This window comes from Crocodylus siamensis, chromosome 10 (assembly GCF_052110815.1).
Source record: "Crocodylus siamensis isolate JL-2025a chromosome 10, ASM5211081v1, whole genome shotgun sequence".
In the NCBI taxonomy this organism is placed as follows: Eukaryota; Metazoa; Chordata; order Crocodylia; family Crocodylidae; genus Crocodylus; species Crocodylus siamensis.
This window is the reverse complement of record NC_143404.1, coordinates 12,545,285-12,667,180: the sequence shown is the minus strand read 5'-3', so window position 1 is coordinate 12,667,180 and position 121,896 is coordinate 12,545,285. Positions and strand designations below refer to the sequence as shown.

The 121,896-nt window shown below is 44.9% G+C and overlaps 2 protein-coding genes across 5 annotated transcripts; both read left to right on the top strand.

Annotated features, from left to right (window-relative positions):
* Window positions 1–1,537: 1,537 nt before the first annotated feature.
* SEPTIN8 (septin 8) lies at window positions 1,538–66,808 on the top strand. 3 transcript variants are annotated; one of them, XM_090020641.1, is made up of 10 exons: window positions 1,538–1,872; window positions 25,136–25,250; window positions 34,079–34,274; window positions 34,940–35,120; window positions 44,306–44,467; window positions 47,012–47,108; window positions 47,665–47,833; window positions 47,993–48,125; window positions 48,971–49,158; window positions 66,593–66,808. In XM_090020641.1, exons 1-10 carry the CDS (start codon window positions 1,843–1,845, stop codon window positions 66,756–66,758), a joined length of 1,437 nt encoding a protein of 478 aa, XP_089876767.1. In that variant the 5' UTR covers window positions 1,538–1,842; the 3' UTR covers window positions 66,759–66,808. The 3 variants fall into 3 exon arrangements, with proteins under 3 accessions (XP_089876767.1, XP_089876766.1, XP_089876768.1); XM_090020640.1 differs by having other exon boundaries at window positions 1,540–1,872; window positions 34,934–35,120; XM_090020642.1 differs by lacking the exon at window positions 66,593–66,808 and adding an exon at window positions 53,776–57,177 and having other exon boundaries at window positions 1,548–1,872; window positions 34,934–35,120.
* A 9,000-nt stretch (window positions 66,809–75,808) lies between these two features.
* KIF3A (kinesin family member 3A) lies at window positions 75,809–99,364 on the top strand. 2 transcript variants are annotated; one of them, XM_090064857.1, is made up of 19 exons: window positions 75,809–75,923; window positions 78,195–78,477; window positions 79,959–80,103; window positions 80,352–80,436; window positions 80,943–81,048; window positions 82,050–82,189; window positions 82,771–82,968; window positions 83,412–83,586; window positions 84,637–84,738; window positions 87,075–87,149; window positions 88,994–89,002; window positions 89,694–89,850; window positions 91,272–91,452; window positions 91,781–91,891; window positions 91,985–92,110; window positions 92,485–92,538; window positions 93,253–93,321; window positions 94,869–94,993; window positions 96,077–99,364. In XM_090064857.1, exons 1-19 carry the CDS (start codon window positions 75,918–75,920, stop codon window positions 96,123–96,125), a joined length of 2,196 nt encoding a protein of 731 aa, XP_089920983.1. In that variant the 5' UTR covers window positions 75,809–75,917; the 3' UTR covers window positions 96,126–99,364. The 2 variants fall into 2 exon arrangements, with proteins under 2 accessions (XP_089920983.1, XP_089920982.1); XM_090064856.1 differs by lacking the exons at window positions 87,075–87,149; window positions 88,994–89,002.
* Window positions 99,365–121,896: the final 22,532 nt, after the last annotated feature.

Below are 121,896 nucleotides of genomic sequence, written 5' to 3'. Positions count from 1 at the left end.
GACCTGGCATGGCAGGGAGGGGAAGGTGGGGAAGCCCAGTGCCATGGCGAGGAGCCCCCTGCCCTCCCAGCAGCAGCGGGGGCAGTGATGTGGGTTTTTACCTCCCCACCCCTGGTGCTGGGCAGGCAAAGGGTGCCTCAGCACGACAGCACAGGGCTTGTGGTGGCAGCACCGAGCTTCCCCCCGCTGCTGCTGCTGCTGGGTGGGCAGGGGGCATCTTGCCATGGCAGTGTGGGGCTCACAGCAGCAGCACTGAGTTTCCCTGTCCCGCTCTGCCCTGCTGTGCTGGGTCTTGCCTGCTGGGCCACCAAGGCCCAGTGGGTAGGACATTAGGGTGGGGAGCCTGAGCCTGCAGCGGGCAGCCCACCCCTGCCCTGTGCACAAATCTGGGGGGGCACGTGCCCTCTACTCTCCCCCGGGAGTGCATGCACTGGTGGAGAGCCAGCCCCGCTCCCCTCTGGCCGAGCCACCTGCGGCTAGATCCCTCCACCTGCCAGGGCCCTGCGGCCACACCTGGCCCTGGGCTCAAAGCCCCACGTCCGTACCAGCTGGGTAGCAGACCCAGCCCTAGCCCTAGTCCTGCCCAACTCCCTCCCTCGCTATGGAGGCCTCAATCTGCACCCCAGCCTGCAAGGGGAAACCTGCCTTAACCTGCATTTTTCTCCTTTAAAGGAGAAAATCCAGTTTTTTATCCTTAAAATGAGAAGACCTGGGTTTTAGCACATTTTTCTGTCTTGATTGGAAACCTGGATCCCTGCTTCTAAGTGAAGCTTCTAGTTATGACCATAAAGTGCTTCTGACTGGAGGGCCTGGTGGCAATGTGGTGGGGCTACTCGTGGCAGGGAACTCCTGTAAAATACCACAATGTATTCAATGCGTTGAGGTGCTCTAGCCAGAGTCCGGCACCTCAGCCCCCAGGCCCCAACTGCCTTGTGGCTCCTCCTGGATTGGAGAAAGGCTAAGGGATGCCACCGGCAGAAACGTGCCCTTGCTGAGGTGCTAGGCAGTCAGGAGCGCCCCTAATCTGTTGCTTTCTGGCAGAAGCCACAACCACTGAGGCACCGAACGTCCAGACTCCGCCTGGCCTTTGAATTCTGTTTCAAAATGGTCCAAATGGGGGTGGGATGGGTGGCTTTGGGCAGCCTCCACTCCTCCACACTCCTGCCTAGACGGATACATCGAAGGTCCTGGCGTCCTGGTCGTGGGACTGGATACAAATGGATGCATCGGGCCCCGGAGTAGTCTCTTATGTGTACGCTATGATCCGCAGCTGCCTGCGTAGTCTCTTTTTACCTGGAGAAAAACGTGTGCTGTGTGATATGGGATGATGCCCCACAGTATCCACACCCCCTTTTTCAAAATCCTGGATCTGCCTAGGTCTGGCGCACCGGCTTAGTCCAGTCTGGCCAGTTCTCAGCCTCTTCCTCAGACCCCAGGCCCGGCTCCTCACCCCCCGTGCCCGCTGGGGTTTTGACTACAGAAGAATAGCGCAGCAGTAGTTGTTCTCCCGGCGCAAAGCGCTCGGGAAGCTGCGGCGGGCTCGACGCTGTGGGTTCGCGCGTGAATCCCTGCGTGCATCCCGCGTGCCCGGTTTGCACTGCGGCGCTTGGGGCACCCTCGGCAGGGGCTGGGGCACCCCGGGGCAGGTGCTGCGCGGGCGGGGCGGGGGCGGGGCCCGCCGCAGTGTGCGCGCTGCCCGCCCGGCCTCGCTCCCTCGCTCCGCCCGCCCAGCCCGGCCCGGCCCGGCCCGGCCCAGCGCTCGCCGGCGCGGCGCGGAGCGGAGCGGGCGGCTGCAGCCCGCGGAGGGGCCATATTGGATTCAGCGGCGGGGCCGGCCCGGCCATGGCAGCCACGGACCTGCAGCGCTTCTGCGTGAGTGCGGGCCCGGCCCGGCCCGGCCTGGGGAGGGACCGGGGCCGAAGCGGCGCGGGAGCCGGCCGGCCGCTGCGTGTTGCTAGGCCGACGGTGCAAGATACGTGACAGGCCTCTGGGCGACAGGTCGGGCGGGGCTCAGCTGCCCGGTGGCTCTTCCTGGCATTTCTGTGGGGTGCGGGTGCCCCTGCTCCCTCCCGGCCTGGCCTGGGCTGCCTCGTGCTGAGGCAGACGCGGCGGCTAGGAGCCGGAGCGGTCCAGGCAGCGCCAGGGTTGTGGATGCTGAAGTGTCTTTGCAGCAGACGAAGGGTGACTCTGCAGCGGCCTGGTGCTTTCCTACGGACGCGACTCGGAGGAGGGTGTTTATAGTTTGTGGGGGCTGTTGCGGTGCCACAAGTGGGCACGGAGGCTGTGGTCTGCTTGTGCCCTTGACAGATGTGCGCATGGAGACTTGTGCCCTGACAGAGCTGCATTCATTTATGGGAAGGGACCGTTAACCCTGAATTAAAAACCCTCGAGTTAAAGGAAGAGCTGCTGTTTGGATGTTAGTGGTATGGAGATGTTTTGGAATATTACCAGACAGTCTATGAAACTATGAAGAGTAATTAAGCCAGAGGCAAGTGAGCCTAGTGCTTGAAGGTTTGCTGTGTTGTTGTCTTTAAAGGCCGGACTTGTTCTACCTGTGACTGAGTCAGCGTGTCAGGAATGTTGTGCACATTAATACGTGTGAAACATGACTCGGGGGTGAGGCATAGAGGGGTAGCAGATTCACTGCATAATTGGTATCAGGCATGGAGCTGGCTGAAATCTGTGTGCTGGGCATAAAGTTGGGCTTTTTTTGTTTTTGGTTGTTTTTGTCAAAAGCTTAAAACTTGGTCGGAAGGCCGTTCTAATTAAACAGTCTGATGACAGATCTTCCAGTCTTTGGAACTGGAAACATTTTCACCACATGAAGTAGTTCCCCAGACCCTAGAAGTGTTCTGCATTTTGATGCTGCAAAATAAATGGGACTCAGGCTTGGTGCTTGTTTAGGATTCATTGTGCCACTGTGTTCTCTGTAAACTCTTCTTTTGCCAAGAATCCTCAACTCTGCTTTCTTGCTTTGAATCCTGGAATAAATGTTCTTAGTGGGAGTGAATTTTAAAACATTGGGTGGAGAGAGAAAAAATTCCCTTTAATCATAATTGGAGAAAAACAAACTTGTAAATTATTTTAAACTTCACATGAAAGCAGAATGGATTTTTGTTTTTTTGCAAAATGTAGATGCTACAGGATTTTTTTTTTCTTTTGGAATGGAGAATAGAAATGGAATCATTTTAAATGAAATGGTTACAACATTTCCCTATTTGAAATTAGACCTACGTAGAGTACTCGCTTGCTATGCACATGTGACATGAGCACTGCCCAGGTTTAAAGCAGATTAATATGCTTCTGGGTTAAATGGGAAGAACCTGGACTCGCTTCCCCCCGCATTGACAGCAGACGCTTTAATATGTAAGTCTGCGCCCCAGGGAACAGGGCATCTTGTGGTTAAGTGTGCTGAGCTCTGCTCCCTGCTGTGCTGGACAGAGCTTGCGTCACCCTGATCAGGGCCCTCGGATCTGCGTGTGCCTGCATTCCCTAACTGTCAAATACAGGTAGTTCCCTCCTACCAAAAAGTTGTGACACCTCCTACCAAAAAGGTGTTCAGACTCGGGAGGGGTTGTATAATACAGTGGGAAGGGCTATAGACAAGCCCAGTAGTTAACTTTCAAAAAATCATTTGGATAGTTTTGGGGGTTGTATAGCCTCCTAATAAAATGAGCTAGCTGAAGCCGACATCTAGAATGCAGTGTCCCTTAGTACCCTCATCTGTCTGCTCCAAAACTCCCTAGTTATGTACGTCCCTTATGCAGTTCTCCAGGATGCCTCCACCTCCAACTCAACACAGTTCCCTAGAAGTACTGTTAGAAATCCTCAATAAAATTCACCCACAGAAGGCTGCAGTATCGTACTGTTGATGCCCAAGAGTACTTTTGTCTCTGTGACTATACTGCTTGTAACAGATACTGGCTTCGCAGCCCTGGAGGGTGAAGTCCTCTGTTGACCAAGGCTACAGCTATGGCACAGGCAGTGGGTAGCATATGATACAGATCTCTCCCCTTTTGATGGAACTGAGGCCAGAAGCTCATTTCTCAAAAGTTACCAAATAGCCGTTGGAGGGCAGCTACTTCTGCTTCCTGCCAAGCTGGGGCATAGCTGGTTTGGTTTCCCTATACGTGAAAGGTTCCAATTCATTATAAATTTCCCTGAGCTGCCTTGTCTCTCATGCTTAAGATGGCGCACATGACTGCTTGCATGTGGGTACAGGTCGTGGCAGTATTACGAAGCTTGCTGGTGTGTCCATTCTGTCCAACAGCCGGTCTCTCTGAGCAGTTGAGCACTAGAAACTGCATGAAGCATGGGCAAAAGCAGCTGAGAAACCCAGTGGGTCCACGGAGAGTTAAAACAGGTAGAAGGAGAATAAGTGAGAGGGCAGCGACTGGAGGAAAGGAGCAGAGTATATGGAGCTGAGGAAAGGCCAGAAGTTGTGTGAGCTGGAGCTAGTGTCAGGCCTGGTGTTCAGCTTTAACACTGCATGTTCTGGCATCTGTTGGCTTAAGCCTTTGCTTTCCAAAATGTCATGCCTAATCTCTGTGCAAGTTCTGTGGATGTCGGCATGGACTAGGGATTTGTGGATGCCGGTGACCAGGCAGAGGGAGAATTAGGCGTGTACGTGCGAAGTGTGATGGTTGCACAGCTGCATCCGTAGTTTTGAAAAGTCCCTTCACACTGATGTCAGCAGACAGGTTTTTTGGTACTTTGACTAGAAACTAGTGTCCTTCCTTGCAGCTCTGGGCAGGGATACTGTTGCAATTCGCAGGGAGTGATGCCTTCTCCAGAAGTGGTTGGTTTCTGAGGACTTTTTTTGCATTTAAGTGCTGGGATTGTACAGTTTTGGCAGGCTTTGAAGACAGTGCAGTGATTGTTATCTGAGGAGAAACTGAACCCTGGTGTTATCTTGTGATCTGCTCGTGTGTAGCAAATGACGCTGGGGAGCCATGAGGAGAAAACACTTACAATCTCTCGGAAGGATTCTTCCCAACCTGATGAGTCGGGAAGTGTCTGCATTTCCTCCACTGCTGGTTTATAAGGGACTTTCTCCTACATCCCTGGTGTTACCCTGCCTGTTGAATGTAGTCCAGCCAAAATCAGATGTTTGGGATACCCCAGTTCCTCCCCGTCAAAAGGATTCTCTGGCTTTTGTGGCCTCATTGATTTGAGCAAGATAAGCAAGACATAGAGAGAAGCAAGCCACCAGTGCAGTGGTTCTCAGCCTTGCTTTCACAGCCTGACAAAGGGTATTTATACCCAAAAGCTTGCTAAGCAGAATTTTTCCAATTAGTTGAGTTAGTATCATAGTGCTTAGGGTTAGAAGGGACCTAAACAGATCATCAGGTCTGACCCCCTGCCCCAGGCAGGAACGGGTCATATCACCCCAACCAAATATCTGTCCAGCCTCCTCTTGAAGACCCCCAGGGTCGGAGAGAGCACTACCTCCCTTGGGAGCCCATTCCAGAGCCTGGCAGAGTTGGTCTAATATATGATATCAGATATGATATCAGATTTACCCAAAGAGCCTTGTCTAGTTTGACTTGAGGCACCCTGCAGAAAAATGACAGCTCTCAGCTTCTACTTGTTTTTTGACTACGAAAAAATAATAGAGCAATTCTTCTTTCTTTTGCAAAGAATACAGAAAGCACAACAGGGCAGAATGTATCTGATGCTGGTTTCTTATTTGAAATCTCTCGGTTTGTCCTTTGAATCATGCCTAGATGTTTGCACACCTAACGGTGGTAGTACTTTGTGGCACCTCGCAGCACCCTAACATGGATCTTGTGATAGCCTGGTTGAGAATCCTCCGTATTAGCTTCAGGGACGTAGCTTGGGATTGCACAGTTGTTACTGAAAAGGCTGTAGATGGGGCAATGAAGGCCCCAAACGTAGATTTTTTTTTGAAGTTCCAGAAATGTTTCCATGACTTAATTCCAGGGAAAGCAGCTTTTTGGTTTGGATTCAAGCATTCTCCTGCAGTGTTCACAGCTTAATGCATTGCAGCATTTGGCTATGAGAAGTGAACAGGGCTAATTTGTTCCTGTGGTCTAGTTTGAGTATTTACTTTTAAGATTGGGCACAGTGGGTTTATCTGGAAGAATGAGGCCAATACAACTTAGAGGGAAGACAACAGGGACTTATTTTTACCTAGTCTGACACAGATCAGGAAGCAGGCGCTGTAGCAGCTGCTCTACCACTCCAAACTGGAAGGCACAGTCTACTCCTCTGCAGGCACAGGCCAGATCCTCTTGCTCCAGCGTGTGTCCATGTGGGCTTGGAGGCTGCGGCAGGGGCTGCGATCACTGGTAACCGCGCAGGTACCACGGCTCGTAATTCCAGCCAAAGACGGTCTCTAAGTGCCAGGCCCACGGTCATGCAGGAAGCCAGCTCTGTAATCGAACCACAAGCTCATCTGAAGCACTACCATCCGGTTCAAGCTCTACGTGCCAGGAACAAATGTCAGCTGGAGAAGTACGGGTTTTTCAGAATGTGTCGCTGTTTCTGTCAATGCACTTCCAGCCATCCTGTAACATAGATACAGTGTGTTATTCCATGTGGGAGTTCAGAGCTCCTTTTTAAACGCTTGTAATCACAGCAAGCTCAGAGGCAGTGGGTGGAAGAACACATGAGCTGGCAAATATTAGAGCCATCTGAAACCCTGTGTGCCCTCTAGATAAGCAGGCGCATGCAAAATCCTGAAGGATAACTGCTGCTCTCAATCTCTAAGGTTTGGATTGAGAAAACGTTTGTTTTGTGACCATCAGATGCTAGTATCCCCAGTATTGCTGAAAGGGAAAATGTGTTTTTAGGCTACATTACTTTATGGGCGTTTGTGCTCATACTGTCTCCAGCTACTGTTAGAAAAACTGGTTGTGCCTCTCTTCCCAGTGCCCTTGCTTTTCCTGTTTCCTCAGTATGATGGTATAGTGGGCCCCAGTGGTGTGCTCCCTACCTCTCAAAATTAGATGACTTTGATGCTTATTTTAGTGCTGCTGTAATGTATCCAGAGCTTAATCTGGGCCCATCTTCACTCAAATAAAATCTGGCTGGGTGGTGGGAGAGCCCCTTTGTAGCTGAGGAACTTCAGGAGGAAAGAGGAGCTGTACTGGGGCTGCAGGCATTGACACCTCCCTCTCTGCTGCAGGTCACGGTGTGTACACTGGCCCAGGATGTTTGAGCTTGGGATAGAGCAAAGGATGAAGAGAGGGGGGTGGCCAATGCTTTCTGGTGCTGGAGAGAGGTATATTTTTTGGGACAGACCCATGTCCAAGCATTTGTCTCAACAAGGAAAGCAGTCAGGCTTCTCCATGCACATTGCTGTTTGTTCTGTGAACTCTCTTAACTTCACAAACAAAACAGAATCTGGTGGGGTCAGTGCTTGGGTGGGTGACTGTGTTTAGACATTGACATTCCTTAGTGTAGCCAAAAAGTCTCTTTCTCGTATGTGAAATTCCGCGTATGTCAGGGCTACAGCAGATTATCCCTCCTGCATCACTCCAAACCAGTTTACAGCTGGCAGAGACTGTGCTGTCCTGTCTCCTAGGTCTCTGAGCCTCACCTCATTTTCTCCCGAGCATCTGGCTGAACTATCGCTGAAGACTATTCCATAACAATGTGTGCTAACGTCAGGGGACCCTAATCCAGCCATTTTTTCCAGCTTCCTTTGCTCTGGGTGTACTGTAGCTTCAGTGGGAGTTGTGCCTGACTAAGGTCTTGGGAGACCTGGATTTGCTTTCCTTCAAAATTAGGAGCATACCTCTCTGATAGACTTTGTTCATTGCCTTCACAGAGCTGCATAGAATTTCTCTTCTGCTGTTTTAATTTTCAGGCTGATGATTTAAAAAAAAAATCTAATATGCCTGAGTTCTCAAAGGTATTTTTCAGTAATGCACTGAAGCTTTCTGAAGACCTGGATCCATAGTACATGTAGTGGGCATCTTATTAGTGTAGCAAAATTAAGCGTGCAAATGGCTAAGATGTATATGTATAGCTTTGCTACCAAGACTAGTCTCAATGCTTGCCAGCATGCTTCAGACTGAACTGTCCATTAGTTGGAAATTATAATTTGTGGAGGTCGTTTAAGTGGGATGGATTGTTACTTGTTAAGAATTGGAAAAAAACGCAGTGATGACCAAAATTGACTCTCTTCAGATTCCTTCTAGTGCCCCTTCCCCGTGCCTACTAATGAATTGGATGATGGCATTCCAGACAACAAATCCTGGATATGGGTGTGGGGAAATAGATCTGTTTGTTTTATGTAGTAAGTAAAACAACTAATTTTGGCTAATGTCCAGCCGGTGGAATTGAGCAGATGGATAATTGCATGGTAGGATTCTGAGTTCTTTTCTTTTTGTTTTTTGATGCTTTCTTTAAAATGCTAAATAGCTTTACTAAGATTTTTTTAATGTAAAATTGCCTACTAAGCTCTCAGTGGGTTTGGGACAGGCTTCTGTTTTCTGCCTTGTCCAAGAGTCACTCCTATTGCCTGGAACCTTGCCTTATTCCACTGCAAACCACACTATGCCGACGGGATGATGAAGAGGAGATTGGGGACTAGGGACTACATCAGAGGTCTGCAAACCAGTTCTGTTGTTCCCATGTATGACCCTGGGAAAGTCTTTTAATGTGACTGTAGTATGGAAGGTGATGGGACTTGGCCATGTTCAGGGGGTTGTGAGGATTAATTAACTAAGGAGCCTGCATGGCTGTATTCATGGTAATACTGCAGAAATAAGCAGAGGCTAATTACTGTTTGGCCTGATTTGACACTTTTTAAAAAATAGAAAACCAAGGAAGAAATGAGTTTGTGTGTTAACTTTTGCCTGCTGGGTAGTCGGATAGTTTGGGCAGGGGGTGGAATTCACATGCAGCCGAAATGCTGAACTTTCTCATCCCTTAAGGTCATCCTGGAGGAAATGTCTTTCATTTTCGGTCCCAGAGTTTAAGTCTGTTTCCACTGCCTGTCTTCCTTCTCAAAGCAAGTTTTTCTTTTTTTTACGAAGGGCTTTGGAGTCTTGCTCATCCAGAGCTTGTAATTTAGGCCATTCAGTCCAGATCCCAGATAAACCCCTGCATTTTCTCATTTTGTTTTTTCTTTAATGTGGAAGAGGTATCAGAGCCCAGCTCTGGGTCTTGATAAATATTTGTGGTCATGTTGTCAGTTCAGTGTATGTCTATGTCTCTAACAAATGCCATCGTAGGTGCTTTTGGGGCCTGACCTTTACAGTCTGAGTCAGCAGATGTCCATCTACTGACTTCAGACTGTGGCGGGAGTCCGTCCGCTCCAGGGTTCATTCTTTCCACATACCGTACGTTCCTGAGTTAGTCCTGGGGGGCACCCACCCTGCCACCATTGCAGTTTTCCTTATGACTCCAGTGGAAATAGGCTTGGGTCCATTTCCTAGGATTAATTCAACTTAAGACCAATGACCCAATTTTTAATAACAATTTAAAAAAGGATTTTAAAAAAAAAAAGACTTTGTGTGCATTCATATACAGACAAGAACTTGCAAAACTTGTTTTTCCTCCGTGCTCTGAAGTTTGCTGACAGCTTTTCATAGACTTGTTGCTCTGATCCCTCCACTTCCCTCTTTACTGCTAACCAACATATTGTTATTTTTCTTAATGTATTGTAGGGTTGGTGCTGGAGCCAATATGCTGGCTACTTGTACAGCCACTGAGACTGCAGCCTAGGCAGGCATTTCTCTCAATGCTTAAATTCATCTGGATGCTCTATCACAGGGACAAAATGTTTATCTGATCCACCATTAATGAATGTGCGTAGACCTCCCAGCCGTTATATGAAACTAACAGATTAGAAATTCTAGCAAAATACCTTCTGGTGCTTATCAGTCAGAAAACTTATGGGGAATGCAGCTTGTTTGGAGATGGCTGATCCTGTGCAGGCATTGCAGGTCATGTGTGTTCTTAGATGCAGTTAAGCAAAGGTGATTACTAGCACTGCTGCTCTTGTTGAGATCTCTCTCTCCACTTTAACCATTGCAAAATAGGCTCTAAGGCAAATAGCCGTCTTCATGATTGTGAGAAGCTGCTTGGAGGGTGAAAGGTTGATTAAATCCTCTGGGCAAGAGTGGAATTTTGTGCATATCATTGTCCTGTTTGTTCCCACAAGCTGCGATAAGGATTCCTGTTCATATACAAACATGCACATGCAAATACAGGTTTCTGTCTTGATTCTGAGATTGCTCAGGTTTTGGTTTGCTAGTTAAATATGGCTACAAAAGGTGCATTCAAAATTCAGATGTCATTCAGGGACCAAGAGCTTAGGTAAAAGGAAGTAGTTTGGGATTTTGCTTAAAGAAGACAGGCTCGGTCTGTATACAGAGCTTTTTCTATTTAATGAGCTCTAAAATGGTTATATTGTTGCATCACTATGTATCCGGAACAGGACTTGCACATACGTGAAACTTTCTTCCTGGAAAGTTTAGGATCAATGATAGTGTGAAAAACAGAGTGGCCTGATTATTTTGATGTTGAACACCTGTAGAGTCCAGTACCCTCGGCAGGTCCTGGGTGTGTCCACTTTCCCTGTAGAACAGACAGTAAACTTTCGTGTGGCTTCAGGCCATTTCTCTTTCCCCTAATGTCACTGTAGCAAACTGAATCCATCTTGCCTCTGTAAGTTTGGGCATCTATAAATGTGCTGCGAGGCTGCTCTGCCACGCTGTAATAACAGTGTGTTGGAGCAGACTTGATTAATCTGTCTGTAATTGTAATTACCGTGCTCCAGGAGACCCCAGCATCAAGTGTATCAGCATCCTTGCATTGAAAAATGGTGGCAGGGGTGTTTTAACTAAAGCTGGTTAGATGAGCTTTAGTTAAAGTTCCCCCCGTCACCATTTTTCAAAGCTGGGATGCTGATGCACGAGGCTCTGGGCACTTTAATTAGAGCAGCTCTCAGAGCCACTCTAATTAAAGTGACCCCCTCCCCCATTCCCAGAGCACATGTATAAATGCTCTTTGAAGTCTCCCTAATGCTGTGTAGCCTAGTTTTGTTGTTCTTTGTGGTTGGTTTCTTTAATGACTCTTGTGCTATGTCTGGGCATCTAGGACCTGGGAGAGACTATTGAATAATGGCCTGACTGTTCTGTGAAAATTCTTGGCATTTTTAAGAAAGGGGTTTAAAGGGGTTGCTTTTTCATGTGTGTGATTTGTTGTTTTGTGTGTTTTTTCTCAGTGCTGGAGAGGGAAGTGCAGGCTGGGAGCTGCTTCTTATCATGGGTACTGTGCAACAGGAGACAAGTGACTAACAGTGTCACTGCATGCCAAGAGATTGCCCTGATATGATTAAAATCTCGGGTGTAAAGTTGACTGCAATCATTCCAGAACATGCCTGAAGAAGGACATGACGTTTGAGGACTCTGCATAGTACTGAGCACTCTGCTCCAGAACAACAGTCTTGGTGCGGGAACAGCATCGTGGGATCTGTAGAGATCCCTTAGCATTGTCTCAATGAGATTACATGTGTATTTTTATAGGAGACAGATTTAGGTACCTCCATGGCACTGTCTCCCTCTTCCTCTTGTTCAGAGAGTATGTACCGCAGTCCAGAGGTCACTTGGGGGAATAGTAGCAGCATCTGGATGGGCAGGAGAGGGTGGGGTGCATGTCCTCTCCCCTCTGCCATGTGGAAGGTGTCCAGGAGTGTGTCATGTGTGCTGGTTTGTCTCGAGTTAATGGTGCTTAGCACTCAAACACAATGAATCTTACTGAAAATAGGTCTGTTTCTGTGGTGTAGCTAGCGCTCTGTGTGACTTTGTGTCCTGATTTGTCATCGCCAAAGTACATGGGATTCAGCAGTGATAGAAGTGAGGAGGATGTGGTGTTTGTGGGGAATGTAGGCAGTTCAAGGGGTGCTACTTTCACGTCCAGATGAGGTGGACCTGAGAGGTAGGAGTGCTGCTGAGTGGCTCTTTGTACAGGACAAATAACTGCATTTGAACATTCTTGTGAACCAAATGTATAACCTCATATATGTGTCACACTATGTGTTAAGAGGCAGCAGCGCCCTCCTATATCTTGCCAGCTCTTATGATTTTATCATCCAGAGCATGACTCTTGATGCTACCCCCACCTCCAAACTTCTGCTCCTGGGCTCAGACATGATGAGCACACCCTTCATTTGGAAGAAGACTCTGTTTCTTGTTTTCCTGGTTGCAGAAGAACTTGAACATATCCCCCCCCCCAAGTTACAGAAGCAGAAAACGAAACCAAGGGGACCCTCCATTTATTATTTCTAGCAACTTATAATTTGGGTGCCTGACTCCTGATCTTTGGTTGTGGCTGATGATATTGCTTGTGGGAATAGTCTGCTTACCTTAGTGGTTCTCAAACTTTTTAGACTCAAGGTACCTCTTGTTAGATACCAGGCACCCCTGTGAAAATGCCAACTCTTAGCTTTCACTCTTTTTTTTTTTTTGACTACAGAAAAGTTTTAGAGCAATGTTTTGTTGCAGTGAGTTCAGAAAGACCATAACAGGCCAGAATGTTTTTAACACTATGGATTCCTATTTGAATTCTGTATTTATCTCATGAATCATGTGTAGGTGTTAGCACCTTTTAAAAGGGTGCAACGGCATCCTGGTTGATAATCCCTGGTTTAAATTAGTTTTGCAGGGTGGGTCCAGATAGTGCCTTGCCTCTGCTGAGGTCTTTGTGGTCCCTAGAGGAACTGTAGAATAGATTGGCAGCCAGTGTCTTTTGCCACCCTGTTGACTACATTCACTCTGAACAGGGTTACACAATGTAGAAATCCAGTGGCCAGTGCATGCTAATGCTACCCTGTTGAGAGAATGCCACTAAACCCTCAACACAGACACATCTAGGAAAAAGAAACAGATAAAAAATGCCAGATACAAGACAACTCTTTTGGTTGGCTAGCCACATAATAACCCATCAGGTTGCATTGATAGAGAGAAGCTTACATTTAGCAGGCTACTGTCATACACAAATATTAAATGAATATAGTCTGTATATATAAAACTTTCACCTCTGCTTTTAAAATTTTAGGCCTCAGTTTGCAAAACATTTAAGATTATGCTTAAGATTCATTGAAGTCTGCAGATTTTAAAAGTACTCTGCAGATCAGGGCACAATTTTGTAGCATCTTTATAGTAGTATAAGGATCAGCGAATCTTGGCTGTTCGCTCTCTTTTTGTGCCATTAATAGCTTCTCATTTCATGACAAATTTTAATGTTGGGGTTTCTATTAATCTAGCTGTAACTAATAGTTTTCTCTTTGTCTCTCCTTTACTACCTATGAGGTTATGGTTAATTTACTCTGCCCTTGCACCAGTGCTTGTTCTGTTGTTGCTTTTGCACTACTTGGCAGTCATTAAGCTATCCCAAGATCTGGCTTTATTAATCCTTTAATGTTATTCCCTGACTAGCTTTTGGACATGATGTCAAGCTTGCTTGAGAGAGCTGTAATAAATACATCACTAAATAGCGTTCAGCATATGGGCCCATGGAAGAGGGTGTTTTCACCTGTTAAAGATTGTGTGTCTGTTCTGAATTACAGCCCGAGCATTGCCAGCATCATAAAAGAGCTTCTTCAAAGGTCAGATGTGGCTTTGCCTGGTCTGTCATGCTTGAAGAAAAGACCGGTTTCTCTGAGTGTCTGGGGCTGTCATTGCTGCTCAGCCCTTGCTAGTGGTGGTGGTTCAGTTACTAACGCTTTAGTTTTAATGTTTTAAAGGCCTTTGGGAAAGTTTAGAGGTGCAGGGCCAGCGGAGGAGAGCCCTGAAATAAAATGACTTGACTATAAATAGTATTTTGACGCACATGATGGAAACTAGAGCTAATTGCAAAGCCTTTGTGGTCAGAGCAAGGAGCCAGGAGAGCTGCATGTGACACCCTGCACAACTTCATATAAGTCACTTAACTGCTTTGTGCCTCGGTTTACCCAGCTGTGAAATGAGGGAGTAGTACCACCCTTGGTGTAAAATTTGGAGATATTCGAGGGAAAGGTGGCACTTAAGGGCTTAATCCAGTGGATGCCTCATGAGATTATGTTCTCTGCCTGTTGCTGTTGTACTTGCACTGGGGTTTACAGCTGTGAAGGCTGCACTTGTTAGGGGCTGTGTGACTCTTGCGCTTGTACAGGTCTGACACCAAAGTGAGTGGAGAGCTGTGTGGTCAAGGGGGAGGGGTGGACAGGCAAGTGAGACACGTCACCAAATGGAGTGAGCCTCGGACACTAACTCACTCTGCACTGTCCCCTGAGCAAGGTTAGCTGACTTCCAGGGCTGTGGGACTCTTCTTGATCTCCACTTACCTGCAAATACAATTCCTTTGGAGATGGCTGAGTTACCATGGAGCTGCAACAGGGATGAGTAATTTCCTAGTGCTGTTAATTTTTCATTCAGGAGACAAGTGAATAGCATCTTAATCAATGCCTTTGATTTTTGCATTCATTGGAGCACTTGTTGTGCTTACCATGGTGTCATGGAGTGGAGAACAAGAAAGCAAAGCGATTTTCTATGCAGTTAGCAAAAAGCCAGCTCCTTCCATATACTGAATATCTTCCCCCCACCCCCAACTCCAAAGCTCTTTCCACTTGTAATGCAGACAAGTGATGCCCAGGAGACTTGAAACCTGTGCCAGAAGTAGTGCGTAAAGGATACATTCATTGTCTAATTGCTCCTCATGTCGTTTGGAATACCTGAAACTTGGGACAAGTGGTTTCTTTAGCACTTGTTTCTCCTCTGTCTCTTTTTCTTGCTAGACTCTAAACTCTTTGGAGAGGAGACCATCTTTGTGGTGCTTGTTTTGTACAGGGCCTGGCACAGTGGGTCCCGATCTGTGAATGTGCCTCCCTATGTACTGCTGCAAACTAGGATTGTAATACCAAGTATCAACGGTTTTGATGGACGCTGGACTAATGATGCTGATTTTGTGTTGCACCTAGGTATGGTCCCAGCCTGTACCATTCAGCTGCAGGTTTTGGGGTGTGTTCAGCCAGGGCATTGTTCTTGTGCCAGTTGCTGGTTTTTGAAGGCCAAGCTCTGCCCTCAGTGTGCACAGACATCTACCTGCATCCCCAGGATCAAGGGGAGTTAATAAATGCAAGCCTATGCTATTAGTCAGAGTTTCCATGCTTGAGAGAGACTTTGCTGCAACACGCTGTACAGTGTCTGTGTGGCGTTGCCTTTACTGTTGGTACAGAAGAGCAGAAAACAAAAAGGTTCAAAGAGGTGCATGGTTTCAGTACTGCTGTCAATGGGAATGTGTCCCAGTTTCTTAGCACGGAAACTAGAGGACTCAGTGCCAGTCCTGCCATTTGTGCTCCTAATTGTTGGATCAGTGCTGGGAATGCTGCAGCCTGAATGGCTCTAAGGAGATACCTTAGTTGGAGTGAAAGGGGTGGAGGAGTTTTCTCTTTTCCCATCTGTGCAGCTCCTGGGGGGGCATTCTGGAGCACGACGCTTTGTGGAGGGGAACCTCTTTCCGACTGAGTTCACAACTTTTGGCTGTCTTAAAATGAAGCCATTTTTTATTTACTACAGGGGAAAATAGAGCTACTTTCTTCCTGGTATGTTGGAGCTGCTCTGCCTGGGAAAAATGTCTGCTATGCATCATGGTTTCGTGCCCTTTAGTCTTCCATGGATGGGGGAGGGGAAGAAAACTCTTTAATAACCAGGAAAGTGCCATACAGACCGGTATCCTTTAGGAGCCCAAGATGCTGGTCCTTATTTGGGTTAAACCTGAGTTAAAAACTGTAGGATTTTCGCTTCTGGGTCTCTGCTGAAAAATCCATTTTGCATGTTGCTTGTGGGCCCAGGTGTTTGCTGGAGCAGAGCCTCAGTCTTAGAATGTGCCCCCCCTACTCCTGTTTGGGAATGCAGTTTAACCAGGTGATTTGGGATTATGGTACCTATGGATATTTTGCTTTGACCTAAAACAAAAACAAAACCTTCATCCCAAGAGTTGCATCCCCATTAAAAACACAAGGCTGTTGCAAAATAGTTCTCCCCCCCCTCCCCCCCCAAGATTCAGATAAGGATTAAAAGCAACACTTAAAGACCTTGAGTTTTATATCAGGGCCCCATGGGAAGAGCTTTTCAGGGGACCCCTGCCAATAATCCCTTCCGAGTTCTTCCCCAGGACATTCTGTGACTCGTTCTCGCTGGCAGTGGTGGCACAATGGCTGCCCTCTTCTCCAGCCACCTGCTGGGAAAATGAAATGGGTAGGAGGAAGCTGAGTGATGTCCTCAGTGTGCAGAGAGCCAGTCTCTACCAGTGAGGGTTTGCCGTGAAGCACTTGCAGGATGCCGAGGACAGCCTTGCAGCAGTAATGGCTAGAAAATGGTGTCATTTGAAATGGACTCTGATTTGGGGAGGGAAACATGGAGAGAGAGGAGTTTTCCTGCTTCCAACCTGACTTCATTCAAGGGCCACAACCAAACTGGTTGCTGCTAGTTCTCCTCCACCTCCTTTTGTCCTGCCTTCGGGGGCCTCACCCGCAGCACTGACAGCTGGACGCTGCCACTGCCATAAGCATCCAGCTGTCCTATTCCACCTCTGAAGTTGGCACCTTAGAGATGAGCCTAGAGAATAGCCCTGCCCAGCCACCTGTTGATGCTCCCTGCTCTCCCTTAGGCTCCTAATGCCTCTGCCTGTGCACTGCTCGTCTGAACAGCGATGCAAGTAGCAACATGTCGACCCAAGCTTGATAATCTCATGGCACTTGGCTTGGTGCTGAGAGCACATGCATCTCAGTGTAAGGAAGTTCCCAATGGATGTATTTCTCCTCCTTTGCCCTGTTCCTCAGGAGGAGGAGGGGAAACAATATATAGAGTGGCAGAGAGGTAGAGCTGAAGGAAGGGAGGATGGAGGGTGGTGGCAGTCAATCCAGGGGATGGCATTGGGACAGGAGCTGCAGCAGGAAAATGTTGGGAGTTGCTGCATGTGGCAACAACCACTCTTATTAGTGGTTTGGCCTTGGTTGAGAGAGAAAATATCCCTTCCCACTATTCCTTTTTTGTGTACAGAGCAGGAAGATGCAGCCACTGTAAGAAGGAACCGCACAGACACAGTGGGCACCAAATAACACTGCAAAATGCATCCAGCAAGTGAGGCCTGGCTGTGTGTATGAGCTCCTGATCTAGCAGCACTCTGGCCTCTGAGATGTAAGCAGCAAATGCACTGTATCTCAGCTTTAAGGATTTGACATTATCGCATGTGACTTTCTCATAAGTCAGATCAGGAAGTAGAGTTAACATGCAGTCCCCATTGTGTGGATGCATAGTGGGTTGAAGATCACTCAGGGAAGCCATATTTCAACCTGGGGGAGGATCCTGGGTGGGTTCTTGCAGAGTTTTATACTGGACCTAGTTCTATTTCCTATTTTCATTACAAATAGGACTGTATAATTAGAAGGTGCCACCAAGCAGAGAGCATTTGCAAGCACTCTGGAGGATGAAATCAGAATTTAGAAAGTTCTTGATGAGTTGGAGATATGGTTTCAAATCAGCAAGATGAAATTTAATAAAGACAAGTGCAAAGAGTTGCATTTGGGAAGAAGTCAAATGCATAGGCACAAAAAGGATCTGGAAATTATAAGGAGTCAATCCGATGCTCTTGCAAAAAAAAAGGCAGATCTTCTGCAATAGATTGACTGAAGTATCATACGTAAGCCTTGGGAGGTAATTATGCTTCCTTAACTGGAGCATTGTGTCTATTTTGGTCACCATGTTTTCAGATGGATGGACTGACACACTGGGGAGAGTCTCAAGGAAAGCAACAAGAATAAAAGGTTCAGAAAACTTGAGTAATGAGGAATGTTGAAAGAACTGGATTTATTTTCTTTTTAAAAGAGAAGACTGAGCAGGAGCACAGCTTCCACTATGTGAACAGGTGGTTAGGCAGGGATGGTGGTTAGTTGTTCTCCTTTGGCGCTGGGGAAGGGCAAGAAGCCATTAGCCTGGTTTAGACCAGGTATTAGGAAAATCTTTCTTAGGCTGGGGAAACACTATGGGTGCTATGGAGGATGTAGAATCTCCTTCACTGAAGATTTTGAAGAGCAGGCAGCTTAATGATGAGCAGGGCAAGAGGTGGGAATGTTGGTTTGTTCGGTCTGGGTGAAGGAAGCATGTAACTACGAACTTGGGCTTGAATTTATAGTTCTGGGCTTCCCTTTACCAGGTATCCCTCCTGGTCGGCTAACTCCATGCTTCCTTGTTGTTGATGGTATTTTTGTAGTGCCCAAAGTATGATAGATACCTTGCCAACAGTTACAAAGCCAAAAGCCTCTAGTCCAAAGACGTAACAATCAAAACGTAGGGAGAAATCCATTTTCTTTTGCGTAGTGGTGTTAGGCTTCCTCTGTGATCCTCCAGAGCAGCAGCATGAACATAATACTGCCCACTGTTCAGTTTAAATGGCATTTTGGCTGGGATTCCTGTGCGTTTTATTCAGAGATTCTTTGGTGTGACTGACTTAATTAAAATGTTTAAGGGACTTTGGAGCAATTAATGAATTTTGTCCTGATCGTCTGATAATTTTTCTATTCCCCACCAACTTATAGATTCTTAATATGAATTAGCTCCAAATATCCCTGCTAAACCCCTTGAAGAATAGCTCAAAGGACAGAACATCTTCAAAGGCTCTGAATAAAACCTGGATGGCAGCCTGTCATGGGATGACATTAATGACTGAGAGGATGTTGCTTAACCCTGCAGCAGCATTCATTGTGCAAATCTGGATCTCAGCGCTCTAGCAAATTGATAATTACCATGCTGCTAAGCTTTCAAAATGGGCTTTTCCTAATCCAGGAAGAACCGACTCAAGCCTCCGAGTCATTCGTAGTCCTGTTGCAAGCTAAGTGGGAGGTGTATACATGGGAGGAAGGGGATCTGTCTCTCCTTGAAGGCCCAGTTCAATGAAAAGGGAAACAACTACTTCTTTGTACTGTGTTTGTAAATTCAGGCGCAGATACAGACATTGTGGTGTCAAGGAACAGGAGCTTTATAGAAGAAGGGGCCACTGCAGAGGAGTCAGATGAAATTACAAGTGCACGGAAGAGATAAGAGTTGGGGCTGAACTTCCTTGTGGCTCCAGTAATGCTGTAGGGGGTGAAAGTCTAAGTCCACTGTTTTCTACCACCTGTTTCCATTTTGCACTGCAGTGAAAACAGACCGGTCACCTACATTTCCTGCTTCTCTTGCACTGACTCATTGCTGCATTGTTTGTTCTGCCAACGTTGCAGGTGGATCCAGGGAAATATGGTTTCATTTGTATTGAAACACCCCCTCCCCCCCAAAACCATAGGAACATTTCTATTGATTATTTTGCCTTGTGTAAAAAGCCTCCTCTCCTGCTTACTGCTTGTCACTGTTACTTGTCCCACTGGTGGTTTAGATTCCAGCTGTATGGGGTAGGGCATTTCTGGGGAGTCCTTGGATATCTTCAAACATTCAGTTATTAGATACTGTCTTCTTTGGTGACTTTGTTTGACAGTGCTAGCCTTCAGCATCAAAACCGGTGTTACATAGTTTATTGAGCAAACCCAGGAGCATGGGACAGGTATATACATTGATCAGAGGGGAGATGGGAAATTTGAAAGCTACTCAACTAAAAGAAAGACAAATGAGTGCTTGCTGATGTAAAAAAACCCACAAAAATACACGCCCCAAACTGATGCTTTACATTAAACTCAGCATGCTTGTGTGTTGAACCCCATGCATGCTCAGAAGAGTGCATTACTTCAACTTGGCTTGCCCAATGTCTGTAAAGATGGGGTGCCTTAATGCACTTTTTTGGTACTTTTATCTAATAGCTGAATTGAATCAGTTCTAGCTAAAAGCGCCAGAAAGCCCCACTGAAGTGCCCGATTTTCACTGGCGCTGCAGAGGCGGGTTGAAGTAACGCACTGCTGCTTCCAGTAAAGCATGGGTTTTTTTGTAAATATCTGCAAGCAGTCGCAGGTAATTTCAGGTACGACATCAGCCCTGCACTTTACATGGTGGTTTTACAAATGCGGTTTCTTATTTCTTTGAAAGCCTTTTCCCCACCCCCACCTCTGTGTTAAATAAATTATGCTCATAAACAAAGTATACGGAGACATTGATTTATACACAAAGAACTGTCAAGAGTACAAAGAAAAGACATTGAGAAACATTAAAAAAAGAGACAAAGATTAGAGAGAGATTTTAAAGCTAATTTTCAGTGCTGTTTAAAAGGTAGATGAATGCATGTCAACAGATGCCTGGGCTTCTTTATGATTGATAGTAGTGCTACCTTTCCTGTCCAACCCCTGGAGCCTTGCAGTTAGGAAAGGAATGACTTGGCTGCCAACACCCTGTTGTTAATGCCTCTCTGACAGCTCCAGCAATGCAGCAATGGCAGGAGAAGGGCCGTGCGATGACAGCTGACTCCTCTGCAAGGAAAGATAACTCTTTTGTGGTTGAATGGCAAACAGGATCTTTCTGCTTCAAATTGCATCCCATTTAAAAGACTTAAAGAAGAACAGCAGCATCACAGCAGCTTTGAATAAGAAGCTGCCATTTGCAGCATTTTTTACCTTGGCAGTGGATAGAGATGTTATTTAATTTAAATGGGACTTTGCACATAGCCCCTTTCTGAACAAATCTACTTGTGACTCCCATGGAGCAACAATCAGATGTTGCAAGGAGAAGGGGAAGATGCTCAGGCGTCTTTAGGTTTTTGTCCTCCCTTTCTCTTTCCTGAATATTATTTAGTTTTTGATTGAGCCTGGTCCTGCCAAAGCCTGCATTAGAGTCGGTAATACGGATGTTGGCTGTTGCCTAGAAACGGCTCTCAAGCCTTCTGGGCTGTTCCTTATTCTAATCATAGCTGCAGGCAGGCCTTGTTTATTCCCTTTCCAGACAGTGGCGATCATGGAAAGCATGGCAGGTTTTTTTTGTTCATGCTTTGCTTGAAAAAAGGTATGCTAGATAAGAGCCAACTCCGCAGAGACAACATGCTTTTCTGCCACCTGATATCTCCATCAGAAGGACTCTGACATCTGAACCCGTCGGAAGAGGCTGCAGCAAGATTGTGTCTGAGGGCTGTGGGTTGGGAAAGAGAGAAGCTGGCGTGGGCTGGCTGGGGTGCATCGGGGGGGCAGGAGCCGCTAGGGGGGTCAGGTGAAACTGCATCAAGCATGTGAACTTTTCTGGTGCTCGATTGTACCCAGACAATGCCTCCAGAGCTTTCTGGTCCCTGTCACTATCTGTTCCTTGAGCAGAGAGTAAGCAGCAGCTCAAGGAAAGCATATGAGGAGGGGAGGAGGCTTGATTTTTTTTCCTTTAATATCGTGAGGGAATTCTGTGCTATTGAAAACAAGGCTAAGAGTCCCTGGCTGAGCATGGCACACGGTGTAGATGGTGGGGTGAGCTCCTTACACCTCTGCAATTCAAAGGAAATCCAAGGCTGGATTTCCCCTTGAACCTGGGCTTGCTGGTAGGTTTTCATGAGGTCCCTCTTCACTAGGCAGCTTTAAGTCCTGAGCCTCTTGTGCTGTTCTGCTGACATGTTTCCATCCTGAGCTTGCCGTGCGTTGCATCAGCCTTGACCTCTTGCTGGGCAAAGGCTTGGTCAAATGGTTGTTAGATGGCTGCTGCAGTCATAGGCTGGGAAATCTCTTCTAGACCTGGTTCCTGTGTGATGCAGCATAAGGACCACCGGACTTGGGAGGTGAAAGCTGTGGATGCTGAGCCACTGCAACAGCCAGCTCCGTGACCGGCATAGGAACAAAGTGACAATGAAAATAGACACTAAAACAAAGGCCAAAGGCCCTCAAAGCTTGGAAGAGCAGCGTCTCTAACTGCCCTGGGAGGTTAATGGAGGAAAGAAGAGAGGCTTCCCCTCCAAGTGCAGCGTGTCTTGTAGGAGGAGTGGCCAGGTTTCAGAGCAGGGAGGACCAGTCTGCAACACAAATGGCAGGGAGCACAAAAGAGACCAACAGGTCAGGCAGGAAGCACGGGGCAGGGAGTCGCACGGGGAGGAGAAGGGTGTCAGAGTGACAGTGCAGGGGTTGCCTTGTGACATGGCTGCCCTCCCTGCCTTACCCGGCTCCTGTTGATATACAGTGAGAAATACTTTCTGTGTCTGAGCTCTAGACCGTGCCGGAGCCCGACTAGACACACACTCTCCCAAAGGGGAATTTCTGATGATGGCCTCTTCCTCTGTCGGTGAGAACAATCAATGTGGATAGATTAAAATGCTATTGATTTCACAAGAACAAACGCTTATAGTCAGATTGTCTTTCATTCCTAGAAGTCCCTTGGCGAGAGTGATATGTTAATTTTCATCCGCAAGACGGTAACAAATGCAGATCAATACACACAAAAAGAAGGTCCTGTTTTTTCAGGACCAGTACGTGGCTTGGCTATATAAGAGCTATTTTTTGTGATTAAAAGTCACTTAGATAAGGTAACTAGGTATTTTCCCCGTGGCAAAATTAAAGAAAGCTTTGATTCTAAATTAACTTGTTCGATTTCATCTTTTGTTTAGGAATCTTGCTTTCACAGGGAGAAGGCATCTCAAGTTATTTCTTTTATTTTCCCCCTGGGAATAATTTAAAATTTGGCAGCTGGCTTATTTGATTCTGAGCGCGTGTCTTTTGTAGTCTGGCTGTGCTGAGCCCTGCAGTGTTAAGGGAGAAGAGCAGGGCGTAGGAACCGAAGAGCGTATACTCCCCCCCTTGCGGCCTGTGTCTGCTCCCCCACACTGTTATTCCCCAAAGGAAAAGTTATTAATGCTTATAATATCATGTGTGGATGCTTGCTTCTCCACTAGGGGTAAGTGTGTTTAAAAGCGGCTTGCAAACGGGGAGAGAATTTGGCCTCAGTTTGGCAGTCTGCTCAGCTGTTTCTGTGGCAGTAGCTGGCCATGGAGAGAGTGTGAATATTATGGGAATCTAAACATGCATAAATAAACTTCCACTCTTCTGCTCTTAATCACTTGAAATACTGGACCAAGTTATCCCTGTTTATTGACACCCTGGTGTAATTAAAGGAGGAGCCCACTGAATCCGATGTAGCGGGGGACTCGAGCTAATTCATGGAGGCTGCCCACCGATTTCACGGGCAGAATGCGGGACCCGGCAGCCGTTTGGTGGGCAGAGTGCATTGGGGCCCCCACACCTCTGGTTGAGGGCCCTGGTGGCCCTGTCCCTTGCCGCTGATTGGCTGTGAGGGCTGCCTATCATGTGGCCTTGCCACTGGCTGTGAAGGCCATGCAGCCCTGCCCATCACTGCTGATTGGTGGAGAAGGCAGGGGCCACATGACAGGCAGCTCTCACAGCCAATCGGGTGGGGGTGGCAGCCACCTTGCTGGCAGCTCCTAGGGTAGGCAGCCCCTCCCCTCCCCCTTTCCCGCCCCGGAGGGGTGTCCCAGTGCCGTGAAGACTGCTCGCCCCTTCACTTTATTTGACATCAGGTTCTTCCCCCCCAGATTTCATGGGCATTGCCCGGATTTCATGGAATCGATGAAATCGCAAATTCGGTAGGTCCCTATGCGTAGCACGGCGCACTGAGTTCTGCCGGGTGTTGTGTGTAGAGCCTAGTAACTTGTGAGCTCATCTCGGGCCTGAGCCAGGGCATGCCTATACTGTGGCCACTGTGTACCTTAGTGGTTGGTGACTGGTTCTGGGCTCTTGTGTGCAGTTGTCTGGGCGATGTCCCCGTGTACTTGGGGGGAGGGAGGCTGCCTTTTCCCTGACGGGAGCAGAGACTCATTTTCTCAAAGGGACTAAAACCACAAGAACGTTTGTGACTCTTTAACAGTGCAGTGTCAGTGCAACACAACTGTGTGTCATGAGGCCACCGTCAGTCCTTGGTCACAGGCTTTGGAGCTGGGTGATGGCTCCCGTCATGCTGGACTAGCATCCTCTGAGGGACTGGGACTTCATGCTTGTGCGTACTTATTCAGACTGGCGTAGCAGAGTCAAAAGGGGAGGGAACAGCCAATTCTGCTGGAGGCTTTTGCGCTTCTTCTTGCCTTTGATTTACCATATTTACTTGCATAATAGTCATTTCCCCTCTGCCAACCCAATCTTGCTGCCAAAAACTAGGGGGAAGCCATTACGTGTACCCTAGACTAGAGCAAGACTGAGGCACTATTGGTGCTAAACAAAAGGTGCAGTTCTGTGTTTGAATGTCCGTGTGTCCTTCCCCATCCTGCACAGTCTTTACCAAGGAGACCATATGTGGGGCAGAGTGACTGTGCGGACTCCAGGGTGCTGTTCCTGCGCAGGGGCGCTCCACTCTTCAATGGTTGGTTCTTTCATTCAGAATCATCTTCTGAATCTGCTTCTTTGAAAATGTGGGTTGAGCCATTGCACAGGTTATTAATTCTTCAAAATTTTAAGGCAGTCTTCAGGGGTGCAGCCATCATACGAGAATGGCTGCGATGCAAGTAAATATGGTATTACGGGAGACTGTCCTACTACTTCGATACTCCTCAAAAGCTTATTGTATTTGCTTTTTAAACAAAGTTTCCAGTAAAGGTTCCTTTTTTCCGCTTGCGGGGGAAGGGGACAGATGGAATTGCAAGGTGTGTGCATGGGGGAGACAGGAACAGGAACAGCGGAGCCTGGCCTGGTCGCAGATGGTGAGGCCGGAGGGTTCATTTGCCTTTTGGTGTAATGCACACCCCTGCAGCGCGATTGAACAAAGCTGCTTACGGCAAAGCCAAGGGGAAACAGCCTGAAGAAGCTGCAGAGTAGCTTTATGTGATTTGGGGCAGGAGCCTTTGGAGCAGAGGAGGGGAGCAGGGGCAGCGGCAGGTAATGTGTGAAGATGTTTTTCCGTTTTTTATTCTCTGCAAACTGAACTCAGTAGCTTTTTGCTCCGGTTTATTTTCCCCTGCCAAACTGGCTCAGCATTTGGAGCCGCTTGTCTCTTTAAGATAATTCCTTGTTAAGATCAGATTTTTCCTCCTGATGCCTGGCTATAATTACCAGCGTGTCTGGAATGTGGCATATCGAAACATTGCAACCCCCTTTGCGGGCAGGGCTAGATTGCTGCAGAGACCTGCTCTGCCTCCAGTACGATGGTAACGTATCTTGTAACATTCACTCCCCGGCCCTTATGCCTCCAACTCTCTCCTGGCTTCTGCTGACCTGCCTCCTTCTCTTTAACAGACTGAAGAGAAGCGGAATCTCTCCCTGGGGGGCCATGTTGGATTCGATAGTCTTCCCGATCAGCTCGTCAGCAAGTCTGTCTCTCAAGGCTTCAGCTTCAACATCCTCTGTGTGGGTAAGCAAAGTGCAGCGCAATGGGAAGGTCTTAGAAATAGTAGGAGCAAACCCTAAAGCAACTGATCCTGGAATGGGGGGGGGGGGGGGGGTTCACAGAGGGTCTGTTTTGTCTGTAGAATATCAGCTGGCACATCCTGGAGTTAGGACCAGAATGAATCCTGTTCCCTGCTCTCTGCCATGTCTGCACTCCCTGCCCAGACATGCCATGGTGCCCTGTACCAGAAGCAGTTGGCCACACTCTGGGCAAGCTGCCTCATTTATTCACGCTTACCTTCCCTGAAAATTAGCAATTGAAACTTGGGGCGCCTCTTGCACAAGGAAACTGATTCCAAACAGTTGGGATAAAAGGAAAACATCATTTTTCTTTCTTTCTGCTATTCCTAGACAAGGTACATGTCTTATTTGCAGGGGTGTCATGCAAATAATATGCTGTACTGCAAGTCAGGGTTATTAGCTGACAAGCAGCACTGGGCAGACAGTAGTGTGGCTTCTGGGTCAGCAGGCACAGAGCATTGTGGTCCATTTGCTGTCAAGTTGCGACCTTGGACAGGTCGTGTTGGTCTGCATTTCAAAGGCACCCACTGATTTTGGAGGCCAGCTAGAGCTGACAGCTTTAGCAAGGCAGCTTCACATAGGGCAGCAAAGGCTGCCGTTGAGGGCTGACTGCAACGGTGTGATTAGTTGCTGCCATGGCAAGTGGCTATTTTTGTGCCTCCTGACAAAGGCAGCACCAAGGGCTACTGCCCAAGTCACCCCCCTCTCCTTAGTCATCTTCCTTTGGGCCTTCTCATTAAAAGATAAGTCTCGTGCAGCTCCAGCCAGAGGACCTTGAATTTTTAGTTAAGGTTGCAGCAGCTCATGCTGGTTTTTTAGCTCTGGAGACTCCTGATTAATTCCCCAGGGCTTCTGCCAAAGTGGCAGCGATTATAGTAGCTCCTTAGAGTCCTGACTTCTATTAACAAAACACCACGTTCCGTTTCTTAATGATGGAAACTCTTCCTTTGCATAACTATTATTAACACAACTGCTTTTTCTGTTAAAATATTTTGCATGGCTAGTTTTTTTTTTGTGTTCAAAACATTGTGTCAAAATATGATCTTTTAGCAGGAAAGAGGTGTTTTCAACTAATTTCTTGCCTCAGAATGTTGTTTTTTGTTTCTTTTTGTCTTTTTTGGTCTAACTTCCTGGTTCAAAATGGCTTGTTCCTTTTTAAAATTAAAGAGGAGCGGAGTAAAACATTAACATTGTCAAATTCAAAACACTGTTCTATAACTGTGGAAATTAAATGTTTCAATTGACCTGAACAAAAACTGTTTTGGGTTGTTGATTCACAAAAATGTAATTGAATGATGGTGCCTATTTGAGATGTGGGCAGGAGACAGGTTAAAGGAGGGGAAGAGCTTGGGCATGAGAGGCAGGGCAGAGCTTGAGATTTTGAATATCTTTCTAGCATTTCCCTCTTACCTCTACATGTAGATTGTTCTGAATATTGCTTTATCTGGAGTGTGAAGTGGACTCTTATTCTTACCTTGATCCCAACTGCTTCAGTATTCCTAGCCACACTTCATATTTAGCCCACGAAGAAACAGTATTGCTTGTTTCTGGAGTTTAACTTCAACTCCAGACCTGGTTCTGGGCTTCACAGAAGTGTTCCTTAAAAGATTACCAGCAGCAGGAGACAGTGCAATTGTCCTAGATGCATTTATTTCCCTGGGTGGGATCTGATGGTCCCTTCTGACCTTAAACCTCTTTGAAATAGTGAAAGAGATCTTTGAACTCTTGGAAAAAGGAGAAAATCCAAACCACTGCCCTTGACTGTATTTGCATATCCATGCTCTTTGCCATGCCCCAAACTGGGCTGCATGTGGAGGGTCAGTTTGGTTCCTGCCAACAGGTGAGTATATTGGTATTGAGTGTTTTGAGTGAGTTTCCTGTAGGGTGAACATGGCTCATCGTTCTGTCCCAGTCTCCTTTCTGTGCCCTTATCCATTGCTGGTAGAACCAGGGATTTGGCTCTTCATCCCTTTACTTACAGTACTCCTCTTCCAAGCTGTATTAACTCTTCAGTGTAGAAGCAGAAAGGTTTTGCCCCCCACTATGCTTAAAATAAAACCCTGGTAATCAGTGTGCTGCCTCACTAGACCCATAGCTTGCTAGTCATCTTACTCTCCCCCTTTTTAGCTGATGACTGCTCTAGACATTGTACGAGTTCTAGGGCATTGGAATAGGAAGGGCTGTGCTACACACAGTTGAAATGATAGCTTTGTAAAGCTACAAGGGCTATGTGGCTTGTATGGTGTTGCCTTGTTTCTGGGCAGCACAGGGAAGCCAGCCTAGGAGGACAGGCCCTCTTACCCACCTCCTGTCCGTGACCCCAGATGGTAATCAAAAGGCCACTTCCTCCTGCTGTTTCTTTGTACATCTTGGCCCACCAGAGCCCCCTCCCCACTTGTCATATATTATGAATTGAGGTCCTTTGGAGGCTGATCTGGAAAGTGTCATATTAATTTACATACACAGGCCGTCAGTTCAAAGCCTTCTCTGCCTCCAAGCTGTCTGGTTAGTCAGGTATTTTGAGAGGGAACCTAATCCTTGATGTGTTTCTGAGGTTTTATTATGACTCTACCAAGAACATTTTCCTAATGTCCCCTACATTTATTCCCTCAGTAATGTGGCCCCTTCCTACCTCATTTCTGCATTGTCCCTGTTTGATTTCACACTCTCTGCCTTTGCTTAGCTGAAGCACTCAGCTTGGCAGAAATGGATGCTGCATTGGGGCACGAGGGTGACCCCAAACTGACAGATCCTTGCCAATTTGCTCCTGGGCAGTGTTTTGCCAAGGCTGTATGGCAAGGTGGCACTTTGGTGTGGCCTCTGCGCAGCACTGTCTTGTGCTAAGCATATGATATTGGTTTAACTGCACTCACCCCAAACCGATACATCCTTATCTTGTTTTGCCTTTGCTGTAGATCTTACAAAACAGCTTTTGAGGTTGACTCAGGACAACCAAGAAGCCTTGGGGGAGACGAAGTGACTAAGAGAAACTCCATAAATCAGGAGAGATGGAGGAAGCCATCTCCTTAGATGCTCCTGTTGCCCTGAGGGGTCAGGCCAACTCTCAGGATTTCAATATTGTGCTGTTAGACAGGAGGGAGTGACACAATTGCACATATACAGACACACGAATCAATTAGGTGCACACGCGCGCGCACACACACGCACACACACACACACACACACACAAACAAGCCTAGGCACATGCATACCTATCACCAATTCAAGCACATACACTATACACCCCAAAAGTTAGACAAAAATCAATTGTCCATACCCGCACACTCAGTACACCTACACAGATCACTAATTCGTATATCATGCACATTAGCAACCTCGTGTAACCCTGCGGCCACTTGACCTTAAGCAAACCCAAGCCTCAGTTTCTCAGCCAGCTTCTCTCTAGTCCACCGGTTCTAATCCCGGTTCTGGCAACTTTCACTTCCTACACTTTAACTCTCTTGCCTTAACCATCCCTCAAGTATCCCAGGTACCCCAAGCACATACATATACCATACCATCCAAGTTACGAACTTACCTGTATGTGTAGGTGGGTTGTATGCATGTGAACTGGTGTGTGTGTGTGTGTGTGAGTGTGAAGCTGGCTGAGGAACTGAGGCTTGGGTTTGCTTAAGGTCAAGTGGCCCCAGGGTTACGTGAGGTTGCTGGTGCAAGGGAAAAAGCCTGGTGTCAAGGAGGAGACAGCCAGGAAAGAGAGAGGCAGAAACCTGGGAGCTCAGGGGAAAAGGCAGTGGGGACAAGGCAATAACAGTGGCAAAGATCAGGAGAAAAGAGAGTGGAGACAAAGCAATAGCAGTAGCAGAGATTGGGGGAAAGGCAGTGGGGATAAGGCTGGAAAAGAAACAGGGGTTGCAGGCAGGGAGGAGCTCAGGACAGGTGTTGGAGGTGGTGGTGAGCCAGAAGCAGGAGAGGGAGAAATGAGACTGAAGTTAGAGGGGCAAGGAGTGGAGATTGGAGCAGGGCCGGAACCATAGTAAAGCAAAACCCAACTCAGGGGTCCAAATAACAGGTTTATTAAACAGACAACACACTACACAGCTGCATGAAGTTATTGGTGTACGGACACACACACACGTATTCACAATGCTAGCAGTTGAAAGAGACTCAGTGGAAGGGTTGGAGTCCAGGTAGGGAAGAAAAACAGAGTTCAAGTCCTTGGTTGAAGAGAGGGTGGGAGTGTTAGCTACCTATCCAGGCTGGAAAGGGGTCTTTGTCCAGTAGGTGTTGTCCAGAGGGGGTCACCGGCAGGGCCTCTGGGTGGATAGGTGGTATGATGTGGTGCTAGTCCAGATGGAGAGGGTGTGCCAAGGAGTCAGTCTTCACTACCCTTTTTTATGGGGCAGACTACTTCTGACTTCCTATGGGGAGGCCCTGTCCAGGCAATGTCTGCCCTGTTCCAGAGAGTTCCAGATGTTCTTACTGAGCATGTGCAGCCTGGCACAATGGTGGGTTGCCTCATCTTTGTTTCTTGAATGCTGAGGGTGGCTCCAAGGGCAATTGGTGTTGATGGTTTGGCCATTCAGAAAGAGCTATTATAGACCTACTGCCGTTGTCTCTCAAGCACCTGCTTTCATCCCCATTCATTCAGGAACCAAGTTGCATAGGAGGGGTAGGTATGAGTCATAGGTTACACAGCAGCAGGGGACCCAAGATGGAGGCTTGACATTACAAGACGTGACTTACACTAACTTGCATATGTAGGCCTAAATCATATAGTATCAGTAAAACAGTAATAGAGAACAGTAAAAATCAATATAAACATAAGAATTATACAGTATAAAGGAGAAAAAACACCAAATATAACTTGCTACCAAAATAAAATGCTGAAGCTTATCCCATGTCTTAGCTCACTTATACTTATCTATAGGGAATAGAGAGGGAGAGACCAAGTCAGAAATGATTGGGGAAGGGGAGGAAATGCATTTTAAAATAATTAAAAGAAAAAAAAGAAAAAACGGGGTTCTGCTACACTCCATCCTCCCTAGGCCCCTGTCACTTGTTCTCCTTGTTGCTTGTTAAAAACTGCTTCAAACACCCCAGCACCTTTGTCTTTGACAAAGCAACTCATCTGTCAGAAGTTTCCTTGGATGCCTGCCAGCTGCCTGAGGTGAATCTTCCTCTGCCTGTCTCTTTATTATTCCAACTTGGCCGGTTTTGCTTGTCGTGCTGGTTTGCAGTCACCTGAACAGCACATAGTATCAAGGCATAGAGTTTCCCACTGCTTGTTTTTTAAGCAGGGTGGGAGTATTTACAAGGAGCCAGATCTCAGTAGTTTCCCGAGCCCCTTGAGTGGGGTTTGCCTCAGGCTGCCAGCAAGTGGAACTCCCAAATGCCATGTTTGTTCTTTCCAGTGCTTGCAAACTTGCTGGTGCCTCATGTCCTGGAAAGGGGGGTTTCTTTTCAAGGATGTCAGTGACTCTGCACAAGGCTCCGAGTACCTCATTACTTACAGGTGCCTAGGTCTTGTTCCCATTCAGTTAGGGTTTTCTGATTACAGATGACACTCTTTTCCCCTTTCTTCATGTCAGTGTGGTCTTGCCTCCTTTTTGGTCTTGCCTGCCACGGCTTGTTCTAATTAATTATTCAGAAGGATTTTGATTAAACTAATCACGCTGGTGAGACTGTTGATCATCTTCCTGGGGCTCCTGCCTCCCCCTTACCCCATCCTTACACCAACCCGGTGTCCCAAGTAAACAAAATGAAAAGTCACAAGCCAAGTCACGATGAGTCTTTGATAACTGGTAGGGCTGTGCAAAGCTTTGGTCGCTGATTCGATTTTGAGGAGATTCGGCCTGATTTGGCAGCTGAATATCCGAATCGAATCGGGAGACCCATTAATCTCTCTGAATTGAATAAGAAGCCTCCAATTCAATTCGGAGAGATTTGACAATTTGGTCACTGACACATCTTAATATGGGTTTTTTTCTACGTACCTCGAGGTACCAGGCAGCTTATGAACGCTGAGATGCTGGGGTGGATGGAGCATCCCACGGGAGCGCAGGAGGGATCCCCATGCACTTGGCAGCGGACCCGGAAGTGGGCCAGAAATACTTCCAATCCACTTCTGGGTCTGACTCGGGGGACCTCCACCCCACCCCCTGGCTCAGTGACTGGTGCCTCCTGGGTCTGGGGGTGGTACCCAGGGTGCCCTCGCAGCTAATCGCCGAGACACTGAGCACGCAGGGGACCCCCCCACGCACATTTCTGTGGGACGTTCTGTCCGCCCCACCATCTCAGCATTTATGGTACCTTGAGGTATGTAGAAAAGACATTTAAAGCTGTGTCTATGGCCAAATCGCAGATTCTCCAAATCGGAATCGAATCTTCAGATTTAGCTGAATCGAATCGGGACAGTGATCCGAATTAGCAAATCAAATTGCTGTCCCCCAAATTGGGCCGAATCTGAGTTAAATACTGCCTGCTTTGCACCCCCCCTAACAAACGGCCCAGTAGTCAGGGTGATACCGTTTAGAATCAGTCCATACTTCAACAATTCAGTGAACCTATACTTGAACATAATATAAAGTATTTGGAGCCTCAAATGTTCCTGCACTCATAATTGAAGTTTCTCCCCTTGATTTCTATCTGAAGGTCTTGCCTTAGGCCACCATTCCCAGACATTTCTCTGGGTGTCTGGGCTTCCAGCGATCTCCTATAGGTTTCATTCTGCGGCTGACTCTTCCCATACAGCTAGCTTTCCCTAGCGGGCCAGCTTTCCCACCCTTGCTGGCTCTCTCTGTCATGCCTGCGCTCCTCGATGAACTGGCACTCTTCCATGTGCTGGTTTTCTAAGCTGTGCTGGCTCTCCCCGGTGTTCTGGCTCTCTCCATGGCTACGCAGGCTCGTTCTGGCTTTCTCCAGCACCCTGCCAGCCTTCTCCTGCCCAGTGCCAGCTTTTCTGCAGGGCCAGCATGCGACTTCCAGTTATACCAGAATAGTGGAGCATGCACCCAGGAGCACCTGGCACACTCTTTTAAAGCGTGCTTGGGGCAGCGTCAGGGTTGAGTGAGGCACCTCTGGTGCTGCTGCATCTCCTCCTGAGAGATAGGAGACTCTTTTGGCCCTTTCCGGGCCCTCTGCTCTTCTCTCGGGACTCAGGGTTGCCTCTCCAGTCTCTCCCCGTCCCGTATTCTTCAGGACGTTGGGAGGCACTTTTCCACAGTGCCTGTTTGCCTGAAACAGATTCCCTGGTTCTTCTCATCTTCCCCCTCCTCTGATGGAGGAAGCCTGAGACGTTCCAGCCTCTCTAGGCCCCTGTCACTTGTTCTCCCTAGCTAGCTCAGGCTCTTGTTTCCTTTTCATTTTAGGATCGTTCAAACACCCCAGCACCTCTTTGCCTCGGACAAAGGTGGCTTCCCCCAGCGGAGGAGCAGCTGGCTGATGTGCAGTTTGGTTGTCCCAGGGCACAGCTGAAGCTGAGCACAGCCCTGTGAGATGGAGGGACAGCTGTGCAGGGCCAGTGGGGTGAGCAGAGTGAGGATGTAAGCCAGAGAGGGGAGGCACTGCAGACCTGATTTCAAAGAACTGTTTCTGTGAAGAGAAAGGGGGAAAGCTATGAGAACCCTGCCGCCCCTTGACTCTTATTAATGGCATGTTTGAGACTAAAGGGCTAAGAATATAGTTGAGGAACAAGCAATGTGAAGGCCTCCAGGCTGGTCTTGCCTCCATCTGGTTGTGAATGGAAGCTTAAGAAAGGGTTTCTGTGGCTGCAATGAGATCTTACAATATTTTGCTGCCCACCTCAAATAACAGAAACTTTTCTTGATAAAGGAAGGAGCCCAGGCTTCTCCTGAGTTCTGTACATCCACCTGTGTACATGGTAATTGGGAAATGAGGTCTCCAGACAGCAAGAGAAACTTCCCTGTATTTCTGTATGCATACGTACCCTCCGTTTGTGTTCAGGGAGGGCCATGCACAAGCCAGTCACACAGGACTGAATAAAGAGCAGGTGACACCTTTCCTTCAGTTTCTGTGATAACCTCAGGTTCTCAGTCTTGGCTGCCTCTTCCCCTGCTTTGGGCCAAATTTGCTCCCCTTTAAAATAAAATGAAAAGGAGGAAAGAGAGAGAGAGATCTATATCATAAACAGTCAAAATCTGAATCTGGCATCTCAGACAGCAAAAGGTGAGCATGCTGCTCCCTTTTGTGCAAGTCCCAATAGTGATTTGTGACAATATCAAGGAAATGCAGCAAAAATAAGACCCCAGAATACAAAACTGAGCTCTGTTAACACGTGAGAAAACTTACCACAAAGAAAAAAGGATAAGAAGATATGAGCAGGCGCATAGAAAATAAGACATGTTGTGCTGCTACCTGTGTCAAGCATCCAGAGCTGCTGTTTTGTGAGTACATTATATGCAGAAATGGAGCCTACTGTTCTGCAGCGCTGTAACTGAAGGAGGTAAGTCAAGGATTCTGTCTCTGCTGAAGACTCCAAAGTTGCGTCAAGTTCTTCCAAACTTCTGACGTCAGGCTCCAAAGTGCAAGTCAGCAAAGGAGAAGGAGCAGCAAGTTTGGGTTGTGCTTTAGTTCTTCAGATGAGAGGTGGCACAGAGATGGCTATGTAGTACACAGAGGTTTAGCACTGGCGCCTTTTAGAGCAGGGCAGTAGTCACTTCTCTGTGATTAGACCACTTTGCCATGGGAGATTTGTCATAGCCTGTCCTAGTATTATTTTAGTACTGCACTGTAATTAATTTCCTTTGAAGTGACTGCAAGAGCAAACTGATGGTTTTTGCTTCCACTTCCTAGGTGAAACTGGCATTGGGAAATCCACCTTAATGAACACACTCTTCAATACCACGTTTGAGACAGAGGAGGCCAGTCACTATGAGAACACAGTGCGCTTGCGACCACGGACCTACGACCTGCAGGAGAGCAACGTGCACCTGAAACTGACGATTGTGGATGCTGTGGGATTTGGAGACCAGATCAATAAAGATGAAAGGCAGGTCACGTGCCATTTAGTTGTAGTGTCTGCACCAGCCTGTAGCACTCTGGCATGTAGCTGCCTGCAATTCCAGTTGTAGTATTGGAGGCAAAGCATTTATGCACCTGTGCACCCAGCAGAGCCATATAGATTTAGTGTAGCAGCTCGAGGGACTGTGCGTGAAGTTAATTGCACAGGGCCAGGCTAGGCTGCTACAGTACATGTGGGAGAGAATGTGTGGAGGGCATTTGGAGACACTGTGTTGGGATCTTAAAGAGCTTCCTGTTCCCTTGGGCAGTGGCTGTTTTGCAGTGGTTTCAGTTGGCCAGTGCTCTGTAATCTGCCACTGCTGTTCATGGTAACAACTTGCAGTGGCAGATTACAGACCACTGGCCAGCTGCCTTCACCTAAAATCTGGCCAAAGTTGGTTGTCTGCTATATATTTTTTTCTATATTTCACTTCCATCATCATTTATCATAGTAACACAGTGACCAGAATTACCTTTGGATTATAAACTCTGTGAACCTAACACTTTTCAGGCTGTCATTGGCAGACTAACATTATTTATGACTTTACTAAGTAGTATTTAAATAATGTACCACAGACGCATTATTAAGTCTTTAAAATGATAACATTAAACATCAGCATTCAGGTTGCTAACTGCATCTGTCTGTAGTTACAGGCCAATAGTTGATTACATTGACACGCAGTTTGAAAACTACTTGCAAGAAGAGCTGAAAATCCGCCGTTCCCTGTTTAACTATCATGACACAAGGATCCACGTCTGTCTGTATTTCATCACTCCAACTGGGCACTCGCTGAAGTCTTTGGATCTTGTGACAATGAAGAAGCTGGATAGCAAGGTAAGGAGCTCAGCACAGCCATATGCTCTTTGAAACGAGCAGTGGTTTTACTAGTTGTAAATCAACTCTGTATAGTGCCTTCCATACAGTGGTATCAAATCACTGCAGGTGTCCTAGAATTATAGAAAATAAGGGTTGGAAGGGACCTTAGGAGGTCATCTATTCTAGTCCAAGCCCCAGCTCAAAGCAGGACCATCCTTAACTAGATTATTCCAGTCAGAGCTTTGTCAAGCCAGCCCTTAAAAACCTCCCAGGATGGAGATTCCACCACTTCTCTAGGCCAGCATTTCTTAACCTGTGGGTCACAGCCCAAAAGTGGGTCACAAGAATATATGAAAGGGTTGCAAACAAACTTTAAAAACGGATTAACAAACTTAAAAAAATGGATTCTCCTTCAAAGGAGAAGAACATGGGAAACCATGGCTTTTCCCTTGCAGGCTATCAGAGTTCCAGCCTGAAAGGTGCTGCTTGGGGCCCCCCATGCCCAACACACTGGGGTCTTGGGCCTGGGGGTAGGAGACATCAGGTTGGGAGTGAGGGGCACCGGGTCAGGACTGGCCATCAATGTTTACAAATGGGTCCTGGTACAAAAAAGGTTGAGAACCACTGCTCTAGGTAACCCATTCCAGTGTTTCACCACCCTCCTAGTGAGAGAAGTTTTCCTAATATCCAACCTAAATCTCCCTTGCTGCAGCTTGAGACTATTGATCTTTGTTCTCTCATCTGCCACCACTGAGAACAGTCTAGCTCCATCCTCTTTGGACCCTCCTTCAGGTAGTTGAAGGCTGCTATTAAATCCCCCCTCAGTCTTCTCTTCTGCAGACTAAATAAACCCAGTTCCCTCAGCCTCTTCTCACAAGTCATGTGCCCCAGATCCCAAACTATTTTCATTGTCCTCTCCAACTTGTCCACATCCTTTCTATAGTGGAGGGTGTGACAGGGCACAGTTGGTGCCTGCCGCTTTAAGAGCAGAGCCAAGCAGCCAGCAGGTGTTTGATTGCAGTGGCCATTTTAGATCTCTGGCCACCTATATAAGTAGAGCAGTTTGCTGCTGGCAGGCCAGGCAGTAACATCGTCTGACTTTAAGGCTCCATGCAACATCCTGGAGGTAAGGGTAGGAGCTGTAAGGGATGGCTTTGAGGCTCCTGGTCCTGGGCATGAACTAAAACTGCACCCTGCCAGGAGTGGGTGGCCTGGTGGGACTCTGTGGCACGGGAGCCCCCAGGAAATGCCAAGCTAGTTATCATCCTGGTGAAAGGTGGGTAGGGGAGCCTTAACCCTAGCCCTCCCCTTCGGTGGGTCATGTAACATCGGATGTAGTTGGGGCTAGGCACGGCTGTGGCCATCCGAGCCCTGTGGGGTGCAAGTCCCTGAGGAGGAAGAGTGGGGGCCAGGCACGGCTGCAGCCACTTGAGCCTTGTGAGGTGTAGGACCCCGAGGAAAGGTAGTTGGGGCCAGGAAGCTATGGCCACCTTAGCCCACTGGGGAAGGAAGCCCGGTGGCCCCAGTGAGGGGGCAGTGTGGGGCCCCACTGAGAGGGGCAGAGATAAGTAGCCCCAGTGAGGGGGTGGCCCCAGTGAGAGGGTGGAAATGAGGACCCCAGTGAGCGGACGGCCTGAGTCAGGGGGCGGACATGTGGAGCCCCAGTGAAGGGGGGCAGTGTGAGATGTTGAGCCCCAGTGAAGGGGGGAAAATCAGAGGGCTTAGAGCCCAGTATGTTTATATGTATAGAGTTGCCCCTCCGGAAGGACCAGGGCAGGCTTAGACCCAGTCGGGTAATTGGCTGGCCGCTACCCTGGTGAGGGTTGCGGGGGAGGCCCAAAAGACGGTACATCTGCCACCCAAGGTAAGAAGCAGGTAAAGCCTATGGCCTAAGGGGCCTGCTCCAAGAGGGAACAAGGCAGTATGAGTTGCTGATGTGTGAAAGAGACCTGGTGAGGGGGGGGTCGAATGGTGAGGCCCTAGTGAGAGGAGGGCGGTATGAACGTGTGTGACTGAGGCCTGACAACGAGGCCTAAGCATGGTCTGGCTGTAGGCCGGGAGCACTGTCATCTGGATGCCCTCTGCGAGGCTTGGGCTGCAGTGTAGTAGGGGAGGAATGGAGCCGCAGATAGCGCCCCCTGGCATTGGGGCAAGAATGGGCAGCCTCCCACTTTAATTAATTAATATCCTAATTAGTTAACAACAAGGCATGGCAAGCAAGTCAGCTGGGTGACGTGCCCAAAGGCAAGTGGGGAAACTAGCACCATGGCTAGTCAGGGAGCCCCACTTTGCCACAGGGCGAGCAAAACTAGACACAGTATTCCAGGCGTGGTGTCACCACTGCCAAATAAATGTGAATAACTACTTTGCTTGATCTGCTGGTAACACTTCTACTAATGCAGCCAGTAAGTATGTTGTTAGCCATCTTGGCAACAAGGGCACACTGTTGACTTATATGCAGATTATTGTTCATTGTAACCCCCCAGGTCCTTTTCTGCAGAGTTGCTGCTTAGCCAGTTAGTCCCGAGCCTGTAGCCATGTGTGGGATTCTTCTGTCCTATGTACAGGACTTTGCACTTGTCCTTATTGAACCTCATGCTATTCTTTTGGCCCAATCCTCCAATTTGTCTAGATCACTCTGGATCCTAGCCCTACACCCCACAGCTTGGTGTCATCTGCAAACTTGCTGAGGGTTCAATCCATCTCATCTTCCAGATCGTGAATGAAGAAATTAAACAAAACTGGACCCAGGACTGACCTCTGGGGCACTCCACTTGATACCGGCTACCAAGTAGATCTCGAGACATTGAGTTTGACTATGAAATTAGCTTTCTATCCACCTTACACTCCATACATCCACTCATACTTTCTTAGCTTGCATGGAGAATGCCGTTACAGGAGACCATATCAGAAGCCTTGCTGAAGTCAGTGTATATGTATATCACATCCACTGCTTTCCCCGCAGCCACAGAGCCAATCAGGTTGGTCAGGCATGACTTGCCCTTGGTGAATCCATGCTGACTGTTCCTCATCACCTTCTTCTCTTCCAAGTGCTTAGAAATGGATTTCTTGAGGATCTACTCCATGATTTTTCTGAGGGCTGAGGTGAGGCTGACTGGTCTGTAGTTCCCTAGATCTTCCTTCTTTTCTTCCTTAAAAATGGGCACTATGTTTGCCCTTTTCCAGTAGTCTGAGACCTCCCCCAATTGCCATGAGTTTTTAAAGATAACAGCTAGCAGCTTGTCAGGTGATTTCATTCTCAAAAAGGCTGGGAGAGCTGGGTCAGTTATAGGGCAGGTCAAGTTTGACCTTTACAGATAGTTTTGTGAAGTTTCATGTTTGTTTTTCTCTCAGGTGTCTATAAAAATAGTTGCTCCTTTTGCAAGAATACAAACCTATTGCTTTCAAGCTTTGTCTCTGAAGATTTTCTGTAGCACTCATCATTGCAGTAGTTTCTCCTGGGATCTGAAAGTTAAGCAAGGTTATTTCTGGCTCATCAGCTCTACCGTGGAATAAAAGATTCTGAAGCTTAGTTAGCTTTTGTGCTAATCTACAAGTCAGGAGAGATTCCAGGTTCCTCTCCTGTTGTGTTGTGGGAGCTGCAAGGCTTGCTATGTTGCCTATTAGGTGAGGTAACCAGGGCGCAAAGCAATAAAAACAGACCTCTCCTGGAAAGTAGGAAATGTCATTTTACAAAATGAAGTAGATGGAGAGGAGTGACCTGCCCTCAGTCAGATATAGCCAACGTCAGAAACAAGAACACAACCTGCATGTCTCAGTAGTCTAACCACTGATGCCGTGTTGCCTTCTCAAAGTATGAGACATGTTCCCGGCTGGAGTTATACCACCATAAACTAATAAACTATTAAACCCATTGAAATCCTGAGAGTGGGTCTGTTTATAGTCCAGCCTGTGGTTATATCTGTAGTTCATGTATATGTATATGCTCAGTGGTCAGTGCTTTAAGTGACACTGAGCTATTCATTAAATTGCATGACAGACATGCAGCTTGAAGGTGTGTTTGCCGGTTGGGTTTTATTAGATTCTGTGTCGGGGCTGGAGGCAGTCTCCAGAGGTTGTTGACACCCAAAGCTGCTCCTTCATCCTAGCACAGGGGTTGGCAGTGTTTTTGGACAGAGTGTCAAAAACACCTGCAGCCTCAACTTGTAAGGGGTTGGCATGCCAGGGTGGGCAGCAGGGAAGCCATGAGGGGCCCAGTCCTTATTGTGGCAGCACAGCCCCAGCCTCTTCCCCTTCCCTGCTGTCCACCCTGAGGCTCATGTGCCAAGCGAAACGCCTTCTCGTGCCATACTTTGGCACCCGTACTGGGGGTTGCCTATCCCTGTCCTAGCACTTTGCATTTAACAAAAATGGCTTCCTTGTCTTGTAGAATATTTAACCCTTAGGCTGCCAACCCTATCACTTCATTGCCCTGTTGAAACCACTGGACTTGGAGGGAGCTCATCAGGGGCAGGACTGGGTGGTATAACTGCAGCTGGGAATATGGTGACCAAGATTCCAGGAACAGGGAAGCCCCTGAACTGCTTCTGGGGCTCATTGCCAGCCTCTGTCCTAAGCTTTATCTAAATGCAGTTCTGATAGACTTTCCTAGTTGGCAGATGCTTTTCTAGTTGACAGATGACTCCTGTCCCATATCATCCACCCCACACACTGTTGGTCTTGTATTTGGGCCCATTCCAGGGAACTTGTTGGCTTCCACCTTGCAGTGGCTTGTTTGTAACCACTGTGGCTGTTGCATTAACATTACAAGGCCTCTGAAAACTTTCCTTTAATAAGTTCTGGCTTCTGGAGTGGTGCCAGCATTACATATAACCTGAAATATGTTTGGAAGACTGTTTTGTGTATGAGTCCCCTGGAGTGCTTGATGGTGGTAGTCTCACACAGCTTGTGCATTCCCTTCCCGTTGCATCTCCCCATGGCCTTTTCAGTTTGGCCTTTGGATAATACCAACATAAATCACTTATGGCCATGAACGTGTGGGAATTTTTTCCCCCAGTTCCAGGCTTTCCCATTGGGCATCCCTTCTCATCCCAAAGGCTTTAGAACATTGGACGTACTGGAGGGAATGCTTGCACAGCATAAATGTGGAGCTTTTACATGGCTGGGAAAGTGTGGGGGACAGACTGACGTTCCTTTTGTGTGGTGTCGCAGAAAACTCCCCTGTATTATGCACTTCACCATCTTGTATCCAAGTGCTTTACAGTCATTGATTTAGTTTTGCAAGACTTTCCTGATGGGCAGATAGACTAGGAGCTTTTTAAGATCAGGGCAAAGGTCAGGCAGAAATCTGTGTCAAATAGCAACGAAAGCCTAGGTCTCCTGACTCAGCTTTGTCCCTTAATCACTAGACTATAGTGAACCATTCTCCTTTCTTTAATATGTTTACGATCTTGATCCTGAGTTTTGGTTTCAGCTGCACTTCAGCAGGGCGATGTCAGGTCCCAGGCATGCAGCTTTGATTCGTAGCAGTGTTTTAATAACATATCTTGCTGGGTTTATGCAGTTCCTCTGGGTGACGGCTTTTTTGCACAAAGCCTTCTGTCATGCTCTAATATAACCTTGTTCTGCTGAGCTCATGGCCAGCTGTTGTCTGCTTGTATCTTATTTCTCTCAGGCAGCAAGTAACATCTTCAAAGCTGAATTGTAGGTAAACAATAGATGGCTGGCCGGCTCTTTAGCAGAGGGAGGCATCTATGAATTAAAACAGGTCTGGTTTTTTCACTTGGTGCAAGTAGGAAAATGGGAAGATTATCACCCTGCAACACAGACACAAAATTGAATTATGCATTTAAACAGCAGTTCTGCCCTGGAAGGTATCTCCGTAATCTGCCGTCCTGGGGCTCCATGTTCATGATGCAAGATAAAGGTAATTGCTTGCCCTACCTGGCTTGAGAAATTCAAGATGAAATGCAAATAGTAACAATTCCATCACCAGAGGTTCTGCAAGCCAGTTTATGGCCCATGCAATTCCAGGCTGTGGCTTTAGTGACATCTGGGCCATCCCTCACTTTCGCTGGGGTTGCACAGGAATAATTAAACTAAGGTGAACATGTCTGTTGATGGTGTACTGCTGGAATAGAATCCAGCTATACGGAGTATAGTGCAGACAGACAAAAGTAGTAAGTGCATTAATTTTACGTAACTAACAAAGATGCCTTGGAGGAGTGAAGATTGGCATTTTTTCCAGTCCCTTTTCTGGGTGGAATAGCTCTTTCCTGGAAAAAAAAATTTGGAGGTGATAAAGTTTTATTCTGAAGAATGTGTTTTGAAGCGATCTCCAACTGAGCCTCCTCTGGTCTCTTGGTAGTTTCATTCTGCTTATTCATTGTTGTATTTTATGGTCTATACCCTTGGTTGTATTATACTGGAGCAGTTCAATGCTGTGCTAGAACAAGAAAAAGGATCATTTGGGTGACCCATATTGCACAGAAAACTATAAGATGCCATTAGCATTGGAGAAGAAAGTTATTGTGTGGGATGGAGGGAACAGGTAACAGGTTCTGCTTCACTCTGGTATCTGGTTTGGCCAAGGGCTGACCTTGCACTCGTTTATAAATTGAGGGTTGTGAAGGTCTTTTATTTCTTTACCACTTTTGAATTGGCCAGTAGTATTTGAGTGAGGATAACTTTTTAAGAACTTGTAAATATACAGGAAATACTCGGATCACTTCAGAAGTGGGTATAAAAGGCATAGATTTGGGAAAATAATTTTCCCCCTTAGATTTGGGAAAATTTCATTACAGGGGCTTAGGTCACTGATCAGAATGACTCCATTGAGGCTTCACTCGCACGTGTTCACTATGTCCCAGTCTTGCTCCCAGCTCTGCCAGTCATTTCAGATGCTCATGTCTGGATGATTAAAAATATGCTTGCATTGGTATGCTTCTGGCCTATTCAGGTAGTGCAGGGATAAACGTCTTTCTCTGTTAGCTTCATTTCCATTGTTGAGATGGCTTTATAAACCCTGGTCAGCAATGAGAGGGGGTTGAAAGGAGGTTTTGTTTCCAACTCCCTGACTAAATGTTGAATCATCTTATTGGGCACTAACAAAGGGTATTGGAGACAGCGTCCTTCACACATACCTGTCACTGCATGGAGGCTGTGGCCATGGATGTGCTGTAAGTGTGTGGGATGGCCAAGTTCAGTTGCAGCCAGTTTGTTTTTTTTGACATATTTTACTGTTTGTTAAACTTTTTTTTAGCACTTATTAAATAGGATCTCTAACTCTAGGTGCCAGCCTATAAACCAAATCAGTCACAAGGGGAAAGACTGGGGAGGGGTGACCAGGAGTCAGCATCTAGATTTATGAACCATCTTTCTTTTGGGACCTCCTGTGGGGCTCTTTAGCCAGCCAGTTCTGGGGAACTGAAGCTCCATTTAAATAAGGTGGGAAATTCATCATAGCAGGATGGGGGCTGATGCAGCTGTGCATATTTGTGCCAGGTGTCAGAAGCAGTTAGGCTAATCCAGGATTAATTCAGCCGAAGCCTCGGAGCCAATTTAGATTTTTTGTTGTTAGCTAATTGCTGGCAGTTGTATCTGCAATGGCTGCATCCATTCGCAAATCCTATTGGATCTTAAATTGCGAAGAAGAGAGTCTTCTTGCCTTTCCCTGCCTTTACAAGGCAAAAGGAATCTGATCAAAGGGGACTAGAGACAAATCCTGGTAGCCTCCACCTGCATGAAAGCATTCATGAGAATACAAGGGGAAGCAGCTGCTGCTAATGTCCCCTACTTCTTGCTTGCTGTTGAAAGGACATGCCAGACTATCTCCTGCGTAGCTGAAAGTCAGGCCAAGCTACGCTAATGCTTTTGGCAGAGGAGGACTATTGTTTTGTCAGCAGGCTCAGTTTAGTCCACTTAATGCAAATAAGACAAAGAGCCAGATTCATCCATGGTGTTGTCATGCTGATACATGTTTGTTTGTTTTTTACAACAAAGACATCTGCCCAGCGGGGACTAGAACAAGACAGGCTCCTTTCCATGCTTCTTTTGTCTCCCTTGGGTACCCGTATGGCCCCTGCTACTGTAGTAGCTGAGCGAGGATTCATTTGTGCTGCCCAACCCTTTCTAACATAGGCAAGTGATGGGCACTAAGGCCCAGAGAGACTGTGATGCAGCTGCAGCTGCCTTCACTGAGCTGCCTGTTCAGCTCGCAAGCAGAGAGGGCTGTAAACTGATTTTTCTCTGCCTCTGCAACTCTAGCTGGCTCCACTTGATGCAGCATTCACCTCCAAGGGGGCCTGTAAAAGCCCCACACACCATATGTAACTTGTTCCATCTCTGTGACACACATCCCAGGTCTCCAGAGAAAAGAAGGCTCCTTGCCCTGATACAAAAACATCACCTTCCACACCAGGCTTCTAGTTCTCCTGTTGAAGGCCTTGTTCGTGTTGGATGAGGTGCATGGCTGCGGCTCTGTCTCCTCTTTGAGCTTTAAGTGGCCAAGCTGTAGCTGTGAAGAAATGGTTTTGCGGTGACACAACTGCACACTGCCAGTTTTGTCTAAGCAGCTGTTCAGACAGGCTTTGAGGACTGCTGCAAAGATCCTGACAGAGTCCCTGCCCTTCCCTTGGGAATACCAGGGGATTTCATGCTGTCTCATTCATCGCTGCCTGGAACATTGTGGTGGATGAGCTTATTTCTACAGATGTGCTGGGGGATGAAATGGCTGCAATGAGGCAACTTGTGAGTGGTGATAAAGATCAGATCCAAGTTATAGGGAGCACCTTAAACCAAGACAAAACTGGAGAGTGAAGTGTGAAAGAAAGCTCCTGGGGATATAGGCTCAACCACCAGAGGCTGGGACAGTACCTTGTCAGAATCTGTGGGTATCGTGGGGAGAGTTTTTGAGGAGCATTTCTTGTCTGGTGTTTCATTTGTTTATGGAGGGTTGGATTTACGTGTAGTTGCCTATGTTTAGTGCAGGGCATTTGTGCAGGAGTTGTGTTACTAGTCCAGAAGGCCTAGATGGTAGCATCTTACCCCAACCTGTGCTTAGCTGCTTGCTGTACATAAAGTATTGTATGTTTGGGTATTTAGGAAACTTAAAGAGCATCATCATCCAGGTGGCTATTCCTTCAGGGTCAATGCCAGAGTGAATCTCAATCAATTGTTGTGCTGTCACTTCCAGATGCATCCTCTGCTTCTTCCCTTGAGTTCTCCCCTTTCCTCAACTGCAGGTGAATATCATCCCAATCATTGCCAAAGCAGACACCATCTCCAAGAGTGAGCTGCACAAGTTTAAGATAAAGATCATGAGTGAGCTGGTGAGCAATGGAGTGCAAATCTACCAGTTCCCCACAGATGATGAGGCCGTGGCTGAGATCAACTCTGTAATGAACGTAAGTAACATGTTCTTACTGCATTTCCTTTGGTGCCTATAACGAACAAACCCACCATATGATGGCACACACTAAAACCCTGCTTCCAGGGGGTTGGGCTGACACTGTTTTAAAAGTGAACTGTGTGCATAACAGAGGCCTAAGGCTGATGCAAAAGGGGATATAGACAGTTTTCTTTATGCCCTTTGGCCTCACCATACTAGAATTCATTAACATGAGACTGTCACTTTATCTCAGATGGTTCTTAGGAGGGGCCCAGCTTCCATCTAATGTGGGTTGCACATTTGGGCCAGGTACAGACATTACATGTTTACTGGTATAAGTGATTGGAAATCAGCCTATACCCAAAGCAGAACAGAAGTTCAGTGCACATAGGCTGGTTTAAAAATGGTGGAACCCGGTCTAAGATTTGTCCCCCACCCGTCCTGAAGGGCAAACGTGTGTTCTGTTCATTACCGAGCTAAACTCTGCTGCTTACAGGAAACCACGTAACTTAGATCGATTCCACCACAGGCTTTTTGAATGTCTGTACCTAGCTTTGCAGCCTGGAGTTAGAGCTGGTTGCAAAGTACTAAATGTGTTTTATAAATCTTAAAATTTTAGTGATTGAGCAGACTGCATATTCTGATTTTTGGATGAAAAAATGAAAAGTATTCCTCTTTCCCCTTTTTAAATTTATTGTCTCTCTATTCCGGTGGCAGGATTTAAAAAGGGTGAAAATAGAATGTGGTAAGGAGAGAGAAGGGAAAATTGAATGTTTGAATTTTGTTTGAAGAAAAAAATTCAAAAACTTAAAAATAATTCTACTGAAATTCTGTTTAAGAAAGCTAATTCCTTATTCTGGGGGGAGAAAAGCTTGGAATGACAAATCTCAGGTTTCAGTGAATTTGACTTTAAATATCATGTTTGAACTCTGCTTTTGATTAGCTGGCTGAACATTTATTATTTTTCATTTGATTTTTAGCTTTAAAATTATTTATTTTTTGCTCAAAATGGCAATTTCCACAAGAAGTCCATTTTTATTGCATGGTTTGGGCTTTTCATCAAAAATGTCTGATTTTTTTTTTTTTTGATGGATTACAAGAACCAAAATCTGAAATTTGTGCCAGTGCGGTGAATATTTTTAGTGAAACAAAAATGCTGCCCTCCTGAGTGAAGTTTGTTGCTTGTTGAAAAATTCTGGGGCATCATTTTTATGGATGAAAACCCAAAGAAGGTAGATAAATGTTGGCGCACAAGTGTTTGGTTTTCATCACAATTCTTGAGGAGTGGGGGAGGGACGGAAGACCTTTCTTCATGAATTGAATTGAGGACCTCTGCCTGCCCTATCCCTTTGAAGTCAGTGGCCAGGGCTCCCTCCCAGGCAGACCAAGATTGGCATACAGTTAATTAGTGCGGTGATCTCTGGTACTGCTGTAACTGAGAGCACACTGCCATCCACGTGCCACTAAAATACCCGGATTTGCTCCAATGCAAATCTTGTAGGCAAAGCTCAAAGCTGCCAGGTAGTACTTGTAAGTGAACCCTCAGGTCATGGACTTATTCTGGTAAAGTACTGCATAGGTGGCAGGAGAAGCTGGTTCTCGGCAGAACGGGTGCAGTGTTTTGGCAGAGCTCCTCACACCAGGCTCAGTGCCACAGTGCACTCTGCAGCCTGACTTCCCACCCTCCTGCATTAGTGCTGCAACAGGAGAGACAGTGCCGTGAGGAGAGTACGGTGAATGAGACCTGCTCCTAAGTGATACTTTCCTTGGGGCAAGACAAAGGCACTCTCAGGTCTTCTAGCTCTCTGTGTATGGGAACATTCAACCTGGGCTGGGGGACTGCAAGATGGGAGGGCAAAATACATTGTTCTAGTTACCTTGCAGGTTTATGCACAGTGCAGGGAGTCTGTATGATACTGACAAAGGTGATGCTATCATCTTGATGCCAGGCTTCCTCATGGGCTTTGCCCCTCCTCACCCCCAAATTTGGACACCGCATCCCATGTAAAGCAACTAGTATGCATCATTCTTGTCAGTGTCTTGCAAAATGCCTGTGTACGAGCTGCTGCACAATTCCCAGCTTACAGATGTCTGTGTAGTCTCCTCAGGCCAGGGGCCACTCTTTACTCGGCCTTTGGAAGTGACCTAGCTCATACAAGTAGTATGGTATTAAGAATGATCTGGCCAGGACTTGCCTCTGCTTGCTAGATGTGAAAGCCAGTAATGTATTATTTGCTGGTGATGGTGCTAGTTTGTTCAGCAGCAGCTGCCCATGGCATTGCTGAGAGATCTCCCTTACTGGCTCAGTGCCAAAGTCACTACCATTATGCTGACCAGCTCTGCCCTGCTACAGCCATGTACCGCAGTTCAGGAACTCCCAGTTAATGCCATTCCCTAGCGGAGACTGTTGTTATACCAAGAAATGAAGAATCTGTGCTTGGGAGAGAGGATTTCAAAGTGAACATTGTGTCTGGGCTAGAGGAAGCTTGTGGCAAATGTGTCAAGCTGCCTGTGACAAAGATGAGCTCTTGCGCTGAATCACTTGGGCTGGTTGTTTCAGGCTCATCTGCCCTTTGCTGTTGTCGGCAGCACAGAGGAGGTGAAAGTCGGAAATAAATTGGTGAGAGCTCGGCAGTACCCCTGGGGCGTGGTGCAAGGTAAGGCCGTCAGCAGTGCGACATGTTACCTGTGCCCTCTCTTGGAGCATGAGCGACTTGTGCTTTTTTTCTGGGTTGAAGTGCACTTGTATTTCCTTTTCAAATGGGGCACAGCTGTGCTGGCAGGAATGATCCTGCCTGCCTTTATAGTTAGCCTGACCCCTCACTTCTAAGCAGTACCCATCCCCTTCACCTCCTGTCCAGTGTAGAGGCAGCTTGTGCTCTGCACCTACCCATACCATGACTAGATTTTTCCTTCAGGCCATCTGTGCATACTGCACAGCTCTCACATGTAATGCCATAGCTGTATGGCCTTGCTCACTTGTACAGAGCAGAGTCCTGCCTAGGCTGATCCTTCCAGAAGAGGGAAGCCCCCTGCCCCCCGCCCCTTGACTTCCTCTGGGAAGGCTCTGTTAATTCTGTTTGAGGTCCAAACTCCTTGAGAAGGGATATGGATGGGGTTAGTCTGTAAGGCCCCTATGTATGCAGCCCCCCTCCCACCTCCTCCCCAAGGTGGTCTGAGTTTCTTCCATTTTTTTTTTTTTTTGGTAACAAGTTGAGAATGAAAGCCATTGTGACTTTGTGAAACTGCGCGAAATGCTCATTCGAGTCAACATGGAAGATCTTCGGGAGCAGACTCATACCCGCCACTACGAGCTCTACCGGCGGTGCAAGCTGGAGGAGATGGGGTTTAAGGACACAGATCCTGACAGCCAGCCCTTCAGGTGAGCAGCCTTGGTCTCCACCTCCAGTGTCCAGCAGGAGTCTAGTATTGGCTCCCGGTGATGTCTGTCAGAATTTTGTGGGCAACAGCACATAGGCATAAACTTGCCAGTAACACAGCAGTATTAAAATGATCTGGGTCTTGTTTGCTTTTAATTCAGCCTCCAAGAAACCTATGAGACCAAAAGAAAAGAGTTCCTTGGTGAGCTGCAGAGGACAGAGGAAGAAATGAGGCAAATGTTTGTGAACAAAGTCAAGGAGACGGAAGCAGAGCTGAAAGAGAAAGAAAGAGAGGTGAGTGGATCAGAAACCTGCAGGGTGATCCCTTGCCACACATTCAACCCTAGGATCCAGCTAGGGGCAATGTGTGAACACTTGAGTAATATATGCACGGAGCACAGTGATCACCAGGATGTAAGAGCAACCCCCACTGGGGTCTCCCAGTGCCTGAGCATTGGTCTCTGATGGTCTCATGTGGATCATCCTTGGCTGTAAATATTGGCCCCATTACTAGAGATCTGGGCCTCCCAATCTTAATGAAATGATCCCCATAGAACAAATTGGGGGAGGGGAAACAGATTATAACATTTTCAAAAGAGCTCAAGTGACTCTATACCTTCTTCCCCTTTCAGCACATTATCTGAGTTATGCTGGACATCACAGAGGATGTGATTGCTAGCCCACTTTAGCCCAGAAAAATTAAAGGACTCTTTCAGGGAAGCTGAGCCCATCCTCCCACCAATCTCACTCAGCTTCTGTTAAGTCCATGGGACGCTAGTAACTGCTGAAAATTGGGTACTTGGTGTCTGAAGATCAGAGGTAGCCTGTGGCAGAGGTGGGAACAGAACCAGCATCTCTTGAGGTCTAATCCAGTGCCCCTCCTGGCTTTGTACATCATAACAACCCACCCATGAGACAGACTAGCCCAAGTATGACATCTCGTCTTGCCCCTCTGAGCAAAGAGCAGGTAATTTTAGACCCCTGCCCCACTGAAGAGTTAGTTTCAAACTTTTGATCCCTTTGCCCTGCTGGGGCTTTGCACAATATCTGAGGGTCTGTGAGCACAGATTTTTGTGACGGGCAGGCCCAAGAGCCAGAGCCGAGCATAGGCCGTGCTCATGGTGTCTATTTCCTACTAGCTACATGAGAAATTTGAGCATCTAAAGAGGATACACCAGGAAGAGAAGAAGAAGGTGGAGGAGAAGAGGAGGGAGCTGGAGGAGGAGATGAATGCCTTCAACAGGCGAAAAGTAGCAGTTGAAACACTTCAGTCCCAGTCCTTTGCTACTTCACAGCAGCCACTGAAGAAGGATAAAGATAAGAAAAAGTAAGTGTCCTAACTTGGATCTGCCCCTCTCTGCTGAGAAGCAGTGCGTGTGTTTCAGCCATTTTAAAATGCTGTTTTCAGCAACTTGGAAAAAAAACAACAGATCAAGCTGTAGGAGCATATTGCAAAGCGTAGTAATCAAGGGAGGCTTTCTAGACTTCTCCCTTTTCAGGCTTGTGGAGAATGAGAGATTCAGGTCATGTTTGTGCCCATCTCCTTTATACCATCTCAAGGAACTGCTGGAGTGTTTCGACAAACCCCCAGGGGAGACCCATTGACTATCCTGCCCAGGGCAGTGACGCAGAGGGTCTGGTAGTGGCGTGATACTCTGCCAGCAGAACCTCAAATAGAACAGTCATCTTTGTTCTGTGCTGCAGGATTGGGGACCCTGTTTAAAGTAGAGCTGTAAAAAGAAGAAACAGCATCTCGGAAGGAAGGGAAAATATAAATTCAGCTTGGCCCCTTGCTTCTTCAGAATGGCTGACCCCTCAACAGGAGCTTTTTTATTTTCCTTGATGGGCCAAACTGACTTTTTGTGTTGTGCATAATACCTTCACTGGTATTGCTGAGGTCGGTGAGACCCTGCTAAGGTGTGAGGATGGGAACAGTGGTTTTCACAATATAGTCCCATGTGAATGAGAGGGAAAATGGGAAAGCAACAGGCTTTATCCTAATTCCATTGAAGTCAGTCTTCATGGAGTACAGGGTTGGGGACAAAATGGAGGAAAAAATCATCTTATAAACTCCAGTACATCTCTGTTGTTCTAATATTTCTCACATAGCTTTCTGCTTAACAAAGGAACTTAAATCGTTTATGGTCTCTAACATCCTGAAAAGTGTTTGATCCAGATATTTAAGCCTGATCATTTTAACAGTGGAAAGAAAAATACGAGTTTTAGAAATAATGCAGGTTTACTTTTAACAATATGGCTTTCAGGTCTGAAATTACTTGCATGATACAATACTTCAAAGCATTTTATAATCCCCTTGAGGCGAGATCAAGTATTAAGGCAGCTCTTTCTCTGCCCTTGTGCCAGAAGTTTGTTTCCTTTGATGGAAGATGATGGCTTCAACCATTTAATGTGTTTTTGCTTTGGATTTGATGTTTACTGGTGTGGTAACAAAGCAGTTCTGGTTCTGGCTGCCAGGTTGCAGACCCATCCAATCAGCACTAGAGTCTAATAGCTGCTTGCAAAATACTATACAGCATCTGCTGATTTCACAAGTACACAGAGTAAAGCTAGAATACTTGTTCACTTTCTGAAAACTTTACTCCAACTCTTATTTCAAGATTGTGTATGTCAGTGATGATTCTGCATTAATGCAGAATCTTTGGCTTCATAGCCCAGTGAAAGAAAGAGACCCCATTCTGTTATCAGTTTGTGGGTGTAAATCAAAACCGGTATAAGAACAATCAAAATATGGCCCTGGCCTTACGATGAGAAGGAGCTTTAAGATCACCCAGGTATATTTAATGCAGAATGTGGTTAAGTAGCTTTCCCTGCTGCTGCACTGTAAACTGTAGTTGCATAATGTTCAGTACTTCTGGTGATTGGAAAATTCTGCTAAAATGTCGAGACTCTTGCAGCTGAAGGAGAATAGCTCAGTTCATCCTACCCAGCTCTGTGCATATGGCTGTGTCCAAATGAGCACAGATGTGTGATATGTGGCACCGCAGACCTGTCTCTGCCACCATGCACTGCACATTCAGGCATTTTGCATGCTGCTACCTTGCAGCGCAGGGTTGGGGTTTTTTGTTTTTTGGGGTTTTTTTTAAACCTGGGAAATTCTGGTCACAAAAAACCTACGGCCAAGAAAAAGCGGGGCAGCATACGTGGCAGCAGTGCACGCCACCCAAAACCAGAGCCTGGCAGGCTGGAGCTATGCCCTGGCTGCTGGCCAGACTTCCTGGTGCAGCTGCAGCCCTGGAAAGGCCCCAGGGCCACAAGTAAGGCTGCTGGGGCCAGCACAGGTGCTGGCCTCAGCCTCTCCTACCCCACCCAGGGTAGTCTGCTGCACACCATAGTGTTTGTGGCACGGGTGTTCCCCCTGGGAAACAAACGTCTGCACTCATCTGGATGTGGCCTAGGAAGGATTTTGTATTGCATGTCAGCTGGGAAAAGCTCATCTACTACGGGATTTGGCCACACCTGTCCCATTTGATATCAAAGAGATTCAGGTTCCTAGTTAGCTTTTAAAATCTGAACCAGTGTTCTCGTTTAGATGCATGTCAACCAACAGTGAATTGCGAAAGTGTTGGAATCTGAATGGCTTTAACCAGTGCAAAGAGTGACGCTTGCTGGACATGAGAGAACATGCTTTGGTTCCTCTTCCTGGTTGTGCTGTTTAGCCATCGCATACGTTTTTAGCTGATTTGAAGAACTAGCCTTTAGGACCTTGTATTTATAGTTACTCATCTTTTGCATCATGCCATTTAGCTTTGTAGGCAGTCTATGCTCGTGAGTAGCATCAAGATAACAAGAACAGGTTGTTGCAGCTTAGGCTCAAGCTGCATCAGCTCAGTTCGGAGAGGGCTCAGGGCTGGCTCAGTCCAATAAGTTTCAAAGCATTTATTATATTATTTATTATATTAAATGCTTATTATCATTGCCTACTTTGAAAAACGCACCAATGTGCATATATTTGATGACATTTTTTGAGTATGCAAATGGGCTTGTTGAATTCCTCAGTAGACAGAAGCAGTACAGGTTTGAATCTCAACTCTGCATTATCCTCCATAGCTTGTAGAGTGAGATTTCTGGTGTGCTGTTCTTGAACAGTCTGTCCAAAGGCATGATTTGAAATGTCCTTTTCATTAACCCATAACCAGGTGCACCATGACACTGTCATTAAAAACCAGGTGCGGTGACATTTGGGGCTATATGAATATGGCAGCCATCAGTTTGGCAAGAACCTAATTCTAAATAAGGTACAATCTGTTTATACTGGCTGAAATGCATCCTCCAGAGGCAGTGGGGGAAGAATGAGCTGGATTCTTTGCGCATCATCAAATGGATTGTTAAATAAAGTCAGTTATCTGATCTTTATTACTAGCAGTGATGGAACAAACAGCAAGCTAACAGCTTGCATCACCAACCCAGGTTGAATCAGGAAGTTTGAATAGTCCCCCTCCCCCTTATTTATCTTATTAGCTTGCTACAGAAACCACTGAAAACCATAGCTGGGCCCCAGTTCCAATGTGCTGTATTTTCAGCATAACAACGTGTGGTCTATTCAAGCAGGATTGCCTGCCCCAGAAGTAGAGATTCATTTCCGTTCCTCTGCCAATATTCTGTTGTACTGTCCCTTTACTAGTATTTTGTCTGGACTGGTTCTGAGTGTCAAGAAGTGGCACTTGCACCTTTTTGTAACATCCCAGTAGTACATGTCAGAGGGGCATTATTCAAGGAGAATAGCTCAGTTCATCCTACTCACCCCTGTCTATAGGAGGGAAGCTGTAGCACGTCAGCTGGGAGAAGTTCATTTACTAGTGGGTTTGGACACACCTGTCTAGTTGATAGTAAAGAGGTGCAAGCGTCTAGTTAGCTTTTAAAATCTGAACCAGTGTCCTCATTTAGATGCACATCAACCAACACTGAATTGCCAAAGTGTTGGAATCTGAATGGCTTTAACCAGTGCAAAGAGTGACGCCTGCTGGACAAGAGAGAGAACATGCCTTGGTTCCTCTTCCTGATTGTGCTGTTTCGCCTTCACATGTAAAGCACATGACTACATCTGTATACTAATATACTGAAAAACACATGAAGATCTTTTCTCTAGAATGATTGCCTTTGGGGGACAGGATGTGTAGGTGAAAAGCTCCAGCTGGGCTCACACTTCACAACGCTGAATTTATAAGGAGTACTCTGTATTACGACTAGAGATGTCTGCATTTTGATTGCAGAGCCTGAACTTCTGCTCCGTTAGTTGGTGAAGATGGAGGGCCCATGCTCTGTGCCTGGGGTAGTCATTACCACCAGTGCAATGTGAGTGTCTGGTGCTGCCAGATCGGAAGGGCGGTGTTTCAGATTGTCTTTGCCCTGGTATAAATGACTGTACAAGGTGCAGAATACTGGGGATTTAAGCTGTGGGAATGCCAAAACAGCAGCTGTGTTAGTCTTAGGGATGCTTCAGCCCCCCATTCGAGGAGTTGCCGCAGTGGGATGTGACTAGAGAGGTTCACTTTACTGTTTGGTAGTGTATAAATATCAGCCTTTGGGTATCTAGAGACTCCCAGGCTGATGGGGAAGGAAAAGCAGCAGAGGCAGTGTCCACATGTTTCTGTTTGAAGATGGTGACCTGTATATAACATTTTATCTTGTCATATTTACAAATAAACGGTTTTCTGCCTCTTTAATAAAGTAATGAAATGGAGATGTTAACTCTCCAGGAACAAGGTTCTGTGTTTTAACAAGGAAGTCATCTTTTGTGAGTGAGGTTACTACCCAGATTGAGCTCTTACACTGCCTTTGTTGGGGTGGCTGTGTTCACTCTGTGAATCTTGGTGTCAGGGCTGTGCTCTCTTTGATTTCATGGTGTATTTTCACTAGTATTTTGCTTTGTTTTATTTTCCATAACTTTAATCCATGCCATTTTTTATGTTTTTGTTTCTTTCAGTTAATCACACACAGACTTTCAGGCCAAGAGTGGACTTGGTACTTACATGTGTTTAAGTTTCTTGAGTTTCCCACCTTGTGATCCTTCTGTCATAACATTGTGTGAGTGGACCAAAGTTAAGGAGAAAATGGGCATCTTCAGTGGTTGCAGTGTAACAATTCATTGTTCTCTGTACAGGACTTATAAATAGCTTTTAAGGATGTCAACTCTACTCTTTGTAAATTCCCTTATACAAAGTCACTTCATCCTGAAACTGAGGACACTTAGTTTTTTATTCGATGGTTGAGCATCCACCTATGCCATCACTGTAATTGTTCATCTGAGATCACTTTACCAGTTGACTGAATATTTACTTTCCAGATTATGTTGTTTTTAATGGTTAAAGGGGCTCCTTGGAATGTGATTTGGGTTCCCCTCCCCCCCCACACATTTGCATGACATTAAAACCACTCAACATTTTTATTTCTCTATCTAAAGTCTTAATTTGAGTAAGTTTAGATTTTTAAAAGAGTTTTGAATTTCCCTTCCATTCCATTTGAATGTACATGTTCATGTGCACACACGCACACAAATACTAACATTTTGATTGGAACATTTAAAATAGGAAGATGTGAAGCTATGGGATTTGTGTAACTTCACTTGTAATATACTAGTGCATGTTGCTGTTAAGGAAAAAGATGCTTGCTTGGTCATCTTGAATTCTTCAATAGCTTGCGATTTCAAAAAGGTAACAGATATAAACAGATGCATAGTGAAGAGAAGCCGTCTGACCCTGAAAGAAACTACTTAAACACGTTCCTATCAAACTCTTCAGTTCCTCTCAGAAACTTTTTCCTCTAATGCTTCTCTGATATTCAGAAGCCATATTTTTATTTTTGAGGCAGCTGAGCTCATAGGAATCTGTAGAATCAACGTTTTTCAGGCAGCAGCTGTGGGCTCCAGTCCTTATATGATGTATGTAGACAAAGTAAGGACTGAAGGGTGTGCTAGCTAGAATTCGGACACCATTTTCTTAGTTAAAAGCAGTTAGACTCAAAAAGTAGCAGATGCTGGGCTACAAGAAAATTAGTATTGTATGCTAGCTTCAGTGTAGTGCTTTTTTTAGAATTCAGAAAAGCCTTTTTAGCAAACCCTAGCTGGCTAAGTGTTAGTTGTGAACACACCAGTTTTATTTAGTCACTCATTTTAAAGGTTTCTTCTGATTGATCTTAGAAGTCTTTAAGCAAATGCACTGGCAGCTCCTGAGCCCTTAACAGGTCAGTTCAGAGGGAGCATTTAGCTAAGATTAATAAGTTAAGATTCTTCAGCTTACATACTCTATTAAAGCAGCTTTTTTAAATACCTGCTCAGGTGCTGAAGCATTTTTATACAGACATTGGCCTTTTTAATGAATATACTGAAAATCATGTCACAGTATTACTTGATATTTGTAGGAACCTCATGAAAGTTAAACAGGTACATTTAAAAACAGACCATTTTGAAAAAGAAAGATGATGGTGACTGGTAATGCTTCTTTAGGAGTTTGCTGTTTTTCTCACCATTTTAATTTTTGAAGGCTGTGACTTTTGAAGCTAAACGTATTGTAAAGAGTGACTGTCAAACGTTGGGAGAAGATATGGTCGAAGAATACAGGTTATTGTCACATACAAGAAGACAATCCATGTACATAATTGGCTGAAAACAATCATGTCGCAAAACAAAATCCAATCATGCTCATCTTATTCAAGTGAAAGCTCCATAAAAAAATGACAGACTAATTGCCTAAGTCAGTGGTCAGTGACGTTTAATAAGCCATGGGCTGGAACAACCCAGCTCTGGTCCGATGTGGGCCAGGTGGCTTTGGCAGCATGTCAGCAATGGAATACCCTCGTCTCCCAGCTGCAGTGTGGGCATGGCTGGAAGCTGCACATCCTCATTGTGGGTGCTGGAAGAGGACCTCTGTTTTTCCTCCTTCCCCCAACCCACCAGGTGCAGCAAAGGCGCAGCTCCGAGCCCACAGGGAGCTGCATTAAGGCCCTGCAGCTTCCAGTTCTGTCCACAGTACAGCTGGGAGGCTGGGGGTGGAGAAGCAGAGGCAGCATAGAGGTGGTTTGCAGCTCCCAAGCCCCAGTGCAGTCCCCCCACCTGGAAGCTGGGCCTGTCTGAAGCCAGGGAACAGCTTGGGGGCTGGGAGAAGCAGCAGCAGCAGCGCAGGTGCGTGAAAAAAACCCTTCAGCTGCACAGGCCAGTTCCAGTCTGTGGGCCACATGTTGCTGACCCCTGGCCCAAGTAAAGCCACGTTGTTATTTATTTTCTGTCTTCTCAAAGGGCAGCATTCATGAGGGCTGGAATTAGGTGATTTGCTCATATGCAAATGATTGCATCAAGCTTGTCAGTCAGCAAGTTTTCTCCTGATCTCATGCTGCCAAAATTCAGGTCATCTATGCAATCATTTTCTGATGATTGGCTCATCAGAAATGGAAAATAACCTTTCGTAGAGTAGTAACTATACTTCCTGGAGGATGTTAGTTAGATCAAAAAAAGTCCATGGCCATATTAGAGAGATTTCCGTATATTTATGTTGAAGACATTCAGAATGTATGTAACAGTATATTAATTATTATTAATTATTATTATTTTATATGCATTGACTTCATGTTGTGGTGAACATCGTTGTCCTTTTATTTAAATATTGACCTCAACTTCACTTGGTCATTAATAGTCTTGGATTAATCAACATAATATTATCTGCAATGGAAGTCATTATATGGGGTTTTTTTAATTATTTTTTTTATAGTACTTGGTTTCTCATATTTCTGATGAAGACCAAATTTATTCTTTGGTGCGTAGGTTCATAAGTTCCATACTTATGTTTGGTGCATTAGTTCCAGACTTACTCTTTATGTAACAAGTTATCAACATAATGTGATGCTAATCTCACTCTCATTGGAAGATTTACCTCTTGTGTTTGTAGGCTAGAAGAAAATAAGGGGTGGTTGCATTATACTCAAATAGAGCAATCCCATTATAATTTTTTTCCTGTTTGTTGTTGTTGTTGGTTGGTTTTTGTTTAATGTTTTTTACATTCATCTATATAACAGGTTGGCGGTAATGAAAAATATCCATTTTCTATCATTTAAACATTTACTACCATGTATTTTGTCTGCTTTTGAAGTTTAAATGTACTTTGGATGGCTCTTAATTTTGTGGACTGTGTCTGTGCTTGGAGTGGTTTTCACAGAGAAGTGGGTATTAATTTTTTTAATTCAGAAAACATGGCGAAATTTGTGGAAATGCTCTTTGTAATATGCTACTCAGAAAATATTGCATTTGTTCACTGTCAGTCATACTGTTTTTTTGGCTTTCGATTCTTTACTTTCACTTTGTACTTATTTCTTTTATTAAATCTCACGTTTATTTTGAGTTTTCTGTGGTGTCGTTTATTTGACTATGATTTCTCAAACTTACATTTATCTAATTAATAGATCTCTAATGAAATAATGATGTAATAATTGCAAGCTCATTCAGCTCTAGAGTATTTGTTTTCTGTTGACTTTTATTTGGGATCTTTTTAGCGTAAAAATAATGAAGTCTCTCATGCAGTTCACAGAAAAGCATCTTACGGGTCAATATTTATGCTGCTTTCTGCTCAGCAAGTACTACTTTTTATAAACCATCTCCGACTGTAAGATTTTGTGAATGAGCATAGATCTACATTCTGTTTCTTTGATTTATCAAAGAGCCCAAGCTGTTAATAAGGTGCTGCAAGAAGATACTGGGGACATCGTCTCCTACTGACACTGCCTCTGGATGTTAATAGGAGTTCTGTGCACTTATGCAGGGGCACAGCATATCCTTAGTTCCTTCAGCTGTTATGGAAAACAAATGCACAGTCTTTTTTTTTTTCCTGAGAGCCTTGCTAATTAAAAATCTAACTGAAGTCTGGTACTCAGTATACACTCCATGGGGCTGTGCTAACTCTTAAACTGAGTGTAGCTTAACCAACATCTTGTCCTGTTTGTTGTCTGCCACAACTTGGAGTCTTTGGTTAATAAATAACAGCATCTTAATATGAGCATCTGGTGGACTTTTGACAAAATCTTGTCAGGAACTCAGAATTAAAAAATGAATATTTGATACACTGGAGACTTGAATGAATCTGAGTGATAGAGGAAGTGTGTGGGGTGTACAGGGGACTGCTGGGCAGCCTTTAATAGAGGCAGTAGTTAGCTGTGATGACATCTGATAAAAGTTAGCGTGGGCTCACAAAAGCTTGTGCATCTCTGAATTAGTCTATAAAGTGTATCTCTAACCACCTTCAGCCTTTGACAGTACTACCTTAGAAACTGCCTGGGAGCACAGAGTTAATTTTGATCCAGTTGGAGACAGAACCAGGTAAAGAAACTTCCCGTGGCCCAGTCCCCTGGAATCCCATCCCTGTGTAAGGAGGATGAAGGTTACATTGGAAACTGGCTGTCACTGTTTGGTAGTTGATACTGATTGAGACCATGCTGCTGTTGCTTTAGACACTGTGGTTGATAGGCGGTTTACTCAAAACGGAAGTGACAAAATGACAACTCCGGTTCCTCTGGAAGCAGTCTTGACCCGTGGATCCACAGTTCCAGTGGATGATGCGCTAAACCAAAGGACTCAGTGGAATTATTTGTACACGGTGGAGTAACCTGTGAAACGTTCAGTGGAGAAAGGTCTTGGTGTGTGTTGAATTGTTTGAGCCTCTTTCAACTGTTTGAAACTTGAGCCTGGATTTGATACCAAGTGGTCTGTAGGAACCATTTTGTAGCCTTTTCTCTCCAAACATTTTATAGACTGTACATTCTGGTAGGACAGTGGGAGGAGGATCTGTACAGATAAGCGAGATGTATTGACAAATCCTTGAGAAGAATGCTTGCTGCTTTAGTATCTGGTATAATTAAGAGTGAATACTTGATAATTTGGTACAGTGTTTCTCTAAACACAGAAATTTACTGTAGTATAATTATATTGCACCTCTTAGCACCTTCCAAATAAAGATGGCACAGGCTTGTACAAACACTTAGACTTAATAAGTTTAATGACCCTGCTGTGAAGGAGGAATAATGTTATAGATGGGGAATTTTACAGAAGGGGAACTTGAGATTTGGAGATCAAACAGCTGGTTCCAAGGTCAGGCCACACATCTGTTGCCCTGGATCAACCACAAAACCCAGATCATTCACCTCCCAGCCAATTGCTGCTTAACAGGATGAGCTGTGTAGCAACTAAGCATATAAAGTTTTTGAGTCCCTGGTAGATGGACAGGTTTGCGAATCTTGGCACCTAATCATTGGAAGTTCTGTTTCCATTGAATTAACCAGTTATTAGAGACCTGCTGTTATGTTAAACTTGAGAATAAGGGAGGGAGATGCCATCATCCTCTGCTCCCAGTGAAGTGTTTTGATAGCATGTGAGATTTCCAGTGCGGTGGTGATCATGTTTCTCCAGCGTTACTAGTTGCAATTCTAAACCCCCAGGTCCAGCCCAGATCTGGATAATGATAAAATCCTTCCTCAAAGCACTCGCTGTTCAAAATCCAACATGCCTCTCTTGTTCCTAGCCCTGCATGTCACCACACTACATACATTAGGATTTGTGCTGCTTTGACCTTTTATGCTGTCTACATTTGATGCAATTTATCTGAAACTTAAATATTGATTCTCTTTTGTTCTTTCTGTAGCTTTTTTAGTCTTCCCAGTGCGTGCTCCATAACATCAGGAAGACATGTTAATTAGAAGATTTATTAAGGCCAAAACATCTCATGCAGAAGAAATTAATTGGTGCTTTCACCTTTTAAGCTTGCAATATATTGCACAGAAGAGATTATATAGCAAGAACTAAGACGTACTATACTTTTTGATTTGGAGAAGTTTCCTTGACCAGGTTTCTTGATAAATGAAATCTAAGATATTCACCAAAGGATAAGACACTAATTGAGGCTAAATGCATGGCATGCACTAAAACCAAAATACTAACTTCTGGGGTTAAGAATCCTTACAAAGCAGGCATTGTAAGCACCTACACTGTGAACAAAGTTTCCAAGTAGCAGAGGAACAATCTTGATGTGTCAGCATGAAACCAATTTTCAGCTTGCTATTTAAGCTGCCATTACAATGGGTTTTGATTTGTTCCTCTCTTAATTTGGTTTTGGAATGCAACTAGAGACTTTTTAATGTCCTTAACGTATCAGCTGGATTCTAATATTTCTTAGCAATAACTCCTCTATAATTTTTTCAATGTAGATTTATGGTGCAAGTTTTTATAGACCAAAAAACCCTTTAATTTATTCAGTTTTACCACAATAACACATGTGCCTCGTGTTTAAAAGCCCTTTCCCAAAGCTCCCTCTCCCTAACTTCTGTGCTTGCATTTGATTCCTTAATTATGGGTAATACGGGATTGCAATTCCAGGATCCTTTTCTATCTGCAAATGTTTTGTATTGAGAGACAAGGGGACCATTTTAAAGGACAACTAAATGACATGTGGGAGGGGATACGGTTGTAGGTATTAGATACTGAAAGTAAAGATGTAGAAACAAGTAGAGTTCATGACTGTAGGGTATATCCATTATACTACAGTATCTACCTGGTAGGCATATCCCTGTTGTAAAAAAACCGCACATTTTCTGTGCACCAAACTGGGCATATGTAGAAATACAGAAAAACCCTATTTTCTGTTTTTGTTTCAAGTGAACTCATAAACCAGTTACAAGAATTATTCCTGATTGCACCAAAAGGTAGGTTTAGTAAAAAGCAGAATTATTAAATGAACCTCAACTTTAAAAGTGTATTTTGCAATAAATCTAAATATTCCCAGTGAAACAGCAGAGCACTCTGTCCAGAGTCATAACTAACCATACATTTAAGTCCTAAATGCAAGTCCCCTCTGTTTGTCTCTTTCAAAGTAAGTAAATATAAATACATGGTTGAGTGCTGGTAGGTGCTGGCAGGGGGCTGGTTACAGCTCCACAGTATGTATTTTTTCCTCACTTCTCCTGACCTCCAGTACATGTTAAAGAAGCCTAGTAGTTGCTCTAAATTGCTGAACGTTTTCAGCCAGCAGGAGATCCTGATCTTGCCACTTTCCCTGCCCCAGCACATGCCTTGAAGCAGGGGCCGTATGGTATGGGAGCCAGCTTCTGTTCGCTGAGGGGTCTTCCTCATGCTTAGGGCTGTCCCTGACAGGAGTCTGGAGGGAGGTTTTATCCCACGAGCATCTGAGTAGGACCCAGAACCACGTGGAGCCAAAGGTCTGCCCAGCAGAATTAGATGATACGTACCTTTTTGGGGCCTGCACCATGAGCCAAATCATGGAGTCTGAACCAAAACTTCAGTTGAGCACAATGGATTGCATGCTAGCTGCTGCTGCTGCCGCTGCCATAAAGGCCAATGGTAAGACACCTTGTACCGCAGTGGGAGTAGGTCTGTGCTGAGAAGAGGATCGGTTCTGATGATCTTCTCCTAGTGGTCATGAGCTCAGCACTTGGCAGCCTGCCGAAGGTGACGTGTCCTAGGAGAGGATCATCAGAACGTCCCAGCCAAAATAATTTAGTTTAAACACACCTGGACGATCGTGGGTTTTGAGGGTTTTGGTTTTTCCTTGAGGCTGACTAGTAGAGCACCTTAGCTGAGGCTTTAAATAGCAATAGAGGCGTTGTCATGTTAACAAACTAAAATTAAACTCTCCTACAAGCGTTTCAGAGTATCTGTATAACTTGTTTGATGCTGTGGCTGCATCTTGGAAGAGGAGGAACGTGAGCATAAGCACATGCCCAGGAGAAGATGCCTGTGGGGAAGATGCTGAAAACTCCTATATGAGGTAACCTAGTGCTAGAATAGGGTAGCCCTCTAGTGCGTTGCTAGCACTGCGTGAGCTAAGTGGACTAAAAGATGTAAAGCCAGTTTTAAAAGAAATGCACTAGCGACTCACTAAAATGTATGTGGTGGTGGTGATAGAAAGGGAAACCCTATATGGAAAGCATAACACTGATGGGGCACACTGTCTCTGGCTATTGAGACAGTAGTATTTACTGTAGCATGTTTTTTAAAAAAAACAACAGTGTGACATTGATACAATGTTGTTGGTTACCTTAATTTAAGGTAAAATATATCTAGTGTTTTGACCCTCATGCTGCAAAACATGAATTAGTAACTGACTGGAATTTGGGAAGAGACTTTTTCCCCGGCACATTGCTGCGTTGTCGAGTTGGAGAGTTAATTGTCTAGTTTTTTACAACTCTTTCCTGAAGATTTTGGTGTCGGTACCAGATGGAGATGGGATTGTCACTGCATCAAGTCCATCAAATATCCTGAAGCCAATTCTACCGTAGCCAGGTGTCTTTGTGTGAAATGTTAGCACATTCCTGGCCCTGTCAGAAACTTGATTTGAGGGAAGAGTTATGAATCAAAAACTCCTTTTTCTTTTTGATTGCTCTTTTTCTGGCCACAGGAATTTCCTTATTTGTGTAGTTGCATAAATTAAATGTCCTAGTAGATCACTGCACATCAAGTGCTGTAGTGATAAACCTACTCTGAAGAATGCTGGTCTGCAGGAACTTCTTTGCACTTGGATCTGATTGTTTGCAACATGCTTTACCTGTAGCATATAAACTTTTCCATCGGGGTATGTTTCATAAATGAGAGACCTGATGAGGTCAGGGAGGGGAGTGCAAGATTTTACTCTGTACATACATGCTTATGTGGTGGTTCACATTTATGTTTTGCTTGTGAGTCAGAATCTCAAAATGCTTGTATGTCAACAAGGAAATGAGGATGGAGGAAACATCTTGAAGAAAGAGTTGCACAAATACTGTAGATAATTTCACATGCTGCATGAAGTGATGAAACAAAGCCTAGAAGTGTTTGCTACCAGCAATAATCAAACCCATTTACTGACCACTTGAAAGGTGAGAAGGTGTTTGCAGTACTGAGATACGCTACACTCCCTCTTTCCTAAGACCTTTCCAGTCCTAGACCAAATGTTTCAGGTTTATCTTCCTTCGAGTCAATTTTTGTAATTCAATGTTAGCTGAAGAATTCAGCCTTAATATGAATGAGACCAAGCTCATACCTGCACAGTGCATTAGTGGCGGCCAAACCAAGCCTCATCTTGAGCATGCATCAGGAGGTGACATGCTAAAACATTGTTCAGACTCAGGAGAAGATACCACACTTGTTCTTCTGTCTGTTTTAGGAAAGAAATGACAATGTCTGGACAAGGAGTCGGCATAGACTAGAGTACCTACCTGTTAACTGCTTGTCTAGTCTAGCGCTGCATCTGCATGTTGCAGTTCTGACTGCAGCCATGCCTAGGGGTAGTAAAGAGAGGGAAGTTGCATGAGGAAATGATCCTGATCCCAAACTAGGCCCTGACAGGATACCCTAACACAGTACCACCGGCTTCATAGGGACTGAAAGCAAAGTAGATCTGCACCTTTGTAGACTAACCAAATAAGATATATGGAGAGAGCTCAAGCTTTTGTGAGCCCAGGTTCACCTCATTAGATTCACAGGAACTGAACAGACAAGTCAGAGCAGAACATGGTTCCACTCCAGACTCTTGTGTTCTGCAGCTCAGAGAACATGCTCAGGAAACCAGGATTTGGCTTATGTTTTATTTAATGAAAACTACAAAAGACAACTTGCCTTTTTGAAAGTCAGGCAATCAAGTCACAGTATACAATTAAAAAGTGCTGCTTTTTCTTTCTTTTTTTTTTGGTCCTATCACAAAATGGAAACCTTCCTTATGCTACTCAGGCAGGATGAATAAATAACATTCCAAGCCCCTCCACAAATAGTCATCCAGATGTGTGCAAGGCTTGTAAACATTTTCTATTCTGGAATAGTGCATTATTTTTCATTTCCACTTCACACTACCTCCTTGCAATCGCACAGACTGTGTAGAGACCACCATCTGTAAGGAATCTTGTTGTTCGCACTCCTGAAACCACAGCATTCAGAGTTTGTGGTGATCCTGACAATTTCTCCCAGAGTCCCAGTGCTTATTTGAATGCACTTGTACTCACAACTGGCACTTGCATTAAGTCTTCACTTCAGTAGCAAATTTTTGGTACATTTAGCACCATGCTTTTTGCAGTTTAAAAAAATGAGATGCTGCCTAAACACTCACACGCGCATGCACATGAAGCTCATCTCCCCACAGTGCCTCCACTGGCAGCATTTAAACAGAACAATCCCTAAATTAAATCTGCTAATTTACCCACTAAGACTGAGATCCTGCAACCACAGGTGCAGAAAAGCAACTCCCATAAGCACAAGGTGAGAAGAGACGAGCAAAAAACCTTGTCTTACACCAGTGAGTGCTGCTGTCTAGCAGACGAAGGTTGGGCAAGACCATTATCTGCATAAGGATGGCACTTGAGTCCATGACCCTGCCTCCAGGTTTACTTCAGGAGTAAATGGAAGGGGCCATTGCTGGCATATGCTCTATATGATGAGCCCTGCCAAAGGCTTAGCCTTACACACATCCATAAGGGGCTTTCAGACTGCCAGAATTAGCAGGATCTATGCCTGCACTATTACTGCACAGTACAGTTCTGATTTATGCTTCCAAATTAACACAAAGTCACCTTAAAAACCTGGCCCCGTTAAAAAAAAAATAGTAGTAAAGAGTAATTAACCTACCCTTTCCTTTAGAAAATGGATAAAGCTGCTTTAAAAAGTGAGAAACAGTTGTACACTGTGAAAGTCAATTTAAGTGCTTTGCTGCAAAGAGGAGCAGGTAAGGCAAAAATGATGGGTTTTTTAAAAAATACCCCTTATGAGAAGAAAGTTTGGGGAGGGAGGGAAGGAAAGGAATGTTGCAATGTGAACAGAATGGAGTTGCACAGCCTACTCTGTGCAGTCTGGAGGCAAAGCCCACTGGAATCCAGGGGAAGTCTTCCATTTGTTATAACAAGCTTTGAGTTAGGCACTGATGGTTTGATTCTGAAAAATGCTCAGCACCCAATGCTTCAATTGTGGGACCAGCCCCACGTAGAACTGGGGTTTCCTACCTGGAAGTGTGGACTACTCTCACAGCACCTCACCATTTGCTCTTACTATTCTAAATTTGGTCCCACCAAGAAATAGTGTAGCAGACCTGTTGTAAGTGCAATGGTCTCATCACCATGTTGCACCTCCTGCTTCTCTCAAATGCAGCTATTTGAATTATGAAGTCTGAGAGAGGAGAGGCAATGTTGGGAGGCTCAGTGAAATGGCTGAAGCTGTCACACTGCAGACAACTGGGAGCAGAAGCAAGTGTCCCAAGAAGGTTGGTTCCCCCTACTGCAGTGTGCAGCCCCATCTGCTGAACTGACATCCCTGAGTTGTTTGATTTCAGTTATTCATATCTGTGGGGGCTTTTATCCAGCTCAAGTAAAAACAGTGGGAAAAGAGCAACCAAACACTGTTTTAGGAGGCAGCAAGTTAACCCTTTTGGCATTATCCTAGCAGAAGGCTCCCAGTGCTTCCAGCTTGCTGCATCTACTATTCCATTTGTCTTGACCTACATAGCTGCTGCAGCTGCGGTCTCTTCTAAGCTACTTCAGGGGGTTGTAATGGTGGACAAGGAGAGCCATTTTCCCCCTGCACCAGACTATTGCGTGAATTAGCAATACTAGCCCTTTCACCCTCTGGGACTCCTTCCTCATTGTACAGATGCCTGAACCCATCGTAGAACTCATCTGTCTCCATGCTCTCGTCACAGCTTTCGGCTGTAATAGGCACAAAAGTTGCTGGAACTGACTGGTTCATGGTCATCCTCGAACTAACTTGCTGTGAATTCTTCAGTTCAGGATAAGGGTAGGGTAGACTTCCCTTGGGACGGGCTTGGACGACTCGGTTGGCAGGATTAAAAATATAAACAGCATTGGATGCTTGTGAAAGCAGCAGCTGCTGATCCACAAGCTCTTTACAGTGGATAAACTTGACGCTGTCTACCTGTAATGACAGAAACAAGTCTGATTTTTATTTTTTTCCCCCAGCTTGTTAAATTATTCTGTACTCTGGTCAATGCTCTATTAAATGTGCAAGTTTAATATATTTGGTGAAAAGAGAAAATGCATCAGACTTCCTCTGCATATAGTTTATAATATCTTGGCACTGACATTGACACAGAACTTCACCTCTGTAGATCTACAAAGTACCTAACAGAAGGTGGGTAAACATTTTATCCCAGATTTCCTGGTGAGGAGACAAGGGCCTGCGGATTAAGTGGCTGACTAGCCCAAGGTGAGACAATGAGCCAGTGGTAAATTTGGGACTAGATCCTTGGGCTACAGGCTTCCAGGCCACAGACCGAGTGGCCATATTTTTTAAAGAGCCTGTGTGTTTTTTGTAAATCAGTAGTAATGATTCAGTTTCAAGAAACACAGATGCTTTGGAGGTGGGGTATGGCCTTCCTCTAGCTGTAACTGCCAAAGACCAATTGTTTTTCAGCTGGCATAAATGCACTAATAGATTCTTGCAGCCCTAAGCCTTAAGGGATAGGCATGTGTGGGTGCTGAGCATCCAGCAAGTCCCACAGAGAACAACGCCAGCTGTGGGATGCTAAGCTCTTTCTAGAATCCCAGTTACAGACTGTGAATCACATCTGAGACACTCCTCCATAACTGTGTTACTCCCATTATCACTGAGTTTGTAGCAAAAGGAAGATGGGTCCCAAGATGCATGTGTAACTCAGAACGCACATTTAACAGCAGCAGTATTGACTATAATTACAGAACAGACTCTATGAATTTATCTGTGCATACGCCTCAAGTTTGTGGTTGGAGGCCATTTTGACTCCTACCTGTGCTTTTTTTAGCAGATCAGTAATAACAGGAAACCAGTCAGGCATCAACCTCTCCAACTCTAAGGTGATGATCACCAAAGCCAATGTGGAGCCCTTAAACTGCAGTAGTTGGTGGCATGCCATACAATGCTGTAGCTGTTTGGTCAAGAATGCAACATGGCGGGAAGGATTCATCTGAGCCCACCCATTTAGTAGATGGGGCCAATTGGACATCACCATGGCATGGAACTGGAGAGAAGAGGAAAAAAAAAAATATATATATATATATAAAAAAAAAAAAAATAGCAAAGGTCAACAGTGAACTTTGTATGTTTCATGTTATTGACCAAAAGCGCAAGCTAATTTTGATTCATATCAGGAAGCTCAGAGATTTTTTTTTTCCTTGTTACCATGTGTGACTTGGTTTGTGTTTGTACTTGCCAACCACTGAACTGTTTCAAGCTTATAATGAATGTAAAGGTCTGTGTTTTCTAGCAGAAATTCTGAAGTCACTGCATTACCTGGATGGCCAGTTTAAGAAGTTAATCTTAGTTCAGATACTCAAATAAAAATACATATTTAGACCAGGAGATGAGAGTAAAAACAGTTGTCACAATTCAGTCTTCTCAGCAGATTCAGATTGCAAGCGCCTGGCTATGTTAGGCAGTTGTCGTAATCAACAGCCCAACATGGGTTAAGTAGCCTCACGTTGCCATAAGAACAAATGCCCATGACATGTTCGTGCCACATGATTTTTGCCTTACCAGCATACATTCATTTCTTAGAGAAAAGTTCTGTTGTTTCTATAAAATAATTAGCAACCACAATGTGATTTAAGTGCCAGATCAGTATGGTCTAAAACCTAAAACAAGGGTCAAGTTACAGCAGGGGAAAGAGAGCTGGGTTTAGAAGACACTGGTGTGTAAGATGTAGCAAAAACTCTGACAGCTTTCTATGTACAGTATTAATAGAATGGAAATAGTTAGAAATATTTTTGCAGTGTGTATTTTAAAAAAATAATAAAAATGGAGTATAGTTGTGCAGTATGAGAATCTTTTTAAAGTCAATTTTAGTTGTCCTTTAAAAATGGGAGTCTGGTTGAAAAATTTTTGAAAAAAATGGAAAGTTTGGAATGGCAGTATGTTTCAACCAAAAACGTTGTGACTGTCACGTTCTTTAAAAGTCTTGCAGATAGCTACAAATAAGCGGCTTTACAAGCCACTGCATAGGTGGGGGATGTGTGCATGTGTGTGTGCGCGTGCATGTGAGCACATCTGTGTTTTCTAGTCTTATCTGGTGAGAGAGCTGTTTACTTAAAAATAAATGAGAGAGAGAAACAAAATTAGTTTAGGCTTTTGCAAAATGTAGTGCTTACAGTGTTTAAGAATTCCATAGGTGTTGCTGTGTAAAGATCCCAGTGAAGTTTATCTAGTATAATTCTTTCCATTCTCAAAATCTCAGCTGAAGAGCATTTACAACCACTCTGCACTGCAAGCTTCTTCACTGATGGTATTACCTGTACAAATTGAAAATAATAAATAATAAAGAAGCCAACTTCCTACACAAGGTTGTCTGCGGTTGTTTGTATGCACATGAAAATAGACCTGACTGGTTGGCCTGCCAAGTAGCATGCAAATGTAGGATGCAAATTTTCCTCAGTAACTCTTGTCCCAGACAAATGTCTTGTGCCAAACTGCCAGCTGTAACTAGGTACCAATCTGTTAAGGCCAGGGGAGAGGGTCATGTTGCACAGAAGCAAGGAGTGTGACTCTCTTCAATATACAATCCATGATGTAGGAACACTGCTACCTCAGCCTCTCTACTTTGCTGTTGTGACAGTATCTCTGAAACTTCCTGTTAACCACAATTAAAGACAAAAGCAATGGCACAGGTCATCTGATTTCCTGTGGTCACCGACTCAACTTCTCTTGCGTAGTTGGGGAGAAATACTGCATGGCAACCTCCAGCATGCGTTGAGTGAGGGCTTGAGTGCAATTCTGGAAAGCATTCCAGGGCACAGACATTTTCAAAGAATATTTAAGTTCCAGCATGTTCTTGTATTTCATGATATTTAAAAAGGCCTTGAACAAGGGCTCTTCTCCATTTGTTTCATTTTAAAGAGGGAGGTTTGGCTAGATTTAGATTTTTTGCATCCTTCTGCCTCAGTCTTAAGTGTTTTGCAGGAACAATTTTGAGCTTTTGTCATTATAAACAATTTTTAAAAAGGGTGAAAGAAGAATCCATAATAGACTTTTCAGTATATACTTTCAAAATGCTGCAAGAGGTTTTAGGCGCATGATTAAAACCAGACCATTTTCATAGATTACATGAAATTCAAGCATGCAGTTGCTGAACTCGAGTACCGTAAATCAACCGAGACCCAATCCACGTTTGTATAATTTGCCCAAGCAAGTTACAAACACATATCTTCTAAGCTTCCTTTGGAGAACAATAACCCTCTTCTATCTTCCATCTAGGTGCCCATCACTGCACCACAACAAAAGCAGAGCCTTAATAATAAACCTTTTATCCAAGGGAGTCTTAGAACTTCCCAAGTGTTAGTTAAGCAATGCTAAGACAAGTCCCATGGTGGTGTTCCCATGGTACAGATGACTTAACCAAGGCATGGAGATATGGTGACCACGGTTGAGTAAGATTAGCAAAAGTCAAGAAATGTGAATTACTTCAAACAATGCCCAGGAATACATATATGGTACTTAAAATTAAACAGACCTCATCTTCTTCATTGATTTTTGCTGCAAGGACAAGACAGGCAATTGCAATGCACCGAAGGTATTTTAGCTGCGCCTGAAGGGAAAGAGCAAAACACTGAGCATATAAAACTTTTTTTTGCATAAAATCAGCAACTGCCACTGAGCTGCACAGTGCTTAAACTTCATCTTGTATTGCGCTTGCCTTGACCTCAGACCCTAATTTCTGTTATGTAAAAGTTAACCTGAAACTATAAAAAAAGCAAGGCAAGCCACAGTTAAAGTGGAGTAAATCCCTTCCTTGCTGCAGGTGAGTTTTCACTGTAGGATCTCACCATTCCTGAGAACGTCCAATGGAGCTAGACCTAAACTGCAGAGTCATAATTCTGGCTGAATGCTAGATTTGCATTTTTCCCAATGCCGTATTAGAAGCTGGGCAATGAGACATGAGAGGTTCAGTTCTTCTGCTCAATGTTGCCACTGATTTCAGTAACAGGGATCTGATCCATTAAATAAGGTCAAAGACTACCCAAGCCTGGAAGGCCTATGCAGCTAGAGTGATTAAGGTGCACCTGATCTGCAGCCAGTGGTACACAAGGATAGGGTCAAGCCTGACTACCTTTGATTCCCCAGCCCAAAGTAGTGAGCTATTTCCAGCTTGGTGACCTGGGGCATCCTTTAATTTGAGTCCAGACCGGGGCTTAATTTCAACTCTCTGGACTGCAGCAAGTCCAAATCAGGCCCATAGTTTTCTACAGACTAGTGATTTTTTTTTCAATGAATGGATATAAATGAAAAGCAGCTGCATGAATTGTGAAGTCAGTGTTTATAATGGCCTTCGACTGCGATTCAGGATAATCCCCTTGTTTAACACATTTTAAATATATGCTTTAAACTTAACCTTATGCTTATGTCTCAAGTCATGTAGGTTCAGACCAACTCAGGTGAGCGCTGAAGTGTATACATAGAGTCACAACCTGATTTGCTACCCGAGAGGGCTACTTGCTAGAAGTCCGCTATCTGGACGATTCTGAAGGATGGCATTTTGCTAGCTGCAAATGCAAACTGATTCTGTACCTCTTGCACTACCAGTTAATGTTAAAATCATAAGAGAATACTGCCAAAGAGAATCTTTACCTTCACTGATGCCAGTAACCGGTTAAGAAAGTCGATAGCCAAGGCAAATGTTTCTGGGTAAAACCGGAACTGTGAGCTTATTTCTGCAATCCAGAGAACTGCTTTCTGATAATACAGTGGAGAGATATCTGTGCCCTGGGGTGCAGAGATAAAGTCAAGACACAATTAATGGTTTGTTAAAAAAAACCCCAACCATGCTTTGGATTTAAAATACAAATAGTTCAGTGTTCCAGTCAACAGTTGATTATCTCTACTCCTGGAATAAGAGCATAATGTTGGGAACTGAAGGGGGTTAAACTGACAGCCCCTAGCTTTGCACACAGTGGAGACGTCCTTGTGTCTTGCATGTACTTTGCCCCCAACATGACAAAGCCCAAGTTCACTATAGGCAAGGATGCATTTCCAGGCCTATCGGCTTTTCTTACAAGGACATGCTCCAAGGGGAGGGAAGTTTATTTCTGTTTACTGACATGCAATCATAGCTGATGTACAATGTACATTTAAATGCTAGTAGAAGAGCACCTACAACTGTATGATAGGCCCATGGCAGAAATTAAAGATGATTCAAGTAATGTTCACCTTTAACTTGTTTTACATCCTTTTTCATCTTATCCATTTAGGGGATATTGCCAGGTTCATTGATTATAATGCCTTGCTGGAACGCAGCACTTCCATCTTACTGGGAAAGCTGAAATGCATTTCAAAGGCAATCTTGCTCTGTCTTTCAGAGAATTCAAGGCACTTTACAAAAGTGGGCAAACACTATTTTCCCATTTAACCAGGTAGGGAAACAGAGGGGGCAAGGTAAAGAGGCTCCCCCAGGTAAAAGAGCGAGTCAAAGAGGCAGGAACAGAATGAGTCCCAGCATACCTTCTCTTGCTCTCATGTGAGTGACTGAAATGCAGTAGATTTTACCAGCAAACATGCATTGGACCAAGGATTAAATACCAATTAAAAACTTGCTTTTCTGTTATCCAATTGCTGCTCCAGGGTTTTTCATGGTTTTTCTGGTTGTTTTGGCACAAACATGTTACAATATCCAGTTCAAACCTAGATCAGCATGGACCCTTATCCTGCAATCCAGTCCCTGCTAAATGACCCTTTCATACATGTGAGACACACGACAGGATCAGGACTGCATTTTAAGTCATTTTTTTGGAAACTCATCTGGATCCCACATTCCCTCCCTGAGAGACCAGGAAAAATACCTTCAGCGTGAAATTCTGAAAGACTGGCGCCTTCCAAAGCCGAGCCTCCCTGGCAAGGGCATTCTCCAACTGGAGGGCAAGCCTCTGGTTCTCGGAAAGTCTGGTATACTTCATGGCCTGGTTCCCCTGGCAGGCACAGCTGTCTGAACCCAACAACATTGGAACACTGTAAAACAGTCCTGCTGCTCCTTAGAAAACTCTGTGTAGATTCACAATGGCTCCCACAGATTTAAAATAGAATCAATTAAAGAGCAGTCCTGTCGTCTTGCAAGGATGTTAAGAGCAAGAGCCCAATTTTGCTTTCATCTCAGTCAGTGATAGTTTTGCCATCAGCTTTCCTGGGACTGAGTGCAGGCTCATTGTGAATCAAATACATCTTAGCTATACAGTTAATGAAGTTTCTTATTTCCCATGCTGCGTAAATACTTGCATCACATGCACGGGCATCTATTTCTCAGGTTACTGAGGTTCCCACACTCAACTCCCCGTGGATAGATCTAGGTTCCCAATTATTTTTAAAAACACAATCATCCCTTTTTTCTTCTATATTAAAACTTACAGAAAGCAGAAGCCGAGTGTTTTTAATTTAATGTAAAATAGCTTCATTGCCCTCATTTTCACACAAAGCCGAATACACACAAGGTTGTCTGCGGTTGTTCGCACGCAACCTGTAATTGTTTGCAAACAGGTTGTTAGCTTCCAATCAAACTTTGCTTAAAAATCTGAAGCCAACTTCTGCTGCAGTGTTTTCAGTTCAGACCATACATCCAAACGTTAATAAGAGCCAAAAAATGCAACCAAAGACCTTCCGTTAGTCAAGCCGTGGAGAGAAGCTGGCAGCTTAGCTACCGATAAAGCAAGCTAGGTTTAAAAAGTTCTTGCTGCTGTTAGAAATGCCAAAGCCACCGTTCAAAAATATTTTGAAAACCCTTCCCTCTGTGAACCAACAATATCAGAAGTGTTAGAAAAACCCTCTGACAGAAGCTCCAGGTTATGCACGTGTGACCCGGAACGTCTCGGGTCAGAGCACTTACGCTTTGGCATCAAGAAAACATGAATGTCATTGTCAGCTGGAAATTAAGGCTATTCCTGCTTACAGTTCAGACCTCCAGGGTTGCTTAGGGAAAGGAGCATGAGCCTCAGGCACCCAGTTTCTTCTGCGAAATGCGGTCCGAGGTTGGTTGTGGACAAGTTTTGTTCTTTGTAATGAGTGGAGGACTCTAGCTTCCTAATCGGCGCTTCCCGAAAGCTCCCTCCGCTACTTTCTACAGCTCCAAAGCCTGCGTGAATCTTCTGGAACCCGCTCTGCGCTCTACGGCCTGCCTTTCCCCCTTCCCCACTGCATGCAGAAGCACTGCACATGACCTCGGCTTGCAACAGTGCTGGGCACGACCCACGGGGAGCCCAGGTAGTACAAGGGAGAGGCAGGGGGATGGGACGCTCTAGCTCCAGCTCTGGTCTGCTTCTCTTTTCAGGAACGCAAGTCGGTGGCAATGAACCTGGCAGGGCTCGTTTGAGCCCGGCGATCCCAGAGCAACAATGGGGAAGCAATTAGGTGGATCTTGGTGAGGGAGCCGGGCCTAGAAAAACGGGTTGCTCTAGCCCGCAGCTCAGGGAGCAGCAGCGCAGCGCTGTCACGCACGAGCGACTCCCTCGCAGACAACAGAAAGCGGCCGGCCGAAACTTCCTGTGTCTGCACGGCCGCTGCGCAGCCCGAGCAGGCCGGCCGCGCCCGCCGGCCCCCGCAGCCTCGCCGCGCGGGGCTCAGCGCGGACCCCGCCCGCCCCGACGGAGCTGCCCGCCCGGCCTCACCTCCCAGCAGCGGGCGGGACCGGGCATGGCGGGGGCTCAGCCCGCCTCAACCCCCCGCCGCTCCCGTCCTGCCCCGACGGGCGGATCTGGCCGCTTGCAGCCTCCGAGCCTGCGCCGAGCAAACGCCCCCGGCCCCGCCCCGCCCCGCCCCGCCCCGCCCGCGTGGGACACGGGTGCCGGGTCGGGGACGCGGCCGCGGCGCAGGCGGGCTTTGTCAGGTGTCCGCATGCACCGACCGGCTGCCCTGCCCTGCCCTGGTACGCCGATCCAGGCCGCCCCCCGGGCTTTGCTCGTGTTTTGCTCGGGCTGGGCAGTCCACCCGGACCGGTCGGGCCCACTGTTGTTCAGAGCTTCACTTCCAGCCCGGCTTTCCAGCCCGTGACTGTCTGCAGGTCACACATCCCGGTGGACGTCTTTCCTACATAGCGGTACATCCCACTTTTCTGCTACTCTGCCCTCTGTCCGTACCAAACCCAAGGCCTGTACGTCCCCATTTCTGTAAGAATAGGGTGGCCGTCGTAGAGCACAGGCCGGTCGCCCGCTGTCCTCTCTTGATACGAAACCTCACGCCTTTACTTCCTCATTTTCTCTGGGAGAGAAATGCTAGGACGAGTCCCGTGGTGGTGTTCCCATGGCACAGATGACTTATCCAAGGCATGGCAAGATGGTGAACATGGTTAAGATTGGCAAAAGCCTGGAAATGTGGTCTAATAAGAGAAAAATAGAGACTATAAAGGCGCTGGGTTTTGTATCCATAGAGGACAGAGGGGAACCGGACGGTCCTCTCTGATGGCCACCCTGTTCTTACATGAATGGAAAAAAAGAAAAGTTACAACCCCGTGACTTTTTCTAAAAATGTTCGGCCCTTTGTTGTACATCCAGTTGCTACATAGGGCGGGCAGAACATGCTTCCTTGATGCAGTTGTAACAGCCTCGGCCAGAGGCAAGGAGAGATCTTCTCAAAGCAGTTGGTCACAACCTTTGTGGTGTTACCGGTTGACACAAAACCAGTCTGCCTCACAGCAGCCACCCAAAGAGGTAAGGGGGTGCCACGTGCAGTATTCTACAGGAATCACGACTCGTGGTAGAGGCGATATCTTTTATTAGACCAACTCGATTTTTGCAAAAAAAAAATATACTGAATTGCAATTACTTTTTTTTTGATGTTGCAAAATTCAAGCTGCTTTAATAAAAGATATCACCTCTACCACAAGTCCTACCATTGGCCTCTAGACCAATACAGCTACAACGTGGATAGTTGTCAGCATTATACAGAGGAATCAAGCCAGAGAAAGCGGGTTGCGTTGACATCTGTGCATCCTTCTTTCTCCTGTTGCCACTCCGGCCCTGTTCTTTTATCATCGTTGCTTTGCTACAGCAGCTGCCTGACGGCTGCACCTCAAGGGGCCTGTGAGGGAGAGGAGCCGAGGGAGCGTCATGTCAACCAAGAAGGACGTGGTAGGCGATCACAGGCCGAGGCTGATTGAGCCACACCACGTTCACAACCTGAATGCTGCTTCCCACACCACCAAATCACGGGCTTCTTCCCTGGGATACGTTGCTTCAGCTCTTTCAATAGATTTTCTGTAACTTTGCTGATAATGTCCACAGCGAGGATCTGGCAGATGGAGACAAATTTTACACACAAAACTCACACCCGGCACAGGAACAGGGCCGACACGGGCGCTAAGTAAGGTCACCCGAGATGCTTCAGCTCGGGGTGTCAAGCCCCTGCCTGCGGGCCCGTTGCAGTCTACGGAGCCGCGTCATCTGGCCCAGCTGCTCTGAAAATTTGGTGGTGGGGGGCAGGGCAGCCTTCATTGCCACTCCCGGCGGCTAACCGTCCTGGGCCGTGGGGGTCCCGGCAGGCAGGGTAGTATGGCCCTGCAGCTGAGCTCCACCGCGCGGGGCCTGGGACCAGCCAGGCCCTCGATGGCCCGCAGGGACATAGAGCTGAGCACCCCAACCAGGGAACGGCCTTGTTTAAACGGGACGTCCGTGGCACGTCACGGGTGCACACGACCGCGTGTCCTTGCACACGTGCGTGCGTGTAAACAAGGGCATGCAGGCAAAATCATGCCTGGGGACTTCCTGAGGCGCCCAGCTCCCCTCGGGGATCTCATGGGGCGTGCTCCGCCCTCAGGAGACACTGGCCCCGCCCAGGAAGGCCTGGCTCGGAGGCTCCTCCCCCTGCGCAATCTGCGTACGAGCGCTGCGGCAACTGCGGAGAGCAACCGTCCCTCCCCTCACGCTTCATTGGCTGGCGCCCGGCACCAATCGCTCTTTCCGCCCCACCCTCTCCCCTCACTCATTGGCTGACCGGCTTCCGGCCGGCGCGCGGACTGGCTGGGCACCCTGCCGCTCCGAGCCGCGAGGCGGGGACGGAGGAGGCGCAGGCGCAGCGGCGGTCGCGCTCCGGTTATTGTTACGGTGCAGCGGGGTCGCCGCTCCCTGGTCTGCGCCGCTGCGGGTAGCTCCGGACCGTGCACCATGCCGGTGAGCGCCCCGCCCGCGCGGTTGCTAGGGGCGCCGTTGCTGGGGCGGGGCGGGGCTGGGATGGGCTGGGCTGCTGTTTCCCGCCCCGGGGCCCGCTTTGGCGGGGTCTGCTCGCTGTTGCTGTCACGTGGCCACATGGCCCGTTTGTGGGGTGTGATGGATGCCCGGTGGTGGGATGTGCTTCGTGGTGGTCAGTGTAGTTGCACGAAGGTTTTTAGCCATACTGTAGGCCAGCGGTTCCCAACCCCGGGTTGCAACCCAAATGAGGGTCACGGGGAAATGCCGCACACGCAAGACGAGCCGTGTGTGTGCGCCTCCACCCCCAGGCCACCCCCCTGCCGCCCTCTGCTCCCAGGGGCGGGCTGCAGGGAAAAAAGGTTGGGAGCCACTGGTCTTAGTTCCCAAACTCTTGACAGATTGTGCATCGCCAGTTTAAAATGGTATGACCTTAGGTGCCACCAGCAAATTTTTTCAGTTCAGTCTTAAGTACCACCAGCAGATTTTTGTCATATAAACTAATAATCAATCTGTGAATGCGTACCATTGCCAGGTTGTCTGTGACCTGCTGGTGGTAACCATACCACAGATTGGGACCTGCTGGTCTAGGCCTTCCTGGACCTAAGCAGTACAGTTGTACAGAGTGTCTTGTAAGGCAGTGGAAAAAGGGAGTGCTGTGACGGGTATGGTGGACGAACCAGGTACATCAGTTTCCCTGAAAAGAAAAGTAACCAAAACTGAATAGGATTGGAGTATCTTATCTAAACAGATGAGGTAAGGAACCTGACTGTTGGGCAGTTTGGGAGGAGAACGTTACAAAAGCAATGGGCAAACAAAGAAACAACGTTTTGTTCATGCTGTTACTCTGGGGAGATGGAGGGCAGTCGTGGATTTCCGCTTGAACGGCTGGAGAGCCAGAAACAAACATCCCACACCCAGCAGAGGGCCCGAGGCTGGTACCACTGAAGGTCACTGCTAGCTAATATCTAAAGGAGCCATGTGCCAGGTCACATTACAGGGAGGAAACTTGTAATAGTGATTAGGGGTTACTATTAAAGTTTAGTTGATACCAAATTGGACAAGGGTCCGTGTCAATCCCTGGGGGTCTCTGGTAAAAAGAATCCTGTTAGTAACAGTGACTCTTCTGGTCTCAGTACAGATCAGCCCCTAGGTGGCTCCACAAAAATGTTGGAAAAAGGGGTTAAGCCTTGTAGAGGTGTGCAGCAGAGGGTAGCTGAAACAAAGGAAATGTTGGCCATAGTGACTCACTGGGTTTGGACCCGTTTCAGTAACGTTGTCTTTTGCAGAGGTGCACCAAGAATAGTGCACCCACCCTCTGACAGGATGAGCACATAAGTATATCTCTTATCTGTGGGCAGTGGGAGCTCATCTACCAAAGCAAAGCATTCTGTTTCTGTGCTGTACCATGGCCTAAGGTCTGATGGAGGAAATCAGGCTACTGACAGCTGATAGGTGGTATTAGGAGACTGTCCTTTGCCAATCTCCTGGTGTACTTAGAAAAAGTCAGCAGCTAAGTAGCCACTAACATGAAGCAATGACTCATAAGTCCTGACTGATCTGCTGTTGGTTTTAAGATGTGTGGTAGATCACTGTGTTTGGAAACTTGGCCATCAAATTGAGTAAATGTTGACAGAGGATTTGTATTCATAGGTCCTGTAAGAAAAGAAGCATGTGTCATGTCTATATAGGACATCGTATCTGTAAGGTGTTCTTCAGCTTACCCTTGAAATAGAGCTGAATAAAGACCCTGTGTGAACTCCTGTGAATACTCAAACTCAGAAGCTGATTTGATTTTAGTGAACATTTATTTAAATGCACAAGCTTTACTGAGAAACATAGCTGCAATACATGGTTTTGATCAGAGAGAAAAAAGGTTTAACAGACTGTCTAGTTGTAAGGTTTTCAGGTTATGGTGATGATTCACTTACGCCATCCAGCAGCAGACAGGAACTACTAACAATATCAGGGTAACTTAGTGATACAATACAAATATCTCCAAGTGTGAAGGTATTTTCAACAAACAGTTTGGCAACAGTCTGCAAACAAAGAATTATATGAAGGCATTTTAAAGAGGATTTGGTGTGGCTGTGAAATTCTCAGCTGTAGTAGTCTGATTTTGAACAGTTACTGAACAGAACAAGTTCCTGCTCCTGTAAAGAGTTACATGAAATGGGACCGGTCAATGTGTACATTCACATGCTTCTGGAAGTCTTGTACTATAATACATACAATGCATGTTCTTTATGTACACAGATCAACAAACCTGAGAAGCTGGACAAGCCTGAGAGCTGTGATAATGTCAAGGTTGTTGTCCGATGCAGACCTTTAAATGAACGCGAGAAAGCGATGGGCTACAAGATGGCAGTTAATGTGGATGAGATGAGGGGAACGATTACTGTTCATAAAACAGACTCTTCCAATGAACCTCCAAAGACGTTTACATTCGATACGGTTTTTGGACCAGAGAGTAAACAGCTTGATGTCTATAACTTAACTGCAAGGCCAATTATTGACTCTGTTCTGGAAGGATATAATGGTAAGTCCTTCATGTTATAAATGTAAGGATCTTACCGTCAAAATCCTGCTCATCTTGATTGAAGTTCATTTGCCGAAGACTGGGTACTAAGTCCATGTTATTCAAAGCGTTATTCATAGTCACTTTTTGCTTGAAACGGAATGCTTGTGAAGGGTATTTGCAGCTTCAGTTTTCATAGATTTCAGACATTAGGGCTGGAAGGGACCTCGGAAGATCATCAAGTCCAGTCCCCCACCCAAAGGGCAGGAAGTCAGCTGGGGTCACAGGATCCCAGCAAGATAAGCATCCAATTTGCTTTGGTTATTTTTGAGTCCTGGGTGTTGCCACAGTTAGTGGGCCATTTTTTTCCAACTTGCAAAGCCATATGAATTTTTATCTACTGTTACCAACATTCTCGAGTCCTCCTTTTTTCATGAGGAGACCTACAAAAATAGTTTGCCATCCAGAGTTAATAGAGGAAAATGTGTTGCTAAGCATGTAAGTTCCTGCTTTCTGAGGGACTGTTACAACCAGTAATTAGTTGCAAGGCAATTTAAAGGAGGTGCAAAATATACCCTAACAGAATATAAGTTGCTCGTGATGTGAACCTTGAGCTCCCTAAACAATAAGTGTGGATTAATGAGAGAGACATACTTAAACCCGAATTAAGAGCTGGTTTAAGACATAGGGTTTTGATTGCTGCAGCAGAGCCTTAGCACTGAGGCGGAAGCCAAATATATTCTGTGGTGCTTGAGTCACTGATTGAGTCTTCCTGCTGCAGACAGGTGGCACTTTGAACTGATGATGTAGACCAGACTGGGACTGTTTTGAAAAACTTGCATCCTGCTTGGAGAAGAGGTTGATATTCGTAGCAAACTGATTCAGTTATGGCAGGCAGAGTGCTCTTGCTACTCATGGAGTAATGGCCCTGAGGGAGTTTGAGACCACTCCATTGCCATTTTTAAAGATACTTGTGTTTCTCCTTATGTTTATTTTACCATATTACATATTGATCTTTGCCTAGGATACACATTTCAAGGGACAGAGGCCAAAATAGCAATTAGCCATCTCCATTGTTTTGAACAATCTGGTGGCTAAGAACATGAGCAAATTCAAAAATACTACAAATCGGTCATTTTTCAGTTGGCTCATGACTTGCTAATGGAAGGCATTATTGATTAGGTTGTTTGCATGAGATGTTCTAAGTGTTCTTGTACTTAAAAGACATGACACACCAGTTGTGAGTAACCTTAGCGTACAATTTTACCCCTGGGTGGTGCTATTGTTTCTTAAGCACCTTGCAAATTGGACAAGCAACAGTTTGACCCTGTTTGCAAAGACTGCACAACATTTGCATTTCCTCTAGGCCTGTGCAATACATGTTGAAAAAGCTGGAGAATTTCTAGCTACTCATTGATAATGGTTTTGGTGGAACCGAAGAATGGTTAAGAGCTGCCCCAGTTGGCATTTGATTCATCTTGAATATTCCTTTTGCACTGCAGGCACCATTTTTGCATACGGGCAGACTGGAACAGGCAAAACTTTTACCATGGAGGGTGTCCGAGCAGTTCCTGAACTTAGAGGAATCATTCCCAATTCATTTGCCCATATATTTGGTCACATTGCAAAGGCAGAGGGGGACACAAGGTAAACAAACTCTCTTCTTTTGACTCACCCCATGCTTGTCTTTTTTTGTGGATATCTTCAGTGGAATCCTACGTTATTAAAGTTTGTAAAAATGTAGCCAGTGACTTCATTTGGGGCTGAATTTTAGTTGGTGCTTAAGTAATCCTTGTCTGTAAAGCAGTAAGGTTCTGCTGGCACCCTGCAAGTTTCTTTGCACTCTGAGATCAAATCTGTGACAAGTAACGAATACTTGACCTTTTTACTCTTAGATTTTTGGTCCGAGTGTCTTACTTGGAAATTTACAATGAGGAGGTGCGTGACCTGCTAGGGAAAGACCAGACACAGAGGCTGGAGGTGAGAACGGGCAGGCTTGCATCCTTAAGAACAACTGGTGTCAGATAACAGGCTTTGGATGGGAAGGAGTGCAAAATTTCTGATTTTCTTAGCATGTTTCACTAGACCAAGTGCCTCCCCTTTAAAGAGGCTAATCCTTGACTTTGACATTTCCCTAATGTTTCTCCATCTGGCAAACTGCCTTGTAAGAAATAAGGAGAGGCTATTGGCTCCCATTAAGGTGGTGCTCACTTAGTTTCCTCTCTGAAGGTCCCTTGACAGTCCCCCTGAGGATTTGAAGATTTCACTTAAGGCCTCCACTTGACTTGCCTTGACAATGCTGGCAGTGAGAAGCTGCCTTAGGCAGGACTTTTGATCTGTTATTATGTGTGGTTCAGACAAAGCATGTGCTTCACATGAGTTCTGTTCTACACTGCTAGAGCAGAAGTGCACTATTGTGCTGTGCCCTGATGACTAAACAATATGCAGTTTCTGGAAATGCCCTGTCTAATCTGTCTGTCTTATAGGTTAAAGAGAGACCTGATGTGGGAGTTTACATCAAAGACCTTTCAGCCTATGTTGTCAATAATGCAGATGATATGGACAGAATCATGACACTAGGCCACAAAAACCGTAAGTAGCACTGTGGCTGTGAGGGTTTTGCACATTGGGCTAAAGCAGTCTGGTGTAGCGTGGTAGATTGCTACCTACACAATTGCTTTTAAGACCTTAGTACGGTCTTTCGTTTCCAGTGTTACAGAACTTTAGGACTGGCCATCTCATCTGAGTAGGCAGGAAGGGTTGTCTCTTCAGTAACTCCTTTCATGCAGGAGCAATCAAAGAGGACTGGATATACCTTGTTCATCTTTCGCGGCTGAAAAGATTGTCTCCCTGTGGGGGCTGGAGAGTGTACAGCAAGATGGGCTCCTCACAGATCTTGAGTTCATCTCTTCTTTCTCTTCACCCTATTTAGTGTATGGGCTTTGTGATGTTACAAGCTGGTTCTGTAAGCAGTCAGACTTCCGTTTTTTACATGGAGAATATGAATGCTTTTGAAAGAAAATGGAGATCAAAGCAGCCTGTTTCTACTGTAGTGAGAAGATATAAGTACTTCCAAAACTGACTGCAAATCAGTCAGCAAAGGTGAATGGTCTTAACATAAGGAGGGCTGAACATTGTCCTGCTTGGACTCTTCATCTTTGATGTAACTGAATCTTCCAAAGGAAAGGAAGGAGAATTGGGACTTTCTGGCACTTTTCAGGATTGATCCTTGGAAGTTGTGTGGAGGACGACAGCAAGAAGTTGGACGTTTGCTAGTCTGTTATATGCCAGCCATCTAGGCTAAACAGGAGTGCTGCTGTTACAGACCACAAGAAAAAAGCCCCCTTAGCTATATGATATGAGCATTGTTTAAAAATCAGGGAGGGGTGGAGTCTGTTATCAGGGTAATGAGCATTGAAACTGGGCGTCAATTCCTACTCAGAAATGATTATTCCACTCTAAATACATCTAGTTTACAGAATCTCTGAAATTGCTAAATTGTAACAAATGCTTTGTAACTGCTTTTTCTCAGGTTAAGGGTTATGTTAAGCTGTGTATCATTGTTAGTTCTGACTTGTTTGGTCCCTTAAAAGGTTCTGTTGGTGCCACTAACATGAATGAACACAGCTCCCGCTCCCATGCTATCTTCACTATTACCATTGAGTGCAGCGAGAAAGGGGTCGATGGAAATATGCACGTTCGCATGGGCAAGTTGCACCTGGTAGATCTTGCTGTAAGTAGCTATGTACAGAGCTAACAAAATGCTAGTTGGGGGATGGCTGTTGCTTTAGTACTCAAGGTCTGTACGTAGATATTGAACAATATGGGCCAGAGGTCCTTTGTCTTGCAATAAAAAGCTGGATTGAGTAAGTGATTTGTATAGAATCCTCCCACCCTTAAATTTGCGCTCCTGACAACATCACCATGCTGGCAAAACTTTTCAGTTAAAACCAAGCCTTGGGCAGGAGAAAGTTTCTTAGTAGATGGGAGGGGGAAGGGATGCAATAATTTAATGTGCTGCTGCTACTAGTGCCTTTAGATGGTTCCATTAAATTCACTCTAACACCATCATGTTGGTTTTCCCTCTCCACCACCAATAGGCAACACAAATTATTATTTTTAGAAACCTACCTTGGATGGATTTTAACTACAATTTGTCTGTCTGAGTTAATATCTTTGTATGTGGAAAGGATGTGTTGTCTTCCAGTTATATTGCTTTGCTGGGTACTGGATCTTGCTACCTAAAAGTCTAACAATTTAATTATTATCTGCTTGACTTCATTCCCTACGAACTTCTGGGTTTGTTTTTTTTAGGGGTCAGAAAGACAAGCAAAAACTGGAGCTACAGGGCAACGACTGAAGGAAGCTACAAAAATTAACCTGTCGCTTTCTACCCTGGGAAATGTCATTTCTGCACTGGTGGATGGCAAGAGTACTCATGTTCCCTACCGTAACTCTAAGCTGACTCGACTTCTGCAGGACTCCCTGGGGGGGAACTCAAAGACCATGATGGTAAGGACGATGCCTCCCAAAAGCCAGTGACCTAGGAGTCTAGTTTGTATTTTTAAGGGAGAATAGAAGTAAAATTCTCACTGGACTAGTCTTACATTGGTATTTTCTTCTGTATATTAGGACTGTTTTCTTTCATAGAAATGCCTTGTGCAAGCCGTAGCCACCTGTACAGTTGTAAATAAAATTGTCGTTGCTTTATGGATGAAGCAGTCCAGGAGTACACATGGACATAGGGTTTAAAGGTTTGTACATCCAAAGTCAGGATTTGGCTTAGGCTGTGAAGGCAGGAGCCTTCCTGGTGAGGAAAAATGCAATGAGGGTTTTGCAGAACTGGGCGCAAGTTTATGTTTCAAATTCCATGTTCTCATCCTAGTTTGTAGTTCAGGCTTTTGCATGTAGCTTAACACTAGACACCAAATAACTCCTGGTTTGTTGCGTATCAGTGTGCAAACATTGGTCCAGCAGACTACAATTACGATGAGACTATCAGTACTCTCCGATATGCCAATCGTGCCAAGAATATCAAGAATAAGGCCAGAATTAATGAAGATCCGAAGGATGCCCTGCTCCGTCAGTTCCAAAAGGAAATAGAAGAGCTTAAAAAAAAACTGGAGGAAGGTAAGCACTTCCTTGTGTGTGATGCTGCACTATATATTCGTGGGTAATTACAGTCCTGTGTAAAGCAGGCATTGTTGCACATGTTCCGGGTGTCCTGTAATAGCTTGAGCCCCTGTGAGACTTTTGTTGTTCGTAAGTAGAAGGAAATGCAGTGGGAGATCTCTCATACCAAGAGAACAATACAGGTATACAGTACAGTGCTAAATGTTGAGCTAAACCAGTGCTGCCCAATGTTCCGGCCCCATTGGCTAGATCAGTGGTGCAGGGTCGGTCCACAGGCACTGTCGGCCAGTATGAGATTGAATCCGTCACATACTGTGAAATCCATTGCACATCTGAGTTCAGCTGTAGGTTGGATCTGACCCCAGGTGTAGCCTGATTCTGTGTGATGGATCCAGCAGTGCACCAGCCCTACCCTGCACACCCAGATCCAGCAATGGACCAGCCTTATCTCATGCTCAGTTCTATATTATCCTGGTTAATATCTGTAGTGTGAAAACATAATGATGAGCACCTAAGTGCTTTGTATTTGCACTTAGCAGTCACAGTTGGGATGGGTTCTGTTTGCAAAAATTTCTCAAGTGGAAACTATGGAGAATTACAAAAATGTAGCTTGTATTTTTGGTATCCAGGGCCTTGCCTGTATGCTGATAGTTGGAAAGTTAAGGCACATCAACTAACTTGCAATTCAACATGTGTATATTGAACCTGTTGAACTCCTGTGTGGATGCTCCTATATAGAAGTAAAATGGCGTAGAACGGGATTGTCTTGATCTCTAAATGCAATGCAAGGTCGTGTTACTCTTGAAAGAGCTGTGCTCCCCTCCCCTCCCCCCAAGTAAAATGGACGTGTTTAATTTATGCCTGTTGGCTTCACACCACTGAGTGATTCACTTTAAATTACTCAAGTCCCTCAGAGATCCCTAGTATCTTCCATATCTCAATCACTGCTCCATTGTCAACATCGTGCTAGCTTCCAGTGAAACTGAAGGCGGTGGTGTGGTGCGTCATGGAAGTGTATGTGTTCAAAAGCATAATCTTGCATTTCAGGGGAAGAAATCTCTGGCTCTGATATCAGTGATTCTGAAGAGGAGGATGAGGACGATGAGGGGGAGATTGGAGAGGATGGGGAAAAACGAAGAAAACGAAGGGGTAGGGTGTCTTAACTGTTTCTCTGCTTTTGTTCTTTTGGGCTCATCTAGTGGTTGGATTCAGGAACCAGGATGGATTCACCTGGAATTCAATATGGATTCAACAGGGACTGTAGTAAAGTTCTGGTGCCCGCTGCAATTATCATGCCTGTTTTAGAAACAAAGCCATTTGAAGTAGCCATTCTCAATGGCCTGCTCTAACTGTATAGAGTGTCTGCTTCCACTTGGGTAGTTTTGCTTGTGGTATCTTTCTCTGATATGGTGGTTTTCTGGTCCCAGCGGGTGGCTGCATATGGCTTGTGCATAGGTATCTGAGTTTAGACAAGACGCCCACACCAGAATTTCCCCTGGCTCGCAGAATTGTGAGGAGGGAAAGGTCAATAATCTGACACAGAAGAAAACCTACCTTTTTAATACAGAGATCTCAGGGTGGTTTTATTCACAACTGCTCTGGTAAAGGGTTAGCTTACCATCTGGATTTGCTGCAAGTCTTATCATTATCTCTGTGTTACACATGTTCATGTTAGAACTGGATCCCCATATTTTACTTGTGTATATAGCTGGGAAAAAAACTATTGAAGTCAAACATATCAAGCTGCATATATTCAGCTAAATATTCCCTCAGGAAGGCTTACTTTGTCCCCTGCGCAATCTAAACTACTTGTGTGAAGTTTTTAAAACGGAAGGAATGCTTTTGAACCTGGAACGAGCAGTAATTATTAAAATCTAGGAAGGACTCATTGCTGGCCCTGGCAACAAAAATCCTTTTGTGATAGGAGCCCATTGTCCAAGTGGAAGAGCTGCAGGAACTCCTGCGACTTCTCTTCATGAGGAGTCAGAATGAGGTGCTAGGATGCAGTGCAGAGCGTGGTTGTACCCTCTTTGCTCAACTAGTTTTAATACTGGAACCTTTTTCATCTAACAAGCATAGAATCTGTTTTAGCAGAGTTTCAGCCTGAAAGCTAGACAGTCTGTGTCATCCTTAGGTTCTTTTCCCTCAGGGTTACGAAAGGGGCTGGTTTCCTTGAAAAGGATGGGCAGCAGTTGCAGTCTCTTGTTCCAGGCACAGTTAAACTTCACATGACATTTTAATGTGTAGTACAAAATGCATCATCCCATGGTGCGTTCCCAGAACTCTGCCCTGAGGCCAAAGGCCGCAGCTTTCTCAGCAGTTTGTCACTGAAGGCGTATGGGATCTTGATTTCCTTATCCATTCCCAGTGTTGCAACGTAAGTTTGCCATATTGTCAGTTTAGCACGCAGTTTGAATAAGCCTCTTCCAGCTGTTTGTGTTATAGCTCCCTATGCTGTCTGATCCAACTACCATTAGTGTGATGGGGATATTGACTCTGTATTCTCAACCTTCACAAGTGTCCTTTCTGTCTGAATTCATTCCCATGTTTTCAGCTAGCCTGATATTATCGTAAGGCTGAAACCTGCATTCAAGGTCGTGGTTGCAACAGGTTGTTGGCCCAGGGGATGAAAAGTAGTTTTAGTTGCCAATACCATTCATAAAAACACCTGAAGGCAAAGTTTTCCTCATGTGAAGCAGTGCAAATCTGGAAGTTTAGCTGAGAGCAGAAATTATCTTAACATGAAGAAAATTAGCCTTTGTTGCTAATTATTGTATGTCTTGCTTTGTGCCATTAATGGGAGATTTGACAATCCTGAAAAAAGTCCTGTTTATTGTAATAGCTTAGAATTAAGATATAGAAACTCATGGCAGATACAGTCATCTAATATATTTATAATGTTTCCCCCAGGGTTACTACTTATAGCAAGACCCACCCATCTACCTAATTGCTGTTGCTTAAAACAGTTAGTTAGGTTATGCACAGCACTTTTGGAAGACACTGAGTGACCCAAAGGATTTTCTGCTTTCGGTCCTTCACTAAGTTAACTGATCAGCAGGCTTCTGCCTTTGTCGACCGGTATTATCACCTGATGTAAATGGGCATCTTGCTTGGGCTACTATGCCCAGTAGCAAATGGTCCCATCCTAGTCTTCATATTTAATATATTTAACGAGCAAATAGATGCATGGGTCACTTTCCATTTTATTTCGTCACAACATAGTCTTTGGCATGTTGCATTCAGTACTGGTTGAGGTCAGGATGGGTTTTTACCAAAATAGTCACTCTCGACTATCTGTTTTTGTTCTGTAAAATGATGGCTGTGTATGACTAAGGGATCCAAATTTCCAAATGAAAACCACTGACCGCGTCTTCCTGCTGGCTGTCTTGGGTTTCTTTCCTGTGGAACTATTTTCATCTGTGTGTGTCGTCCTCTTGTTTCTCCTTTTCTGGGTTTTCCGTGGGGTTCATTTCTTTGTTTTCCAGGCAGTGGCAGCAGCAGTAGTAGTTCAGACTCCACATGCTCTGTCATAGAGAAACCTCTGGATAAGTCCTTCACTAGTGAGTGGGAGCTCTTAAGTCATTTAACAAAGCTTTGGTCTTTCCATAACCCCTGCACTTCTCCATGTGAATCTTGTACTGCGCTCTGCTACTTTTTTTTTCCCCCAGAAAGAAATGTGGCTTTAAGTTGGCTAAAGCATGCTTTCCTTTTTGTTGCTTTCAAGCTTTAAACAGTGGCTTCACATGCATATTTTAGCTTCATGCTTAAGAGGAAAGAAAGGAAGTTAGTACTTTGCTAGCACTAATTATAAAGTGAATAAAGGAACAGTGTCAAATTTTTGCCTTCAGTGTTGTGTAAACTCCTTCCATTAAAATGACAACTGGTAGAAAATCAAAATCCTATTTTAGGTTTATAGTCTGGAAAGAACTAAGTAGAACCCAGCTGGTTCATTTTCTTAAAAATACCTGAGTTCAAATCCTGGAAGTGGCTATTAAAAATGACTTTGGATTTAAGACTCGTCTGTTGTAGAAGTGTCATTAATGCATTGTGTACTTGGCCCCCAGCATCTAGTTGTGAGGAAGATGTGTGGGTCAGTTCTGAAGAAGCTGTCCCTTACTGCAGACAGGACTTCTGGTCTCCATATAAACCCTGAAATCAATTAGTGATAGCTAATTTATTCAAAATAGTATTAAGTATCCGTAATCTGTGGATTGTGGGGACTTTGGAACACTAATTGTATCTTATTTGAGTTAGCATAGTCCATGCTAATTCTCTTTCCTAGGCAGAGAGAGTCTAGAAGGTCTTAAGACGTAAAGATTTAGTTATAATTGAAGAGTTTCTTGCCTTTGAAATTGCTTGCCAGTTATTGATAGCAAATACAACATGCTTATATCCCTGCAAACTTTTTAAGTCAGGAAGCCAAAGAGATGCTAAATGCACTTGCTCCAGATTTCCTGTTTCAAAACTAGTTTAATCTCAGCACTTGGACAAGGACAGCAAACTAAATAGCAAATTGCCTGTTGAAATGTCTCTGTGGGGATGGATGTGCATTCCAGCAGTGAGTGGAGAGAGACATGGCCATGCCTGGAGTGGGAGTTGGGTCTGGCTCAGTGAATAGGATAAATACTACATGCTCTGCAGACAGAATATTAATTGTCCTCACACACTGTGGTTTTTTGTCATGTTGGTTTTTTGCATGATGTGCATCTCCATTTTGTGTTTATGCTTCTACTTTTTCCTGTTTCATTTTGATCCAGACTGCTTGAATAATCCAAACTAGCCATATACCTCTATGGAAGCATCAGAATTACTGCAAATTAACATACTAATATCCTGTTTTTATTAAACATAAAATTTCTGTGCTGCAATCCCATCTGTGCAATTGGTCATGTAACATGCAATGAATTGGCTTGGAAATTTTGGCTACAACGTAGAGCAAGCTTTCTATGTACTGTGGTTTTACAGGGCATGTAAAATAATTGGCTACCTTGAAAATGTCCATTTCTTCTTCTAGCGTAGTAGATTCCTTCTTGGATGTTTCTCAGGGCATGATCTTTGCGGCAGGCTTGTAGTGTCACATGTAGGATCTGCATAATATTGAAAATAGTGCAGGAGCAGGCTACTGCTGAGTCTGAATAAGCAAAAGATTATTCTTTTGTACAGAACACTTATTCTTTCGAGGCATAAAATCATAATGCATTAATGTTTGCCTTGATGGAATCTTACTTAATAAATATTATCCCACTGATTTGTTTCTGTCGATAAATGCACATAAAGATTAATGCTTTTATTGATGCAGAATTTTTGTTTGAAATAGTCCCACAGTAATATGTTTTCTTTTTCCTCCCTTTTTATGCACCTGCTGCCTTTCTACGATTTGCTTACTTCTTCCTCTTAATGCAAGATCAAGCAGGTTGGTGTGATTGATTTGCACTCCATCGAGAACAGTTCTAGAGCTTATGTTAAGGGACAGCTGCTCCATTTGCCTCTATTTTCTGTCTTTAAAGCTGAGAATGTGCTTTAAGTAAGGAGTCTCCCTCCACTTGTCTTGGACTGCTTCATGTCTTTTCAGGGGGATTTCTGTAGAACTTCTTAGAACACCAGGGACAATAGAGCAGAGCTTGTGAATGTCACAAGGGCTCTGGTCTGGAGCTAAACTCTTGCATGGAGAATGATTTGCATACCAGTCAGTAAGCAAGAATTTTTCTTTTATAATTTTCTTTTCTTGACTTCTGATCTTTTTCACCTCCATCCATGAGTAAACCAAAGCACTATTGGAAGGTAGACTTGATAACAAAAATACCCCAGAAATTTGGTGAAAATAGTTGTCCGTGTTGGAAAGCAGCATGATAGATAGTGGTTTGCTGCCCAAACTGGGAAGCGCAGCCATTATCTCTAGATATGGTCATTACTGCACAATGACATTGTCAACTCCAGTATCAAGAGATGCAGTATAATTATATATGAGCCATCACAACTTTCTTTTAATTTGGCTGAAGATCGCATGTAATTGATACTGAGGAAAAATTTGCTGTAATAAAGAAAGATAGCCTGTCATGTTTTTGCTCTTAAATAATTCACATTTTCCCTGACTTTCTCCAAAGGCAAGAAGAAAGTTTCTCCTGATAAGATGGTAGAGATGCAAGCAAAGATCGACGAAGAGAGAAAAGCACTTGAAACCAAGCTTGACATGGAAGAAGAAGAGAGAAACAAAGCCAGGGCAGAACTGGAGAAGAGAGAAAAGGATCTGCTGAAAGCTCAGTGAGTGTCAGGCCATGGTCAGGACAGCTTGTTATGAATTCAGCTAATTAGGAGTGTGCAGCTGGTGGAAGTGGGCAGTGAACTGGCTGATTAAAGCAGCAGTTCACAAAATAAACCCCATCCTATCTTGCTGTTCTCAAAGTAAATGGGCAAATGAAGGATATTAGCCAGTATTGGGTACATCAGAGCAGGGCAACAGCAATGCTTTGCCTCTTTTTTTTTAACTTGGAATTTTAATGAGCCATAAAAAGAAGTGATCAAAAAACTGAAGGTACTCCTTTAGAATTTTAGACAAGGTACAATGTAGATTAAGTTGCTTCCTTAGAAATCACAAGTAACATCACAGTAACAGCTACACTACAATGATGCTATGTTTCATTGAGGTGAAGGAGCTGGTTTCTGGGGGACAGCCAGGGGGACAGCCAAGCTGACTGAAAGGCAGCCTGTCAGATCTCACAGGGGTCTGTAGCAGAGCCCTGTGCATGTACCAGATTGCTTGGAGCAGGTGTTAACAGAGTCCAAGAGGCCTTGTGCTGAAAGATGTAGCCTTTTACCTGTAGCCCCTGAAGATATGTCTACACAGTAATCTTACTGCACCAGGTTATGGTATCCTCAGGCATGCAGTGCTGTTCTGCCTGGAGAGCAGTGTAGCTGAATCCTCACAGCTCTACAGGTGGACTATTGCATGGGGCAAGGGAGCAGTCACTACTGGTCAGCAGTGCCACGTGGCTGCCATGCTTGATGATGCTGCTGTTTGGGCCTGGTGAATCAGTCAGGGAGACGTGTCCTAAGCTGCTTCCCTCCTGCCACTATTCTCTCATTTTCCTTCCGTCAAGTCTTGGATGTAGGCAGCTGCTACCAGCCCTTATGCCGGGGTGGGCAAAATGTGGCTCATGGGCCAGGTGTGATCTGCCAAGCCATTCTATCTGGCCTGTGGGGCCCCTAAAAAATTTAGAAAATTAGTATTTATCTGCCCTGGGCTGCCTATCATGTGACCCTCGATGGCTTGCCAAAACTCAGTAAGCGGCCCTCTGCCCAAAGTAATTGCCTGTCCCTGCCTTATGCCCTTTCCTCTCTGGCATTGCTATACTGGCTGGGCACCAGCAGAGGGAGCACTGAAAATGGAGGAAGAGGTGATCTCCCTCAACCTTAGCATCCCAGCAGCCGCTTGTAAAAGGGAGAAATGATGGTTGGAGAGACTGTAATGTCTGTTGTCCTGTTTGTCTGTATGATGGTGTCAGGCTGAAGGAGAATCTTAGAGCAATCTCCTTGAAGTGACTTGTATTTATTTCCTTATTCATACTAGGACCTGCAAAGTAAATAAGTATTCCAGGCCCCACCACTGAGGCCGGGTCTTGTTTTATACCAGGGTTGGCTCACGACACATGTGACATTGCCTGTCTCTTTGTTTTTCTCCTCAGACAAGAGCACCAGTCCCTGCTGGAGAAACTGTCAGCTCTGGAGAAGAAAGTGATTGTGGGAGGGGTGGACTTGCTGGCAAAAGCAGAGGAGCAGGAAAAACTTCTTGAGGAATCTAACATGGAGCTTGAAGAACGAAGGAAAAGAGCAGAGCAGCTTCGCAAGGAGCTTGAGGAAAAAGAGGTTTGATCAGCTTCCTGACAGTTAATATTTTTAACTGGTAGGATTATTTACACTGGGTGTGAGCGGTCAGAAGCTCTCCACTGTCAACCCTTGAAATGGACCCTACGGTTGTTTCAGTGGGTTGATTAACACTTGTATGTGGAAAAGCATAAAAAGAGCGATCCTATGGCAGTGAGTAGTGATAGTGTTATGTGTGTGGGATGCAACTTGGGCTAGGCATAGCCTTGTCCCCACTAGCCAGTATGTCATGTAGGTAATTTGCACCTCCTGTTGTAACACCTATGGGGGTGAGAATGTTAAACTGTGATTGTATTTGGTTTGTAAACAGCAAGAGCGTCTGGATATTGAGGAGAAGTACACCAGCCTGCAGGAGGAAGCACAAGGCAAGACCAAGAAACTGAAGAAAGTCTGGACTATGTTAATGGCTGCCAAATCCGAGGTCAGTGTGCATAATGGTTAGCGAGTAGTCGCGTAATGTGGCTAAAGTCTAAAGTTGGTTCAAACTCCTGATGGCTTGCTCGGTTGTCCACAGATGGCAGATCTGCAGCAGGAACATCAGAGAGAGATTGAAGGGTTGCTGGAGAATATTCGACAGCTGAGCAGGGAGCTGCGCCTTCAGATGCTCATCATAGATAACTTCATACCTCAGGACTACCAGGTAGAGGAAAGGAGGCCTGGCCCTTAGCCTTAGGATTCAGTAATATTAAACCACACATCTGGTTCCTCTGGCTTTTCATTTGTTGTCATCAACAAAACACTTCATTCTCCATAGTCAGTGTGTTAGGACTGGCGGATGTTGAAAAGCACCACACGTAAGGCGCTGCTCAACGTTCTGTTGGGTTTGTAAATGAATAGTTCAAACAGACAGTTAACTTCTAAGGGGATTTCAGTGGAGGAGTTGTGTAATTACCAGAACTGCATGGCTGTTCTGAAATGCTATTCGCGGGGCACGCTTACAGGAGCTATGTTTAGAATGCATTAGGAGTTAAAGTCCACAAATCAAAACGAGCTGTTTTTCTGATTTCTTCTAAGGAAATGATTGAAAACTATGTTCACTGGAATGAAGATATTGGAGAATGGCAGCTGGTAAGCTGAGCTGATACAAAATGGTGCTAACTGCTTCAATGCAAGGTTGAGACTGTTAAATCTGAGTGAAGATCTCTGGGGAAAAGGTTGCCAACATTACTCACGTCGCTTTGCTTGATCAGACTGTTGCCTGTGGAGCATGTACTCTTAGTGTCAAAGGACTGCAGTAGCGAGCCTGTAATGAAGCACACTGCCCCCTGACATGAGTCTATGTTGTTCCCTAGTGTGGTGCAGGATGCATGGTAGCAAGCTTGACTGCTTTAGAACCAGACCAACTATCAAGGATTTTGCTGTTTTCATTAGTTCTGCCACCAACAAAACTTAACAAAAACCATTGCATTTGTCACCAAAAACACTGTCAGGCAATGTTGCTGGAACAAAAAGAATGGTAGGGAAGTTTATATAAATAGACGTATCTTGGCTTGTGCCCCAAAAGTCGTTAGACTATAGTACCACCTTCTGCTTGCTAACTTCCTGGGGTGGTGATCTTCAACCACCAGTCCTAGAACGTTCATTTTCAGCGACAGCGTTAAAGAGCAACCACCTGATCCTCATTGTAGAGACTTCTCTACAGCGTAGAAAAGAAAGATCTCTCATGTAGCTCTCAGACCCATTGAATTGAGACTAGCAGCAAATGTGAACTGACACAACTGTGCAATCAGTTTTATAGTGCAAAGAGTTGATTTAGCTAACAGATCTTTCTTTTTCGTTAAGAAATGTGTCGCATATACAGGAAACAACATGAGAAAACAGACTCCAGTCCCAGATAAAAAGGAAAAAGATGTAAGTGGGTTTTTATAAACCTGTGTCAAACTGAGCTAAACCTGTATCCTGCCATCTAGGAATGGTTATCTGCAGGGATCCTGGTTTTCTCTGCTTTATTGATATATTTAAAATTTTAAAGCAAATTGGAAGCCTACCAGTGCCTCAATCACTATAATAAAATAAATTGTAAATACTTATACAATTTGGCATTAGATTTTGTGTTATTTTGATCACAAAAAATAAGAGCTTACCCTGCCCCTTCTGCTTACCATCTCTGCTTTGTGGTGCTGAACACCCCTGATACGCTGATGCCCTGTCCATGCCAGTGCCCTGTGCCCCCCACAGTCCTGTTGGAAGGGGCCGTCAGCTGCCAGAATTACAGGGCCGGGAACTCCCCCGGCCACCCATGGGAGGCAACAACTGCTGTGGCTGGAGTGGAACATGGAGCCCAGCTCCCCCTCCCCTGCAGGCAGCACGGCTGTAGCAGAGCCCATGGGAGAGGGTGTATGCAGGCTGCCTGCTGTCGGCTCAGGGCTCCCTGCTCTGCTACTGTCCTGTTTTTTTTTTTCTCAGCCTTTTGAAGTGGACCTTTCCCATGTTTATCTAGCTTACACTGAAGAGGCCCCAAGGGCCTCTCTGTCCCAGTGGGTGGGACCTGGCATGGCAGGGTAGAGCAGGGTGAGGTAGGGAGACTCGGTGCTGCCTCCAGGACCCCTGCATTGCAGTGGCAAGATGTCCTCTGCCCACCCACCAGCAGTGGGGGCCACAGCTCTGCACTGCAACCTTGGATGCTGCTGGGTGGGCAGAGTACACCTCGTTATGTCAGTGCAGGGCTTCCAACGGCAGCACCAAGCCTCCTTACCCCCACCCTGCTCTGCCAGGTCACACCCACTGGGCTGTGGAGGTCCCCAGGGGGAGGGTATCAGGGTGGGGAGTCCCGATCCTGCCTAGGCAGTCCACATCCACTCCTATCCCACACAAACCTGGGGGTTACATGCTACACCTTGGATGAGGCACCCATGGCTCTTTCCCACTCCCTGTCCAGGCCCTGCGGTCCCACATTCCCACCCCAACCCCAGTCCCCAAGCTCCTTGTACTACCTTGAATGACCAGCCCCTTCTCTCCCTTACTATGGAAATTCCCTGCCCCCTGAAGTCTTACCTGTGGGGAGCTGCTCTCCTGGCTGCCATGTGCGTGGGTACACATGCTCATGCATGTGGTGCCCCTGCCTGGTAGCCTTGCTCCCGCTTGCCTCAGCCCCTTGCAGGCTGGAACTCTGCCAGCCTGCAAGGGAAAATGTGCCGTTTCATGCATTTTTCCTTTAAAGGAGGAAACCTGCATTTTTCTCTCTAAAATGAGAAGATCTGTATTTTTTCCATGTTTTTTTGTGGCAAATGGAAAACCCAGATCCCTGATTATCTGTATTGTATCTCCTTCAGTAAACCTCTGTATTTGATTGTTTTTATTGCTTTTATGGAGTAGACTTTATCTTACTCTCATGGATGGGGAATTATGCATAGTTTGTAAATTGGATCCTGTGTTATGTTTTGTTTTTTTTTTCTCAGCCTTTTGAAGTGGACCTTTCCCATGTTTATCTAGCTTACACTGAAGAGAGCCTCAGACAGTCTTTAATGAAGCTAGAAAGACCAAGAACTTCAAAAGGAAGATCAAGGCCTAAAACTGGGAGAAGGTAAAAAATGTTGTCTATTATTATAGATGTAGAAAGGAATTAATATTGAGGACACTTTAATTCCTAACGGTTTACTTTGGGGCACAATCCTGTAGTCCAGGAGTGGGCAAAGTGTGGTCCAGAGACCAGATGTGGCCTACCAGGCCATTCCATCCAGCCCATGGGACCCCTAAAAAATTTAGAAAATTAATATTTATCAGCCCCAGCTGCCTGTCATGTGGCCCTCGAAGGCTTGTCAAAACTCAGTAAGCAGTCCTCCGCCCAAAATAATTGCCTGCCCCTGCTGTAGTCTGAACTTGTGCATCTTCTTAATTTGAATGGCAGTTCTGAGTGAATAACAACTGGATCCAGGTGTTTTGGAGAGCCCTCATGCATTAAACTTAGAAGTCAGTTGTACTAAAAAGGCAGAGTGTTTCTTGAAAACCATATTACCTGAAGAAAACAGTAATGGTTTAATGATGATCACTTTCGGTTACCGATTTACAATATTGATAAAGCTTGCTGCAGCACTTCTCTTAAATTCATTTTTCCTTTTTTTTCCTTTCCTTCTAATTAGAATTTTAAAATTTGAAAAATGAAAATCTGGTCTTTTTTCCTCCCACATATGTAAAGTTAGTTGAGGACTAAAATTGAGTAAAGGTTTGTCATGGCATAGAGGACATAGTTAATTACTCTCTTTGCTCATAATATTAAATATAAATCTTGTCCAGAGAGATAAGCCTACTTTGATTAGCAACTTCTAAACTCTTGCTGTTTTGGCTATATTCCTCTCACCTAGGTGCTTGATGTGTTTTTATTCTAGTTTAGTCTAAATTAACAAGTGACATTTAAGGGTGAGGATGGTGGTCATAGGAGACTAGATGAAAACCTAGATTTCCACCCATGGCATTAAGCAGGTAGTTGTGATTTTTAGTGTAATATTTTTAGATTTTAAATGAGACAGGCTGGTACCAAAATCAATACTATGTGCTGTGTGTTTGGAAGATTCTGGCTGCTCCTTTTCTTGGGCATACTAGTAATGTGAGGGTTTTTTTTCTTCTTTTTAATGCCCATTCCCACTTCTTCCCACTCTCCTCCAACCAGAAAACGTTCGGCAAAGCCAGGAGCTGTAATTGATTCTCTGCTTCAGTAGGCAGCACAGATTCAGGATGGAAGTAAAGATCAACACATGGTATATGTCTTGGCCTAAAACCACAGCTCGTTGGAAATATTGAGGAATTTGCGCAGCGTGATGCAGAGGTGGCTGTGACACTGTTTTATGGGTATGGAGCTCTATTTCAAAACAAATGAATTTTTTCCCATGTAACTACCATTATACTGTATGTTATATTAACATAATGTTAAACCAATATCTACAGTGGTTGTGAAATTGTCAGTGTATTATACAATTCTTTGTCGTGCAGGGAAACTCTTGGCAGTAACCCTTGTTGAAATGTATAGAAGGCACGCACATTAGGTATGTGTTTCAGTGTTACAATATATTAGCTCAATATGTTTGATAGGGTCCTGACCTTTTAAATCCTGGTGAATCTGTTTAAAGTCCTGCTTTGCCATATGAAATTGGCAACTTACACTGTTGTCCTGTGTTGCACTGTTACGTATATTTGAATGTGGTGGCTGCAAATCCATATTATAACTAAAGCAGAACACTGAATCCCTTCCTTAGCTTTGTAAATACTCTGATTGAAGCTGTTACGTGCATTTCACACACAAAACAACAGATTTTCTTTCTGTTACTTTAGCAACTAAGACATACATAGTCGTACTATATATCATTGCAGATAGGGCAGCTTTTTTAAAAACCTAAACTGTGCAAATCCAGGACCTTCTGGCAAGGGACCGTGTTTTGTTGAAGTGCAAATGAGAACCAACCTGTTTCAGTTCCGTTTTATATTATGTACTGTTATGCTTTTATTTTTCCTGTATGATCTCACACAATTGAATGGCATCTTGGAGGATGGTCACAACTGACAGTGCGAGAGAACAAATCCTTCTCATAAAGTTGCTTTGCATTGTAGCTTTGGCCACACTTAGTAGTTGAAGGGGGGGAATGTGTTTAATTGGTCCCTTGCATTATTTTGTTACTTGCTCTGCTGTCAGTCTGGATGGAAAAGGTGGATGCCCCGGGGGGTGAAATGGAGCACGGCAAACATGTAATGCTGCTTGAGTCTAAGGACGGCTGGACCTCAGTTGACCACAGTTGATCCAAAAAATGTAGAGTCTGTGCTCCTACATTTGTCCATGTGCCTGTGTAGACTAAGCAATCTTTTTTTTCCCTCCGTTATGCTAAGAGGAATGGAGGCTGCTGTCTTTCAAATAAGTCTTTTGCAGTGGCTGCTCTTGCCTTGCAAGTCCGGTTGTTCTTTTTGAAAGTTGTGCTGCTGCTAAATCTGAACATTTTAATATACTGCTCTTGTCATGTACATGAAACTAGTGCTGGGATGCAGTGGCTGCAGGAGTCTTAAAGCTTCCTAAGCCAGGCTTGTCTTAAATGTCTGTAACTTTACAAAGTTGCCTAGAGAGAAAAAGCTGCTATTGCTGCCATGAAACATAAAAGCCCCTAAAAGTAACTGAACAGCAGCTAGCACAATCAAAGCTCAGGTGTAACAACAAACTTGTTCTAGTAACAAGACTTGCAGTTGCTTTGTTCCTGATGTGGAAAACTGTCAGAAGCCTCAAATCACCAGTGTGTCCATGGAGCCATCTTAGTACTTGGTGGCCTTGCTGGATGCATCATAGAGCACTTTTATGTGAATGTATATGAGAGCTGTTAGTAACAACTTAAATATGTCCTTGTAAGATCAAATTTTACTTGAGCTAAATTCAGTGGCCTTCTAGGTAAGCTCAGTTAGCCTGGACTTGTTGTCTTGTTAAATGATAAATTAAAACTCATTGCTCAAAGGAGGATCAAAACACTCTGGAGCTTAATATCTTCACAAAACCATAAACCGAATGAGCACTTCCACTGTGAATCAAGTAGCCTCAAATACTACCAAAAATTGTGATTATTTGTAACACTGCTTGGCCAACCTACCAAAACTATGAACTAAACTTAGATAATGGAACTGGGAAAGGATCAGTAATTTTTTTTTTAAAAAATCCTTTTCCCCTTAAATATAACTTGTGTGATAATATGACATTTAAATTTAAAAGTGTTGCATTATCGCACAAATTGCATTTACAGAGCAAAAATTTGAAGTGTAAACAAGGGCAGCAAAATTGATTTATTGTTGAAGGGCTTGTCTGTCTTTAAAAACAAGAACAAAAAACACACTACTTTTAAGCTAAGCTCATTATACTGTGTCCATTTGAATCCACTAGTTAACTTTATGGAAGAGTTAAGTGAAACTTTGGCACTGCTTTTTTATTTATTTATTTATTTATTATAACACCGTTTTTAAAAAGAGGGAGCATCTCAAGTGCTTGCTCTGTTTTAAGGTGCCCCTGCATCTTCTTGTTTTCTTCCAAAAAAAGAAAAAGCTTTGGGATTTTAAACCAATCTTACTGCTGTAAGCCGATGCAAACTTCTGGAAACACCTGACTTGTCTGACAGTCTTACAAGCTAAAGGACTGAAAAGGGACCATAACAGCCCAAGAGCTGCAACAGTGATCCCGCTCACTGCTGCCAAGGGGAAGTACTGTGCAGCTCTGCAAGGCCCAAGCTCCAGGCGAGCTCCTGGTTGTAGCTGCACCACATAGCGTTGTGGCTTGGGCCGGTTCTGTAGGAGCTGAAGTTACTTAGTGAATTGTAATAGAAGAGCTCCCATTGTGGCTACAGGAAGCAGCAATGAAGGAAAGCTTTGAGGTGTTTTTGCCCTGTGTGGTACTCTTTGAAAATGACCTTAATGGTTAGGTAGATGCACACTTTTCGGGCTTAAAGACATCCGGACTACCCCTACCAAAATGACGGTCAGCTCTAAATATATGTGCATTAACAATTTGATATGAGGTGTGAATTCCCATCTCTCCAAGAAAGAGATACCAGCTATAGTTAAGCAGTTAGCTTTTTTTAAAGCAAATTATGCAAGCTTCCTATCCTCCCAGTCCATAAATAAAATCAGTGCTCTCTGGGACAGGTTGCTGCCTGGGATTTTGTCACAACTTTAGTTTTGGAGGAAAAATATACCTGCTGTTAAAAAAGACATGAAGAAGAAATGAAATCCCTTAAGCAGGTTCAAGCTGTAGTACCTTGAAGACTTAATAGTTCTTTTAAAGTTTGAGTGTTTGGCTTGGTTTATAGGCCTTGTTCTAAAAACACAGATCTGGTCTGTGGGTTTATCACATAACCCTACCCTGTAGCCCTACACAAAGACTTGTCCATAATTAATTGTAAAATGTGTTTTTAAATTCATTTTAGGTGATAATGCTGTTCTGATCTCAGTTCAGTCCTTGCTTCTATAGTAGTTACTTAACTCCTGCTTTTTGTGTGTGCAACTGCTTTTTCTCCCTACCAAAGGGCCACATCAACTCAGAAATGTTGACTTGAACACTACATTTTTCTGAGTCTCTGTCACATTCTTAACATTACTTACACTAGAACATATTTTAATTTTTCCTGGTTTTGGGGTTGCTAGATGAAGCGGGGGGGGGAACCTTCCTTAGTGCCTTTCACTAACTTACACTATAGTCCGTATGCTAAATTTATAGCTATTTCTCTGTACCTCTGTTTTGCCAGTTCTGTACATAGACAAAAATGCTAGTTGTACAATTTGCTCTATTTATTGGTTTGCTAACTTTGTTGGAAGTAAGGTTTTAATTATTAATTGTACTTTATGTATAAATTTTATTCACTCGTATATAACAGTATTGTGTGTCTATGTGGAGCATGTTCATGCCAGGAAATAAACATCTCAAATCCTGTTTATTACAGCATTTTTTTCCTTCTGAATTTACAGCCACTTACAACATCTGCACTGACAGCTGAGAGACTCCTTCTGGAGAATGGCCGCTAACTTTACCACAGTTCTCAGCACTTAGTGTCTGTAGTCCAAGGACTTCAGTATTTGACAGATGTTAACAGAGTCTGTCCCCTCTGGATAGGAAGTAAAGATGGTTTGTAGCTGCATTGGCCTAAAGTCAGATGGGACCATTTTTAAACATCTAATCTGATGTAACTGTGTTAGACTAACAGCAAGACTTTTATGAGAGCTAGACAATCCGTATCCAGCAGTTCCCAATAGGTTGCTCAGCAAAACCATTGGGGAGTTAGGCACTGGACACTGCTGAAAATGTATCCCTAGAGCTCTAAATGGGGTGGGACACCTACTTTTTCTTAAGCCATCTCTCTGATTAGTTAATCACCAGGTGCCAGCGATAGCCCCAGTTTATACAACAGAGGGCACTGGTTGTACGGGGAATTTTAATTCCAGACATTTGCTTCTTTTTCCCTTCATCCCATCCTGCTCTGCCTTGCCTTTGATCCTCTCTTCTGTTGCAGTGCCTCTCTGCTCTCAAGAAGGGTGAGAGTGCTAGAGGTAAAAGCATGGAGAGTTCTCTGTTAAGAAGTGCCACACTGGGTCAGACCCAGTATTCTGTCTGACTGTTGGAGGGAGAGCATGTCTAGAGCGCTCCTGTCATCCCCTCGCTGCCCTGCCTTCAACCTTCATTGGTCTAGGGTTGTCAGAGGGCACATCCCTGACCATACTACTTAATAGTTCCCAATAGATCTTATCTGTTTAATCCCTTTTAAACTCCAGGTTATACTACCTGCCTCTACAGCTCCTTCTAGCAATGAGTTCCACAAGTTAACTATGTGCTGTTTTTTAAAAAAAAAAAAGGACTTCCTCTTGTTAACAGTGTCTGAAAGTGTCCTGTATATGATGTTCACACATATACCATGACAGCTGGTCTTTGACCCAGGAGCTTCCAATGCACGTAGAAGATAGATATAAACATTGCAAGGAATGTTTTGAAACTGGTTTCACTATTAAATAAGCAATCATTTTCTGTTGATGACAACACTAAGAATCCATATTAATAAATTCCATTTCCTTTACAACTCTCTGCTCTGCATGACATAGTTTTCCTTTGGTGGAAGAAATCTTTTTCGGAGTAAGTAAGGCATTAGATAACAACAGGTTCTGATTTTAGAGTTTAGCTAGGTAACTTAAGAATTTCCTTGACTGACTGACTCAACTTGTACAATTGAAGCTTACATCGGGTCAGGGACTTTCCAAAAACTGTATGTTGGGTTTCATCAGCAATCTCCCACATTTTAGCTGAAATCAATTGCAAACTGATAGGCATCTCCATACCTCTCTGGATCTTAATCTTTCTTTTTTTGGAGGGATGCTCAGCCCAAAACCCAGATGTCACCACTCCCAGAGCTCCTTGACTCAAACTCCTCTTATTCTTGCTGCTCATAGCTCTTCTTTCACTCCCATTGTTCCTGATGCTACAAACCCCTCTGAACAGAGCCCAAATCATGGAACTGTAAAATGCCATGGAAAATCATAAAGGGAGTTGGGCATGATGCTTGTTGCACTGAAACCTATAAAAATACAAGGCAGGCCTGCTGCGCTAAAGGATTTTGAAAACCACTCTTTGATCATCTTGGGGCAATAGAATTAATATCTTCTTTTCCAAGATGTGGGCAACTAACTTCTGTATGTCCCGGGCCACGGCTAATGCTCTCAGTAATCTTAGGGCATTCTGGTACTTTGCTTTTCAAATGAAGGGTTCACAAACAAGGCTCTGTGGATAATAAATTAATAGCTTTTAATAGCTGTTCCCCATCATCTTTCAACCTTTCTGATGCTGGCTCCTTAGTTGTCCTCTGCCAGCTTAAGTTAACAGTGGTCCTTTCTTCTTCCAAGCCAATTCCTCCTTTCTCCATTACTTGGACTAATACCGGTATGTTGCCAATGAAGGCCATAATGCTTTTTCTTCATGCCCCTGGTTAATTGCTATTAATCTCTTTGACTCTCCATCGAATATCTGGCATTTCCTTTTTTGTTTTGACAACAAAACATGTCCACACTTCAGTCCTTTCTCTTTCACTGAAACCATTGATGACCGTCATACTATGCACCATTTCCTCTGTCTTAACAAAACAGATGCTAACCTGCTTCACTTCATTTCCTCTTTTCATACGCCCCATCCCAGACTTGCCATTATCCACTGTATAAAATTTAAAATGCTCCTAATGACCCCTTTTCACAGTTGCCTTGTCCCAGTCCCACATTGTACCTGCCTTCACTGTGTGTGGAGTAATCAAATTCCCACTTCTGGTGTGCCAGAACCACGCCATTTCCTCATTCAAATCCCTCAAAAAGCCTCAGATCTTGCCTGTGTCTGCCTTTTCTGATCCAGCCTTTGTGCGTTTGTTGGGAGAAAAGATGGAGGGTGCTCCTTTGTGTGTCAGCGTATGTTTTCTTGTATGACTTTTTGATTTTAGTGTCTGATTCATCCATGAGGCAGAGATCAACTTCCATTGTATCTTCTGGATCACCAAGCATACTGTCAGTGCTTTTACAAATGATTACAAATGTCTCCCTCAGAATTTATCCAAAACAGCTTTATTTTAAAGTCAGTTATAAATACTTTTTAATAATACAATGCCATTCCATGCTAATGAACAGGATTTTGCCTCACTATCATCTGGGATAAATCCGTTAGCCGCTCTAGAAATCTGTGTAATGTAGTACTGCTCGTTGTGTTCACTGGACATTGGACCTAGAATAAGAAAAGTTGCATCAGGGACTTCAGTGCATTTGCTGAGGGCATTTGCTGAGGGCTACCTGCTGATGATTCTGGCTGCTAAATGGGGGCAAAAGGGCAGACCCTCACTGGGCCTCAGATCTGTTTTGGAAGGGGTCAATATTTCTCATGAATTCTGTTCTGAAATGAGGACTGAATAGTGCAATTCATGAAACACTCTCCCTCCTCTGAATTACCCAGCACAGCTTGCCTTGGGTGTGATGTAGCAAAAAAATGACACAAGGATGTGTGCGAGTCCAAACCAATAACGGGAGCGCCCCGCCTATGCTTGGTACACGCAGCTCGGACAAGGTGCTTCTGAAAGTGAAATGGAAATGAATGGGCCCCTTGCAAAGGCATTGCCTCTTGACATGCTTGGCTGGTTGGTGGCAGCAATGGCAGAGCTCCTGTCCTGAGCTAAAAACCTTTTGCAATGTAAGCTGTATACACCCAGGGCCCAAAAGGGGGAATCGCTGCCTCTAAGGTCAGACTCACCGTATGAGTAAGTTCCAGTAAGTTAATGCGAATAGTTTTCAAACGATGGCACTCCTGACAGAAGTGCTGGGCTTTTGTAAGAACAGCTGCAGCTTTACATAATGTTTCCGATTGGTCGTTCCCCTGAAAGGAAACAAGCATAGGATTATAGGAATGTAGGCATAGCTTTTTTTTCCTTTAATTTTATGTCTCAGGGCAAATTGGTTCCCAGTTCTATTGACTGAGCAGAGCTCAATCGTTCAAATCTGTGGTGCTACCACCGGCAAGTATCCTCCCTCCCAGACGCTCCAGCCTGGGCCCTTAGATACTCCCAAATCCACAGCAGGCATCTGCTGTGCAGGCCCCAAGCCCAGGAGCCTTGGAGTTCAGGGTCTTACTTGCCCTTAGCCAAAAGATCAGAGGAGCAAGCTAGGGAGAAAAGCCCCATCTCCATAAAAATAAAGTGTGTAGCCAAGATCCTCCTATTGGGAGACTATAGGAGACTCTTGTAGGGGAGCCTGGCCAGAGAGTGTTGAACAAATCTCCACCCTTAACCATGCAATGCCATTCAAGGTGATCTTTGCCTGGCTTGATCTGAGCCCAAAGCTTAGCTTTTATAGACATCCTCACTGGCCAATACATAGAGCTGCTTTGGCATAGCTGGCAAATTAATGGTGGGTCTGTGCAAACCATCTCAGATTTTGTAGAGTGGAGAAGAAAACTACTCCTAGAAAGCCTGAACTAAAATATTCCCTTTTTCTTGCAGGTCTAGCTGTTCTTTTGTCCTTGTCTTTCTCCCTCACTCAGCATTTGGCTCATTCACCTGCGCTTCCTGGTTTCAGTGCAGAGCATAGAATGAAATGCCAGTCAGGAAAAGAAGTTACTGGCAATAATCTTGGCAGATTGAAATGATTCGGGCAAAAGTTTGGATATTTAGAGATTTGCCCCTTTCTAGTGCAACAGCATTGCAGCGTAGCTTGCGTTTCAGGGGATCTTTTGCAATTACCAGCTGGGGAACTATGGACCCAGGGAGAAATAAGTCCTTCCCAGAGTCAAACCAGGGGTTGTAGCGATTCTGAGAACAGAAAACTCCCTTTGGGGCCTTAGTCACCCAAGATCAATGCCTGCTTGTGTACATCAGCTTCAAGCTGAGGCTATGTATGCAAATAGCTAGATAGCTAGGCTTGATTGCGTGTGCGCAAATCCCCAGTAAGGTTCATGTTATCTGGTAAGTGGGTGGGTAAAAAAAATGTATCCTGGCAGGTGGGTGTGTACTTTTTTAATCTCCCTCCCTCAATTTTTCCCTTGTATACAATGAGAGTGATTATTCCTACCTTGGAGAAGGAAGAGAAGAGGATTTGGGGTAAATAATCAGTTAATGTTCCTTAATGCTTTGCATAGGAAAGGTCCCAATTAGGTGACGCCAGAGATATGGGGAAAGGGTTGGTTTAAAAGTAAACAAGTGCCTACAGCTATTAGCAATCATTTTTTTGTTTGATTTTTCAAATAACAGATTTTAGCCTCTGTCTTTCCTCAGAGCTGAGACCTGACAGACGATAGTTCTGGCTGAACAGATTTCATTTGGTTGAAGTCGTAAGCACCCCAAAAGCATCAGATCTTGCAGGCTAGCCTTCCCAGTTTGTGTGTCAGACCCATGCACAGGACCACAGAAGGGATTTCTCATTCCATGTCCCAGAGTCAACCTAGCCTTCAGCACCAAAGGTTAGACATTGAAAGGTGTTGCTTTGTGGATGCTACTTACCAGGATGGGGGGCGAACAGGGTGAGACCATACTTTTGGTTGCAGAACTTGCAGAGGTCATAGACTAGATTTGAAACAAAGGAAGTTTCATTTGTTAGATTAGACCAGATAATTATGAGTGTGATAGAAGTACACTGACAGCCTAAACTCCATTGCAATAGACTGAGAAGCAAGGTTTTTTGCTGGTGATCTCTTTTACTGGACCAAAGGCATAGTCAGGAGAGATTCAAATAAATATGTAATTGATCCAATAAAATGTCACTCTCAAAAATCCTTGCCTCTCACATCATGGCTACAACATCACTCCAACACCACTGCAGCGATACAATGACTATTTGCTTTTCGCTGAACATTCATTTCACCATCCTCATTTTCTAGTCACGTTCCCAGAGAAAGCAGTAGTTAATTTGTTCTGCTGAACAATTATGCAGACGTTGCAAGATACATGACAGAACCGAGAGTCTGTAGAAAGTGAACCTCCGCACCCGGCAGGCTTTGAGTGAAATTTTCCCCTTTCCATGTCGCACCTGCTTGTTTACCAAGCAAGGGCTGTGAGGACAGGATCTACATCAGCTCGCTCCTCCTACATACAGCTCCAGCTTGTCAGGGCTGCCTCTACCTTCTCCAGAGTGATGATCCCAGCTGCTGGAATCGCATCAATGCCTGCCAGTGACACTGCCTTGGATTTGTTCCCCTATGTGTGCCAGTCTCCTGGAGGCAGCTCTGAGCTGAGCCGGGTGTCACATAGGGTGTGGAGAATCTCCCCTGTTCAGTGCCCCCCTTGGGCAACCTTTCCTTAGGGGTCCAGGAGAGGCAGCATGGTTATGGAGTTTATCACCCACTGCATGCAGATAGTGCCATGTAGACCCATCGGCCTGTCTTGCAGTAGAGGTATATGACATTCGCTTTCCGTGAAAACAGGAACTGAGGAGCTTGGCTTAGGCAGCAATTTTCAGAGCAAAGAAAAGTCATCTGAAGCTTTATTATCTGCTATTAAATCTTCATGTGCTAACTAAACAGCCTTCCTCCAGATAAGTACGACTAGAGGGATAGCATGCCTTACCAGCAGCAGAGATGTAGAAGATACAGTGAGTGTGTGTGTGTGGGTGTGACAATGACACGCATACACCATCTCCAAGACAAAAGACAGTTAAAAACCATTTAAAATACATCCCTATGAAACGGCTGTTACCTGACAGGATTCAGAGGCCTTTCCTGCAAAACCCCGGTGATCTTTACTACCTTACGTGTGAACAGGCCAACAGAGCTGTTATTGCAAAAGTCTCTTGAGCAGATTATAGCCCTCTGACAGGAATACAGTCACCAGGTGCAACAGGTTTGCTTGGACAAAGAAAGTAAAAGGGTCTGCGTATCCAGCGTCCTCAGAGCACCACTGCTGTGGGTTCTTCCTGGCAGGGAGGAGACGAGAACATCTGCGAGCTGAATGCTGCTGTTCTGACTCAGGCAGACGGCTCGGTGCAGGAGTGTCACTAGATGAGGCTTGCAGGATTATGTGGCTACTGGGTCCCTGAGTCTAACTCTGAGGCTCTCTTCAGTTTCATCTCCAGCAAAATAAGAAACAATTCTGCATCGTCCGTCAGCTTTATTGTCTCTGTTTAGTTCCCCGGATAAAGAGAAAGGAAACGAAAAGACTCTGTTTTGTGCCTGCAGTGCTGTTGCCTCACACTTTACTTAGCATCCCCTGCGTTTCTAGCTGCTCCCCTGAATAGTCATTTCCATGCCTGACTTAGGATGAGCTCATTTGCTGTCTTACCTTTGGGTCTTCAAAAATATCTGACACGTTCATCTGCTTACAGGAAACCTTTATCAAGGCAAAAAGAGAGAAGGAGAGAGAGAGAGAAGAAATCAAGACTTAAGTTGATCACCCAGCAACCACCCTAACTTATGTGGAGGTTATCTGCTCTCCACAACAAGCCACTGAAGGATGATTTCAATCTAATATGCTTATGCTGAGCTTCCAAGTGCCAGTCTCAATTTAGCTCTAGTCTTTGCCCCAAGATGGCTGTTACAAAACCTTGGGAGCTGCTGAAGTCCTCTCCCTTCCATCAGTCAGCAAAAAGAGGGTTGTGAGAATACATACCTTCTGCTCTTTGAGGAAATTCAGGCTCCTGATGATCTCTTGTAAAACTTTGTACCAGCAGATACGGGACTGATGTCTGGCTTCAAGAGGGTTGCAAGCTAGCAAACAGAAACAAGTTACTATAACAGGGAACCGAACACCCATGCCTGGCTGCATATCATTCAAGTATCCAGCAAGTGCAAGCAGAAATGGTATTAACAAATACCTGTTTGTGCTATTCTAGAGGGAGCACCGCTTCTTATACATCTGAAGTTGCTGAAACCACTGGAAAAACAGATTGGAAACTTTAAATTTTTCTGTGCACTAGTGGCTGTCATTACTGTCCAACGGCCTGTATCCCCTTCCAGAACAATAGCACTTTACAGATAAAAGGAAAAATGAGATTTCTGTTTCTAATCTTGCATTGTATCGCATCATAGGAAATTTCCGACCTGAAGATAGCAGTTGGTAGGAGTCGCTTCATGATATTTTGATGCTGCAGTTGATCTCCATCTATATCATGGGTGCTTCATTTCTTTACTTGAGGAGGTAAAAAAGTTCTAGCTGCGCCCATAGCAGCAGGCCAGGTCTGAGCATCCTGGAACCAAGGGGCTTTGCCTAATAAGGTAGCATGTGTTCATCCCCTCTTGTTATCCTGTAAACACTTCCATTTCTCTCAAGTTTTGTTTCATCTTTGTATGATGGTGCAAAGTGTGGATTCTTCATTTCAAAAGGCTCGTCGATATAGTGCTGTCTAGCTACAGCGTCCTAAACTGTGTGGAAAGACAGAATGAGAGACCTTGTAACTCAGTGATTAGGGCGCTCACCTGAGATGTGCTATCTAACCAATGGACCTATCAGTTAAAAAAAGGAATAGCACCAACGCTTGTGTTTTGTGGTCAGAGCCTGTGATGGAAGAGGAACACTTGGCTTGCGACACTAGCTGAGGCTCGGGCTGATCACTGAGCAGCTCTTGTCAAGTCTGTACATGTGCAGTGGCAGAAGCTCCAATGCATAGGGAGTATCTTACAGAGTTAGGCTGGGTTTTGCAGGTCTAAATGCAGGATTTAGGTGCACAAAGAGGCAGCTGAATGCCTAGCTGCCCTTGGGAATCTAGCCCTAGAGCTTGGTTATGAAGAAGCCAAGTTAAGAAAGCCATTAAGTCATTGAAAAAGACTGTTGGGAATTCAAACAGTGATCTTCTTTCAGCATTGTAAGCTGGTGCTGCATCAGGAGATCGTGCTGAGAACTTAGCTGAGCTAGGAAACTTTGGAGTTTTGTAATAACTAATAGGTGTTTTTCTAACTCAAACAGCAACTTATGGTGAGATATGGTTGATAAGACTTTATTAATTCAGGAGCAGCCAGACTCAGAGTAATTGTGTTTGTTCGGGTCATGAGATGCCACTGAATAAATTAGTGCCACTGACTCAAAAAAAGCCCCATTTTCGTCATGGGATTCTGCCCTCAGCAAGGTATGAGGGGTATTGTCTGCTTATCCCTTAATGGACCGTAGTCAAGAACAGAATTGAAATAAAGCTTACAGGTTACTTCTATGGTATCAGCATCTCTAGTGATCACAGGGCCTTGGGGGCTTTTTTTAATAGTTATTAATATGGTCTCTAATATCTGTACCAGGAAATAGCCGTGCCATCCTAGGAGTCTGGTAGCAGTCTACCAGTGTGGAAAGAGGGAGAAGGCACTTCTAGTAGCTTCCTTAGGGTAGCCAGGTTATGTCTACACTGCTGGGATGCTTCGGTTTCCTCATCAACCCTGTCCTTTCTCACCTTGCAGTTTGCTTCTCTGTGTGCAGCCTGAAGACTTTTGCCAGCACACCACATCCTGCTTGAGCATTCGTGTGCTGAGAGACACCTGGGCTCTATTAAAGAGATTTTCTAAGGAGACCTGTGCAGGGATAGCCCCACTGACAAAGCTGTCAGCGTAGACAGGGTGTCTATAGAGAAGTGATCTGGCTGTCATTTAAAAAAAAAAATCCCTTTTCCTCTGGTGCTAAATACCAGCCCTTTAGGAATCAGGATTGCTGAGCAAAGGTGCCCAAAGGGAGGAAATGTCAGTGACTCAAACCTAGTCAGACCACTAAGTGGGCAGTATGCCTGGCATGCTGGCCCAAGAGCATAAAAGTCTCGTGACTCCAGCCCCGTGACTTTTGTGCTCTTGGACCAGCACTCCAGGTGTACCACCAGGGACAGACAGTGGCAGGAGGCTGCGTACCTGAGGTTGGGGCAATTAGGGAAGTAGCTAATCAATACCTGGTAGCTTGTGAGTGCTGCCTGTAGTACTTTCCCACCGATCAGAGTGGAAAGCTATGAAACTGCAACCGAGGAACTACTCTGCTAAATTGGCAGAAAATTGTAACCTTTAAACTATTCAGATTGAATCATAATGGAAAACTGCATCATGCAGTGCTAGAGTAATTAGTTTAGAATAAAAAATAATTCCCATGTGCTTTCCTCAGGGTTGGATGCAGTGTAGATATACTACTAATTCTGATGACTGACATTACCTCTATTTTATCATACATTTATTATATGGATAGTCTACAGCTGCATGAAAGGGTAAGAGTCTGAATAGCCATAAGTTTTGGATCTGTTATCAGATATATAATCCAACAGGTTTAATGTGTCAGATTATTTTTATGTCTCATCTTACACACTGACCATCATCACAGGACATAATTACCTTTAGATAAGTAAGATTTGTGAAGAGGTGAGGAAGTATCTTTTCATTGGATTTCATTCTTGTGTAGCTGAGAGAGAGAACAGACAAGCTTTTGCGCTTCACATGCCCCTCTGCCAGTCTGGGAAAGAAGCAGTCAGTCCAGGCTAAGTACAAGTTAGAACAGTTGTATTAATTAAACCTAATTATGGTAATGATTTTGGCCACATGAAAGGGAAGAGAGCAGTTACTGCCTGCTGAGCAAAGAGAAGTTAGCAGAGGAAGAGGTCATAGGTAAATTATGATAATCCATAAAATCAATGACTCTTTGAAGTCATGGTTTTCAGTGGCTAATAAAACCATGCCTTTCTGTTCCCTGGCCTGTCTTCTGAATATACTCTGTAGGTTTCATTTGAGGCTAAAGAGCATCAAGTGAGAGATAAAGTGGTGGTTTTATGAAAAACGTTCTTTCACTGGTGATAAGAGTGTTTCTGTCCCTTATCATTTTTCTGTAGGAGTTCATTCTGGAGAAAAATAGTGGTCTTGGTTCACCCACATAATTTCCATGAAGGCATTTGGTGCAGCAGATGAGATATATGACATATTGTGGTAGGCTCATTTGGGATCCATGGAGTCTGATGTGGGGTGTTTCATTCTGATGGCAGTGGCAATATTTAGGCAGATATGGTATTTGCTGCTCTGGCAAGGTTTGGTTTCATAGATTCATAGATGTTAGGGTCAGAAGAGACCTCAGTAGATCAATGAGTTCAACCCCCTGCATAGGCAGGAAAGAGTGCTGGGTTCAGATGACCCCAGCCAGATGCCTATCTAACCTCCTCTTGAAGACCCCAGGGTAGGGGAGAGCACCACCTCCCTTGGGAGCCCATTCCAGATTTTGGTCACCCTCACTGTGAAGAAGTTCTTCCTAATGTCCAGTCTAAATCTGTTCCCTGCTAGCTTATGGCCATTATTTCTTGTGACCCCCAGGGGTGCCTTGGTGAGTAGAGCCTCACCTATTCCCTTTTGCACCCCCATGATGAATTTTTAGGTAGCCACAAGGTCGGCTCTCAACCTTCCCCGGTGGAGGCTGAAGAGGTCCAGGTGCCTTAGTCTCTCCTCGTAGGGCTTGGCCTGCAAGCCCTTAACCATTCAAGTGGCCCTTCTCTGGACCCTCTCCAGATTATCCACATCCCTCTTAGAGTGCAGCGCCCAAAACTGGATGCAGTACTCCAGCTGTGGTCTGACCAGCACCTGATAGAGGGGAAGTATCACCTCCCTGGTTCTGTTTGTCATGCATCTGCTGATGCACAATAAAGTGCCGTTAGCTTTGCTGATGACTTCGTCACACTGACAACTCATGTTCATCTTGGAGCCCACTAGGACTCCGAGATCCCTTTCCGCTTCCGTGCTACTGAGCAGGTCATTTCCTAGGCAGTAGGTGTGCTGGACATTTTTCCTCCCTAGGTGCAGCACTTTGCATTTCTCCTTGTTAAATCTCATTCTATTGTTTTCCGCCCATTTATCCAACCTGTCCAGGTCTGCCCATGGTTGTTCCCTGCCCTCCAGTGTTTCCACTTCTCCCCACAGTTTTGTATCGTCTGCAAACTTGGACAGAGTACACTTCACTCCCTCGTCCAAGTCACTGATGAAGACATTGAAGAGTATTGGTCCAAGGACCGAGCCCTGCGGGACCCCACTGCCCACGTCCTGCCAGGTCGATACCGACCGGTCCACCACCACTCTCTGGGTACGACCTTCTAGCCAATTTGCCACCCACCGGACTGTGTAACCATCCAAGTCACAGCCTCTTAATTTGTTCACCAGTATGAGGGAGGGATACCGTATCGAAGGGCTTCCTGAAGTCGAAGTAAATGATATCAACCCCTACTCCTAGGTCCAGGTGCTTTGTAACCTGGTCATAAAAAGAGACTAGATTAGTTAGGCATGGTCTACTTGCTACGAACCCACGCTGTTTTCCCCACAGCGTAATTTTTCATGCTGGGCTCTCACATATATGAGCCCTAATAATCTTTTCAAAGACTTTGCCGAGGATGGAGGTGAGGCGGACTGGCCTATAGTTGCTTGGATCCTCCTTCCTCCCCTTCTTGAAAATAGGGACCACATTGGCCCTTTTCCAGTCCTCTGGTCCTGGCCCCTGCGCCACGAGTGCTCAAATATTCTTGCCAGTGGCTGTGCAATGATATTGGCCAGTGCCTTCAGTATCCTCGGATGGAGCTCATCTGGGCCTGCCGACTTAAACGCATCCAGTCCTTCCAAGTGACTCTGCAACATCTCAGGGTCAACGTTTGGTAGTCTGGCACCCAGCTGTTGTCTCTCTATGATCCCATTGTGAGACTTGTCTTGCCCCTCGTTTAGGAGCCCTGAGGCAAAGAACTCATTGAGGACTTCAGCCTTGTCCCCCCTGTCTGTCACCAGTTCAGCAGTGGTCCTATACCGCCCTGGGCCTTCCTTTTACTCTCTGTATATCTGAAACACAATTTTTTGTTATCCTTACCATGGGATGCCATCCTCAGCTCCACGGTAGCTTTGGCCTTTCTAACTGCCTCCCTACAGCTGCGAGCTGAGGAGGCATACTCCTCTTTAATAATCTCTCCCTGTTTCCACGGCTTATATGCCCCCCTTTTTGCCCTTAGGCTGCTCTGGATTTCTCTGGTCAGCCAAGGAAGCCTCTTGGCCCCTTTCCCCCCGCATTGGGATCATCTCCCTCTGTGCCCGAAGGATTGCTTCCTTGAGGCACAGCCACCCTTCCTAGGCTCCCATCTCACCAAATCTCTGACTCCACAGTGCGTCATTGACTAAATGCCTGAGCTCGCTGAAGTCAGCTTTCTTGAAGTCTAGCACTTCCACCCTACCAGTTACCTTTCCCACTCTGCGCCTTATGGTGAATTCTCTTATTTGGTGGTCACTGTCCCCCAGGTGACCACTGATCTGTAGGTCCCCTACCATGTCATCCCCCGTTGCCAGTACCAGGTCCAGTACGGCATTCCCCCTAGTGGGACCATGTACCTCCTGCGTCAGGTGGAGGTCCTGTACACAGGATAGGAACCTGCGTGAACGGTGGGAATTTGCTGTCTGTGTCTCCCAGCCGATGTCAGGGTGGTTTAGGTCCCCCATGACTACCGCCTCCCTAGTCTTCATGGTTTCAGCTGGTGATTGTTGGCCAGGAGAGAGCCCGGTCCCCTGCTGTCTCAAGTGACTACATGATTGTTCCTAGTTTTATCCAACTGTGTCTTAAACCCAGTTAGGTTTCTTTTCCCTATGATTCCTGTTGGAGCTCAAATTTCACGTTTGGTTTAGAAACTTTCTTATCTCCCAATTAAATCTATTCACAGCCAGTTCAGCCTCATCTGTATTTGTGCTGTCTTTGGCTTTCAGCCTGAACAGCTCTTCACCCTCTCTTAGTAATTAGTGTCCCCTGATAGATTTATGGACAAAATCAAATCCATGTCAGCCTTTGTTTCAGTGGGGCTCTTTTAGTCTCCTCCCATAAGAGAGGCTCCCCTTTCCTTAATCTCTGTAAGTTTACTGTACCCTTGTTCCATACGGAAGTCATATGTCTTAGATATGGGAGATATATATATATATACACACACATATATATACAGATATATATATACACAGATATATATATGTACAGATATATATCTGTATCCTTTATCCCAAGTGATGGCCTTATAAAATTGTTTTACTACTTCCTTGCCACTATTGGAAATACCTTGCCTGATTGAGCCTAGGATTGTTTGTCATTTGCTGATCCACAGCCACCTGGTTGGCTGAGTCCTCCTGTGACAGACTAAGGAAGTGAGGTCTGTATACCTCTCTGATGTCTCCAACTGATGGGTTTTTTCTTTATAATGGAGTTATAGTGTAACTTGGGACTTCGTAATATTACAGTAGGTTAATTGCTTATTTATTAGATGCATATACCACCCTACTTCCAAAAGGCTTAGGGCAGTTTCCAGTAATAGAAAAACAGCAAAAAACCCAAGATAAATTACAAAAACAGATAGAATATTCAAATAAAGTAGTGGAGAATAAACCAAACCTCCCAAACAGTGGTCCAGGACTTAAGCCTCCCTGCCAAAAGCCTGCCCAAATTAAAAGTGCACATCAAATGTCATCCAGTCCTCCACCATTTAGCTCTTTCCTCATGCCATTTTTCCTCCTTCTACATAGTGGCAATGTCATTTCCCAACTTCATGCCATACTTCATTTCATTAGTACTTGTTCTGACAATGTTGATGACAATATATAGCGAAGTCAGTCCCAAGACCAATCTTTGAGAAATTCTACTAACTTTCTCAAGCATCATAGCTCCTTTTTCAGCACAATGTATTATCTATTAGCCACTCCCAGATTGGGTAGTCTCTGGATTCTAGCTCTGGGGTAGACCCAGAGAAAACTAAGTTGATGCTGACAGTATCAGATATACTCTGTTTCCATCAGTTGCAATAGAAAATTAGTAAATTGCTTGAGAGTGCTTCAGACCAACAGCAGAAAGGTGAATTTTGTTCCCAACTTCTCTTTCCCCACTACACAATATGCAACCAGCAGTGTGTGGTGCCATTTAGGCAACAGCTGCTTCTTGGACTGGTTGTTGGGGTTTTTTGTTTCACAAAACACTTTGATTTGTGCTAATTGGGCTACCTCATTTGTGCATAGCTAAAAACCTCAGCTCAGCTTGATTGGCAGCTGCTGCTAAGGAAGACTCAGCTGTGTGCTCACAGGAGTGGACTGAGGGGATTTGTGGTTTGGCAGAGCTATATGAGTAGAGCCACAAAGGGAACACAAGCGCAGCGGTGAAGTGTGGTTAGGCATCACGTAGCAAAAAGAAAAAGGAGTGTCCTCCAGCAGACACCTCAGTATTTTCTATGCTAACCTAGCATGGGAGACACCTAATTGTCATGCTGTTCCTCCGTGGGTGAGTCAGAAGATGCAGCTAAATCCAGCATGCTTGCGGTTAACTTTTAGCTCTGGTTCGCTTTAACTGCTGGGCTACAGCATGCTCTGAGGTGCTGGTGTCACCATCCCGCCTGCTGACGCTCTTCCACTTTGCATAAGCTACTTCATTCGTTCGGGTAGAGTCCAGTCTCACAGGTATGTCTTGTGCCGGGGAGCACAGGACACGCGTAGATCTGTGGCTCAGCGACATGGGCACTGATCTAGAGGACCTGGGCTTTAGCCTAGTCTCTGTCCCCATGGCTAGCTGTTGATAACTAGTGGCTAATGCAGAAACAACTCAGAGCATAGCAGTAGGGGCAGAACCCAGCTTTCCTCCTTCAAGAAAATGCTCATCTCACTGAATCACTGGATGCCAGCATCTCTGCTCCTGCCAACCTGGTGGCCAACTTTGTCAGGGGGGTAGGGAGTGTGCACTTGACCCTATCTAGCCCACAGCCTGCCACTTTGCTGGGGCTAGGAGATGCAGGTCACAGCTCCTTCTTGGAGAAGTTAGAGGCTAGACTCAGGGTCTCTTGCCAGGGCACACTAACCACTAGGCTATTCGAAAAAAAGCAGTTTTCTCACTCCCCCAACACAGTCTGAGCATGTCCCTGCAGCCTGAGAGTGCCTCATTTCTTTGCCAAGTCTTCCTCCCAGAACAACCTGCAAGATCCTGGCTTTTTAGCCGGTCACTCAGGTCCAGGATCTAAAGTTTGCAAAAGTAAGGGGCAGGAGGTGCCGGGATGCATAAGTAGCACTTCGAGTCCTTTATCAGAAATAGGCTTTGGGCTACAGGGTTGATTTCCTTCATGCACCTCAGGAGATTCAAGCCCTTATCTCTGCCCCAAGGCATGTGGTAAGTGGCAGGTTTTCAAGGCTGGGCTCTCAGTCCCTCTTGATGAGGCTATTCTGCTTTCCCTGGAATAATCTGTGATTAATTAGTCAGGAGGAGGAGCTGCGGAGTGGGGAAAGGAGAGAGGCAGAGACGGCCTCTCGCCTAGCTGCAGGACGCTTACCTCACTGAAGTCCCAGGGCTGGAACCCCTGTCCCTTGTGTACCCGATTTTTCTGGGCATGTATACACCATACCAAAAAACCTCCCTTCTTTCCCTCAAGCAAGCTGTTGAACTGGGTCTCGAGAGCAGCCACAGACAGATGCCCTGGAGTGGCCTCACCCACATCCTTCTGGATTCAGCACCTCTATAGGAGTGGGTGGATGTGTCTGGCACAGACTGCCTCTGTGCAGCTGAGGCAGAGCCTCAAGTCTTCGTGCTGTGGACTTGGCCCCAGGGCAGTGCATTCACTTAGTGTGGACAGATGCCCAAGTCCCTTTCCTGATCTAGTCTTGGTGTGATGAGCAATGAAAGGGTGTCTCCTGCTTTAATCCCACCTCTGGTCTGGGAAACAAGACTTCGAACCCTCTTTGTGAACAAGAAAAGCGATGCCTGACCCCACTGCTAGTTCTTCCTCCCAGAACAACCTATAAGACCCTCAATTGTTAGCTGGGTACTCAGGTCAAAAGAGGAACAAATGAGTTGCTTTCAGCATGTATTTTTCAGGATTTTATTTTTTGTTATAAAACATTTCAGTTTCAGTGATCAGAATTCACGTATCAATGTTCAATATTAATATTATGTTAGCCATACTAACTTGAGATAAAAATAATCACAAATACATAATCATTTGAATATATTATTAACTCTGTTGTAATACAAATAGTTTAAATACATATAAAATGAATAATAAATTACGACTCAGCACACTATCACTTGCTGACTTGCAAAGGCAGTATCTTAAGAACTGACAATAGTGATCTTCACACTATCTTCAGAATGAGGTAGCAGGATATTAAATATGGATAACCTGTCACAGAATTACAATGATATAAGTTAAAATATAAAATACAAGTCTCAAGCACTAAAGACTTATTTTAGGTCCTAATTAAAATTAAGCACATTTACAATCTTTAGAAGTTCACACTGAGGAAGGCACTTGAACAATATATAAAATAATTTATCTTTAAATGAAACACAATAATAAATAAACTCAGACAATCTAATGCCATTTAACAGGAAGAGTCAATGTTTTACACAATCCTGAATATTTGTTATTAATGATTTAAAAGGATGCTATGGATATCAAAGCAAAAGATGAAAGGTTATTTGCTGGTGGTCCCTAAGAGCACCGAGATCTCACCAGTCATTTGATATTTCTCTCAGCTTTTGCATGTTGCTCAGTTTGGAGAGCGAAACTAAAATAGTGTGATGATCATCAATATTTGCTATTTTTGCCTACCCAATTCATATAACTGGCATAGTACCAGCGTCCTTGTCACTTTGGGACTATGCAATTCACACATTCCAACTCAATACTATGATACAGAGAAGAACAGCTATGGCCAAGGCAACAATTGAACATATTGTAGGATCCCAGGAAAGTTAGGGCTGGGGGAGATCTCATGAGGTCATCTAATCCAGTGGTTCTCAACCTTTTTTGCACCAGGACCCATTTGTAAACATTGGTGCCCAGTGCCCCTCACTCCCGACCCACTGCCCCCTCCACCACAGGCCCCAGCTCCCCAGTGTGTGGGGCAGGGGGTAGGTGTGTGGGGCATGGCAGGCCCCAAGCAGCCCCTTGTAGGCTGGAACTCTGCCAATCTGCAAGGGAATAGCCCTGGTTTCCCATGTTTTTCTCCTTTAAATGATAATCCATGTTTAAAGTTTTGTCTGTGACCCTATATTTTTGTGACCCACTTTTGGGTCCTGACACACAGGTTGAGAAACACTAATTTAGTTCACGTACCTGCTCAAGGCAGGATCATCCCTGACTATTCTTAGTGGCTTTTCTAATTTGTTTAAACTTAGGCATAGATAGACTCCATTAAAGGTCTGGGCTTCTGCAAACCCCTCTACTGTGCTGCTTTGCCCCTTTTGGCATGGCCCTGAGAATATAAAGAGCTTTGGGGCTCATAGACAGTACTGGAGCTAATGGCATAAAGTCCCAAAGACAAGGAGGGACAGATGTGCCACCTGCCAGTGGATGCATAGATCAGTATTTTTGTAGGAATACCTCAAATTTTTATGGAAAAAAAAGGTAAAAACCCCCCCCAAAAACTTCAGCCTTTGGGAAAACATTCGACATAACTCCACTTTTGTCACCCAATTCAATTTAAACACGTCTAAGTTTAAGCATACAAGCAGTTCCCTAAGTCAGTGAGATCTTTTGCATGCTTAAATATAGGCACACCCCAAATACCTTGCTGAACTCTGCAAGGAGGGGGAAGTGTCACATTAGACAAGATCACACAAAAGTTCTTTAGTGCAAGTAGTTGACACTCCCCCCCACCCTTACGGGTAAACTGAGCAATTGCAACATTCACAACAATTTCTGCAAGGCTGCCCCAAACTGAGGAAGTCCACATTACATCTATCAACCATACAGTATAATTTTAAGAGTGATTAGAACAGAAATCAATGGGTCTTTGGTTTTAAAAAAGGCCCGTAGGATCTTTACACTGAAGGAGTCTTAACTTGAGTTCAATATGGTCCTGACAGCCCCCTGAGCCAGATTTGTGAGTTCTTGCAAGAAGGCTTTCAAGTAGATCTCGGTTTCAGTGGGCAAGGAACAGTTCTAAAATGAAAAAAAAAATCAGATATCATTATACAGAGCCTGTGGCAATTTTTTATCCCTTTAAAAACCACAAGCAGCCACCGTATCCCTTATTTTTCCATCCATCAAAATGAACACAAGAGTCGCTCTAGGAGAGGTGAAATCCTCTGAACACTGTAAGCGACAATTTTTCCTATGGCAGTGGCAACCCCATCTTATAAATAAGGACACACATCTGTCCAAGCCCAGCAGGCCCTCAAATTCACGTGGTTGAGGCAGGCTAGTTCTGTACCCAGTGGTACACGAGTGAGGTGGCTTCCTAGCCTAAAGGACCCATTTAGAGCTGGTTGACTAGGGGCAGCCTCTGGCATGAGTCTGGGGTAAGACTCACTCTCCTGTCTCTGGAGCCTTAATCATTTCTGCCATCATGTCACAACATTAAAGATTATCAGCCTCCCCCACAGACCTTGATCTTTCATAATACCCGCATACATGTGAAAGTACATGCTGGCAAGCACGCTCTCATCAGAATATGGCCATTCAACATATACTTACTCTATATCCATACACTTGAAATAAATTTGTTATGACTGCTTGATAGTCGCTTTTACATTTAGTGACGGTTTCCAGAGCCTTTGCCACTTGACACAACTTTTCAGGGTAGTTCTCCTATTAAACCCGAAAAGCATGAAAAAAAGATTAGAAACTGCCTTCTACAGGAAACACTGAGCTAGTTTGTATGTTTTCATTGGGAAACTGATAATATTTTAGAGATTTAGCTCGATTTACTTGTAGACATAAGTATCAGAGATTGACTTCTAACTTCGAACGCATTGTCCTTTTAGTTGGCCTTCATAGAGTGGTCTTAAGTAATAATTGACTGTGGCTATGCACAAGTCTTTACTAGTACTCTACCGTACACTGGCCACGTGCAGTCACTGGCCAGGTATCCCGTGATAACAAGGTGCAGTTAAAGAAATAATCAGTCCTGCAGTTGATGAGAGCTCTGCAAAAAGTGCATACAGTATTCCATTGCTGTCACTCAACAGTGCTAATTATTGAGGATTTCACACTGGCTCCCCCCAAAAAGTAATAAAAATGTCATAAGTCATAAAATAAGTTTGGAAACTGATTTAGCTAAAGCAATACAAGTTTATGGGTAGACAAAGCAATGGGATTTACTTTGATTTCTGCTTTCTGAAGAATAGCGTTGCATATAAATACACACACATATATTTGCACAATATACATGCATGTATGCATACACACACCACATGGCTATACTGTTCTTATAAATTAAAACTTTAATTAACTTTAACCTTTTTTCTATATATCTGTGCATTGGCTCTTACCGTTCCATCTTTAGTGCTGATCTGTGCCACTCTGGACTCACCACAGGGTGTCTGAAAGAGTAGCACAAAATACAGGTTTTATTCTGAGAACTTGCCCAGTGGAGAAATTCAAAGCAAAATTATAACTGGTGACTTGCAGCAGACTTGGGCTGCGCTTAAGTCCTGACAGGACTAAGCAAAACTTTGGCAACAAGTTACATGTAAAATATTTCCTACTCATTGCCCTCCTACTCTCCTGTGGATATAGCTTCTATTGGTGCCAGTTACTTTAAAACCAACCCCTGTTACACTCTCCCCCTGCTGGAGTAAAATGACAGCTATTTTTTTTTGTCAGCATGCAGGGTTTTTTTATCACATCTCACTGTGCTTTGACAACCCAAAGCAATCAGATTATGATTTCCACCTTGCCCATTTTCAGCAGAGACTACAGAGGCATGCATAGGTGCATATGCCAGCCTTAGAATGGTTGTTTCTGCTAGCAATGACTGCTAGAGAGAAACTTTTTCTAACTCACAAAAGTAGCAACCACAATTACAGAATCCTCCTAGAGAGGGAGATTCTGCTGCTCTTTATCCATACTGAATGATGAAGGCTCCACAGCTAGCCATTCTTTGGTACATGAATAATCTAGCTGAACTCCATGGCATTCATCTTGGGCTTATAGTAAAGCGTTTATTTAGTTTGCAAGGATGAGACCTTATATTCATTCCAGTAGGACAAAATGGATGGCAAAATTTGGTCCATATTTGCATTAGGCAGTAGATACTAATAATTACAAAATGTTAGGGATAAACAATGAAAAACACAATTGATAGTTATAGGTATAGGTGCAGATGTATATACCTGATCTCCTTCGTATTGTTTCAGGATTTTAAAGATCTCCGACAGGAATTGACGCTGATGAGTTGTATTGGGAGAGGTAGTCATTATTGGTCCAGAAGAAATATAGTCTACCAGAAAGAGAAGAGAAACAATAGCTTTTGACAGATGAAGCATCCTATATTATCTCTTGAGAGTCTCTTGAATAGTCTGGCAAGACTGTTTGTAGAGTCCTCCCTGTTAACGCATCTTGTGAAACAATTACTTTTATAGTGTCCAAGAAGGGGAAAAGGTGTGACGTTAGATTTTTTTTTCTTTCTCGTGATCTGATAACAGAGAAAAGCAGCATATGTAATGGCAGATCACAATCTTTCCCTTTTTTTAGCTTTTTAACCTTTTTCTTACATAAAACTGAGAAGGAATTGGTAACGCTTCTTCCGTTCCTGTCCTGTTATCAATTCTGATCTTTGTGAGTAATTATTCTTCTGCTTGCAAATATTGACACTATTAATAATCTATATTTTCTATAATGTGCCTATAATATAAAACTATCTATATAGTCTGTTATATGACAAATCATGAATATTGTATATGTACTTTTTATATGAAATAATGTGCTCTATTAATATACACAGACTCTTTATTTTATGTATATTGTAATCCCCACTAAAGTGCTCAGTAACTAAATAAAAATAAAATTTATCAAAAACATAACAAAACATCATCCTCTTACGGAACATGGACCCAGAACATTCTCACTGACTTCAATATGCTTTGGATCAAAGTCATTTTACTAGTAATATGCAGATAATGCCATCTGTATGTTACACATCTTATCAACTATTATTATACATTAATATTGTGGAGGGCCAGTAGGGAGTGTTCCTGCACTGAGCCACCCATTTTACTGTGCCTGGCCTGAAAGCATGCTTCAGGTGTCTCCTATGGGGTGCCTACATCCAGCCAAACCCCTTCTTGAAGCACACTCGCAAGCCTGGGGTAACTGCTGCCACCCCCCAGGGTCTGGCCTTTGTTAGGGCTCCGTGCCAGCTGGGGTACACAGACCCTGCAGACCAGAGGCGGGCAATTATTTTGGGGAGAGGACCGCTTACTGAGTTTTGGCAAGCCATCGAGGGCTGCGTGACAGGCAGCCCAGGGCAGATTAATATTAATTTTCTAAATTTTTTAGGGGTCCCACAGGCCAGATAGAAGGGCCTGGTGGGCCGCATCTGGCCCCCAGGCTGCATTTTGCCCACCCCTGCCGTAGACCTTGGAGGTACTTTGCCCACTTTGGGATTTTGAGGTGCTTCTATTAGTCTGAAGCATTCACAAGCAGCCTTCAGTACAGGAGGAAAGTAAAAAGCCACACGCACCTTAGGTAGCCAAACCAAGGGAGCTATAATGGGTGTCTGACCCCTCTCCCCACAGGAATCCACAGCCAGCTCACTGGTAGTCTTTTATTGTCCAGGGAGAG

Bases quoted from the DNA above. Each gene is read 5' to 3' on its own strand.
- KIF3A (XM_090064857.1), top strand. The intron at 92,111-92,484 runs GTAGAGGAAAGG...ATTTCTTCTAAG, and splicing joins TCATACCTCAGGACTACCAG to GAAATGATTGAAAACTATGT. The intron at 92,539-93,252 runs GTAAGCTGAGCT...TTTTTCGTTAAG, and splicing joins ATATTGGAGAATGGCAGCTG to AAATGTGTCGCATATACAGG.
- SEPTIN8 (XM_090020640.1), top strand. From the start codon at position 1,843: ATGGCAGCCACGGACCTGCAGCGCTTCTGC. The intron at 1,873-25,135 runs GTGAGTGCGGGC...TCTCTTTAACAG, and splicing joins CGGACCTGCAGCGCTTCTGC to ACTGAAGAGAAGCGGAATCT. The intron at 47,109-47,664 runs GTAAGGCCGTCA...TTTGGTAACAAG, and splicing joins CCCCTGGGGCGTGGTGCAAG to TTGAGAATGAAAGCCATTGT.